We start from the raw sequence: 144,179 nt of genomic DNA, 5'->3' as shown, positions 1-144,179 counted from the left end.
TTCTGACTATTGGTTTAACCGTTTTTATTGTGCACCTATGCAGACATTGTTCGGGATGATGGCCATGCAGAAGCAGGTGGAGATGGGGAACGCCAGGGCCCGAAAGTATTCTGACAGCCTGGAGGTGGCTAATAAAGAAAACGACCTCCTTGCCATGAAGAATACCGAGGTGCTGGTTCGGCTTGACAAAGCCGAGCAAGAGAGAGATGTCCTGAAGAAGGAGAATGATTCCCTTCAGGATGAGAAGGACGCCCTCCAGCTTGAGAAGAGCGTCTGGCAGACTGAGCGGGAATCAATTAGAGAAGAGAAGGTAGAACTCCAGCGCCTTCTAGCTGATGAACAGTCTGCTCGGATGGCTTTTGAAAAAAGAGCTCTGGACGAGCGTACCGCTCTGATCGACGCGATCAGCAGAGTGGGTGGTGGGATGCTGGCCCTTCACGCTCGGTTCTCCAGAGTCGGTGCTCTTCGGTATGCTCAAGGATTCCGGGAAGGTTTCGCCGACCGGGTTCCGGATGAGGGACAGACCAGCTCCACTCCGGATGAGGTAGACAAGGATCTGGGGATCGAACCTCTGGGGGTCTATGTCGACCCAGAACCCACCGAAGCGGAACATATATTTGATGAGTGCCAGGACATCGCATCCTCAAGGATCATCACAGCTCCTCCTACCGCTCTGCCACTGACCGCTCCCTAATCGTCAACCGTGGCTCCTTCTATAGCCACTGCTGACGCTGAACCCCAGCCGAACGATTCAGTCATTCACCTGGATTCCCCACCTCATGAAGGTGAGGCGGCTGATGGGGCCGAGGAGGCGAGTCGGCAAGACCAGGATGCTGTTGGTACTGAGGCGTCTAGCTAGGGCTCCTTCGAATTCTTCTAGTTCATATCTTCTTGTAATGATGGACATCTCTCTTTTGTAAACTCAATGTTCAATATTAATGAAATGACCGAACTCTTTTTCCCTATGTGTTGTGCTCTATTCAACTTATCTTCAGTACATACATATCTTTTTTCTCTTTTTCTTTTTATATTAGCTCCGCCGTGTGTTGTTTACGGCAAGTGCCTGGCGCTCGGCTAGAATGCCAGTTGCCACTTGGCTTTAAATTTTTAGCAAGTGTTTGGCGTTCGGCTTATAGTGCCAGCTGCCACTTATCTTGCTTAAGTGCCTGGCGCTCGGCTAGAATGCCACTTGCCACTTGGCTTTAAATTTTTAGCAAGTGTCTGGCGTTCGGCTTATAGTGCCAGCTGCCACTTATCTTGCTTAAGTGCCTGGCGCTCGGCTAGAATGCCACTTGCCACTTGGCTTTAAATTTTTAGCAAGTGTCTGGCGTTCGGCTTATAGTGCCAGCTGCCACTTATCTTGCTTAAGTGCCTGGCGCTCGGCTAGAATGTCACTTGCCACTTGGCTTTAAATTTTTAGCAAGTGTCTGGCGTTCGGCTTATAGTGCCAGCTGCCACTTATCTTGCTTAAGTGCCTGGCGCTCGGCTAGAATGCCACTTGCCACTTGGCTTTAAATTTTTAGCAAGTGTCTGGCGTTCGGCTTATAGTGCCAGCTGCCACTTATCTTGCTTAAGTGCCTGGCGCTCGGCTAGAATGCCACTTGCCACTTGGCTTTAAGTTTTTATAGTAGACCGTTGGAAAAGAAAATTCTTTTTTTGTAAATTCCAGTAACTTGCTCATTCATACGTATTTGATTGACAACAAATAACATCCAATTAAAGCCAGAACTTAGCTTCTATTGGTAGTACCTCTTCAGAGACGTGGCGTTCTAGGGCTTGCTGACCAACCTTCCCGCCATGGTTTCCAACGTATATGCCCCTTTGCTAATGACTTCTGCAATTCTGTATGGGCCTTCCCAGGGTGGCATCATTTTTTTGACCATCCCCACCTTTCTTTTCAGAACCAGATCGCCCGGGGCAAAATCCCTGTGTTTTACTCTCTTGTTGTGACTATTCGCCAGCACTTGCTGATACGATGCTAGCCTTATAGCCGCTGCGTCCCTCCTTTCGTCTATCATGTCGAGGTTCAATCTTAACATCTTGTCGTTCTGATCTCGACTCCATGCTAAGCTTCTGATAGTGGGGACTAAATGCTCAACCGGTATAACTGCTTCGGTACCATACGCCATTGCGAACGAGCTCTCCCCAGTCGGCCGCCTTGGGGTGGTTCTGTAAGCCCATAGAACGTTCGGGAGTTCATCCAACCACTTCCCCTTATGATCTTCCAGCTTCTTCTTAATGCAGGCGAAAATGGTTCTGTTTGTGATTTCTGCTTGTCCGTTAGCCTGAGGATGACTTACTGCAGCCAACTTCTGGTTGATTCCATACTCCTCCAGCAGCTTTCTTACTTGCCTGCTGTCGAGGTTTGTGCCATTGTCCATGACTATTGTTCTGGGAACACCGAAGCGGCAGATAATGTTGTTCCAGATAAATCGTCTCACCTGAGTCTGAGTCACGCTAGGATACGGTTCTGCCTCCACCCATTTAGTGAAATAATCCGTGGCCAGTAACACATACTTGTTCTGAGCTCTTGCAGTTGGCAGAGGACCGACCACATCCATCCCCCATTGCGCGAAAGGCCACGGCGAGGCCATTACGTGCAATTCCTCAGGTGGTTGGTGGATCATTGGTCCATATCGTTGGCACTTATCGCACCTTCGAGAGAACTCCTCCGCATCTCTTGACATGTTTGGCCAGAAATACCCTTGTGTCATTGCTTTATGCGCTAACGATCTTCCCCCAGAATGATTGCCACACACACCCTCATGAATAGCTCGCAATACCTGCTGCGACTCCGCGGGGGTGACACATTTCAAGTACGGGCCAGAATAGGACCTTCTGTACAGCTGGTTCCGCACGATGGCGTACTTGGCAGCATTCTTTTTGAGTTTCCTAGCTTCATCCCTTTGCATAGGCAAAACGCCATCTCGAATATAGGTAATGATTGGGTCAATCCAACTCGGTTCATACGGTATGACGTAGACTTGCCAAGGGTCCGAGTCCATCGGTTCTTCGAAAATGGATGGCTGGGTCACTATTCCTACTGGAATCACCCTCGCCAATGTTTCTCCGCAACTCGAAGCACTGCATGCTAAACGGTCTGCATCTGCATTCTGTTCCCTCGGCAACTGTATGAATTCAATCTTTGCAAAGTCCTTGGCTCTACGCAGAACGGCAGAACGATATGCCCCCATCATGTCATCCTTGGTTGCGTACTCACCATTTACCTGCCGAACAATCAGCTGCGAGTCACTATACACTGCCAAACTTTTGATCTGTAGCTCTCTGGCCAACTTTAATCCATTTAGCAACGCCTCGTATTCCGCTTCATTATTGGTGGCTTGGAACTCAAGTCTGAGTGCTTGGCTCAAGGAAGTACCCTCTGGGGTTTGCAGTTTGATCCCAATCCCAGCCCCCATCTAGTTAGAGGAGCCATCCACAAAAAGTTTCCAAGAGCCGTTTCTAAGGTCCTCTTCCGTATCTTCGGCATCACATTCTAGTAGGAAATCGGCCACCGCTTGCCCTTTAACAGCTGTTCTCGGCTCGTACGTTATGTCAAATGAACTCAACTCTATGGCCCACTTGGTCATTCTGCCCGAGAGCTCTGGCTTGTGCATGAGCGTTCTGATTGGGAAAGTTGTTAGAAAAGCTATGGGGTGGAATTCGAAATAATGCCTCAACTTTCTTTTTGCATTTACAAGTGCAAGTACCACCCGTTCGGCCTTTGAGTATCTTTTTTCTGCCTCCATCAGTGTTTTGCTTACATAAAATACCGGGTATTGCACCCCTTCCTTGCAACGAATCAGAACGGCACTCGTCGCGACACCAGATACTCCAAGATATAGAAATAACTTTTCTTCCGGTTCTGGGGCTGACAGGACTGGTGGGTTCTGCATATATTGCTTCAAATGAGTCAATGCCTGTCGTTGCTCATCCCCCCAGACCTGCCTTCCATGGCTCCGAATCGTATCAAAGAATGGTTTGCAGTGGTCTGACAATTTTGAAATAAATCGACTTAATGCAGCTATTCGTCCTGTTAGGGCTTGCACCTCTCTGATCGTCTTTGGCTCGGCATTCTTAATCACAGCCTCTGCTTGAGCGGGGCTAACTTCGATGCCCCTGCGGTTGACCACGTGTCCCAGAAACTGCCCGGAACTCACACCGAACGAGCACTTGGTCGGATTGAGCCTCATCCCATATCGCTTTAGTACATCAAATACCTCTTGCAGATGCTTCAGATGATCATCCTTTTTCCTACTCTTTACCACCATATCATCAATATAGGCTTCGACAGTCTTACCCATTTGATTTTTAAAAACTTTGCTAACAAGTCGTTGATAAGTTGCTCCCGCATTCTTTAGTCCAAAAGGCATAACTTTGTAGCAGTATGTTCCTCGCTCGGTGACAAAAGAAGTTTTTTCTTCATCTGCGGGGTCCATAGGAATCTGATTATAACCTGAATATGCGTCCAGAAAGGTTAAACGCTCAGACCCAGTGGTGGCATCCACCATTTGATCAATCTTAGGCAACGGGAAGCTGTCCTTCGGACAGGCTTTGTTCAAATTGGTGAAATCAATGCATACTTGCCATTTCCCATTTTTCTTCTGCACCACAACGACGTTGGACAACCACTCAGGGTAGTGCACCTCTCTGATAAATCCCGCATCAAGCAGCCTATCGACTTCTTCCGCTATGATCTGATTACGTTCTGGAGCAAATCTTCGCTGCTTCTGTTTCACTGGTTTGAAATTAGGATTGACATTCAGGGAATGACAGGATACGGAAGGACTAATTCCAGGCATGTCTAGGTGACTCCATGCAAATACGTCGACATTGTGGGACAAGAAATCCACTAGCTCTTGCTGCTCTTCTCTGGTCAGTCTTATACCTACTCTGGTAGTTCGTTCTGGCCTGGACTGATCGATCTGCACATCCAGAAGGGGCTCCTCAGTCAAGTCGGCTGACTCCTCCACCCTATTCTGCTCGAGTGGAGGTTCCTGTAATTGCTATCTGGGGCTTGTCGACCGGACGGGCGCCTTTCCTTTCCCAGCATGCTTTAGTGTGACGGAATAACACTCTTTGGCTGCGACCTGATCCCCCCGAATGTCTATTACTTTATCTCCATCGGGCCCGAGGCACCTCATGACCTGATGCAGAGTTGAGGGTACACCTCGGACTCTGTGAATCCACCCTCTTCCCATCAGGAGATTATACGAGGGGTGAATTTCCACAACCACAAAAGTTTCCATAAGAGCTCGTTCTGCAGCTTGAACTTCTACTTCCACCATCCCGACGGGTTCCACCCTCTTCCCATCGAACCCTAATAAGGGATTTCCGGTGGGCTTGAGCCTCTCTGGTTTAATGTCGAGCCTGTCAAATGTGTCCCTCGGCATAACATTCGCACTGCTCCCAGGATCGATCAGAACTCTGCGCACCAAGCAATCTGCCACTGTCAAACTGACTACCAACGGGTCGTCATGAGGCAGTTGAACACGCTGCAGGTCTGTCCAGTCGAACTTTATCTGCATTGACGGGCTCTGCTGGTGTAGAGTGGTCACATTGCCGACCCTTTTCTTCATCTGCGCCTGCCGCAGGCGCACCCGTAGCAGCTCATCCGACTCTTCACTAGGCTCGGGTCGACCATGGATAGCATTGATTATACGAACTGGCTGCGAATTGTGGGAGCTTTGTTTATGACTCCTTTTTATTTGTTCCACTGGTCGATTCTGCTCCATCGCCGAGCCTTGAACATAACTCGCAAACTCCCCTCTAGCTATCAACATCTCCACTTGCCTCCTCAGGTTCCTGCATTCGTTAGTTTGATGTCCGAAATCAGAATGAAAAGCACAATGTTTAGTTTGATCCCTCTGTTCGAGAGGTTGTCTAATTGGCAGTGGTGGATAAAACTTGTCTTTGTTCTCCTGATACAGCCTCGCCAGAGTGACCTTCAGCGGAGTAATCAACTCTTCCTCCCTGGACCTTTTTTCGGCCTTCCAGGTGGTCTGACGCTGCGGCTGAGCCTGCTTCTGCCTGATCTTTGCCTTGGACTTTTCCTCGGTTGACACAAGCGACGTTGTCCGAGCATTAGCTGCCTCCTCTTCTTCTAGGCGCACAAAGCCATCGGCTCTCTCATTGAGTTCATCCATGGTAGCCGGCGTGTTCACTACCAGACTGGTGTGAAAGGGAGTTCCGCGTGTCATGGCTAACTTGAAGGCTTGAACTGCCGTAGAAGGGTGGCATTCGATCACCATACTCTTAGTGAGATTAAACCTGGTAAGAAAGGCCTGGAGACGTTCATCCTTGTGCTGCCGCATCGTGAATAGGCTCGAGATGTCCTTCGGCGGGCGTTTGTTCCCATAGTACTAGCTTATGAACCGATCGCACAGGTCTCTGAAACTGCCAATGGAGCTCCTAGGCAAGTTTTTGAACCAGCTGAGCGCCGGTCCGGCCAGGCTTGTAGGGAAACATTTGCACATTAAAGAGTCGTTTTCCGTATTCAGGGCCATTTTCAACTGGATATGATACACATGATCGATCGGGTCGGTCGTTCCGTCAAACAGAATAAAGACTGGCATAGCAAACTTCCTCGGATGCGGCGCATTCAAGATCTCGTCGGTGAATGGTGAATCCACCGTCCGAGCTGCGGATCGGAGAGCTTCATTCTCTCTCTGGAGTCCAGCGGTAGCTCTGTGAGTTACGGTTCTGCCCTCCGAACCGTGATGAGTGACAGTAACCATGGAGGGCCGGTAAGACGGATCGAACGACCGTTCCTCCATGAACTCTCTTTGCCAAGGCGACGCTACTCGACGGCGATCAACCTCCATCACTTCCTCTCGGTCAAACCTTTCCCGCTGCGGATCAACGTGAGTCGATCCTTCGTGATCTTCAACTCGACGAACATTTGGCGGCAAATTGTCCATCATCCTTTCATCACGGTGGTGAGCTGACTGATTGTTCTCGTCCTGATCGCCTTGATGCGCGATATTAGATGGAACACCTCCTTCTCCGACCGGAAGTGGATGCGAAACCGCAGGTATTTGCCGATGCTGCAGTCCAGCTTTCAATTCCGCATTTTCTTTTCTGAGGGCTTCAATCAAGTTCATCAACTCTTCAAGCTTTGTTTGCTGGACAGCCTCCATCGGATTGGAGCTTTCACCTATCATTATTCCCGAACGGAGTAAAGGCATTAATCTCAAGTTCGCGAGTAGATCTGAGCGTCGTGAGTAGGAATTTTTAGATCTGGCTTCTAATTCTCCGAATTATGCTCACTGTTTACGAGATCTGAATTGTCTGAACTCTAAATCCGTCAGATCCTGCCACAATCGAACAACTCGTGGTTGCGTAGATCTGAAGTCACTCCTGCCAAAGCTTCAAGAATTGTAATTCCTCCAGAGTAGGTCACAATCGCTCAGATCTGGATTCAAATCCCCAAGATCGAGTCTCGATCAACCGAATTGGTTTGAATCCATTCGATACTCCTCATTGATCAACCAAACTTTCATGCGATTTCCCACAGACGGCGCCAATTGAAGATGCAAGAAACTCCTACTATTCTTTCTCTCTCTAGAATTCTTACACCTCAACCCGAAAAGATCCCTCTCCTCTTCATTCCAACTCCTATATATAGATATTTACAAGATATTTACTGATTGCTGGATCTGGGCCTATTCCTCTGTAAGCCCTGGTCACCCTTGATGGGCTTACTCCCGTTCGGCCCATATGGCAGTGTCTTTCTATGGGCTAACCCAGCTGTTCGGACTGAATGTTGTGTTTTGCGAGTCGGACCTGGCCCATGTCATCCGGGGCCTCCTCAACTAAGAATATTTGTTGTTGTATACTCTCCACTCACTACTCATGTCAGAAATACAGAGACGGATCTTCCATTTAAAACTTCAACTAATAAGTTCCAAAATGCCATTCTATTTTCGATCTCTTTCCTCATTTTTTTTGGCAACCAAACAGAGGTTAGAAATTTATTTAAAACATTTGTTACCTTCCATGGATGCTCTGGATATGAATATGTAATGGAGCCGATCAGGTAGGGATCCCTTGACGGTGGTGATGTGGATGATGTCCTCCAACGACCGAATGCCAAAAAAAATTTCTCTCTTATTATTATTTTGAAGAGGAGGAAGATGATCTAATTAGATTTTGAATTTTAGTCAATAAGGAGTAAGAAAAAAAAAAAAAAAAATTATATATATGGTATATTGTATAGCGTATAAAGAATATTTATTTATAGCATTTATTATACTTATAGTAAACAAAGCATAGCTATACTTATATGAAGTCGTTATTTATTTAATTATTTTCTGAATTCACCATGTTTTGAACGAATATTTATACCAATCCATTTCTCATCAATTTCTTGGTATGGAAAAAGAAAAAAAAAAAAAAAAAGTGATGTGGTTCTTATTCACATTCCATGTAATAGTTTGCTTCCGGCTGATTATGGCAGTTTCGCTTTGTAAATTTTCCTGTGTTTGCCAGAAAAAAACCAAAAAAAAAAAAAACCAAATTTTTTTTTTTTTAATTTAAAAAATGACATAACAGGAAAAATAGAACTTTTGAATAGTCACGCCTCAACAGAGTAATTTTGGAAAGTCCTTTTGTTTTACTTAGATTTCATATATATATGTAAAAAAACACTGCCTCGGCAACAAATATACATTATACTCGAGTACTCAAAACATATTTCATGTTGTCGTTATACTTTTTGTAATTATATTTTACTCCTATATAGACAACAGATCTGTGTGCGCGCGCGTGGTGTGTTGGTTCTCAATTCTTATCAGTCTTCGAAATTGAAGCTCTCCAGAGCCCTTCCATAAATTCCTTCAGAAATCAGAAGCAAAAAGCCCTAATCTTGCGTGTCGCTGCTAATGTCTTCATCAAACGCCGAAGATTCCGAGTCGCTAATCCAACCAAACGAATCACAACCTCCTCCTGCTGCTGCAAATGGTGCAGATCAAGCACCACACGAATCTAAAGACAACGGAATTCAATCAAATCATGACGTAGTCGACACAACCGATGCAGATTCCAAGCTCAACCAACGAAAATTAGACGACAACGAATCGATCCAATCGCAAAAAGTTACTACTACTACTGATCCCAAGCCTGATGACCAATCCAATGACGCCGCCGCGGTTGAACAAGAACCAGAAGAAGCTAAGCAGCAGGCCGACCTCCGGAAAGACGACGGAGGGAGCCGAACCTTCACCATGAGAGAATTGTTGAATGAATTGAAGAATGGAGAAGGGAACGGGAATGGGAATGAAGATTCCGAATCCGAAAGACGCGAAGCCAGCTCTCCCTACAGCTACAGGTTAGTGTTCGTATTCATTTCGATTCGTATTCAATTTGATTCCATTCCATTGAGTCTACAAGATGATAACTTTCCTTTTTCTGTGTTTCATAATGGAATGGAATGGACTGCAGTTACTTGTGAAATCGAATATAGGCTAAAAATTGAGTGCTTACTCTGTCTTGAAGTTGATCTTTGAGAATTTGGTGAAATTGTTTGCTTAAATTTAGCAATTAATTAATATATATATATATATATATATATATATATATATATATATATATATATTCCATATTTGAGACTAAGAAGGCATTCTCAAATTGAATTGTGTTTCGACTTTTAAAGAAATATTCGAAGATTTACTACCGGGCACCTAAAGGATGAAAATAGAATTCGGTATGGGTTAATTGCATTGTTGTTGTCATTATCAACAAAAATAAGAAAAAATATTTTTAATGTGTTTATTGTATATATATGTACCATTACTTTCCTTGCTCTTTGTTTTATTTTTTCAATTTGAATCAAAACATTTCTTACTGGTGTGCTCATCTGGCATTGATTTTTTATTTCATAAGAAAAATAACGTTGCTTGGGATAATGAGAAGAGACCGTATCCAGTATATGGTGTTCTTGAGGGAGTTGTAGTATGGATTTGTTGAACAATGTTTATTCATTGGCCGTGGGTGAGGATTCGTGACAAGATACATGTCATGCTAAAAGGCCCCAAGGTGGGTGCTTTAGATCATAGATGGAGGAAGAGGAGGAAAGGGGTGAGAGAGAAAGGAGAAAGTGAGCATCCTGAGCCCTTCAAGTGGACTTTTGTTGAGATAGGGGATGACCCCCTTGTATTGTGAATGAAAAAAGTACTTGTGATTAAAATCAAACATGTGAGGTTTATACACATGTCAAAGACAACCAATGAGATAGGATCTTGTGTGCAATATATTGTCACTTTTAGAGAGGAACACATCCCTCATTGCCCCTCCCTAGTATATAGATACTTACTAGCTGAACATAAGATTGAGCAAAACAAGCGGACATGCTCGACTCTAATACGTGTGTTTTGGCTTTGATTATATTGAAGAGGTCACTGCAGTGTTAGTCCTTGAAGACCCCAGGTAAGATTTTAAACCGTACTACAGTAAGCAATTGTCTAAGCGGTCACGTATGACATAGTGTGGAGCCTTATACGTACATTGTGTTATAAGGCTTTGTAGCATAATGGAATAATGAATTTCTAAATCTATTGAATCTGATTTCATGATATACTAGTCCTTCCTAGTGGAATAAAGGAAGAAAGTAGTTGACGGGGACATCTTCACTTTATTTTCCTCTAAATCCTGTTTTGATATAAAAGATGGTTTGCTCAAAACAATTTAACACAAGAATATTGTAAACAGAAGCATTGATTTCATTGTGCAAGGAGAAGTTTCTTGCTTCTTTATTTAAAAATTTATTATTTTGTGACACATCTTATGATAATTTATTGGTGCTTATCTATATATATCCATTTTATTGACAAATTAAATATTTTACATATGGTGTTTGTCTGTTTGCCCTGCTTGAAGTAGAACTTACAGAATTATTGTTCCTATTTCTATATGTACTTCTCCTTACACAATACATATCCATTTCATGCATTTGAATGCAGTCAAGAAACTGCACAACAGCAAATAGACCAGAACAATGCTGCCATGGACTTGATCAACAGTGTCACAGGTGCTGATGAGGAGGGTCGGTCTCGCCAACGGATTCTTACGTTTGCTGCCAGGAGGTAGTCATCATTTCTTGTAATTCTGACTTATTAATTAGCAGCTTGGCTGGCATTGCTTGTAATTTTTTCTTTTCAAGATTTTGTAACCAAATGCGACCTGCCTGCATGCAAAATGTTATGCGACAATTTATTGCATGCTTCGACTATATATATGACACTTGAAATTCGCTTGATAAGCAAGCTTATTGAGGTTTCTTTATTGTAATGAGTTATTTGTTTATTTATTTTTTAATATTTATTTTTTTGAGTTTTTCTACTACCCATCCTATGGAATAATATGGTTGTTCAATGGCTCTAAATTTTAAACTAGCTAAAAATAGTCAACCTACTATTATTGCGTGTGGTTATTTTATTTACTTTTTTCCTTTCGAAAGTCTCTTTCTGTTTCACAGTTGAGCTTTCCTCCCCCAAGCACAATCTCACACCTATTCCAACTGTTTTTTTCTATGTGAATCCTGTTTTTTGAAGTCTCACCTTATTCATTTGTAATGTTTTAGATATTTCCCAAGACACTTATCACTCTCCTTGGTAACTATAACAAGATGGCCGTGGAAGGGAAAGCCCATTGCCCAAAAATCTTATTGGAAAATTGATATGTCATTGGAACTGTTATGTTGATGTTTTAGGCTGCATATTTCTTGAACACCTTTTGATGTTATTATTAGCTGCATATTTCCGTGAACACCTGTTGCTGTTACTGTTCAGGTATGCAAGTGCTATAGAGAGAAATCCAGAAGATTATGATGCACTTTACAATTGGGCACTGGTTCTTCAGGTCTGACTTTGTGCTTTTGAGTATTGTCTCACGACCATTTGCAGTATTTTTGTAGAGTTTGGATGTTTACTTTTTCGGTTTTTTTAATCAGAGAAAAATGTGTTTTTGTTGAAGATGAGAATTATTCACATGACATGAATTAATATTTTCCATATGAAAGTTTACATAATTCATGTGATTTAAATTTAATGGTATTATAAGTATTATCATTCTAAAATTTAAATTAATTACTTTATTTGTCATGTTTACTAAAATATTATAATTATCTTTATAAAAAACAATTAGTAACTGTAATTTTAAGTGTATCGTACCAATTCCATAGAGCAGCAAAGTGGAATTACGCTGTCTATATGATCCAACTTCTGTGTGCAGGAAAGTGCAGATAATGTTAATCCGGATTCTGGTTCAGCTTCTAAAGATGCTTTGCTTGAAGAGGCATGCAAAAAGTACGATGAGGCCACCCGTCTTTGCCCCACACTTCATGATGTATGTTCAGATGCATTATTTGGATAATCACATCGAATATTGATGAATCTAAAGTAACTTGTACAACGTGCAAGATCAAAATCTACCTGGCAGAAGGCCACTGGTTTTTCAGTTTGGACTGCAGTTAATTTCTTGCTGGTGCATACGTAGATTTAAGATAGAATGTGCTCCTGCAAATTAGTTTATTTATTGTTCCAAAACTTGGATCCACCTCATACTACATATCCATAATTTGTTGTCATTAAATCCCAGGCTTATTATAATTGGGCTATAGCAATATCTGATCGGGCAAAAATGCGTGGTCGGACAAAAGAGGCAGAAGAACTTTGGAAGCAGGTTTGACCATTTGATTCCATTATTATTCTCATAGTTCATGCTTTTATGGTTATATTTACAAACATCATCAGTATGATATTTTGCTCAATAACTTCTCTGTTTTCTCCGAACATTGTTATATGTAATGTTCTAGAGGTGGGGTTTGGTCCTTCAAAATCTGAAAGGAGAGTATGGTTTACCAGGGAGCAAAGTGAAAATTTCATGTAAATGTTAAATATGCTAAGACACTTGGAAAATTGAAAGAGAAACTTAAAAAAGGAAATTGGGACTGTCACATTGGTTGTACTTACATATATTGATTTAGCAACTTGATAGTTGAGATGCAATGTGTTAATTTCTGAAAGTCATATGCTTGTTATGTATGAATCTTTGGACAAGATTCTGATTCTTAGTTGTTTATTAATGTCTCTGTTATTCTGGGAGCCCCTTAAAAATGTATTACTATTTTTCTTGTTTGACTATTAAACCAATAATTTGATATATTCACCAGCATATGTATTTGATAAATGTACATTTCCATCAAGTATAACACATTTAACCTTGATTTGCAACTATTACTGGAAAGCATAATATATGAACGAGCCCAACTGGAAGTTATATATTAACTTTTACTTTACCATAGTTTCAATGCAAAATACTCTTGGGATCTTGCTTGTGGCTTTTATTGCCTGAAATTTTCATAATGATGGCTATTTGTCTCCTGCTCTCAAGTTAAGCTATTATGTGCTGCTAAACTCATCAAAACCTTCTCCAAATTACCCGAGGTCGGCTACATGAATCCGATTTTTTTCATTCTGCCCTATCCAAGGCCATAGCCTCAGTAAAAACAACATTTAGTATTTGGAATAGGGAAACCTGGTGGTTATGAAATGATCTATTGCTTCATAATCGTGAGTAATTGCTATGAAGTTCACCATTTAGGCTACCTTTATGATGTCAAAAAGAGTTAATCACACGTGATACAATATTAGCTTCTTCTTATGCTGTCTTGTCTACCATGCCTGTTAATCTCTTTGAATTAGAAGTTACCAGATACTCTTATCTATTTTTTTGGGAAAAAATATCGAAACACTGAAAATGTTTCTTATTCTTTTCAATGTGCAGGCAACTAGAAATTATGAAAAAGCTGTCCAACTCAATTGGAACAGTCCTCAGGTAAAATCTTTAAGAAACTGTTGAGTTAGTCTCAAAATTACCTTCTAAGTCTGAACCCTAATATCTTACTCATTGCATTACCCTTCGTTTATTCTATATTTTCTTCTTACTTGATATCTATGATCATGTACTCTCATATGAATTGCTGGAGAAGTTGCAAACATGTTTGTGTTTTTATTTTCTGGTAGTAACTTCACAATAAATTATTCCAGGCACTCAACAACTGGGGACTTGCTCTGCAGGTACTTTTAGCTAAACAAACCTTGCCAACAAAACTAACTCCTTTAATCATTCAGTACTTATATTTTTAGAGTGTTTGTGGAGCTTTTTGTTTCATTGTTCTTGTAATATTTTGGTAGAATATTTGGATGTTTCATTGGATTTATGTTATAAATGTGCATTCCAGGAACTCAGTGCAATTGTTCCTGCACGAGAAAAGCAAACAATTGTGAAAACTGCAATTAGTAAGGTACAAAGTTATATGGAGGCATGAGGGTGCTTGGATAATGTACATCAATGAATTGCGGAGTTACCTTGTATTCATTCTATGAGCAAGTTCTATGTTCTTTGCATCTGATACCTTGTGTTATAATGCAGTTCCGTGCAGCAATAGAGTTGCAATTCGACTTCCATAGGGCAATTTACAACCTTGGCACTGTTCTGGTTAGTTTGGCATCCTATCATATCTTTCCATTTTTTTTTTTTTCTCTTTTTCCTTTTTAAAAAAGAAAAAGGTAAGAACACGCACACCCGACACACTCACAAATCCACTATTGCCCCTATGGGAGACTTGAACCCTCAACCTCCCATGTGGGAGGAGGAGGAAATACCACTAGTTTAGAGCCTTGGTGGCGTGTCCTTTCTTTTTCCAGGAGCATGATGTTATGTTTTCAATGACATTATTTTGGGATATTGACTTCATTGCAAAATGAGAGATACAGCTTGGTTCTTTCTTATTATCCTATGTTTGTAGTATTCATTAGCCGAGGACACAACGAGAATTGGGGGATCAAGCAATGCGAAAGAAGTTACCCCTAGTGAGTTGTACAGCCAATCTGCAATCTACATTGCTGCTGCTCATGCACTGAAACCGACTTACTCCGTAAGTACCTCATGTTGTTCTTCCTATTCAATTCCTTTAGGCTTTGTTGGTTCTCAGGAACAATAAAGGAAATAAGAAGGAAATGGAATGACAAGGAAAGGAAAATCAGATGAAGGAATTCATCTACGCGTAACATGTTGACTCACTTTCCTCTCAAGTTTTCTCATGTTTCCTCACTGATCTATGTGGAAAATAGGGTTTCTTTGAAGTCATTAAAATTCTCTTCTCCAGCTGGCCCTTTCATTTTTCTTTTTGTTCAGGATTCTAATGCAACCAAACAAGGAACAATGAAATACCCTATAATTTCTTTTTGCTGTCCATCCTGTTTTCCAAGTTTCAAACAGAACACTAAAACTTAATTTTGGTACTAGATTAGATTCGTTGATTTAGATCATATGCTAGATTTTTAAAAATTGGTTTTCCTTCGCAATTTGCCAGTACTATTTTAAAATTGGTTTTACTTTTTCCACATCCGTTGTACAATGATGTGAAAGAGGTAAAAAGAGAATGAGGAAAAGCAGCCGCTTTCTAGCTGTTTAACTTTCCATACACTTATATGAAGTAATTGTGGTTTCAGAAGGAGCTGTTTTAGTACTTTTTGTCTTTAATTTAGTTACTTAATAACATAGAATTCATTTTCCTACGCCTTCTGAGCTGTAAAGTTCGTTTCTTTTTTCATGTGATATTTGTTATTTACAGGTTTATGGTAGTGCCTTGAAGCTTGTGCGCTCCATGGTCAGTACCTCTCTCTCTCTCTCTCTCTCTCTCTCTCTGTATTTAAAAAAAAAAATCTTTCAAGCCCATTCATAAACCATCTACTTCCTTTGTACCTTTGTCATTTAATTAGATGATTTTCTTATCAAAAGAGAAAGTAAAAGGTGTAGTTACCTGAACCTTGCCCCTCAACTGCTAAATCTTGTTTGTGCATCTTATTCCACTAGCTATTGCACTTCAATCACTTGTTGCATCAAAGCATTCCTAGTCAATCATTAGCTCACCTTGGTGGGACCAATGTCAATACATTTCAACTGGTTGAAATATTTCATACCTTATATATGATTTTCCTTCTATTTCTTTCTTTTATTTTATTTGCTAAATATCAGTTCACAGTTATACGCGAAGCTCACCTAATGAAATTTAAAGAACTTATATGGTCTGCAAGTGTGTAGTTTAATTTGTCCAGATGCAGTCATTGTTTTTCCAAATTGTAGTTCTAACAGGGCTTATTTGATGACAGTTGCCTTTACCTTATCTAAAAGTTGGCTATCTGATGGCACCCCCTGCGGGGAATTTAGTTTCACCTCATAGTGATTGGAAACGTACACAGTTTATTTTGAATCACGAAGGGCTTCAACAGGTAGTTCATGTCTTCAATCGTGAATAATAAAATGTGACACATGTATGGGTTTGCTTCTGTTGTGTGCTTTCATGCTTAAAAAGGTGGATTCCTTTTTTTTTTAAAAAATAATTTAATGTTATTTGAGCTTTCGAATCATTTTCTCACAAGTCCTCTAGGATTGACCTGAGTACCATCAGAAATTGTTAATACATCTTCATTGTTTTGGTTGCATATTTCTTGATAAAAATGAACATGTTCAAGTTTTAGTTTTGCTGACAGTTGATTCTATGGAGGCTGTATGATATAGAAGAAGGGTTCTTAAGACGTCTTTCTCATGTGTGATGATTGGCCTGTTTGGAAATGGTTATATTCTTTTTCCTGCTATATGGTTTTCATGACCATGACACCAGTGATGATTCCATTAGACATGTCATGCTCAATCATTAAAATAACACTGATGCTGATATACTAAGAAGCACGGACACGGATACGGGACACGGATATGACACGACACGGACACGGCGACACGGCAAATCCAAAAAAATTAGGACACGGACACGGCGAATAGTATATATATATATATCAGCATTAATAATTTTTTTAAAAAAACACTGATATGTTTAGGTTGGAATATATAATATATATCACTGATATGTTAGTATATATATATATCAGCATCTTTAGGACACGGACACAGCGAATTGTGACATCTTTAGGTTAGTATATATATATATCAGCATCTTTAGGGTAGTACAAAACAAAAAATAGAACATATCAGCATTAAAAAATTTAAAAAAAAAAAAAAATTTAACATATCAGCATTAAAAATTTAAAAAAAAAAAAAAAAAAATTCCAGAAAAGTGTGTCCGAGCTGTCTGAGCCGTGTCCGAAAATAAAAAAAAATAAAAAAATTCCAGACACGTTTTTTGGCGTGTTCGACACGTGTCGGGGCATGTCCGACGCGTGTTCGTGTCCGACACGTGTCGGACACGGATTCTTCGCCCATTTTGGAGTGTCCGTGCTTCCTAGCTGATATATAACCAACCAGTATTTTGGAAATTTTTATGGGATATTGCAAGATACTCAGGCCATCACCAGTGTTCAAAATCATATGAGAGAGAGAGAGAGAGCAACCATTTCTTGTATTTCAACACACTAAACCTAATAAGCCTTTGTAGGCTTATATAAAGAGAACAAGTATTACTTAATAACACAGGGGCCCTATCAACTATATATAATTACAGAATGACCCAACACATGTATATATATATATAACATTCTAACACTCCCCCTCAAGCTGGAGAATATATATCAAATAATCCCAGCTTGGAACAGATAGTTTTAACCGGTTATGACCCAATGCTTTGGTAAACATATCAGCTAATTGATCTTCAGACTTCACGAATGGAGTAGAGATGCTCCCACATAATATTTTTTCCCGAATGAAGTGACAATCAACTTCAATATGTTTGGTCCTCTCATGAAACACAGGATTTGATGCAATGTGAACTGTTGCTTGATTATCACAGAACAATGGAGTAGGAGCTTCAACTGTCAACCCAAGTTCTTTTAGAAAATTTTGTAGCCATGTCAACTCACTAGTGGTATGGGCCATTGCCCTATACTCAGCTTCAGCACTAGATCGAGCTACCACCGTTTGCTTTTTACTTCGCCATGTAACAAGATTTCCTCCTACAAATGTGCAGTAGCCTGTAGTAGATCTCCTATCTGAAGGAGAACCAGCACAGTCAGCATCTGTAAAACCTTTTACTCTGAGATGATCATTTGATTTATATAGTAACCCAAACACTGGAGCTTGCTTGAGATATCGGATAATCCGAAGAACAGCAATCCAATGTGGCATTCTAGGGACTCCCATAAACTGACTTACAACACTAACTGCATATGAAATATCACGTCGAATGACAGTGAGATAAATTAATTTCCCAATAAGGCGACGAAATCTGCCCGGGTCATTAAATAAATCACCCTCATCAGACACAAGTTTTGTATTTGAATCCATAGGAGCATCAACCGGACGACCACCCAACGTACCTGTTTCTTCTAATAAGTCCAACACATATTTTCGTTAGGATAAACTTATACCCTTCTTGGATCTAGCAACTTCAATACCCAAGAAATACCTAAGTTTACCCCAGTCTTTAGTGTGGAATCGATATTGTAGAAACAATTTCAACTTAGCAGTGCCTTCAGAATCATCACATGTGATCACAATATCATCTGCATACACCACAAGAAATATGAAGCCAGCCTTAGTGCACTGGTGAAACACCGAATGGTCGGTTTGACATCTGTTAAGACCAAATTTTAATGCCACCGCAAAGAATTTTTCAAACCAAGCCCGTGGAGATTGTTTCAATCCATACAGGGCCTTTTTAAGGCGACAAACAGTGTGAAGATACTCCCCCTAAGCAACAAACCCAGGTGGTTGCTCCATATAAACCTCTTCTGCTAAGTCACCATGCAAAAAAGCATTTTTAACGTCTAACTGAAGCAGAGGCCAATTTCTATTAGCAGCAAGAGAAATCAAAATACGAATAGAAGAAATCTTAGCAACGGGGGCAAACATCTCATCATAGTCAATACCATAAGTCTGGGTATAACCTTTGGCAACAAGACGTGTTTTTAAACGCTCAACGGACCCATCTGGAAGATACTTCACAGTATATACCTAGCGACAACCAACAGGTTTGGCACCTGGAGGTAATGGAACAAGATTCCATGTGCCATTCTTATGCAAAGCATCAATTTCATCTTGCATGGCTTTCCTCTAGCCCGAATCAGACAAAGCATCCTGCACAGTCTTAGGAACAAATGTAGTAGACAACTGAGAGGAAAAACATGAGAATGATGGCGATAAGGAATTATAAGAGACATATTGAGCAATACGATGATTAGTGACACACGAATGAGTAGCTTTATGAAGTGCAATAGGCAAGGAATCTGTTGGATCCAAAGACTCTGAAGACGATGGAGGAGGCACGACAGCAGATGGCTTTGGTCTTCGAGTGTACACCCATAACGGGGCGGGCAAAGGAACCAGAGATCTAGGTTGAAGAGAAGGTGAGGGAAGAGGAACTGCAGAAAGAGGTGACTCAAGAGTGATATCAAGAAGTGAATCAGTGTCTGAAAAATATGGGATGGACTCACAAAAGGTTACATTCGCGCTAATAAAGTACCATTGAGAAACAGGACTATAGCAGCGATAACCTTTGTGAGAACGAGAGTAGCCAAGAAATACACACTTTGTGGCACGTGGGTCTAGTTTATCAAAACCAGGGCCAAGATTGTGGACATAACATACACATCCAAAAACTCTAGGAGTAAGAGAAAACAAGAGAGAATCAAGAAATAAAATAGAATGTGGAGATTTGCCATCTAATACAGATGACGGCATACGGTTAATAAGATGACGGGCAGTAAGAACCGCATCACCCCAAAACCGTTTAGGCATACACATATGAAACAAAAGAGCACGAGTTACTTCTAAGAGATGTCGATTCTTATGTTTTGCAACTCCATTTTGTTGAGGAGTATAAACACATGAATTTTGATGAATAATTTCTTTATCACTAAGACATGTATCAAAGGGAGTTGAAGAATATTCTTTAGCATTATCAGAACGTAGAATGCGAATTGGACATCCAAACTGAGTTTTGATGTCTTTTCGAAATTTTTGAAAAATTAAAAATAACTCTGAACGATCTTTCATTAGAAACAACCAAGTCAGGTGAGAATAATCATCCACAAATGTCACAAAATAATGAAATTTATTTATTGAAGAATGCTTTATTGGACTCCATACATCTGAATGAACCAAATGAAAGGGACTAGAGACACGATTATTAACCCTAGACTTGAAAGACACGCGATGGTGCTTACTAAGTTGACAAACTTCACATGACAAGAATTTTAAATGACTAAGACTAGGAATTTGACGCTGCAAAACTTGAAGTGACGGGTGACCAAGACGACAGTGCCACTGGAATGGAGACAGAGAAGACTGAAGAGCCACAGGATAAGGTTCCAAATCAAAATAATATAAGCCACCAGCTTCATGCCCCGTACCAATCTTCTTCTTCGTCTTGAGATCCTGAAACACACAAGAAGTAGGATAAAATGTAACAAAGCACTGGAGAGATTTAGTAAGCTTACTGATAGACATTAAATTAAAAGGAAACTGAGGAACATGTAAAACAGACGAGAGAGACAGGGAATCACTAAGTTGAGCTATCCCCAAACCTGAAACCTCAGTGGATGAACCATTAGCAAGAGTAACACTTTAAGAAAGAGGTACAGAATTAAAATCAGATAGAAGAGAAGAACATCTAGTCATATGATCAGATGCTCCAGTGTTTATGATCCAAGGACTACGAGTGGAAGACAATAGGCACGTGTGTGCAGTACCTGACTGGGCAAAGGTAGCCGTGGAAGATGAATTAGATGCTTGCTTATAAGACAAAAACTGAGTATACTCATCCCGTGGAACAGGGACTGTGTCTGATTCAGCTATGTTGTGAGATCCAGAAGCAACATCATTTGGAGAGGAGGAAACTTGATTTACATAACTAGATGGTTTGCCATGAAGGTCCCAACAAAAGTTCACAGTATAATTAGAAAGACCACAATGAGTACATTTTCTTGATTCCCTGCCACGGCCACGTCCTCCCCGTGAATCACGACCACCACGTGTGGAGCGTCCCCCACGACTTCCATGATAAGCATTATGTTCATCCTTTGAAACTACCAATGTTAAACGCTCACCACTCTGTCCAATATTCAAATTGGAGGTGTCACTTGCAAGTGTAGCATGCTGAAGTCGAGAAAACACCTCAGCAAGAGATGGAAGTGTGGGACTGCCCATAATCTGTGCACGAAAAGACTCGTATGCTGATGACAAACCAGTAAGAAAACGGACAACATTAAAGTCCTCACGCTGTTGTTGCATACTTCGAACATCAGCAGTAATGGGCTAATACATATTCAGCTCCTCACAGACTCCCATAACTTTGGAATAATTCTCTTCTTTACTGTGATTACCTTGTTCAAGATTGAAGTACTGCTCACAAAGCTCATAAACTCGAGTGATATTATCCCAGAATACAATTGCTGCAATCTGTCCCATATCTCCTTGGCAGTATCCAAATAAAGTAAAGTTGAACTGATTTGGGGTTCAATACTGTTTATCATCACAGAGATGATCTGAGCATCTTCCTTTTCCCATGCAGCAAAAGAAGCATCAGTTTCCTTGAGTTTATCTTTAGTCAGATGAGTACCAAGACCTCTGCCTTTGAGAAAAATTGCAACAGATTTAGCCCACAGTATGTAATTCTTCCCATTGAGTTTAACTGAAGTCATGGGAGAATGGAGACTGGACGTGGGAGAAAGCAAATCAGAATTGAACGCCAAGTTGAATTCAGCAAAACAGAGAAGAAAAAAAAAAAAATTGTAGAATTTGTATTCTGGACGAACCTGTCGAACGGGCCGGATCTAGGCAAACAGGCCAGATTTGGTCAAACGGGCCGGATCTGGTCAAACGGTCCGGATCTGGTCAAATGAGGAACTGCCAGCAGAGACCACCAACACCACAATCGCGATGCCGATCTTATACAAGAACAACCCAATTACAGACTCTCACACCCATGATCGTGTTGCTCTGATACCATGTTCAAAATCATATGAGAGAGAGAGAGCAACCATTTCTTGTATTTCAACACACTAAACCTAATAAGCCTATGTAGGCTTATATAAAGAGAACAAGTATCACTTAATAACACGAGGGCCCTATCAACTCTATATAATTACATAATGACCCAACACGTGTGTGTGTGTGTATATATAAAACATTCTAACAACCAGTAAACAAGGGCCATAGTGAACCTCATTTTTTTTTTGATAATTAAGTTTTCGTTAAAGGCGCTCAAGAGGGGAGCACTCCTGAAGAATACACAAAACGCAATGAACCTCAAAATTAACCAAATAATATATCACATAGCATCTTTTATTGTTCATCATGTTTTGATATTGATATTGATATTTCTTTTTATCTCCCATCAAAGTCGGGCTATACCTCTGCCTAGGAACTTGTTATAAGTTTATTTTCCCACTGGAATTGAAAAATCTCTGAAGCAATTTATTTTCTGTATGTTCAGTTTTTGCAAAAAAAACTATCATTGTCTTCCCAAAGAAATTAATGTTATTTATGAAGCAATAGATTGTGACTGAATTCAACTTTACTTGCAGCTTAATAACGTTGAGCAAAGACAGATGTCAAGAAGCCTTTCTGCCAAATCAGGAGATACAATGAATATAAATGGATTGGCTATTAGAGTAGATGTTCCAGATATTGTCTCTATATCAGCATGTGCTGATCTGACTTTACCACCTGGTGCAGGCCTCTGCATTGATACAATTCATGGGCCAGTTTTCTTAGTAAGTATCCTTCGCTTCTCCGTTCTAATTTTTCCCAACTCCACCAAATATTGCATTATATCCCATGTTCATAGTGTCATTACTTAGCCATGTGAAGAGAATGCATCATCTACATTCTTGAGTATGTGTAGTACTGCTTTGAAACCTGAGCGGGAAAATGAACAAACAGGTCAATCAATATTGCAAACTTTAATCTCCATCACTTTTTGAAATAAGTCAATACCTTTTTTTTTCTTCGTATTTTTATGTTATAGCCCTCTCTTCCAATCGCAGTCACCAGTGCTTATGACTAGAACTGGGGGTTAGTTTGTTTCTAGTAAACCTTCTCGGCTATGATGTCGGTATGATTCGTCTGCAACCCAATTTTCCGTCTTAGCTTTGGTCAACCACTTTTTAAGGAATTGAAGTCTGCTGGCACGTTCTTTTTGTTTACTGCTGTAGATTCAAATGAAAGTTTAATTTGAAAATCTGTTGGCTAAAATTCTGCCCCTAGAATTTTAACTTTGAGACACCGGACCTATTAGTAACCCCTTAAGGATCTTTGTGTACCGAGCTTTGACCTGAAACCAGAAAAAAATTAAAAATATTTCTCTGTTTTTTACTTAGTTTAAAATGATTTTGCTATTTAATTTTGGGTAAAGTGCAGAAAACACCCCTAGAGTATACTCCGCATACCCTATTTTAAAAAGTGTGCTATTAACCCCCTTATTCTTTTAAAATTGAGCGGAAACACCCCTCAAATTACTTTTTGCAGAAAGAAGATGTAAAGTAATGTTGTAATACCCGTTTTGCCCTTTTACTCTTCCGAAAATGCCCAATGGGGTGTGTATGCTAATAAGGGCAAAGTGTAGAAAACACCTCTATAGTATGCTTACAGTGCGTATCACACCCCACGTGCGAAAAACACCCCTAAACCATAACATTTGTGCTAATAGGTCCTACTTACACATTTAAGTCTTAAGATAGAGTTGGACTAAATGCCCTTGACACATTTTATAAAATTTATATAAAAAAAAAAAATAGCATTTTGTGAAATGACTAAAAAGGGTACCACCGCCACTATTTCTCCAAAACCCAGTTCCTTCTCCGACGAGCCCCACTGACAATCTATCCAATAAACTCTTCCAATTCTTCCTCAAAGACTTTGCCTCCGAATGTGTTTTCCCAAATTCTCTTACCGCATATTGGGTTTGGATTTTCCGGCATGTTACTCGGATTTTTTCGAATCCATCTTTCTCAAGCTTCGAACAGAAGCTTCCATTGTTTCCAATGAAGCTCCAAGTAGCGAAACCCAGTTCACCCCGGCGAGTTCCCTCCAAAACTTCTTGTTGAAGCTTTAGTTCACCGTCGGGTAGAAGCTTGGCGAACTAAGGTGTGGTTGCCGGAACTGAAACTGTGTACTTCACTGGAGCTTGTGGGTCTAGTAGCTTGTAGTCTGGACGATAGTCTGAACAGAGGGAAACTCGTCGGAGCTGAGAGACGTTGGTGTCACGGGACCTGAAGTACACCAGTGTAGAGCTTCACCGGACCTGACTAGAATGCTTTTGATTCAGTCGCTGTTACCGTTGTGGTTCATGCAAATACTCCCTCCGTCCCAAAATAAGTGTCACGATTTCCTTTTTTATCTGCCCCCCAAAATAATAGTCCACTTTCTTTTTTCAAACAATATATTTCACATTTTTCCATATATGTCCTTTGAGTTTAAAATTTCAAACTTCAATATTCAAAACTTAAAAGGGCAAGTTAGTAATTTTTCAGGCAGGCAATGTATGTCTCACATGTTCCCTTAAAAAATTACTACTGCCCATAAGTGACATTTAAATTGGGACGAAGAGAGTGAAAACTTGGAGCTTTCGGATTCGATTGCCTTCGCCGTGGGTCATCGTTGCTCGTAGTGTTGTCGGACAGAACTAGAGCATGCCAAACTTGAATGGTAGCTTGCAACTCGCTGTTTGGTCACTTGTTGCAGCTGGGTTTGACGTAGATGGATGAAGTGGAAAGCTCGCCGGAGTGGTTTGTCGCCGGAGAAGAACATGCAGGTGTTGGTATTCTATGGTTTGGTTGGTCTCTAGTCTCGCTTGAGTTGTGGCACGCCGGAGTGAGTGAAGCTCACTGTTGTTCGCACCTTGCTTCTAGGTTGGTTGGTACACGCCGAAAATGGGTCGCCTAATGGCTTGCTGGAGCAGACCAAGTTTACTCCGGCGTTGAGAGACCCAATTTCGTGAAGCTTCCCGCTCATGCTTGTCGACGAGCCCACTTCGAAGCTCAGTTCCAGTTCACACCAGCGAGCCCACGTTTGAAACTCTTTTCTAGTTCACACTGACAAGCTTCAAGGCACCTTGTCCCACTTCGGTGAACCCAACTGTCTGGCGAACTTCAAAGCATGCAGGTCGTGGTACTGCATAGACCTCTGCAACTTGGGTTCGCCGGACTTGAGTATGATATGGAGCACAAGTGTAGCTCGGGCTTTGCCGAAATGGGTCGGGAAAGCTTGGAGCTTGCTGGAGTTGCTGGAGCAACTTCGCCATGTCAGGTTTGATAAATGCATGGTTTGGTTTGGGCATTTTCAGAAGAGTAAAAGGGCAAAATGAGAATTACAGCATTACTTTTAAGTTAAATTTCTGCAAAAAGTATTTTGAGGGGTCTTTTCGCATAATGTTAATACATTAAGGGGGTTTTAAACACATTTTTTAAAATAATGGGGCAAAGTGCTACGCAGAGTAAACATTAGTGGTGTTTTCTGCACTTATCCCATGCTAATAATCTCATAGTAGAGGGGTGTTATGTGCACATTAACTATATTAAACCCACTTTTAAGGATCTCTCTATAGATTACCCCTTACAGTGTATTATCTTTCTTTGAGTTGACTGTTTTATGTTTTCTAGTACTTTAGTGCCACTCATAAATGGGAAAGTTCTAATATATGTATTTTTTTTACTCGTCAAATGGAGAAAAAAAATATCTCAAAAAAATAAATTTATATTTGTTCTCACATATGTCAGATTAATGAACAATATATCATATGGAATGAATACCTGAGTTCTTTTTATAATTATAAAAAGGAAAAAATTATTCCCAATTAAAATTTAATATGGTTAACAATTTATTTATTTTTCTTAGTTGGTCACCCGTATATGCCGCCGCTGAGTCACTGGCCCGTTGGTAATATAGTTATCATTTTTCATTAAATATATAATTAAAAAAATAAAATTAAAGATACAAATTTATACTTTAAGGGTGTTTTGTGATAAGCACTGTGAACATATTATAGGGGTGTTTTCTGCACTTTACTCTTTAATTTTTGGGTAAACTGCATTGATACGACTGAGGTTTACCATGATTACACATGTAGGCTATGTTTGCAAAAATCTACACCGACCCTTTCAAAGTTGTCATAATGGCCATTAAATTTTAGTGTAAAGTGTCGTTATTGCCTTTCATTTACAAAAGTTTTTCATTGAAAAAATATCTGAATTTGAAATGACCATATCACCCCATATTAATAACCCTAAGAAAAGATATGCATTTAATTTCCATTTTTATTTCTCACCTCTCTCTGTTTATATAATTATAGTTAAAAAAAGGAATTGCAAACATAGCAAGCACAAGTATATTAACTCTGCTATATTTATTTCATTGGTAGTTTATCTCAGCATTTGCCTGATGAATATGTAGGCAAATCTTACTTTCTAATTTTGTTGTTTAATGTTTTTCAATGAATTAGGACAAGTATATTAATTTTTTTGTTTAAGGAGAAGAAAGGACGTTCTGTTTTTTCTTTATCAAAACATTAGGAAAACTAGGACTAACCTTTTGATACCTCAGGTAGCTGATTCATGGGAATCCTTGGATGGATGGCTTGATGCAATCCGTTTGGTCTACACAATCTTTGCACGAGGTAAAAGCGATGTTCTAGCGGGCATAATAACGGGATAATTTTTCACATATATTATTGCACCAGCAACGGCAAATTTTGTGTGTGGATGAGTTGTGTTATAGATATTGAGATTGTTTGTTTAAATAAGGCTCGTGTATATTATTTAATCTTTGTGATATCACCAGGTTTAGTGCTTCTTTCCTCTAGGTTTTAATTGCTCAACTTTTTAAAAATTTCTTTATGTATTTTTACTTGTATTGCTTGCACGGATGAGCTCGAACACCTTATCGATAGAATTCTTGAAATTATTATTATTATTTTTGTTGAAATATATGTAGGTTGATGAATCCTTTACTTCATCTGTGTACTTCGTTTTGATTTTAATATGGAAACATGAAAGATGATGAATTGTCAAGTGTAAACTATTCTTTGTGCAATTTTCACTGATCTTCTACTATTTTTTTGCCAACCATTACTTCCTAAAAAATTGAATCAAAGCTTCATGGATGTGTATGGAAGCAACCAAACATGCCCTTATTGTACTTATAATGTGTTGTACTGTATATTGTTTGGAGCATCTAAAGTTACATTGGCCCAGCATTAATAGAATTATTACATGAAGCTCTTGTTTGGTGAAATGGTATGACTACTATGACCACTGCTAGTAACAGAGAAGCATAGGGTTAATGCATTTGATTTCTTTTCAATAAGCAAGGGATGCTGTTGTGGAATTGAAATTTCAGATAAGAAAAATATATATATTTTTTAAATGGAATATACTGAAATAGCCGCTGCTTGTTAGTGTGCAAAGAGTAAAGGTTAATGCTTATTATTATTATATATTTAATATATAATATATTCTTCATGGATTGGGTCAGATCAAATTTAGGAGACTAATTCGATCTTTATGAATTCCTAATTTATGAATCCATCGAACCAAGAGACTAAAAACTTGATCTGATCTGAATGCATCAAATTGGATCGAATCGAATTTACAGATCAAATGAACACTTCTGACCTAAGTACATCAAGGCAAAATCTAAGTGACACATGAACACTTCTGAATGCAAATAATAGAATCCTAACTTAGCAGGCTGTTTGGCATGGTTTGGTAGGAAATGGAAGACTGTTTGGCTTGGTTTGGTAGGAAATGGAAAGGCTGTTTGTCTCTTGAAAGTTGAAACTCTGATGAACTGTCAACCCTTATGTTGGCATTATCATTACCTCCCAGAGTTCTCAGATGGCATTTAACTGCAGTGTTTAGGATTTGATTACAGAAATAAATCTTTCCAAATAAAATGATGGATAAACTAAGACATTAATGGTATTGGAATCCCACCTTGACTGACTAATAAGATGCACACTTTGAAGAAAAAGGATTTCATTTTATTCATGCATAATGCATTTTAGATTCAACAATCCACATCTACAACAAATGACCACTGCAACAAAACCTTCCATTCTCCTCTATTCTGGACAAAAACTATGCACAGGTTCAAGTGGAACATTCATGTTGAAATTCGCCAACTCAAAGACATTGTTGTAACTAGAAATTCTCGCACTTGTCTTCTTCAAGAAAATTACTTTCATTGGGCGCAATCAAACCATATTCCAAATACAGAGGAAAACGACCAAGAAGTTCGTTCTTGGACCCCATGAAACAATCAGGCTGGGCAAAGGTGTTCCTAACCGGTAGATGACTGCCAGTGTCCGGCTTTCTTTACTCTTCTTTGCTTAATCTTAACCTTCACATTAACATCATTATCAATGATGGACTGAAGTACAATCTGAAGCTTCCCCTCCAATTTCTCCCCTTTCCTTGGCGTATAGACTACATTATGGATATCATCAGCCAAGGCTCTTTGAGCTAGAACTTCTCCAACGGCAACACAAGCAGCTGCATTCTTAGTTGAGCCCAGATCAAATTTCATGTCCTTTGAAATGGAATGTGCCACAGCAACGACCTTGCTAGTTGCCCGGTGAATAATGCAGGCACGTACAGATCCTTTAGATATGTAAATGTCCAAGCAAAATGGTTCGTGGTAAGGGGCTGTGAGCTGATTGAAACTGGGAGTCCTTACTTTCTTTCCAATACAAGAATTTTCTATTTCACAAAGCGGAGAATTAAGATTTACGTTCTTAACGAGCTTTGACAGCCTTTCACCCGCAGAGTCCAAGTTCTGACACAGGTTATCCTTCTTTCTGCTTGAATTCCGCTCATCTTTCTTCTTTGAAGATTCTTCAACTTTGGAGGCCAACTTACGACTTGCGTTCACCTTTTTGTTTTCTGTCTGATCATCCCTCCTACTCTTTGAAGATTTTCTGCGATGGAAGTCATAATTGTATTCCTCGAATTCTTTGGAATCCCTGTCCAACTTATAAAAGAGATTTCCACGAATTCTCATATCCTCAATCTCATCAAAATCCGGGTCATCATTATTCCGAGGTGCATGATCAACCACTTCATCTGCTTCCTTAAACAAAACCTTTGCTTTTGTTGCCCGGTCAGTTTCTCGCCACACCTCGGCTAAACAAGAAGAAATTCGCCACGTCTCAGTATCAACAAGCTCAATATTGCAACCCTCCTCCGTATTAGGTCCACCGTGCAAAAACAATGGCGAAAGCCGAATTTTGTCATCATAGTCAGCAGAAGTAGTGCCCTTCTGATTAACCAATGAAGACTGAGTTGCTTCCTTGTCCTTGTCAAGAACCGAAAAGGCCCTCGAAGAAAAACTTTCTAACCTTGAAAGAACACGAGGGCTCACCAGCGATGTGAGCGTAGTGCCTCTTCTTAAAAACATTGACGTAGGGTCCTGTGCTGTGGTAGAGACAGGTGATCAAAAGTGGAATCAGAAACAACTATCAGAGTTAAAATGATCTGCACTGGATTGGGTTAGAATTAAACTGGCTATGGTGTGCTTGACAATGTTCGATGGATCATAGTATCAAACAGTTGGTATGCAAGAATTATTTATGCCTACTAGTTTATCTTCAACATATAAAAAATGACAAGTTAACATAAAAACAAAGGATGATTCAGAAAAACAAGCATAGAAGAGTGACTGATCATCTATTCTATCCATATCTTTGCAACAATTTAATTCAAATATTCAATTTCTTTTCTTACCATCATTTTCTTATAACTGAACAGTTTATCATTTTCATCCAAGTTAAATTCTAAAGATATATGTCTATATATAGAGGGAGAGGAGGATGAGGAGGAGGGTAAATGGGGAAAAACTCACCGGAAAGTGGGAACGGTCGATAGTCGTCGACTGCCGGTAGTTAAACCATGATTTCGGCGAGGCGTTGTCGAACGAGACAGAGAAGCGTGAAGGCCTGAGCTTAGACTGAGGGTCAGATTGTTGTAAGCATGCCTGCTTAGTACAAAATGGAATTTTTTTTTGTTTTTTTAAGTAAATTATATGGACATCTAAAGTAACACAATTTAGTGGTGTCAAGCTGAAAGCAAATCTTTCTATAATAGGTGAAATAAAAAATTTCAATTCATGACTTCAATTTATGTTATGAATCTCATTTAAGGTGAAATAAAAAATTTCAATTCATGACTTCAATTTATGAATCTCATTTATTGAATTTATGACAACCACATGCACATTTATTATTGTTAGAAATAACTAAGGGCCTGTTTGGTTGAATTTTTTTTTGTAATTTTAAAATGGACTTCTAAGTCTAAGAAAGTTCTTTGTCAATAATAAAGAATATTTGATAAATATGCTTAGTAATGAATATAAAATGTTAGAAATGAAAAGAATACTGAATACACCTACATTGTATAAAAATAAAAATAAACATATCATTACCACATTATTCATTTTTTTTTTTCTTATTTAAAGTCTAGAAATATTAGATAAGTGTACATTGTATAGATACATATATATTTGCAAACAAAATATATAGATACTATTAATTTTACTTTTATTAATTAATATATTTATTATTTTATAATTTTTTAGAGGAATCATTTCATATATGAAAAATAAAATATCTCTTTTTAAGGATTTAGAATAGATATATAAAATTTCAGGTCCCATTTCTTTGAAAATAAAAATTATGATATAACTGTTGTATTTTAATTCATATTAATAATATATATCTTTTAATATAAAAGAAATAAGGTTACTTACAGTTCAATGCATTTTTTATTTTATACACATAACATCAGACAAGTGTACAGGCGTTCCCAATCTTACCAAAGTTTAGATTTTATTGCTTTGTGTGACTTAGTGGACTTCTGCTATGATTTGTCATAATTATAGAGACATTTTGTATGATTTTTGAAAGAGTTAAATGCTCTAACACTCTCTCAAGTTTGCCTTTATTGCTGGCAGATTGTACTAGTGAAAAAAAAAAAAAAAAAAAAAAAAAAAAAACACTCCCTCAGGTTTGATTAACTTTGCCCCATCAACCCTTTCGTTAATTCACCGTTAAAAAAGTCAAAAGTCAACTAATTTAAAAAATATAATACCAAAACTATCCATGACCAGTGAAGATGGGATGTATGAGGTTATAAATGAGTTTGAGACCAACTAGACCATAAATGACGTGGACCTGTCTTTTTTAGTTTCATTCTCCATTAAGTTGGATGTTTAATTGAGACATGTATTAAATATATTGTGAAATTATATTAACAATTATTAAATGTTTAATTGAGGCATATGATTGGGAAAGCTAATCATATGCTTCATGCTAACTAATGTTTTAGTGTTTCTAATCAATTCAATTCATAGACAAGGTGAAGGCAAAAGAAAAATAGAATAAATAAATAGAGAAAAAATGTGACATCATCTTACGAACATTATATAAAATATATGAAGTAATTATTGATTTATATTGTTGGCTTAATTAGCTAAATTGTATATCATGATTCAAAATCAATTTCATAATAATTTCATTGGATTGATTTAAAAATGAACAATACTTAGATTCTTACTAGTGAATATCAACACCATACTTGATGTGAACCAATAATAAATAGGCATGTCGTCTTTAATTATCATATTTAATATGGTGGTAGATACCCAATTACCAAATCAAAGATTGATTACCATCTATTTTTTGGTAATCAAAATAAAATGTGTTAATTTATTATTGGTCCACATCAACGATCAATATGGTGTAGATTATCACTATTGAAGACATAAGTATTGTTCTTTAAATAAATCTATATATATATATATATATATATATATATATATAATATTAATCAATTTCATAATAATTTCATTGGAATAATTTAAAGAAGAAATTATGAACGAAATCAAATTGTGAACACTAGATATTATTTTTTAGATTTTTTGTGAAATGCCCATGGATGTATTCCAGATTCTTACACATATAGTAGATGCACTTCTTTAATACATGACTTATGACTAAATTAAAATGATATATCTAAGTTAATTTAGGTTGATATTTCTGTCCAAATTAAAATTACTTAAATTTGGGAAGGGTAGTTTTGGTATTATATTTTTTTAATTAGTTGACTTATTACTTTTCTAACTATCAAGTATCAACTAGTGGAAGGGGGTAAGGCAATGTTTACCAAACTTGAGGGGAGGTTTAGGCCTTTTTATTTTTTTTATTATTAGTTTAATATATGAGTAATAAAGGCAAACTTGAGGAGGTGTAGAGTATTTAACTCTTTTTGAAATTACACATACCTTCCTTAATAATAAAACACCTCCCTTTTTAATAGTAAACACGAGTAAATGACAATTTTGCTAATTTTATAAAACTTGTAAAGGTTAAAAAGGTAAATTTAAGTGTTTTTGTTAACTTTATTTAATTTGAAGAGTGGCATTATTAAAAAAATGGTTCAGGTTTAGGGGTGGGCATTTGATCGGTCAATTTGTGAGTCCGGTTTGATCTAATGTCAGATCAGATTGTTAGGCTTGTGGACCCGTGGGGGATTCAATAATATAAGATTCGTAACGGATCGGATTGGATTACGAATTAGGTTGTTAAAAATCCAATTTGATCCGTAATTTAATTTGTAATATATATATTTTAAGAATGTTTTAGTTAATGGTCTTTTAAATTAAAATAATGATAATTTAATGGTCTCTAAGAATAAATTAGTTAATAATAATTTAAATATCTTAATTAATGTTGATAAATTGAAATTTTGTCAATTGAGTTGGGGTTAAAAAATAATAATATTGAGCTATTTGGAAAAATTCCAATCTATGAATTCGATTGGTTAATTTCATAGATCGATGACGAATTTAGATTTTTCAATCTATTAGGACCGGATCAAATTAGGATTAATGCCTAATCCAATCCGATTTGTGGCCATTCTTGTTCAGGTAATATGTGTTTATAATAAACCCAAACTTCAAGCATTGTCACCATACAGAATAAAATAAAAGGTTAGTTATAGAAAATTTTGTTTTTAAAAGTAATTCCTCTGTTCCAATAAATGTCCTTTTTTGAGAATATAATTTTTTAAAAGAATGTTTTTTAATTATATTTGTGGTGAATGAATTAACAATTTTATTCTTAATGGTCCACAGTGATATGTTGGTTTAATTTTTATAAGTTTAATATAAGAATGTTAAATTAGTAATATTAGAAAATTTAAACGAGACACTTAATTTTTTATTTTTTATTTTTGGACGGGGAGAGTATCATCTGCAATTGTAATAAAAAGTGGTAAGAAGGAGTGGTGATTCATCCTGGAGAAAGATATTTAAAGCTTCAATTCTCTATTTTCTTCTTCTCATATAAGAACGATCTGCCGAGTCTCTGATCACCACCGAATCTTTGATATTTGTCCAATCGGATCCGAAAATGAACGATTCAGATGTCACCAAGCAGATCCAGCAGATGGTGAGATTCATCCGCCAGGAAGCGGAAGAGAAGTCCAACGAGATCTCTGTTTCGGCCGAAGAAGTAAGCCAATTCTCACTTCAACTCCAAATTATATGCAAATCTTGTTTCATTACATACACATGTATATTATATGTATATCACAGATATGAAGATAGAGTGATCCGTATAGATGTAGATATATACAGGACATAAGTTACTATTTCAACTCCAAATTATATGCAAATCTGGTTCCATTATATAGATATATACATGATGTGTGAATCAATGATATATAAATAGACAGATACTTGTAGTTGTAGTGTAGATAAATACAGGAATTCATTCCTACTGGAACTCCAAAATTACATATGTATCTTGTGTGAGTCAAAGATGTGTAGATAGACAGATACGTATAGGTGTAGATATATATAAAAAAGGTGTACCCAGGACACGAGGCTCCCCCCATTGCGGGGTCTGAGAGAGGCTCAGATTTAAGCAGTCTTACCACCGAATGCAGAGAGGCTGTTTCCTTGTTTTGAACCAGTGACCTCCTCACAATGGAAAAGGTTGAGCTAAGGCTAGGTGTAGATATATAGGTGACATAATTCCTACTCGAACTCCAAATTCTGTGCAAATCTGGTTCCTTTATATACTTTTTATGCATATATATATATATGTTATGTGATTGATGTATGGATAGACGTGTATAGGAGTAGAATATATATGGACGTGCTGGAACTCCAAATTATTTGCAAATCTCGTATATACATATTATATTTTGTGTGGTAGATTTATAGAAGCTGCATATAGGTGTAGATATATAGAGGAGTTATATGCATTTGTCATGTTTATTGCAGGAATTTAACATTGAGAAGTTACAATTGGTTGAAGCTGAGAGAAAGAAGATTAGACAAGAATACGAGCGTAAAGAGAAGCAAGTTGAAGTTCGAAAGAAAATGTAATGTGCTGAGCTGTTTTCTTTATACGTACATATATATGCATCAAAACACATGTTATATATTTCTACAATTGTCAACCTTTCTAGTTGGAATAGGCTGAAGTCAGGTGATATAACCTGGTTTTTATTGATTTCCTGGTTGGACTGAACTGATTGTGGAGTATGTTATTTAATGGCTCAGTTTTTATACTTTTATGCAAAGACAACAATGTCTCATAATGTTGAATAGTGTCAGCTAGATCTAGATTGCTCTTTGGTTTCATTACTTCCTTTAGTTTGTGTTCCATGTGACGGCCCGTTAGTAAAAAAAGTTAGCAAGTTTCATAACAACCGAATTGCATCATTAATAATTTTTAAAATTTATATAGAATGCTATCTTTTATTTTGGGTTGGGAGGGGATAGATGGAGATTCAATATCTTTACTTAGTTTTTCCCCTTGAGACAATTGTTTGATTGGCTCACCCCACCCCGATCACATGAATGGATAATATTCACAATTAAAATTTCGTAAACTATTTGTTGTTTTTCGAGGGTGTTTTGAATTGCTGTATGTGGGTTTCAGATTATTGTGTTGTCCAATATGGATTCAATTCAAAGTGGATCAGGAAGCCTTACATCAGAAAAAGAAGAAACTAGACCAAAATGAGGCAGATATGTTGACAAAATTTGATTTCAATTACAGACTATTAACAAAGCACCAAAAAAGAAAGGGAAAAAAATACAAAAGAAAAAAGAGGAGGGAGAGCTTATCTCGATGGGCCTAACTTTGGAATACATTAAGGGTCATGAATAGAATACCAATCATTATTGCGTACTTGTTGATCAATATTTGGAACACATGGCTTGTCCATTTTGTTTAAGTTGGTAACTCTTTTTTACCAATGTTTCTTATTGCATATCATTTTGTTGTTTAAGCCTTTCAGGTAACTTCTTCCGGCATTTGACCCGATCTAAATTAGTTTGTGAGGTTGCTAATCATTTTAACTTTTAACTGAGGCTCTCCCAGTAATAAGAATGTTGTCACTTTGTTGTTATATCAAATTAACATCCCTTGTATAATGTTTTGATTCCTTCTGTTATTGTATTCTACCTTCTGTTAAATGTCTTCTTTTGGTCTAATACTCTAATTTGAATGGTAAACATTTTCTTATTTTCATCATCATCATCATCATCATCATCATCATCTTAGGAATCTTCTAGGAAACATTGACTTTGAAACTTTTAAAGCAAGACCTTTGAATCTAGGAGGCTTGTGGATTTCTTTATTTTGAAGTGGGAGAAATCAAGTAAATGGGTTTAGGTGACAATGTTAGTATGTCACTATGTCACAATAAGTTATATTATCATAGGTAATTCATATGGGTAAAAGATAAAGTTTTATGGCGAGCACTTCTTATCATTGTTGTCGTCATTATCCATATACATAATTAAATTTGGTTACTATATACACTAACACTTTATATTGATTTATCACAGCGAGTACTCTATGCAGCTCAATTCTTCTCGAATCAAAGTTCTTCAAGCTCAGGATGACTTGGTTAGTTACATGAAAGAGGCTGCTTCAAAGGAACTTCTGCATGTGAGCCATGATCACCATGTGTATAAAAGGCTTTTGAAAGATCTTGTTGTTCAGGTCAGTAGAAACTTATTTAATTAGGCTTTTGAAAGATCTTGTTGTTCAGGTCAGTAGGAACTTATTTAATTTTGATAATTCCTTTTTTGTATACTTTTATTTTATTTTATTTTTGTTGGTGGAGAACATATTTAAAAAACATGATTACCTTGTTACAAAATTGAAGAAATGATGTAGTCAGTTTCAAATTGATACTGTTATGGAATGTGTGGATTTGGTTTATGGTTTTCCCAGTTTATGAATCTAGATATGGCTCTCCAAAATTCTTGTGAAAAGGTTTCACACTTCACTATGGTTGTAAAAATTTAGATCCTTCCTCTCACCTAAATTTTGGGAAAAGAGAGAAGAGGAATATGAGAGGGTTGAAGAAGCATCAGAAACTACTATAATTTTAAGCATCATCAGAAAGGGGAAAATGCAATGCGGGTAATTTATTAAGTTCTTGAAGTTTTTACTCATGAATACACGAAGTCATGTATCAGCATCAGTCTTGAAGATGAATTTTTGCTTGAAAAGCGAAATGGATTTATGCTACTTTCGTGGGATTTTAGAACCCACGTTTTAAAGCTTATGTTTTATTAGCATGCTTTATGGATAGAAATTATTTTTCATAATTTGGTCATTTAGCTGGTGCTGCAAGGTTTCCCTTATGTATTGCAGAGTTTGCTTAGACTAAAAGAGCCAGCTGTCTTATTGCGTTGTCGGAAAGATGACCTATATTTGGTTGAGTCAGTTTTGGACTCAGCAAAGGAGGAATATGCAGAAAAAGCAAATGTTCATCAACCTGAGATTATAATTGACAACATCTACCTTCCGCCTGCTCCTTCCCATCATCATGCCCATGGTCCCTTCTGGTAATATTTTTATTCAGTTATAAATCAATGCTTAAAAAAATTGACTACAATCATTCACCATTGTTTATATTATGTGCTGCAGTTGACTGGCTGCAGCTAGTCAAATTTCACGTGCTGATGTGCCATCTGGATTTTAGCTTTCCTAATATCCAATCTGTTATTGAATATTAACGAAAAAAGAAATGTTTATTGTAAGAATGATAATCGAAAAACCCTCCAATAATACTCTTTTGGTTTTTCAGCTCTGGAGGTGTAGTGTTGGCTTCTCGAGATGGGAAAATTGTGTGTGAGAACACACTTGATGCAAGATTGGATGTTGTGTTCCGTAAAAAACTTCCACAGGTATTTCTTATTCATGTTCTAGCTTGTCCTACTTTTCTCATTAGTTGTTTTTATGTGGCCATTAATATCTTCGTGTGCATTTTTTCCCCCTGTAATAGGTGGGTTAGCATCAGGCCAACTATAAAATTTTGTAAAAATATTTATTATGGTTAATATCCTTTAGGCTTTTGTCACTTTTACTGTGCATCCTCGAGTGTTAAGCTTTTTGTGAATTTTTTACTTTCAAATCTTAAATAATTATAATTTTTTTCAATCTACCTTCTGGCAGTGCCACCCCCCACTTTGTCCACTTTGTGTTAGGGATTGCAATGGGGTGGGTATATCAAGGGTTTGCCTAAACCTGTCCCGGCCCCATCTGACTATTGACAAATCCATCCCCGCCCCATACCCAGGACAGGTTGAATTCTCACGGTCCATACCCGCCCCGTTGGGAAATGCTTGTACCCATGCCTGCCCCGTTAAATGAGAATTTCAAGAATTCATCAGAAAATGACAGTTAACTGAGAATCTCTTCTATAAATATACATACAGTTCTGCATAATGGAGTAACAAAGGCAAATGAAGAGAGGCATCATTTAGAAAGGGAATAGGTGTCTTTCTGAGAAATGTGTACTATTTGGTTTATTATTTGAATTTTGTTTTAAGGGTGTAAGAAAATTACTATTAATAACTTCATACACCACCTTGAAGTGTTAAAGCAAAAGTTGATGTTCATATATACTGGTAGAAAACCTTAATAGAAGGCATTGGATCTCCTCAACTAATTCTGATTTCCAATACTTGTACTTCTCTATTGATTCTAGGCTCCCAAATCACAATTAATATATCAACAGCCTAATCTAGCATTCAAACGTTCAAAGCTATGACCAATTCCACCCACTCCCATGATTTGGGCTATCTTTCTCTTGTCCCTGACACACATAGAAAGCAACGAAAGAGGAATGTTTGTGTGGGCCTCATGATGAGGAAAGTTCAGTTTTCATTTGGAATTGGAATAGCCAACACTGCACATGTTCCCCATCAAGGATTCTAGAAACACAGGTCCAATTCACTCCTAGGGAGAATTGGAACTTGTTGAGTTTAGGGAGAAATTTTAAATCCTTAGAGGAACTTGTTGATTTTTTGGACTACTTGAGGGTCTAAAGGCCCTTTTTGGCCTCGTGTAGCTTTTGAAGGACACATTCCCCTTTTGAACGCTTTTTATACAATATTTATTTATTAAAAAAAAAAAAAATTCACTCCTATATATGTACTTGAAAACAAATATAGTTGAAAACCCTAAAATGGCAGGAAAAAAAAAAGAAAAAAGAATATATAGAAAAATCAAGTTGAATCACTTAATAAGAGTGCACAGAATAAAGAGATGAAGGGTGAGGGTGCGATAGAGATGAATCGACGATCTCTGCCTGACCGCGTCAATCTCTGCTGCTCTGTCTGACTGCCTGAGTGGTGACTGCGTCAATCACTGGTGAAGGCTTGGAACGTTTGGTCTTTTTGGTGACTGGTGAGGGTTTGGTCTTTTGTGAGATGCGCCGACCTGTGTGAGTCTGTGTTTTGTTGTGAACTTGTGGATGTGGTGAGGCACTGAGGTTAGGGTTATAAGTTATAACACATATATATATTTTAATTATTATTTTTATTTTTTAAAAAAGTATATAAGGTGGGGAGGGGCAAATTTTTACCAGACCCTGTCCCCGCCCAGTAACCCACGATGGGTTTCAATATTGTACCCATACCCGCCCCTACAGTATATAAATGGTTCCCATGTGAATGAAAAACAGAGAGATGTTGAGAGATATATTTTCAAACAACTATAATAATTGATAGGGAAAGAGAGAAAAAGGGGCGACCACAAAAAGAAACAAAAAGTAAAAGACATGTTTAAAAAATTGTGCCAAAAACTGATAATAGAGACATAGATGTAATCTATGAAACTCTCTATCTGTGGACAATATAAGAGCATCTGGGGTGCAAGAAGAAGTAGACAATATGAGAGTCAAGTAGAGATGGAGGCAACCGGTTTGGGTGGGAAGTAGAGTGACAATATTAGAGCATCCGGGGTGCGAGAAGTAGACAATATGAGAGTAAGTAGAGAAGGAGACAACCGGTGTGGGTGGGGAGTAGAGTGACAATATAAGAGCATCCGAGGTGCAAGAAGAAGTAGACAATATGAGAGTCAAGTAGAGAAGGAGGCAACCGGTGTGGATGGGGAGTTGAGTGCCAATTACATTGTCCACAAATAGAGAGTCCCATAGATTATATCTCTGTCTCTATTGCCGTTTTTGGCACAATTTTTTAAACATGTTGTTGGGATTTGTGTCTCAAATTCCTTCAAAATTATGTTTATATTTTAGAGTTGTATTCTGTTTGATAATTTCTTGTTTGGCAAGTCTTAACTCTAAGAAATTATAATCATAGTCTAACAAGGAATTGGGTTTGGAACTCTATAAATAGATACGTAGGCTTTGGGTTGAGACTTATGAGATTGAGAGAGATGTAGTCTCATAAGAGAGTTGATGGGTAGAGGTAGTATATGGGTTGGTTGAGTAGGAAAAACACCGGTAAAACTGGTAGCGAGGAAATAGGCTCGTGAAGTGGTGGTGTTGGTACTCTATTGTTGTAATATCTTGACGAATCATAGTGGAATCTCTTCTCATCCATGGACGTAGGCCGATTTTTGGCTAAACCATGTATATCTTGTGTTTGTGTGTGATTATTTTGTTACCTATCATTGGATCTTTATGTTTCACGTGCTTTCTCTGCCCAACAAATTGGTATCAGAGATAAAGGTGAAGGAGATCCATAAAACACAAGAAGTCTCAACATGTGCTACAACAGGCTTTAATTGTAGGTGGAGTCAATCGGTTTGGTTACATGGCATGGAGTTCGAGTAGTCAAGGTGGAGCCTTGGAGTCAAACACGTATAACGTGGAAAATCGGAGTTTTGCAGGAGTATCGTCAAGATTGAAGCTGCAAAAGAAGTGTCATGATCAATGCCATGGGAAATGATGATTGGCCGGATGAAATTTGAGCCAAGGTGGAGATTGTTGGGATTTGTGTTTCAAATTCCTACTCTAATTATGTTTCAATTTTAGAGTTGTATTCTGTTTGGTAATTTCTTGTTTGGCAAGTCATAACTCTAAGAAATTGTAATCCTTGTCTAATAAGGAATTGGGTTTGGAACTCTATAAATAGATATATAGGCTTTGGGTTTAGACTTATGAAATTGAGAGAGATGTAGTCTCATGAGGGAGTTGATTGGTAGAGGTAGTATATAGGTTGGTTGAGTAGGAAAAACACCGGTAACTCTAGTAGCGAGGAAATAGGCTCGTGGAGTGGTGGTGTTGGTACTCTATTGTTGTAATATCTCTACGAATCATAGTGAAATCTCTTCTCATCCATAGACGTAGGCTGGTTTTGGCTGAATCATATATATCTTGTGTTTGCGTGTGATTGCTTTGTTAACTTTCATTGGATGTTTATTTATTCGCGCGCTTCTGCTGTCTCAACACGTCTTTTACTTTTTGTTTCTTTTTGTGGTTCCCCCTTTTTGTCCCTTTCCCTCATCAATTATTATAGCTGTTTGCAAATATATCTCTCAACAACTTTTTGTTTTTCATTCAACAACTCTTATTTTCATTCACAACGGCTTTATTTATTTATTTATTTATTTATTTTTTTAAATCTTTATAAATACTACTTCAACTCTTCCAACAATTATCTCTCTCAATGTTCTTTTAGTTTTTATCACTCAATTGTCATCTTTCAACACTCCATGGATCTTCCACCTCCATTTTACTGACTCCTCTCGACCACATTTAATATATTTTCTCTTACAAGGTTTGAAAGAATGCCCACACCCTATCAGGTGATAACAACCTCCTCACAGTGTTCATCCATTTTCAATGGATTTCAAAAACATCTTCCCATTTGAATCTGTCTAATTGAATGGAGAAATAAACTCGGAGACTGGTATATATCGTGATGATGAAGCCATTCTTTTTTGTGTATAATAAAGACAGAAGTCTTAAAGAAGAGAAAATGGACTTGAGAATGCAAAGAAATGGACTTGAGGATTGAAAGAAGATAGAATGAGTAGTTTATATAGAAATTGAAATATAGCTGTTGGAAAAAGATAAAAAAAAAAAAAAACAATTGAAAAAAATTTAAACAAATTTTCTTTTCATTTTGTAATTAAATAATAATAAATTAGTTAACGAGATAGTGGGTTGAAACATAATGGATAAAAAAAGGTAGATAGACTTGGCTATCTACTTTTAAAAAAGTGGATAGATAATATGTTTTATGCAATACCGGATGCTCTTACACCCTTTTTTTTTTTTTTTTTTTAATTCTATATGGATCATTGCCATTCTGTACTGACATCCTGTTATAGGCCATTAATATGAACAAAACTTAACATCAAGCTTGAGCCAAAGATGTAATATGTAACTGAATTAATTTCTTCCACGGGTTCTCTCTGCATCATGCTTCCATAAGGAAACATGTCAGTATCCTTGAATGATGACTATGCACGGCTTTCTAGATGCCCAATGGGAATATTAGTGGAGCATCCCCTCTATCCCAGTTGTCAATCTGACAAAAAAAGACCGAAAGATTTTGGTGCTTCCCTTTTATAGGTGTTTTTCTTGTTCTGTTTGGCCTTGAACTGTCTAACTTTAGTGGACCAAAAAATGACATAAAAATGGTAAAAGATAACAAGATGCTTGAAACTCCCACCACAACCTGGTTTATTCATAATCTTACCATATCTGTAGAACTAGTTACTTCAATTTTATTTTATTTTCCGAAAACCCAAATAGATTATATTTAACTTTAGAAACTCGAAAGTTCAACAATGTGTGTATTTTCTGTACCTAGTAGTAATTTATCATCATGAAACCATTCCTAGCCCACAATGAAAAATGAGAGAGCGCGAGAGAGCTTATGTTATATTGTCTATAATTTTATATAGTTGTTGGGATTTGTGTTTCAAATGCCTACTCTAATTATGTTTCAATTTTAGAGTTGTATTCTGTTTGGTAATTTCTTGTTTGGCAAGTCATAACTCTAAGAAATTGTAATCCTTGTCTAATAAGGAATTGGGTTTGGAACTTTATAAATAGATACATAGGCTTTGGGTTTAGACTTATGAGATTGAGAGAGATGTAGTCTCATGAGGGAGTTGATTGGTAGAGGTAGTATATAGGTTGGTTGAGTAGGAAAAATACCGGTAACTCTAGTAGCGAGGAAATAGGCTCGTGGAGTGGTGGTTTTGGTACTCTATTGTTGTAATATCTCTACGAATCATAGTGAAATCTCTTGTCATCCATAGACGTAGGTTGGTTTTGGCTGAATCATATATATCTTGTGTTTGCGTGTGATTGCTTTGTTAACTTTCATTGGATGTTTATTTATTCGCGCGCTTCTGCTGTCTCAACACGTCTTTTACTTTTTGTTTCTTTTTGTGGTTCCCCCTTTTTGTCCCTTTCCCTCATCAATTATTATAGCTGTTTGCAAATATATCTCTCAACAACTCTTTGTTTTTCATTCAACAACTCTTATTTTCATTCACAACGGCTTTATTTATTTATTTATTTTTTATTTTTTTAAATCTTTATAAATACTTCTTCAACTCTTCCAACAATTCTCATCTTCAACAATTATCTCTCTCAATGTTTCTTTTAGTTTTTATCACTCAATTGTCATCTTTCAACACTCCATGGATCTTCCACCTCCATTTTACTGGCTCCTCTCGACCACATTTAATATATTTTCTCTTACAAGGTTTGAAAGAATGCCCACACCCTATCAGGTGATAACAACCTCCTCACAGTGTTCATCCATTTTCAATGGATTTCAATAACATCTTCCCATTTGAATCTGTCTAATTGAATGGAGAAATAAACTCGGAGACTGGAATATATCGTGATGATGAAGCCATTCTTTTTTGTGTATAATAAAGACAGAAGTCTTAAAGAAGAGAAAATGGACTTGAGAATGCAAAGAAATGGACTTGAGGATTGAAAGAAGATAGAATGAGTAGTTTATATAGAAATTGAAATATAGCTGTTGGAAAAAGATAAAAAAAAAAAAACAATTGAAAAAAATTTAAACAAATTTTCTTTTCATTTTGTAATTAAATAATAATAAATTAGTTAACGAGATAGTGGGTTGAAACATAATGGATAAAAAAAGGTAGATAGCCAAGTCGGCACACTTTAATATAAAGTGTGCCGACTTGGCTATCTACTTTTAAAAAAGTGGATAGATAATATGTTTTATGCATACCGGATGCTCTTACACCCTTTTTTTTTTTTAATTCTATATGGATCATTGCCATTCTGAACTGACATCCTGTTATAGGCCATTAATATGAACAAAACTTAACATCAAGCTTGAGCCAAAGATGTAATATGTAACTGAATTAATTTCTTCCACGGGTTCTCTCTGCATCATGCTTCCATAAGGAAACATGTCAGTATCCTTGAATGATGACTATGCACGGCTTTCTAGATGCCCAATGGGAATATTAGTGGAGCATCCCCTCTATCCCAGTTGTCAATCTGACAAAAAAAGACCGAAAGATTTTGGTGCTTCCCTTTTATAGGTGTTTTTCTTGTTCTGTTTGGCCCCGAACTGTCAACTTTAGTGGACCAAAAAATGACATAAAAATGGTAAAAGATAACAAGATGCTTGAAGCTCCCACCACAACCTGGTTTATTCATAATCTTACCATATCTGTAGAACTAGTTACTTCAATTTTATTTTATTTTCCGAAAACCCAAATAGATTATATTTAACTTTAGAAACTCGAAAGTTCAACAATGTGTGTATTTTCTGTACCTAGTAGTAATTTATCATCATGAAACCATTCCTAGCCCACAATGAAAAATGAGAGAGCGCGAGAGAGCTTATGTTATATTGTCTATAATTTTATATAGTTGTGTGTACCTTAACCATGATTATATGTAACAGCTTTAGGTTGCTATGCATTTGTGTAAAATGAATGACCATGCTTCAACCACATCTATGTATGTTTTTTGTTGTTGCAGATCCGCAAGCAGCTCTTTGATCAAGTTGCTGCATGATGGGCCGGAGAATTTTGTGTTCATCACATATTAGAAAATTGGTCGACCGTTGCTGAAACCGGTGTCTATTTGTTTGTTCGTGTATCTTCTATTTTATTCTCTGATTCCTTTTTTACCTGCATTTGTATTGGTGAGGCTGCTCATTGCTTTGTTTTTCACTTGGCAATGCATTCTTATTTAATTAATATTTATTTATTTAAGATTCCGGCTTAATCTGATTTACGCACCAAATAAATGTATGTTCATAGGATTAAGGCTTTGTTGATAAGAATCCGAGTTTATGGTGTTTGAACTAACAGAAAGATGATGCTTTGTAATTGTTGTTTTTAGCAATCGGATAAATGTTTAAATAATATTTTTGAATTAAAATTTCATTTTTTTAATGCACAAGTCTCAACAAATATTTGCCATTTTATTATTTGCGAGATGATAGTGATACTTGGGCTGGACTCTCAAAAGTGAATTGTTGTGTTTCTACTTGTAGGCGGACCCAGGCCTAAAACACCATTCGTATAGTTGTGAAACGAAAATTTTAACACAACCCTACCATAATAATAATATCTTTTGAGATTATTTTGTGTGTTTTAATTAGGGTAAATTGCACTTATTTTTCCTCTAGTTAGAGTTTATCACACTCACATACCATGTGTTTTGAATAATTATTGTTACCTCCTCCTAGTTATATGTATGTAACAAATCGATTTCAGTTGTAAGTTACGTTGATAATGTTGAATGTATGTAACAAATCGATTTCAGTTGTAAGTTACGTTGATAATGTTGATGTGACAAGTTTTTTTTAGCTTTTGCCAATGCTTGTGCAAAAAGACAATTATTCCCTTAACTAAAGAAAATTAGATTGGTAGAAATGTCGTGAGTTGGGGATATAATTGTATTTTTGGACAAGCAGTGGACTAGTCTTGGTAAGTATAATTTACCCTTTTAATTAATACGGAGTATTTGATTGCAATTTGCGAGGAAAAAAGAAAACACTCTTTAGAATTTTGGATCAAGAGTACCTGGCGCCAGTTTGGGCTGGGCTATATGACCAGCCCATTGCAAGCTTGTTATAGTTTAACTTCTCAGCACGAATATTACAAGTTATTACATAGTACCGAGCCAAACTAATGGACTCGTAAGTAATGGTCTCAGAAACGTGTAACCTTTATGCAGTGTTTTTTTCTGTGATTGGCCGGATCTGGGACTATCTAATTTTTTTTTCAGTAGAGTTGTATGGTAAGAATGAAGATGGAATTGAAGAGTAAATGTTAATTGTGTTAGGCACTTAGGCATACCATGGTGCGTCAATCAACATGAATTGGTCCGTCCACTTATAAAAAATTGCTGAGTTAATAAATAAATTGCAAACTGAAGTTGATTAGATTTCTATTATATATTTTATTATTTATTAGAAAAGGATATTGTTAGAAACTAGTTGGGTAATAATAAATTGATGGTGGAATTTTTAATGGCAACCCTTTTATGAATAAAAACAAAAGAACAAAATTTAAACAATTTATTCAACATCGAGTATCTAAACATATCAATCAAGCACATTTGTGGGATTTGGGAACAATTCATCCAATTTTTAAATTCAGGATTCGAATTTAACATGGAAAGGAGAAGAGAAAAGCAGAGAATAAGAAGCTAAAAAAAAAAAAAAAAAAAAAAAACTTTGGGTGATGATTGAACTACTTTCTGAATCAAAGTACAAGTTTGTCACATTTAACATTCTTAATTGTTGCTAAATGAGGTTGTGGATATGGTGAGCTTTTCATGCTAAACTTAACTTTATATGATGGATACTTTCATATATTTTATAACTATTATTATAATTATTGATGCTTAAACAGTGCAAAGTTACATGATGTCTCTCACAATAAAGAGAATACCAACTGTGATTAATTATAATGTATTTAAAATTTGAAAATCCTTTTGTTTTATTATTTGAGAGGCCGACACAAGGAATTTAACCATGCATGATATTAATTATGATTTTGAAGCTGGACCAATGGGTTGTAAACCCGATTGTCTAATATATTTTTTTTCAAAGGAAGATGGGAGGGGTTTGAACTCGCGAGTAATGCATGTATATAAGCAGTAGAGATGGTAATAGGGCGATTTGGGGTGGAATTCTCATTCCCCATCTCCGTTTAATATTTTTTACCCCCACAACCGTCTCAAAATTTGTCAAGTTTTTCAAAGGCTAGCAGTCGTCATCCCTATCCCCATTTACATAATTGATTTTTCAGAACCCTTCCAACGGGGTGGGGCCCCGCAAAGGTGGAGAATTTTGCTATCTTTACTCGCGACTCTCGTTTTTTTCACAAGACTTTAGACATGAAACGAAATAAGAGTTAGGGTTTCCTTGTTTGTGTGTGTGTCTATATATATATACTTAACATATTTTAATAATATATAAAGGTAATTTAATAACTTTATAGTATATTCAGGGTGGGGCGGGACAATCCTTCCCAGAACAGTCCCAAAACACTCTGGCTTTTTCAAAGCAACACTCATCACGTTCCCATTTACATATCGTTTTCCCAAAACAGCCCCCAAACAAGACGAGATAAGGCAGTGCTCCGTCGGAGTAGGAATTTTTGCCATCCCTAATTAGCAAAAAAAAATTTATTTTTTGAAAGGTATCCCTAATAAGGGCTTATCAAACCAAAAAGAATACAGCTTCAACTGAAAATTACGTAAAATTAATGGCCATGATAAAAGCTTTAGAGTGTAAAACAAAAAAAAAAAAAAACACATTTTGGAAGAGCTTTATGAGCCATAGAATCAAATCAGTAATCCTCTCATTTGTGAGTGAATTTACAAATAGACTCAAAGTGATCATATTGGATGAGGGGTCCCAAATCCAGTAACTAATTTTTTTCTTTTCTTTTCTTTCTTTTCTTTGGAACCAACGATCAGGTAACCAATGTTCACTTTACTGTAAACTTGGTGTTCGAGACTATAAATATTAAAATCATATCCATTTTAATAACTTAAACGTTTAAAGTGAATGGTAGGTAATATATGGTATGAGAGTCCTAAATGAATTAGCTTATTTGAAAAAGGCCTACTCGTTGTTTGAAAATTCTATCTCATATCTATATTACATGATAATTTTATTTTATTTTATTTATTTATTTTTTAAATTACTTTGACGAAAATAGTTTTTTTTTTCTTTTTTTTTTTTTAATTTTAAAATAATTATTTTATTTATTTATTTTGCCTTCTCTGTTGATATTAGTCTTACAATATCTATATCTATTAAAATTAAAATAATATTAATGCTTTTAAAGCATATATATCCTTATGAGTAATGATAGACAATGCGAAAACTCTCCAAATTTGACTTAGCTAGGCCATGTCAAAGTTAAAAAATAAAAAGTCATCTCTTATATGGTATAATTGAAAGGGAAAAAAAGAAAAGAAAAGAAAAATTTGGTACTTCCTTTTTCCCCTAATAAACTGGAAATTAAAAACTCTCCAAATAAGCTAAAATGATTTAATATATTCAAACTGTATAGTTATATGAATTTTTATCTTGTCAATTTAGAAATATGGAATATAGGAACAACTATTTTCAGTTTGTGATTATTTTCTTTTACTTTCAAACGATATAGTTCTATAAATTTTTACTTTATGAATTTAGAAATATGGAATACGGGAAATATGGTTCTTGTTTTTTTAACTCTCCCTTAGCCTAACCAAGTCAAATTCAAGGAATTCTTAAGTTTTCTCTTTTCCATTGCCTATCATTACTCATGTTATATATATTTAGGAAAATGGTAAAAATGATTAAGTTATTATGCTAAAATTTCTTAATCATTGATAAATCGATCAATATTTTAGTAAACAATTCGGTTTAATCTCAATGGAGTAGTTGAAATCAAAATCGAAGTTTAAACTAACCATTCACTATTTTTGAAATCAAAATCGTATCGAATAATAGCTAAACCAAGCCGAACCGTACAGTCTTCCGACTGTTATTTATGTGCACCTCTAACTTTTGAAAAGAGGTCGTGAGAATAAAGAAATGATGATGATCAAAGAAGATGAATGTGATTAAAATATGCAAGATATATAACATCGAGAAAGAGGGAGGAATAAATGGACGGAGGTGAGGAGAGAGAAGGAAGGAAAGAAAAGAAAAGTGTTGATTGGACAAATGGGGACATGAAATGAAATGAAATGGGTAATGAGAATGGTGATTGTACCCAATTCACATGGTAGACCCTTTTGGGTTGACAAGACAGTGATTCCAGGAGTGACTGAGAATATGATGTGATATTCCCCCACGATCCACATATTATTTTCTCATTGCCATCATGAAACCTATTGGCTCCTTTTCTGGTTCCTCCACCCCCTACTGTCTGATATCTCTCTGCTCTCTTTCTCTCTCTCTCTCTCTCACACACACACACACAGCAACTATGCTAGTTTAATTAATTTGGACAAATTACACAAAGGTCCCTCAAATTTTCAACTTGTACATGTAGATAGAAAATGGCCGCAATATAACAGAGAAATCCAAGTTAACTTTTTGTGGTTAGTGGATTAATATGAATTTACATTTTTATCCTTAGAGTTAAACTATTTGTTTAATGAAATTTTTTTTAAAAAATTGTGTATTATTAAAGTTACGGTTTTGCCCTTAAGACTCCATCACAGCCGACACAAACGAAATTGCAAAAACCACAAAACTATCTGGCAACAAAACCAATCACAGACCCAAATCCAACCACATAGCCACAAATCATTCCGACCTCATCACAGCCGAAATCTTCCACGGTTGAGCCCATCAAGCCGAGCTTGCCGCCATCATCCTCGAGCTCACAGCCGAAGCCGCAACCAGCCCATCGCCGTCACAACTAGCCAATATCCACCTCGGGTTGCACAAGTTGTTGTCACCAATGCCAGATCATTCCCCTTCTCTTCAGAATGATGATGAATGACAGTAACCAGTGGTTCCAAGGAGCTAGTGAATAAGATCGATAAAAATCGTGACCCAGAAATATCGTAGATGCTCGCTGCCGACAACGCACCACTCGGACGAATTCGAAGCTTAGAGGGCATGGTCCAACTCCTTGCTCAGGCCATCACCGGCGACGATTGTATCACCGCCAAGAACTCCTTACTGAACAGCTCAAACACATCCTCCGCCTCCTGCGGCAGTGGCGCCACTATCATCTCTGCTGTTCTTGAACAGAGATCGTCATCACGATATTAAGTCCATACTCTGATTCTACAGTATCACCGGATCTATTTAGATAAGGCTCGATTCACTTACAGGTCGGTATGTGAGATGTCGAACATAAAACCGGTTGGATCGATTCGATTACATCCAACCCAGATGGATTACCCAGTCTAAGATACAAACCTAAAACCGAAATGGGAGAATCTGCACTCATCGATGAGCACTTCCCACTTGAGGTTGGAGTTCCAGTAGTTCAATTTGACCTTGTCGATTCAACCCGAGAGGAAGGGGGTGATGGTGTTTCATTGGTTACCAAACTAGGCGATGGTCTCCATTAAAATTGGGTTTGGAAAGAATTTTTGTGATTAATTTGGGGAAGGTTAGTTGCTGCTTTGGGTAGGTTAATATGAAAAATAAAGGGGGAGATTGAGGTGAGGCACTGATTGAATAAGCAGCGAATTGTACCGGAACATGGATGATTTTCCGGCAACTTGGCTCGGCGTCATCCCAACTTCTTCGTCTCCTTGGTGTTTGCACCATAAAATTAAATATTTATTCGGCCACATGACACAAGTCGATTGGAGAGTAAGTTGCTGATCCAATTAATTAGAGTGAATTGATTGGTGGATGATTTCTTATAATGGGCTGCAATAATAAAGGATTATTTTACAGTTAGTGCAAATACTTAAGACTCTTATTCAAATTGGAGTCTAAAGTAAAAAATTGTCTGATTTAAAGCTATGTCGGTTTTTATTCCAAAAACACTTTTATTTGGATAAGCTTAAGACAAAAGATAAAAGTGGTTGCATTTAGATAAGCTTAAGACAAAGGAAGTTGTTAATTCAAATACAATATTTGAATTTGAAAAGAAAACTGACGGCTAAAAATAACTGCTACTACAAGGTTTCTCTATAAATAGAGACAGGAGGAGTCTGCACAAAGGTCCCCGACCAACACAACGCATTTTCTTACAATGTAGTATTTTCTTTATCGATGTTTTTCATTCTCTGCAATTTCATACAGTTCTTTAATTGTATTTTACTTCTGTTCATAGGAGTAGCCTCTAGTGTTAGAATTCCACTTCTTGTACTCTGTATAAGAATTTTACTTATGAAATAAAAGTCGACGCTTGGCATTAGTTCCTTCTACTTTTATTTTCTAAGTTTCTTAGAATAGATGCATGCTGGTGTAATTTGTTTTACTCCCTTCATCCATTCTATATATAGTGCTGAAAGTCCTCTTTATTGAGGCGTTGAATTAAAGAACCTGAAGGAAGGGGTCATTCTTGCCTTCCAATAGTCGTCTGATTCACTAAGGGCCGATTTCATATTCGGTCAGCACCAAGGATAGTTTGGCTATCCAATCCCTTGGGTCGAAAGACTCTGGCACGCCCCTAAAAAAAAGAGCCAAACACTTGGAAACACATAATTGGATTGATGTGTTTAGAGAGAGAAAAGAGGAGTGATGGGGAAGCGATGGGGGTGTCCCTATGGGCAAAAATGAAACTTCCCAATGCACAATATCTTTTATTTTTTTCATTAAAAATAAATACTTTAATTTTAAGGTCAGAAGTGTAAATTTATATTTATTTTTTGTAGTCAAATGGTCAATATGGACCTATCTGTAATATTGCTATAATTTCTATCTACATGCACAGTATAGAAACCTCATGGGTTGTTTGTGTAATTTGTCTAATTAATTTTGTTCACATTATAGTTAATTATATAGGAGAAGTATTTTTGATTTTTTTTTTTAAAAACTTCATGTCCCAAAATAAGTGTTCAATTTTGAGAATATAAAAAGTCTACTTGGTTTGTAACAATGGAAACAATTTTCTGTTCTCAAAAAATTGAAAATAAAAAATTATACAGAAAAATTTTTGCTTGATTCAGTTTTCTGAAAGCAGTTTTTTGAAAACTCAGATATAAAAATGTATGGGCTTGTTTGGTTTGTAACTATGGAAATAGTTTTCTATTATGAAAAAACTGAAAACATAAATTGTACAAAAAATTCTGATTGGTTTAGTTTTCTGAAAATTCAGTTAAAAAAAATGCCTATTTTTCAGAGAACAGTCTTTTATAATTCTCTTAAAACTGTTCTCTATTTTCTAAATTTCTGAGAACTATTTTCAGAGTTACAAATCAAGTATGCCCTATGTTTTCATATAACTATAAAAGATTGTTCTCTGAGAACATTTTTCTGTTTTCTGAGTTCTTAAGAACTGTTTTCAGAGTTACAAACTAAACAGACCCTAACTTTTTAAAAGAATGATTTTTATTGTATTAGTAGTGAATGAATTACCAAATTTATCCCTAATGGGTCCACAGTGATGTGATAGTTTACTTTTTATAGGTTCAATGCAAGAAGGTTAAAATTGATGGGTAGTGTGGAGCCTAATAAATACTGTATACTAAGACCCAACTCCGCAGATCTAACTTTTAGAGGGTATTTTGGTAATTTTTGCACTTTTTATGTTGCCCTAGTGCGAGGGAATATATTCGTTCTGAACTCTTTCTATCCGTTGTTGTTTTGATCATTATAGTGAAATCCCTATAACCATTGGACGTAACCCTGAATTTTGGCTGAATCAAGTAAAATCTGTGTGTTCTTATTATGTGTGTGTTTGATATCTTTCTTGTACTTTCTGTTTAATTTTGCAACAACTGATAATATTACAAAAAAAAATTAGTACATTGACTTTTCAAAAGAGAATTATTTTGGGACGGATAAAAATGAAAATGTAGACACTTATTTTGGGACGAATGGAGTAATAAGAAAGAAAGTTGTGTTAATTGAGGAATTCAATTCCTTCAATCACAACAAAAACATATAAGCATCACATTAATCACACAGTCACCCCCAAATATCTTACAAGGTTCACCCCTAATCTTTTCCTAATCTTTTGAACTACGCCCACGGAGAGAACTTTTACTATTATGAATAAGGAAGAGAATATACAAGCATAGATGCCCAATCCTACTCATCATCTTTTGAGACTACATCTCTACATAGGAATATTTACATATACTCTCTCATCTCCTTACAACACTAATCATTTCAACCCATGCTTCTTCGCTTTACCTTCTCCACTCAATTCCACCTCTATTTATAGAGTTTTCAAATCAATTTTTTTTGTTGGATATGGATAACAATTTTTTGGTGGTCACTACTTGATTTATAGTCAAATTATTTAATTATAAAAAAATAACTTACCCTACAAGATTGGAAACAAATCTTAAGCCTAGGAAACAAAATCTCACACTATTTATTTCCAACAAGTCATCACGCGTCAATCGACCACTTCGATCCATAGCTTTACACAGTTCTTAGAATTAATGGGATGTCCTTTTGATCTTGCTTCAATCCACAACTTTACATAGCTTCTGGGACTGATGCGTTTATCGATATCATTTCGATCCTTTTTTAATCTTGATCATAATCAAAACTTGTGATTCAGACTCCACAACCTCAACAGTTCGAAATTAAAAAAAAAAAAAAAATTCTCAACAGTCTTTAAGAATTTGAGACAACCAAACCAGTTGAATAAACTTACAAACATAAATTGAGAGGGTGTGTATTTCCTTTACCAGAATGGCACAACTAGGAAATATTGGTCCAGCCCCAAAGTCGAATTAACCACATGGTATGATATTGTTCACTTTGGGCTTGAGCCTGCACGGTTTTGCTTTTAGGTTTTACCCCCAAAAGGCCTTATACCAATTGAAAATAACACCACCACATATAAGCACTTCACCTTTTCCTTACCCAGGCAATGTGGGATTATGCACCAGTAACTCGCCCAGTGTGGTAGCATGCCAGTGTCTCGCACCTACACACAAGGTCGCCACAATTACCCCCCTTTTGGGCCCAACGTCCTTGTTGGCCACCCTTCTGACTGGGTCAGGCTCTGATACATCTGTAACGACTCACTCCACTACATGGTATGATATTGTCCACTTTTGAGTCTGAGTCCGCACGGTTTTGCTCTTGAGTTTTACTCCCAAAAGGCTTCATACCAATTGGAGATAACACCACCACATCTAAACACTTCACCTTTCCCTTATCTAGGCGATGTGGGATTGTGCACTCGTAACTCGCCTAGTGTGGTAGCCTTCCAGTGCCTCGCACCCGCTAACAAGGTCGCCATAGTATTGTGGCGACCGTGTGAGCGGGTGTGTGTGAGAATGTGCAGGTGGCACCAATAGATTACCACACTGGGTGAGCTACATGTGCACAATCTCACATCGTTTGAGTGTAGATAGGGCAAGTGTTATATGTAAATTCAACACCCTTCTATGACACATGACACAATGTGTTTTAAAGTCGTGCTGGCCGTGAACTTATTAGAGCTCCGAAGTTAAGCGTGCTTAACCTGGAGTAATACCAGGATTAGTGACCCCTCGGAAGTTTCTGATCTAAAAGAGTTAAAAGCGAACAATATTGTATCTGACTAGGGTGAGGGTTGTTATAATACAAATCTAAAGGGTTGAAATCTAGAGGCAACCTATCCATGCTTAATTTGAGTTCCAGTGGACTAAAAAGAACAGTAATAAAAAAATGTATGTTGTTATATTAATGGATGGAGCCACATGTAATTACATAATACATACTTATACAGTGTCCTTATTGTGAAACCACCTCTTAAACAATATTGGTAGTGTATCCCTCCTATTTGGAGGGGTTTTATGCACCAAACAACAACTTAGTTTTGGTGCACAGACAGGAAGCTCAATGAAAATTTCATGCTGGAGCTCTATGCAACTCGCTCTGATTCTGTGTTTATGTACTTAGAACGATGTAGTTTTGGTGCACTGTATCCCTCCAAACAGGAGGAATATTTCTAGTCCCTTGGACTATTGAATTAAAAGTTTGTGTCACTCCAAATAGGAGGACCGTACTATCTGCATGGTTTCATAATAAAAATTTTCATATATTTTCTTGATTGACAATTCATTGGGCTACGTAATCTTAGAGCTTCAGAATCTTGTAACTTGTAACGCGTGTTGTAAGAGATTTTGAACACATTAAATATAGTTTCAGTACATTACTTCAAGGTAGAAGTAATAATTTACCCAAAAACAAGAAGTAGAAGTAATATGTTGAAACACTGATTTAGTTGTGTTGAAACATCACCACTGTTTCTCAAAAAAGAAGTAGAAGTAATATGTTGAAACACTGATTTAGTTGTGTTGAAACATCACCACTGTTTCTCATTACTTCTCAAACTCAAAGCAATTAATAAGGTTGAAACTAGAAATAATAGTGTTTAAATTAAATTTTAACACAATTAAATCATGTTTCAACACATTACTTCTACCTTGAAGTAATGTGTTGAAAATCTCTCCAGTACAGTACAACACTAACCGCTACGTGATGATTTCAACTCGAGTCTAGATAGGCACAAGTATGATATAGAGGAACATGATTTCGATTTGAGTTTGTACAAGATTATCAGCTTTGCAATTTTAGTTCTGTGTCATCCAGTGTGTTTAAATAGACAACTCAACAACTTTAAATTAATTAATATAACATGTTTAAAATGATAATACAACACTGCCTAAAAGTGTTTAATTCTTAATTTAGTAGTATTACAGCATTGGAACACACATATATATAATATGTTATATAATGCATTTTTGATGTAAATATGTTTGTTTGTTTTTTTTTTTTTTTTTTTTGAAAATTTAAGCAAATTGTATATATGTATACAGATTTAAATATATGTTGTGAGTATTACATCTTTGATGTAGCGTGTTGTATTGTGACGTTGTGTGCACACGATGACAATGGAAGGGACGAGGGACATGAGTGGATTATGAGTTCGTGATATACATAGGGTATATTTATATTTTATAGTATGTTTGGTTGGAGGGAAGAATTAAGGAGGAATGGATGAGGGGGGATAGAAGAATCTTTTCGTGCATGTTTGTTTAATTGGGGGGAAGGGCTCTCCATTCAATCAAACAAAAAGTGAGAGAAATACGAATTTTTTTCTTTTTTTCTTTTTTTTTTTTTTTTTTTTTTTTTTTTTTTTTTTTTTTTAAGAATATCTCATTCATCCCCTCCCTTCCTCCAGCAAGATGAAGCATTAATACTAGTGAACACTAATTGCTTACTGTAATTCAATTACATAATTGCATGTTCTCAATCTAAGCAATGAATCAATACTAGTTGGTTAAATAAAACATGTACACATGGAGTAGAATAATATAATAATATTCTCAAAAGCTACTAAAATTTGTGAAACTAGGGTTAAGCCTTATCCAAATTTGTCTTACTCATCCTAAATGGAAACCCTAGAAAGATAAATAATGGGTTTTTTCCATCCGAATCTCTAGGGTTTCCGTAGCATCTTTACAAAAGTTTCAAAAATCAGCATTTTCACAGATAGGTATATCCACTGTATGTCTCTGCAGGAAAAAAAGAAGGTAATTTGATTATTAGGAGTGTTTGATACTATTGTGGCTTAAAGTGCTTGCTTTTGTCATTATTAATCAAATTAGCAAAGATCTATGTGTTAATCCAATCTAAATTATGCAAGTGGTTGAGTTCCAGTATAGTACATATATACTATCATCATCTATTACTATAAGTTATATTCTGTTTTAAATTTAATATATATATAAAAGTTGATCATTTGAGCATATTCGAAATAATGGGCTTTCAAAATGCAACAAGCTAGATTGAAAGTGTGCGCGATGCATATGAATAACTCCCATTTATTTTGTTCTTACAACATATTTTAACCACAAAATTGTCTAATCACTGGCTCTCTCATGGCTATATAAAGCCCATATTGTTCTCCCATTACACATCCCATGAGCTTCTTGAGTTTAGTGAAAGTTGAAACTTGAGTCTTCAACTCCTCATTATTCTCTTCGGTCTCTCTCTCTCTCACACACACAACACAGCTTCTAGGGTTGTTGGTATCTTACATTTGAGAGTGGTGTTCTCATGATCATGCCAAGATATCTGTGGGGTTTGATTTTCTTTAGGGTTTAATTACAAGTGACATGCATTCACTTTCTTTTCTTTTTTTCCATATGGAAGTTGCAAATATAGATCTGTTTACACATACAGATTTTCTATTTTAGTGTTTGTGTTCAATGATCGTTGATTAGCGTGCAGTATTTGAGAGAGCTCTCTTTAGTCCACTCTGGGTAGCACTAAGATTTAATTAGCTGCCGACTCATTCATCCAAATACTGAGAAGGCATAGGATATTTACTCAGTAAATGAGTGAATGATGCGGGAGACAAATTGAATCTTAAGCTTCCTGTACTTGGACTGAAGGGAGCTCCCTAGATCTGTTATCTCATCCAAAGCTATTTAAAAAAAAGAGTGTGGGAAGAAGATTTCAAGTGTTAAATTTTTTTGTCACCAATTAATCTTTTATATTTTCTACATCTTTTTTCATTCATGACGCGTGTGTGATGCAGATGAGTCTCTCTCCCAAGATTGTCTGTTCTGATGAAGATTGTTCTTGTGTGATTATTTTGGTCAGTTGGAGGTTGGAAAACTTATCAGCTCTCTCTCTCTCTTCAAACACACACATATTGACATATGAAACCAACAAAGTAGACATTTATATGCAAAGTAACTTATGTTTTTCATTGATCTTTAGCCTCTCTTTCTAATGTTTGTTTGACAAATTTCTGCTACAAGGCTTTCAACTGGCTAGGGTTAGTTTTGCTGCTTAAAAGCTGTGATCCCTCCCTCTCTCTCTCACGCACATCAAACCAACGAAGTAAGCGTTTATATGCGAAGTAATTTTAGTTTTGCATTGATCTTTAGCCTCTCTATTTCTCATGTTTGTTTGATAATTTCTACTTCAACTGTCTAGGGTTAGGTTTGCTACTCAAAAGCTGTGATGTTTCACATGTGAAGTGGCCGGGATTCTTGATTAAGGTTTTTCAGCACTACTACTAATTATTAATCTTGTTTAACAGTACTCTAAGCTTATTATAACCTTTTTTTTACTGTTTGAGCAGCTGAATTCAACTTGGAAAGAGTACTGATCGATTTTTCTTGTTAATGCTGATTTGAATTGGAAGGCTACATAACTCACTCTTGCCCAGTTGCTGTAACAAGTTCCAAGACATATATATATATCAGAAGGTGCAATTTACGAAATATCCTCATATGAGAGTCCTAATACAAGACAGTTCAGGGAAAATGTCCAAGAAATCTTTCACACTTTTTTTGTTTTTTGTTTTTTGTTTTTTTTGTTTTTTTTCTGATCTACAAATCTGTGGATTGGGTTTCTGACCTTCCCATGAATATATCTGTAACCTCATTAATTAATTTGCTTCATTTTGTTGTTTCATTTATACGAATGACCAAGGTCATGTTTTTAATTTGCGCCTTTGTTTGGTCTTTGGATGGTGTAAGGAAACAATATATATTTTATAGATTATGAATCTGTGAGTTGGAGGCAAAACATAGAGTTCACCTTGCATGATGCCTTATAGTTTGGATAATGTCTCTCTTTCTATGTGTGTTTGGGGATTATTGTTTTTATGCTTCTTGGTTATGGTAGTAGCTGTGCTTTTCTGTCCAGAAAGGCCTTTGCCCTAAGATTAATTAGTCTCTCTCTCTCTCTCAATTTTCTTGACCGACAGAGGTTTTTGTTCACTATGCATGGTGACTTCTTTGAGCCTCACAAACTGACTGTCCTTCTCCAAACAAATCTTTTCATAACATCTTTTTTTCATTTACCAAAAATGTTGGTATAAGGACTCTTTGGAGTGTTCAACCCCCGTGGGAATAAAATAAATATAGTGTCTGTGTTTGCTTTATAATTAAAAATAAATAAAAATAAAAAATAAAAAATTTGGACAATGTAATATATACAAAATTTCTTATTCTATAAATACATATCTTACAATATGAACTCAGAAGATAATACTAACAACAATACAATACTTGACTTCCTCATCTTATAAAATAGAAGGTCAAAGTGGAAGTGTCAGTGTGGTTTTGTCAAATAATAATAATAATAATAATAATACCACAGAAAACTTTACAATATGAATATATATATATATATATATATATATATATTATAATAATGAATGAAAGAAATATAATGAATACTATATACTCAAATTCAAAACATAAAATGGATAATAATTAGGGTGTTCACGTATCATAATTGTATCGTGTCGACCTATGAGTATTATATATGCTAAATAGGTACATTCGAACACGATTCATTTAATAATCATATCAGGAAATCTTGACACGAGCATAACTCATTAAACGGGTTATATGAGTAACCTGTTTAATTAACCTGTTTAATTTAAATGAATCATGTTATCGTGTATTAATTTAAGTATAAAAAATAAAATAACGTTAAAATGTTAAGAAAGATAAGAGAAAACAAAATTCATGAAAATGAGAATAATTTGGACAATACAATTACAAAAAAGCCCAAATACAATAGTCATATTGAATTTATATTAAAATAATATAAATATCCATAGTAACTGAGTTAAAACGGGTTAATCAAGTCGACCTGACATGATTAATTGAACAGTTCTAATCGAATTAAATAAGTTGAGTTTCAAAACACAAACACGATACAATTAATTAAACAGGTTAACACGAATTATGACATGAACACGATGAAGGTCAACCCATACCTGCTAACTTCAAGTTGTGTTGAATTTTGTCACCCCTAATAATACATGTGAACTAAAGTTGAACAAAATAAACAATATGATTTGTCACCCCAATAATATAATAATTAGTTGCATGTTGCCACGAAAAAAAAAAAAAAAAAAAAAAAACTATATGAGTTGCCATATGCAAAATTAATGTGAGAGTTTAATTTAAAAATAATCTAAAGGGGTACTAAATATATAGGCCATTTAACTTGCTCTTTTTTGTGAGATGTTATTTTGTAATTGGCAATTATTGGAAACAAAACAAGTCCTTATCGAGTTGTAATTTGAAGTTACTATTGGGATCGACAGCGACTGCAGAATGGAAAGGTTGTTCAAAGTTACTGTAATCGAGATCATTCGAAAAAGGTAAGAACAACATATAGGAAGTATTTTAAAATGGTTAGAACACATTCTACACCTGGTATACCATTCAAACTTACCAAATACAGTGTTTCAGGCATAAGTGAACCAAAATTCAAGTTCTAGCCAACTTGAACCGGTTTAGCATCATTGAACCGGTTCAAGTCCTCAAGATTGGATTCGAAAACCAATATGCCAAGCTTGAACTGGTTCAGCCCCTCTGAACCGGTTCAAGATGTCCTGACAGCAATCCAACTTCTAGTTTCATTTTCCTAATTTGTTTCCAAGTTAGTTTAGAATTGTTTCAAATCCTATGCACAAATTTTCTCATACTTTCAGAAGGATTAAGTCATTCTATAATCTATATAAACCTTATTATATATTCACCTCGGTTTATGTGTAGCTTTAGAGAATTATTTCATATATCATAAAAAGCCTTAGGAAGACTATTGTTTCATAAAATCTTAGAGATTTTTCTGTTAGTCTTTTTAGAACACACACATATTCACATAGTGATTTTAGAGTTGTGTTGTTCCAATCCTGATCGTGATCATACAGTTGCATCTACATCAATCAGAATAAAGCAGATCTACTTCTACATCGAATTCAGATATTGAAGAACAGAAATAAAAGCGATCACACTTTGAAAGGGTTGGAGCATTCGAGGAGTGTTGTCTGATCTACCTGTTACTCTTCTACAAAGATCAAGCATATGCCCGAGGTCAAGTTACCGTTGGACGGGGAGTCGCAATGCCAGAGGATTGTCAGCAATTGGTGTTTAATAGAACGATAGGGTGTGAGCCAGAGTCAAAATTTAGTATACTTTGTTTCAAATATAGTGGATAGGTTTACTTTGGACTGTACAATCCACGAGATTTTTCCCGCACAAACAGTTGACGTATTTTATCAACTGTGATTTCCTCTCTAAAAATCCTAGTGTCATCTCTAACTTTTACTTTACTTTATTTTATATTGCATGATATTAATTTATTAATTGCTAAAATAAAGAAAGTTAGAAAAACACAAGATCTGTTTTTAAAACTATAAAACTTTTTAAATTTTTCGCTGTGTACAACTCACACTTTTGTCCAAGTTTTGCTTATTTAAATTTTATTGAAATAAAACTAACAACAACCGACAAAACAAAAATCAAGTGCAAGTAAGGTAAAGAGAGATAAAGATTGACACTGAGATTTTTGGCATGGAAACCTTATTGGAAGAAAACCAACAATCTCAGGAAAAAACGACAAAGACTTTTGCAGTCTTGATCGAAACGATTTACTATCTCAAAACAAAGTACAATAGACTTTTTTTCAGTCTCACACTCATTCCGTTTTTCCAAGAACTAATTGATGCTTCTGACTTTGTGACTTTCTTATCCAAATGCCTCACGACTTTAGGCTTATTCCTCAATCCTTGTAAAAGGGTAGCTGGAAGAACATAAACATGCACTCCGTGAATGCTTTGTGCTTTTCGTAGCACGATCGAATCATCTTTCCTTCAAATCCGAATTTGTGAATATAAAACAAATTCCTGCTTCTCTAAATGGAATCAATTAAATCTTCAATATATCTCAACTCTGATCAAATAGAGAACACCATCCTAAATTACTCGTGTGTGTGCTCTCAAAAATAAACTCAAAAAAATCATTTTGATTTTCTAAAGAAAAATAACTCTAAAAAGCTCTCTAAATTGTATGATTTTTTTTTTTCTCGAAAGTTTTAAAAATTTATGAGTAAAAGAGAAATTATATAGATGTTAGATAGACATAAATATATTTGGAAAACAAGTTTAATTCATGCAAGAACGTCTCCCTAAAATCTGATAAAAATGGAATCCAAATTAGACTAAAACAACAACATTTATTTTGGTTCCATCTAGTTGGAGCGGTCCAGGAAATTTCGACTGATTCATTTTTGGCAGAAGCAAAATCCATGAATGCAAACCAACTTGGACCAGTACATGAAAATTGGACCGGTCCATTTTTGGCAGACTAGAAAAATTTTAAATGAACGTACTTAAATTTCCCAAGTCATAAAACCAAAAATGAACTACAAAGAGTCCTTACCACATGCATACCATAACTAATATGATACTCTCTTCAAACCAAAGTATGTTCGCACTTTGTCCAACCTTGTTATTTCGCTTCCAACATTGAGACTTGAACACAAAGCATAAAATTACAACTCGATTGGACTAATTTTGACATCAAAATTTGCCAGTTATAAATTTATATCTGATAGTCACCACCATTGATATTGTAATATATTCATGTAGCGTTGACTGTAATATGTCAATTAATCAATGAACTTAGAAACATGGAAGCTTTAAAAATGTCATGTTTCTATTCTCCATTTGCCATATAACACATAACCAAACCAGTCTCAACAGTTCCTAAAAAATGGGATTTGGAATTGGAATCGTTGGACTTTGGAAATTAATAAACTAAACCGAATCGTAAAAGATTGATCCAATTCCTAAAATTAATGTAATAAAATATTACTGTATTAAAGGTGTCCTAAAGCCATTGGTACGTAGTGTTAGAAATAAAGGAATGAAAAAATATTATATTATATTGATGTTAATAATATGAGAATACATAGAGGTTTATATAGGAGATGACATGTGTGGAGAGCAAGAAAACCAAAACCCTATATGGTAAACCTAATCCTTATATGGTAAAATAACAATATATTCTACAATATATGTTAACCATACATGGTAACAATATATTCTAACAGCCCCTCAAAGTCAAGGAGGGTTATATGAAGCCATCTTGAGTTTGAAGACAATCCATTCACCCTGATGTAGCTGACGAGGCACGATTTTATAACGTGGTTGATGGCATGTCAACTGAAGTGGCAGGTGACTTGGCACCTTTGCTGCGTGGCAATTGATGTGGTAGGTGACGTGGAACAATAACTGGCACCGTTGCATAATGTGTCTAACGTTACACAAATGTTGACATGTCAAGTGACGTGGGGTGGATCTGTGAAGATCTTGGAGGTAGGTGCGGAGCGTGAATAGGTTGACGTTGCCATCCCCGGTGGTAACTACTATAAACTGATAGGTGATGAATTTGTGAAGATTTACCACGCTGAAGGTGCATGTGAGCGCATGTTGACCACTGATGGTGCGGTGACGGAGCTAATCCGACACGTTGAGGTGCGGAATTACTGCTGGTGTGCGTGAAACGCATGGAAGAATGGGATTACCACTTGAGGCGCATGGTGGCGCGGTGACAGAGCTGATCCGACACGTAAAGACTTATACAATGAGGCTTTCCTGGACGGGGCATATGAAGATCTTGGAGTGCGGAAGCGTGAGTTTGCTGGTTGACCGCCGTCGAGGATAGGACTGGTAATGTCATCCCCGACGGTGGCTTTAATTCCATGTTAGAAATAAATGAATGAAAAATTATGATATTTATTGTATTAATGTTAATGATATGATAATACATAGGGGTTTATATAAGAGATGACACGTGTGGAGAGTAAGTAAACCTAAACCCTATATGATAAAGTACCAATATATTATATAATATATGTTAAACATACATGGTAACAATATATTCTATAATATATTCTAACACATAGTACCTTCCTGCTATATATTATAATATAAAATTGAATGCTAAAAATGAGAGTAGAAATATATAGATTGTATAACATTAAATGAAAGTTATTGGGTTGTACCTTATTGATAAGCACGGCTAATATTAGAATATAACATTGAATGCATACAATTTTTCATAATGAGATTATAAGAAAGGTCTCCCCGAGCACAAAAACATGTAGACAGTCTAATCTTATCTTATGTTTTATATTATTAATATTATAATATACTACCTCCGTCCCCGAAAAAAATTGTCATTTTTGAAGAACCGTGACAGTTCAATTTGTGAGAGTCACGGTTCTCCAAAAGTGACACTTTTTATGAGACGGAAGGAGTATATTTTTAGGTTTACGATTCCTTAATTATGGTTCAGTTCGTGAACCATAAACTAATGGTTCCTTATTTTTGAAATTGGAATCGGAACCAAACCTAGAAGAACCGAACCAAACCGGTTTGGTTTGGTTCGTACCAGTTTAACAATTACAACGGTTTATTTTTCGCAGCTGCTAAGAGATATAATTTGGTGGGCCTTACAAAGAAAAACATTCCTTTAAACATTGTAAAATATACAAGATATGTGTATCTAGATACCGGAACTAGAATTGACACTACATGCAGTGAGACTAGAGACTTTCCTATAAATTTGTGTTGCACAAGGGTCTACATTAAAAATATGTTCACTGTAATTTTAGATGAGATCACACAAGATTTACAAGAAAACATTCCTTGGTGCATGTTGCCGATGACCTAGTACTGTTTGACACTTCTAATAAAACTTTGCAATTAAATTAGAAAGGTGCATAAACACATTAGAATAAAAAGTGTTAAGGTTTGTACAACTAAAACTAAATATATGGAATGCAAATTTAGTAAAGAGTCAGATATTAATGAGGTAATGGTGCAAAGTGTTGGGAATTTTTTATATATAAAAGCTGTTAGGCCAACTATTTTATATTGTGTAAAGTGTTGGGCTTTAAAAAAAAAAAAAAAAAGGCTAAAACAATTATTTCATGAAATAGAAATGAGGATGTTAAGATAGATGATATGAGTGATCTCAAGAGATAGGGTTACAAACCATAGAGCAAGAGAAAATAAGGAAAGGAAGAGGAAGGAGGAAAAATAATTATAAAACATTTTGATAATATATAAATACTATATATTATAGCATTAGATAATATGTGTGTTTAAAATACTATATTGACCCTAAGGGTAAAATCAGTAATCATAACTCAATTTCTTTTCCTCCATTCTTCTACTTAAAATTTTAAAACAATCTCCTTTACCTCTCTATCACAAAGTGACTACGATTATTCCTTTACATATAAATTTTTTGGGTGAGTTAGGGTAATTTCGATCAACTCAAAACTAAAGTACATGCCTATAAGGAATTATTCCATCTCTTCATTTATTCTTTATCTTACCTCCTTTGTAGGTACAATTTGGCAGCATAAGGAAAGAAAAGAAAGGAAAACTCAAAATGTGATGCATTTGGATTCTTCTTTATAGAGAGGTACACAGCAACAAAGGGTAGCTAGCAAAGTTCCTATGTCCTGATCATGACAAGTGCCACTCTCTCTCTTAGTTCTTCCCATCCAAAAACTTAATCACTGAAATAAATAATAATAATAAAACAATTCCCGCCAAACTTATGTTTTGTTCCTTTTAGGTACTCTCACTTGCTCTTCACTTATTCCTACTTGTCTATATTAGCTTGCACTATACCATATATGGATACAAGCTTTAAGAGTCCCTTTTCTCAAAATCCAAAAGCTCACTAGCACTATGCTCCGTCTTTAGCAAACACAAGTGACATTAGCTTTTTGTCATTACTGATTCATAAAGATTTTGTTTTCTTTATTCCCTGGGACCAATATATATGTTTTACCATCTGGGCTAACTGTGTATTAAAGTTGTGAATCTGATTGTATTTTTTTAGAACACGTTTGATCGAGAGAAAAATATCTGATGGAAAGAGAATAATCTTAGAATTAATAATCTAATTTCTAAAGCTTTAAAAAATCTTAGAATAATCTAATTTCTAAAGCATTCTTAGTTATTATATATACAGTAATTATGCAACTCAATTTAGTATTAACAAGTTATTACTGTCAATTTTAGAAAACAAAAAGTAGATGGAATGTGTGAGTGTATGTGAAGTGACTACTTCAAAGATCTATATTAGTCCTTTTCAACTTCTCTCAAGAGGTTATGCTATTGCTTAAGAATGAGCCAATGGTGTTAAGTGTTTCCCTAGCAAATTGGACTATTAGAGGTACCATGCATGATCTTGAATTGATTTTCACAAAAATATTTCGGTGTATATGACAAATTAAGTGGGACCACAGCTTTTTGGATTTTGAAAATACCTTAATTATTAGCGATCTAGCTGGCTTGTTGTCCTACAAAGTATCTTTGAATTTTCCGAATAGAAGGACTAGAAGCTATATGGTTACGGATAATACTCATCTACTCATCGATGAGTAGTAGGTCATTTTTATTGTGATCCAATCACAAACACATACATAGTCTATAATTCCAAAATCAAAAAGTGATGAATAAAGAAATCAGAGAGGATAGCTTCTTGTCATGCAAAGTATCTATCAATTTTCCGAATAGTTAGGACTTGAAGCTATATGGTTCTTGGCCAAGTGACACAGAGGGTGTAGATGCAGGAGTCGGAGCAATTACGAGAGCGAAAGTATAAAAGTGACAAAGTCTAAATCACACAGAGGGGATTATGAGTAAAAGCGCATGGAGCGTGAGAAAGCAATAAGTTACCGAGCCATCTTGTTGGGAATAACAAGAGCATCTCTGAATACTCAAAGTTTCATATCTGATGCGAGTTTTCAAGCAAGTACTCAAGTTTTAGCAAAAGCAGCTCAACGGAGGTCGTATCGATTGGTTGAAAGGCCTGAAAGAGAATGTTGTTCTGGGGAGGATACCCGCTATTGCTGGACTCAAAGGATTAGTCCACCCTTCAAGACGCGCTCTTTTAGAAAAATTATGTGACTTAGGTTAGTAACGCTTAACTTTTCTTTTTTGATCATTTGTAACTTTTCTTTTTTGATCATTTGTGTGATCCATATAAAAATAAATAAATAAATAAGAAGAAGAAGAAGAGAGTAGTAAAGTGCAAAAAAACCCTTGTTATTTAAAAAGTGTAGATAAGTGTTTTTTTTTTTTTTTTTTAAGGGCATTTTAGGCTTTTCAATTCTTAAATTGAGAAAATGCCCTTATTTGCTCAATTTGAAAAATATAAGGGCTTTTTTTTTTTTTTTTAACATGGAAGGTTTTTGGACATTACATACATGACTTTACCAAAAAAAAATATTGATAACTTCCCATATGTTCCCAAAATTGAGATTGAAAATGGCCAGAATTTGCATGCTTTCCATTTACAGAAGTGTTTGGAAATCAATAAAAATAGCTATTACAATAGCAAGAAGACATTGAACGAGGGAGGCATACCAAGTCATTGATAAGTCCATGTAATAAAAATGCATCATATAATAAAATTGGTTTCACTTACTTATAAAAACTGATAACCAAGTCATTGATAAGTCCATCTAATAAAAATAGTATCATATAATAAAATTGGTCTCACTTACTTTTAAAAACTAATGGTGGGATATCACTATTGAATTAAGAGTCATTGGTTGATTTAGAACATTCATTTGGTATAATCTAAAGGTCAAGATACTTTGTAGGACAACAAGCCAGCTAGATCGCTAATAATTAAAGTATTTACCAAATCCAAAAAGCTATGGTCCCACTTAATTTGTCGCCAAAATATTTTTGTACCAACAAGCCAATGGCCTGACAGTACCAGGCTACTGCTTTCTAAAAAAAGGTCAGGGGTTCGAGCCTCCGTGGACGCATATGTGTGTGAGTACCAATTAAGAAAGAAAAAAAAAAAAACCAATAACAACCAAATTCCTAAAGGGCAGTGCTATTGGCTTTCCGTTGGAAGTTGCATGCATTGAGAAATGGAGCATGAATGGCTTAAGAGTGGAAGGCTAATTGGGTTGGGCAACCTAGCAAAAATACTAATATTGGTGGCCCAAATCTGTATATAAGCTGAATTATGGGCTTTAAGCCCAACTAAAAAGAATGGGCTATACTTGAAAAAGTCCAAATAAGTTGTCACATGTCAATGCCACTTCATGATATCACACCATCAGTTTAGGCTCATTCATGTGAGCAAAAATACAAGATAAGGTACTCCTAAATAAATTCATCCACACATAAGTACACACACAGGCTGGTATGGAGAACTCGAATATGGAGGGAGGAAAGTTAGAATTGTTTGAAGTTGGGCCTTATGAAGATGCCTACCATATGGGTTTTTTGATAGGACAGAGGTTCTCCAAGCAGATAAAGAGTAGGTTGGCCACAGACCAAATTCTTCAACAGCAACTTCTCCCTTTTGCCCAAACCCCAAAATCGAAGCCACTCATTGAAGCTCTGTCCACCGCGAACCGGAACAAGTTTCCGAGGTATTGGGATGAACTCTTGGGGACTGCATATGGAAGCAATGTGCCCATTCTTGATGTAATGATTTTGAAGTACTATTGAGCTACCAAAAAGCAATTCAATTTTTTAGTGTTAGTTGTTAATGCTGTTATTTTGTCAATGTAATAGTGACATTCTACTTGTTCATGTTTCAGTTAATATTACTCAACTTCAGGAAGGAGATACTGCCATTTATTCCCAAGAAAACCATAAATTCAAGTGGTGTTGCTTCAGATGACTGTTCTGATGTTCTTGTTGTTAGCGATTCGATGGCCATTGCAGCTCATAATGAGGATGCTAATGTTGCTCTAGTCGGTCACACGTAAGCTCTAACTTAATCTATTCTTTCCAAGTACAAAAATATTGTGACCTGGAGGTCACAAGTTCGAAATCGGAGATAGTCTCTCCACGCGGAGGTAAGACTATGTACATCTGACCCTCCCAGACCCTACAATGCCGAGAGCCTAGCGCACTGGGCTAGCCCTTTTTTATGGTTCTTTCAACCATAAATGTATCAAGACTCATACCACATGAAAGACTTACTAACAACGAAAGGTAACATATTTATGTGACATTGCAGCTATCTGATCAGGGCAACTCTGTGGAATGGACTATCTTTCACTGCTTACACATATGCAGGAGAGCTCCCCAGCTGTGCATTTGGTTTTAACAACCATGGACTGGTAAATTCTCTTATCTTCTTACCATTAATGGTAACTTTTGTTCCATGATTCACTACTTGTTAGGCCTGACCTCTTAGATTAAACCCAAATGATGATCAACTATTGGAATATTTTAACCAATAAATTCAATTCATGGAACAACCCTACACACAAAAAAATCTATCTTGTCTTGAATAAAATCTAACTCATTTTATAAAACTCACACGATTGAGTTCCAAGTAACAAGAAAGTTCGAATTTTTTTAGGCATTTACATTGAATTCAGTACCTCCATCTGAGGAAGAGATTGTGGCTGGTGCCATTGGGCGGAATTTCGTTTCCAGAGACTTGCTTGAAGCAACAAGCATTGATGATGCATTAACGGTATGCTGTCTTTGTTCTTCATTCAGGCCTTTGAAACTTGTTCGATTGTGGAGGTGTTGATGTATGGCTTGTGTTTCAGAGAATTCGTTCATCAGAGGCTTCTATTGGACACAGTTATAATCTGATTGACATTAGTACTCGTAGGATTGTGAACGTTGAAACTGCATCAAAAGGCCGAGTTTCTGTTCGTGAGGTTGGGGCAACACCATTCTTCCATGCCAACATGTATCTTCATCTTCAAGTTCATCAGGTAAGTTAATACAGCAGTAGAGTGCATTGATATATATATAGAAGGCTCATTCAAGGAAATGGTAACCATGTTTCCACATTTGGTGAGCCATGTTCCACAGATTCAAAAATTGGACAAGAGAAAATTACATGCCATTAATTCATATGAACAATCACATGGAAAATAAAGGGCGTGCTTGGTTTGTTAACTCAGAAAACAATTATCAAGAATTCAGAAAACAAAAAAAAAGTTTTCAAATAACTATAAAAGCCAGTCCTCTGAAAAACAGGCCTTGAGTTTTTAGACTACTGAACCAAGAAGTTTTTGTACAGCCTTCTGATTCTCAATTCTCTAAAAATATAAAACTGTTTTACGAGCGACAAACCAAACATGCCCATACTCGATAAAATATAAAATCATGGATTTTCTTTAATCAAGGCACACGACGAGAACTCAATAAGCAGGCAAAAAAGAGCAGCTTTGCTACCAAAAAACTCCAGAAATGATTTCCTCTCAGTTCTTGGAGACATAGATGATGCAAAATACCCCATCTACATGACAGGTACATTCGGAAATCATTTGAAGCTGTTTAAACTCTTTGATACTCTTTTAGTTATGATTCTTGCTTGATTTCCAGGTCCAGTACTATACACCTTATGTACAGCAGTGATTGATTTGGATGAACAAACATTGTCAATTATCGAAGGAAACCCCAAAGGAGGAGGAGAAGTCTCTCATGTCTTCTCAATGCTTTCAGAAGAGTTCAAGATGCCACAATAAAATAGCATTCAATAGCCTTCTGGTTGTTGTTAAAGAAGATTGAAGGGTTCATCTGACCCTTCTCAAGCTCTAGTGCACGATGATTTCGTCATTAGTAGTTTGAGAATGGTAAGATGTATACATCCTCACCTCTGAATGGAGAGATTGTTTCCGATTTCAAATTCGTGACAGTAAGTCACAATAGGGCAACCTTGGAAACATTTGTCATTTAAACTCGTAAAATAAGGCATTTTTTTTCTTTAGAAGGAGACTGAATTCATGAGAATATAGTGTACCAATACATTGCATAACCACTTCCATATCAAGTTGCATAAAGAAATGAAGTGAATGACATACTAAAGTGAATATCAGAAAGATAAAGAACTCATAACTATACTATAAGGAAGAATGATGAAGTAGAAGCTAAATTGAGAATTATATTAAAGCATTTGACAATCACAAGTTGTAGAGAGAACTGGAATATTATTATTTGTGTAAATCTGCTCCTCCAGTACATCTTATACTAGTAAAAAATTTGAAAAACAATCCAATTTGGTACTATCTCTAAAAAAAACAGAAGGAAAAAAAAAAAAAACAAAGAATAAAATCTGAATCACTGAAATAAAATAACTACAAAAAATCAGCTAAATCCGAGTCTGATTAGACCTCCAACTAAAGAATTCGACGGTCTACCTTCAGCCCTGAAAAAAAAGAAGCAAAAAGGGACCCTTAACGATGGAATTTAACCGAAAAACTGCATGTATTACAAGTAGCCATAAGCTAATTGGTGAGATTTGATCATTGAGTAAAATAAGTAGCCATAGGCTAATTGGTGAAATTTGATCATTGAGCCATTTTCGATTGAGAATGAGTCTCTGGAAGTCAAAACCGATTCATCGAAATTGCACCGAAAAACGTCAGTCTCTCTCTCTATATGGCTTTTCAGTAGTCCAAACAGTTGCATAGGCATCAACAAGGTTCTCTTACTCCCATATGATCTTTTAGCAATTATATTGAGTACAGATTTCCACTCCAAAATTACAATAAAAGGAAGACAGTTATATTTTAATACAACTACTTTAAATTCAAAATGTACATTGGCCAATATTCACAAAACACAAATTCTCAAAGGAGATGATTTATACAACTATAGTTACATTACAATAAGGATAAAGTATAGTCACATTACAATAAGAAAAAAAAATATATTTATATCCTGAATAGTAAGGCTGACTTTTGTTTATGCTGGAGACCTCAATGGTTGTTCTCCTCTGTCACAAGCAAGCACACGCATGCAAGCGTGCGCGTGCACAGAGACAGAGAGAGAATTTTCAGATGGAATAAAGATGGAACCTAATCAAGTCCAAGCTTTACATTCAATAAATAGAAACCATTACAGGCTCTGCCTCCGAGTCCTCTGAAACTGGGCTACAGGACTATTTGCATCACAACAATTTTATACATGTAAGATGAACTATAACCAGCTAGCCTCTCACCCAGTCTGAAAGACCATTCAAATATTTAAGAAGTATTCAAAAGATCTTACTTGGATGCAAAAATGGCTTCTAAATCTTTGTCCAAGGCTCTTGGTTTCGACTTGAAATCTGCTGATGAAGTTTGAGATGAGCTCCCACTTCTCTTGCCACTCCAGAATGAGCTCCATGGGCGACTAGTCGAAGGATCAGTTGCAACTCCACTTCCTTCTCTACTAAAGCTTGCCTTTGCCAGTTCTCTTAGCTGTTTTAGCCATGGTTTATCAGTGGTACCCGAGCTCCTACTCCCAGGGCTCCTGTGCCTGTCATCAGAACAAGTGATCTCCGTTTCGTGATCCCCACGTTGCTTCTGTGGAAACATGCTGTCCAGGTTTTTTATCAACTTCTGTGGAATGAAAAATAGGAGAAATCCAATCGAAGCCGTTTTCAAACCAAACAAGAAAGAGTTCTCAGCCGGGTCCAGCTGCTTTATCTGTCTATACAATGCAAACCATTCATTGATCATTTGAGCTAAAAATGCGACAATGAACAGTGCAATCATGCAGATACCAATTTTTGTTTCGTCCCCTGATGAAAATTCTTTCTTTAAGAGAACCAAACAAGTAGCAAATATACCCACCTCACTAGAAACTGAGATGATCTCAACCAACTGAACCTTTTTCTTAATAAAAGGCTTCTTAAGAACTAGGAAGAACAGCTGAAATGAGGTTATGCATAGTAAGGTAATCGTCGGGGCTTTAGAAGACCAGGTCTCTGAATAGGCACCGGCCATAATTCCAAGACAAACCCGTTTCACAGATTCAAGCAGTGTGTAATATATCCTAAGAATTCCAAACAATTTTTGAATAAAAGGTGCTTCTGCATCTTCAGTTTCATCATCAGAGGCGATTATAGTATCACCATGCTTCCGGGAATTCCCACCAACAATCTGAGAGAGCATGTATTTAGGGGGACCCCTTAGATCTTCAAATAGAGGGCCTAGCATGGTTAGACAAACAGAATGGGGTGGATTCTTCCACGTCCACTGGCCTCTTTTACCAGGACCTAGAGTTATCCGAACAATATCTTGATACCAGTGAAATTTCTGGCCCTCTTGATGTACTTCCTTGTATTGCAGCAGCTTTCCAAATGTAATTCCAATGGAGAGGAACAAAAATAAGGCTAGCAGCACGACAGATGCAACACATAATAGCAGAATGCCAACTATAATCCCTGAGGATGCTCCTCCTTGAATCATAAAAGTAGTTGAAAAATAAAGTCAGCCAACTTTTTGACTCAAAGGCCAAGTTGGCCAAAAAATATGAAATGAGGACAGATTTTGTTTTGTGGCAAATATTAAAATGAAAATAAAAATAAAACTCCTCATCCGCAGACACATACCTTGTTATAATGGATCAAGGTAGGTTTGAAAAAGATTGATGTGTCTGGCACACTATACTAGTTTCTGACTAGATGTTGTCGTTGTCATCATTGCCTTTATTTCGTATGAATGGGATTGGCCAAATGAATTCATTTTTCCATCTTTTTTTAGCATAAGCCATTTCTCCCATTAGATTTAAATTTTTAAGATAATTTCTTATGACTTCATCCCATGTTGATTTTGGTCGACCTCTTTGTCCTTTACCTTCTATGGAATCCAATCTTCCTTTTCTCACCACAACATTTTCAGGTTTGCATTTAATACATCGATACCACCTAAGTCTACTTTCTCCTAATACGCGTCACTCCGAATTTATCTCTCACATATTGATTAGCAACCTTCTCTTTTAGTTACTCCCAGCATCCACCTCCTTATACACTTTTCTACTACATAAATTCGTGTTATTGCTTCATTTTTAAGACCCACCACTCAGCTCCTTATAAAATAAGTGGTCTAATGACTGTCCTACGTACTTTCACTTTTAACTTATTTGGTGTATTTTAATCACATAAAATACTACTAAATTACTTGTATTGAATGGTAATTGTTATACTATCATTTTCTACAGCATTACTAAATTTACATTCCTCATATTCTGTTTTGGTTTGACTAATTTTTAAGCCTTTTAACTTTAATTTAGACTATCTTGCTTATTTAAATAGTTGGACTAAGGCAATTGAAATAAATAAAATTATCCTAAGGGTTGTAGCCTAGTGGTACTTCCTCACCTTCGAAAGTAAAAGGTCGAAGGTTCAATCCCCACAGGGACAAAATGGGCGTGTGAGTTTCAAATAGTTTAAAATATATAATAATAATAATAATAATAATATTTCTTTCTTATCAAATTCAGGAAAAATTCTTTCTCATCAAGAGCACTTCACAACAGGATTTTGTAGAAAGAATATCCAGCCCGAAAAAGTCAACGATAGAGATTTTGTATCTGACTCCATTAATTATGATTTTGCGGCAAAATCATGTTCATGAATAAGGAAAAAAGTATCACATTTTATTATAGTTTGGAAATGACTGGTAATCAACCACAATAATTAAAATCACCGTACTTACACTCCACAGCATGTCTCGGAATCAGTCATAGAATATAATAGCAATTAGATAAAATGCAGAAAAATGGCCAGATAGGCCAACTAAGATATTGCAAATTACGCAAATCAATGATGATCATATCTGTTAGAAATAAAGAGAATAATATTATATTGATGTATGAGATATGTAATACAAGAGTACATGGGGGTTTATATAGGAGAGGTCATGTGGGGAGAACAAGTCATTACCATATAAGGTAATGCTATATATGGTAATGAGAGCAGGTTAAGATAGCTACCATATAAGGTAATGCTATATATGGTAATGATATATTATAGAATATATTCTAACAGCCCCCTCAAAGTCAAGGTAGGTTATATGAAGCCATCTTAAGTTTGAAGACAATCCTTTCACCCTGATGCAGCTAATGTGGCACCGACGCTAACGTGGTTGATGACATAACAACTGAAGTGGCAACTGACTTGGCACCTCTATTGCGTGGCAACTGACTTGGCACCTTTGCTGTGTGGCAACTGACGTGGTAGGTGATGTGGCACAACTACTGGCACCGTTGCGGAATGTGTCTCACGTTGCACCAATGCTCACATGTCAGGTGACGTAGGGTGGATCTGTGAAGATTTTGGAGGTAGGTGTGGAGCGTGAATAGGTTGATGTTGCCATCTCGGTGGTAACTACTATAAACTGATGGGTGATGAATTTGTGAAGATTCACCACGTTGAAGGCGCGTGTGAGCACATGATGACCACTGATGGCGCGTGGTGATGGAGCTGATCTGACACGTTGAGGTGCGGGATTACTGCTGGCGCACGTGAAAGCGTATGGAATAGTGGGATTACCACTTAAGGCGCATGGTGGTGCAGTGACAGAGCTGATCCGACACATTGAGCATCTCTGAACGAGGCATCTCGTTAAACAACGAGGCTTCCCTATACAGGGTATCTCTAGGCAGGGCTTCTCTAAACGAGGCATCTCGTTGGTTTCCCGAAGGAAGACTTAGACAACGAGGCTTCCTTGAACGGGGCATATGAAGATCTTGGAGTGCGGAAGCGTGAATTTGTTGGTTGATCGCCGCCGCCGAGGATGAGGCTAATGGTGCCATCCCCGGTGGTGACTACGATAAACTGGTAGATTGTTTACCAGAGATCGAAAAGCTCTGATACCATGTTAGAAATAAAGAGAATAGTATTATATTGATGTATGAGATATGTAATACAAGAGTACATGGGGTTTATATAGGAGAGGTCATGTGTGGAGAGCAAGTCATTATCATATAAGGTAATGCTATATATGGTAATGAGGGTAGGTTAAGATAGCTACCATATAAGGTAATGCTATATATGGTAATGATATATTATAGAATATATTCTAACAATACATGGTAACAATATATGTTATTATAGAATATATTCTAACAATATCAAATCATGATATTTCCACATTCAGAGTCAAAATTAGTGAGTTTTGGTAGATTGCACTGGTTTAGAGTCCAAAGTTGCGTATAAACTAATATGAAGTGATAAGTATGTTCAGACACCACCCATACCCAAAGTTTAAGCTTATGAAAAATAAACCTAACAATGTATGTAGAACTTTTAAGCTCAACAATGTATATAAAAATTACACTGGCTCCATATCGCGTGTAAAGAGGTAGACAAATAGGACTAAGTGCAAACTAGCATAGCAGGGAACAAAAGCAAATGGAGGGACTTCTATTAAGACCTCCTAGAACCATATTTTTTATATCATGTTAGAACACCAATTACTGCAAAAGCTTAAACTTTCAAGGAATATGTCCAACAATGTAGCTCAAGCTTACAATGAACACTCTAGTAGATGAGCTTGTGAAGTGCATCTATAATATTGAGGCAGTAGAGCTTGAAATTTCCGTTTGGGGGGCTGAACCAATACTACGTAATTAAAATGTTTAAAATCAATTGTAATATATTTTGCTTTATAGTATTAGTCTTAGTATGTATATTGAGGAAAATACGACTCAAAGAATGAGAAAATACAATCTAAGTAGAAAATGATGAATAAATTGATATGAAAAAGAAAAATTATAGAGAAGAGAAAATGATAAGATACTGGTAAGTAAAGAAGTGGTAAATTTAAAACATTATTAAAGAATCAAATTTTTGTCAAATGGTTTTGATTTTTTCTAAATTCAATTTCTGAAAACATTTTTGAGTACTTTAATTCCACATATCGGAAAGATATATTATTACTGCGACGGAAAATCAAGAAAAAATGTATTTTAACTTTATTAAATCTCGTTTAACAAAAACAATTATCAAGAAGAAAATAGAGAATTTTTAGTAACTTGTGCAAGGAGTAACATTGAATCTATCATTTGACAAGTGACAACTATAAATATTAGCACATATGATATCATTATTGTTGTTGAAATTAATGTCTTTTTGGTCCTGCAATACTTTAGTTTTTCCTCCTTCCCTTTCCTCACAAGTCTCTCCAATTAAGCATTAGCATATCTATAATTTTGATTTTTTATATACATTATTTATGTATTTTTTTAATCGATAACATTTAATACCGGTATTCCCACTAAGATAACTCTTGGACATCTAGTAACTCACTACGTAAATGCATTAGTTACCCATGTGAACCTTTCAACTTTCTTATGTGATGTACTTGAACAGGCTAGAGATTTCAACAACTACAATCAAGTTTTATTTTGAAACATTTTTGAATTTTGGTTACTTATGCTTTATGTGAAGTTTACGGATCAATTGCCTATACGTTCTCATGCATTCCTATTGACAAAATTAGCTTGTTATACTCATTACTTGTTCAACTAGGTTATTCTTTTTTTTTTTTAATTTTTTTCCCTAGCTGTCAACAAGGTTATTCTATGTTATCCAAAATTCTTAAATGTATAATAAATCTACTAATTTTCTAAAACAATGATGCTTTTCTTCAATTGAAATTATTCAAAATCATTGTGTTAAATATTTCTATATAATTGTGGAGTAAAATCCTCCACCAATCATGGTGATCTGGTCAATTTCCTTTCAATTATAAATATTTCTATATAACGGTGGAGCAAAATCCTCCACCAATCATGGTGCTTCCTTTGACTCACCTTCCATATATTCTTATCTTTACCATGCCTATATATAGGCTCCTAGTACTCAAGCAATATACAGATCTTAATAATAAGTCCATGGATGTAGGCCTTAGTGCCAAATCATGTATATGCCTGTGTTTTCTCTCTTCCCTTTTCCTATTTGCATTTCTTATTTCCGCATCCAATTTTAACACATTGAAAGGTAAGATAAGGAGTAATTTTAGTTTCATTTCATCAATCATCAAGTTATATATAATTCATACATTGACTTCTTCTTCCTTTTCTTTTATTTTTATTTTTTAATCTTTTTCCTCTCAAAATAGATATATCTTTGTGAAATTTAAATAGATAATAGACACCATGATACTTTTCATCATGCGCATTGTCTGTGCTTCTAATATTTCTAAAATTTTTTCTTGTAAACGCAATCTAACAAAACTGTGTGATAAGAAAAGTTCTTGTATTTTTTTTATCAAACATAGGGAACATTAGTGTAATTTGCTTCTCTCTTGAATTCATATAATGGGTATTATATATGCGTACTCAAGATTCAGACTTTCAAAAGTAAGGAAGTAAGAATTTTCTGAGTTTTGAGGGGACACAACTTATGTTTATTTCCAACTCTTTATTTTTGGGGGCCAATAAATAAGTTTATGGAAAATTTGGGGGAGCCAATTGAAGATGTTTATGAGTTTCAAGGACCACAAGTAAGGTTTATTTACAAAATCACTATTTTCAGGGGCCATAAATAAGATTTTTGAAAATTTTTAGGGGACCATGATATAGTGTAGTTCCGCCCCTACTAATATTGGTAAACTGAAGATTTTTATAATAAATTATTAATTTTGAACTCACAGTTACAAATTTCATGATACTAACACATTGCTAGATATTGTCACCCGATACTATTGACATGACTAACAATATATTGTCTCAAAAGAAAAGCTTCAACTTGAACCTCGATGTGTAAAATAAGGAGTTGAAGAAATTAATAATATGAGATACCTCTAACTAGAGATGCCGAAGCTTCACAAATGCAAGGCAGTGCAAGAATCACAAGAAATATCTCAAATCGTGGCAATATGAGTGCTCCACAACTACTCTGTTTTTCTGGGTTTTTCTTCCTGAATTTGAAAGTGCAAAGGATTGAAGCATGCAACAGTATCAAGCAGCCACCAATAACAGCTAACCAAAACATGCTTCTATCGAAGTCCTTCCACCTAAAAATAAAAAATAGAAATAGTTGAAACAAGAAAACAAATAAGAGAATTTTCTCACCAACCAAGAAAAGGAAAAGGAAAGAAAGAATCTTTCTTAGCACCTGAATGGAGGAAAGACTAAATATAGTCATCAAATTATTTTTCTCTACAGCCGAAGGACACGAGATTAACATTTCAGATGGTTGGTGCACTGACTTTGAATTTCCCAATTTATCTTATAGTTTATTTTGATTATTTCTACTTTTTGACTTCTTCCAGTCATTATGCATATTTGGAATCCGTCCAATTTTCAAGAAAACATACAACAGATGAGAAAGTGTTCACAGTGAAATAGAGAAAGGATGACAGATCCTGCCAACTTACCCATTTAAATTTCGTGGATCCAAAATATACTCAGCTTCCGGTTTGATATTTTGGTTCTGCTAGCAAAGGTTCCTTCTATCAGGGAAGAAAGAAAAACACTACTAGAAACTTTAAAAAAAAAAATAGATTTCAGGAAAAATAACGGACAATGACCTCAAAAAATGATCTGTATTCCGTTGGAGTAAGCGGCAATCCATAGACCGGAGTTGCCATATCCAAATTCTTTACTTCTGGTTGGACGCTCTTAATAGTTCCTGAATCATAAACTTTGGAACCGTATGAATGTGAATTGGACGGGGAACTTGAGCCGACCATGACTGACTGAATGTGCTCTGTTTCCCATGGGAGACTGAAGTAGGGTATACTCCATTGTAAACCTCTCACGAATTCAAAATACTCAACTGGCAATGTAATTGGCAACCATCTTGACAGTGCAAAAACCTGAATGTGGCATGCAATTCTCTGTATCAAAGCAAAGTAGAAAAATGCATAATTAGTAATATAACAATTACTTTTAATTACTTATCATATCAGACCAATTAAATTAATGGAGGAGTGGAGGACAAATTTCAGTTAGGAAAAATAAATATATATATATATATATATAGATATATACAAGTCTTTCACTTATTAAGGAGTCCGAACACAAACCACATTCTACAGCTGGGATTTATATCTGTTTCAGAAAAGTTTATTAACAGAAATCCTCAATATGTGCAAAATTTCTCTGCTGTCTCAATCTCTTATCTCTGTCTCTCTCTCCTTTCATATTTACTGTCCACACACAATTTTAGCATCCATCTTTTACATTTTTAGTTTGAAAAAGAGCTCATTTATTGAGAGATGGTTGGAATCATCTCTTACAAAACACAAGCAAGGGGGTGGAAAAGACTTCAGGGGTGGTTATCTAGAGTGGAAGAAATTTTTTAGAAGTAAATCCAAATTCCAAAGTGGGACCATGATTATTTTTTGAAGTAGCAGTTTTTTTTTTAGTAAGTATTTTTGAGGTATAGATATCTATTCGAACTCTTTATTGTAATCAGTTTTATTGCTAAAAATATAGAGGAAACAATTTCCAAATTTTATTTTCTATTCCTCTTCATTATTGGCAACCAAAATGAGTATTAATATATAGCAAATACAAGTTTTATTTATGAATCACTTTAACCAGCTTGCAGTGGATCATAATTTATCAAAGTAAACCAGTAATCTTTTGAATGTTGAAAGAGATAGGTATATTACAAATAGATTCCTTGCAGGATCGGATGTTAAAATAGGTCTAGAAAATGCCCCCACGGACTGAAGGCTTGCAGTTGAAACAGTGAGCAGCCCTGCAGCTAAAGATGACACTACAAAAGCAGCAGTTGCGAAGGTGGAAAGCACGAAAGATATTACGGGCACGGAATCTGTAAATTGTTTGCTGATCAGATCAGGGCATCAGTAAACAACTAAAGAGAGATATTGTTCCTAAAAGATTTAGACATCCTACAATCAACCAGAATTTGATAAGCAGAAAACATAAAATACTTACAGTGCCTCACTTGTAGAACATCAGACGCTAGATTTCTGTTTCCAGCAACATCTCGAGTGATATTTTCAGGAACGCTGATAGATATTATATGGTTGTGTACTTGTGTCTCTAAAGCATATATGTTCCGACTCACTTCATGAAAGCTGGACAAGTGCAGAGAAAAGAAAATAAAACTTTTAGCAACATAAGACATGCTAATTCTAGTGCCTTTTCCCTTAACCAAAATTAAACAGGCCCAATAGTGTACATAATTTAATGATACCTAGTATGTGTGTATATGTGCAAGACATTATTTATACAAATAGGGGTTATCGCTTGGTGCAATGGTTAAAACTCGGGCCGACAAAATATGAGTAATAAAGTTCGAGTACCAAAGCAACCACTGTGCAAAATAATGATAAAGAGGAGGTCAATCTCCAATCTTCCCCTCCCAGCACTCCATGTGGCTAGGACATTCATTGGATTATGATTAGGCATTTGTTTTTTTTATTATTTATACTGATGATATACAAAAAAATGTGCATACTTTTTATTCATATGTATTAATGTAAGCTTATTTATATGCTGAAGGCTTGTATAGAGACAGAATTACCTCCGCAAGTGTCCTCCAGTGACAAATATGTGAGAAGAATTGAAGCCAAATACAGGCTTGGTGAACTTGATCAATACTGGGACAGTGTTTTCTCTTGTTCTCATGTTAGATGTTGTACTTAACCTCACAGTAGGCCTCTGTGAATCTGAAGGTCAAACCCTTTTCCAGTTAGAAGAACATTCCAAATCTCAAATATGCAAAATCTCATTTACAAAGCTAAGTCAATTTGCAAGGAACATATGAACTTCTCGTCCATTATTTAAATGTAAAAAAGAGAGGAAAAAAAAAATCCCGTTCTATTCCCTTCAAAATATTATGATAGGTTCTTTCTTCCAGATGAAATATGTACCATAAAGGAAAGTAACTGGCACAACGGGAGAAACTGAAGTTCCTTGTCTGCTTATTATCAAGTTCGAATCAAGGCTGACTGTAAGTATGGCCATGCTTGATGTGTTTTCAATCTGGAAGGAGAGAATGAAAACAAATGACCATGCAAAAATTCAATGAAAAATGGGTTCTCAACAGATAAATAAACCTCAGGAAAAAAAAAAATTCCAATTCACTTAATGTACATTTCAACTGACCAGAAAGCCAAATCTGCGATTTCTAAGGCTATTTCCACTAATAGGAAGAAGAAAGCCTTGACTTGAGTGGAGAGCATTTAAAATTTCAGAAGATGAGTTGCGAACAGGTTCCGAAAAGTACAAATACACCTGTAGATTTTTGTAATTATTGGTTGCTTGCACAGTTCTAGTTTCACTGTTAAGCTGAAGCAGCCTTTGAGGAACATGAGTCCTCATTTTGACAAGCACACTTCTTCTATCTGCAGAATCCAACCACCAAAAATCAGATTAAGTTGACTATCAAGCTAGTTATGTCTTTAAGAAGAAATGTGTGAAATTCTTTTTCTTCTGGAAAAATGACTCCTCCGAACAAACTCATATCGAAATCTACATCCAACATCTTTCATAAAGTTGAAAATCTAGAGACATTCAACAATAGTTCATGATGAAGTACCCATGTGCTAACTTGGTAATATTGACAATCAGTAGGCAGGTAATTTTTGGGGGCATACATTAGATACAAGAACTATTATGTTTTCAGGAGAACAGAGAAAAGATAGATAAAAGAAACAGTCACCAAAATGTATGTAGAAACTTGAATTTTCTGTTCTTGTAAATCTGTTTCCAGCTTTGTCTGTACAGAAATCTTTATCCATCACCAAAATCGCTCGTCCATATTGATCGTTTGAAGATAGGCTCACTACAAGAGAAAATTTGAGGTATGGCTGAAGAATGTTGAGTGTAGTTGGTAGAACTTGGCCAGCACCATAGACAAGAAGCTGTTAAGAAGTGAACAATTACCATTAGATCTCATTACATTTTTCAGTCAGGCGCTAAGCAAAGAACCTATACATAGTTGACTTACTTTCATATGCCTAATTTGCTGATGAACTAGTAATCATAAAGAAGAATAGAAGATTACAAGAAATGTTGGCGAAAAAAAAAAAATAAAAAAAAAAATAATAATAAAACAATAACAAGAATAACAAGAGTGTATAACATATTTTAAACAAAGAAATTGATGAAATGTGATTTTATTCTTCTTTTCAAGCATTTTAAAAAGTTTGACTGTAACTCTGTGGCCAGGGAGATGTTTCAACACTTCTCATTAATAGGAGTTCATCACACTGATGTGAACTTTAACTAGTCTTTTTTTATCAACTTAACGAATTAATGAGGGGAGAAAACTGTACAAGAAGCCACCCTATCATAAAACCAGAGTTTATGAACAAAATTAAAGTTACTATACACATGCACAGAACAGAGAATGCAAAAAATTATAGATATGTTTATTTAGTTTCTGTTGTGACCTACTCACGTTGCACGCATTTATGGACGAACATCTAAAACCACCTCCACCGGTACAGGGTTCACTGAAAGAAATATTAACAGAAACATTTGGAGCATTTGTAAAAGATGTTGCAGCTGTAACATATGCTGTTGGGAGAACCGTGTCTGCAAAGTTTAAGGTACAACTGAAATTAGAAAGAATAACAAACAGAAGACAAAGCCATAAAAAACTGACTGCCTATATGAATATGATTCATGAATTTGAAATCGATATGCACACTTGCCCCAAAAGGCATGGAGAAGAAGCTAGAGTCTGTTCCTCTTCAAGGGAATTAAAAATGAAAATAAAAATAATTGCCAATATGATTGCCTTCCACGTCTTCAACCAAACTTTTCTCATGGAGAAAATATTTTCATGTTGAGGCATTTTTTAAAATACTTTTATGAGTAATTTAAAGTAGTGAAAACTTTTTAAAATCGAAAGAAACATTGATGGAAAAACATATATTGTCAATAGAAATAACAAGAACTGATAAAAAATAAAGGATTGTTTCTTTACCAACAGTCCAGTTAAAGGTAGAGCAGCCAACTCCTCGAGAACCATTGGTGCACACCTCAAATGTATGATTTCCATCCTGCAATCCCGTATAAGACACTTCTCCAGCTTCACAATCTGAAGGTATGTGATCATCCAGCTGCGTGCATGATATAGAGAGAGAGAGAGAAAGAGGGGGGTCAACAAAATTGAAATTAAGAGACCTCTTGAAAATCAACAGAAAAATTCAATACATTGAAACTTGAAATCTTTTCAAGTCGCGCAACTTGACATTAGCATGGATAATCTTGACAATTTTGTAAGGACATGGACTATATGCCATTCTAGCTTCTCGGCAGATGAACATTAATTATTATCTCTAACAGGAAAATTTCAAACAAATGGGAATCAAAGAAACTGAATTTGTCAAAATTTTGTCAGGTGATTCATAATAAATTCTCAAACCCAATTACATCTGAATTTAAAAAACGGATATGCTGGTTAATTAAAACTTGTCAAGAACATTACGAACCATCTCTCTCAAAGTAGATTTATAGCATCAATTATGACTAAACAAGGCCAACTGCCCACTTTTAACATAGTAATCTACCAACCAAAAGAAAATAAAATAAAAATCATATAATTTATTAACACAAACACAAGAAAGATCCACAAGCAAAATCTAAAGAGGGCTAGCTCACTGCACAACTTTCCGGCCTGCCATAGCAGGGTTTGGAGAGAGTCAGGTGTACGTAACCTTACCTCCGCATAGAGAGGGTCATTTGAAAACCGTGGCCTACATGTCACAATGGCGCAACCTTATTGTTGCGCCGAGACCCACCTCATCCACAAGCTAAAACAATATTATCAAAAAACACACACAAGAACCAACCTTGCAATTGGTGTTACAATCTGTGCAAGTTTCCCCATTAGCAGCCACCAAAACTTGAAAAGCAAATGTAGCTGCATTTGAGCTTGAGAATGCAGGAGGGTTGTCCAAGAACTTAACAGAGACCTCTGAATTAGCACAGTGAACTCTCAGACACAAAACCACAAACACCCAACAGTGCAGAATCAACAACCATGAAGATTGGTTCAAACCCATCTCAGCAAAACCAGGTCTGAACCACAAATTACATTTCGTACATGTATTGATGTATATTACGAGTGTTGGCTTTGTTTGGATGGGTCACGAGCTGAAAAGCCATAAGCAAAAGAGATAATTTTTGTGGGCTTTATGTGTAGAGTACAGAGCAGAACCGTTTGCTGGAACTAGTGAACAATGTGGTAGAGAGAGAAGAAATAATTGAAGAAAAAGAGTTGTTTAGAGTAGAGTAATGGGTTAGTGGTTTTATTTTATTTTTTTTTATTTTTTTATTTTTTTCACAATGGGTTAGTGGTTGATGAAGGTTCCGTTGAGGATATTGCACATGAGACTGACATTGGAACACAGTGTAGTGTAGATAAGTGAGAGAGACAGAGAGATTCCACGAGAAATTAAAGACACAGAAACATCAGTTATAATACGCCTATAAATGAGTCGATTGACAGGGCCTTTGAAAATATATACGCACTACATACATATATATATATAGATATATTACTAATATATACAATATGAATTTGAGTAGGGCTGTAGAGGAGACTAGGAACTCTCACCTTCGAAGCTTATGTTGCCATTTTACGAATATATATACACGCACACGCTCACTCGCACCTGCACACACGCAGCATTATGTGTAGGCTAAGACGTTATATTTGACAGCACTAAATTTGTGTTTTAAAATTAAAATTGAAAAAATAATTAATTTGTTTTTAACTAAATTTTTTTTAATCTCAATTTTAGAATATCAATTTGATCCTTATGCTATTTGAAATTTACTTTGAAAGGAATTCATACATAAATTGTTCACCTGAATTATTGAAGTTGAGAACCTTATTACTACTACATTATAATTTTTAGAAATAAAATTATTCTCGTTATCGACCTAAATAAAGTTTGATTTGAAAAATTATTCTTAGCTATGCATGTGGATTTCTATTAATTGGTACTCAACCTAATGAAATTTTTTTATTTAGTCTAAGACTAAGATTAATGTGCCAACGTTGTAACCCCTTAATTCTAAGATAGCAGACAAAGGACTAGACAATTTTTTTACTATAAGTAACAAAATATTTTCACTATTCATGTACTTTTATTTAATTTTTTTTTTCTTTCTTTCTCTGTTAGTCATGCTATATTTTATTTACATATAGGTTCCATTTGGATCAAAAGATTTGAAATGAATAGATTTATATTAAATCTCTTGTATAAATTTTGAACAAGTACATGTATAGGTTTAATAAGATGAATGAGAACTTTATATGTGTGGATTTCAAAAAACAAAATGGAATGAGTTATTTGGAATCTAATGAAGTGCAAAATAATTACAATAAAATATATTTTTCCCCCAAAATAAATATTCATTTTTTTTTATTTTTTATTAAGTTGTCCCAAAATATTTCTTCTACTTAAAAAATTAAAACAAAATAATTTACATCTTTTCATGAATATCTTGAAGTTTTAAAAAATGTTAAACTTGAAAAAGTTAAGGACAATTTATTAATTGTGTGTCCTTTTAAAAATTTATACTCCTTAAAATAGACACTTATTTTAAAATAGATGGAGTATTTCCTTGAGTTTCAACATCCAACTTAAAAAACACGATATTCTAGTAAAAAATCCAAGGGTTGGCTTTATTGGTAAGTCACTTGGGTCACGTCTGTGATTAAAGTCTGGATTTTATCTGACTTGTGTGGAGAGAGCGCTTTCACACAATATCCTGAAAATATGAGAATTAGTCGAGGCAAAACCCTAGATATTCTAATACTGAAAAATCATACACTGTCTTGATTAAACTTAAATTCCTTCATTTTAAATTTATTAATATTTGCGTTTGGAGTACGAAATCCATGTTTTGAATTTAAAATTTGAGTAATTTCAATTTTCACTCCCAACATCACAATCGAGACACACAGAGTAATGCACCAAGCAATGAACTTGCAAGGACCTACTACACATGTTCAGTCGCAATTACAAATGATATAGTCCAACACATGTTTATTTTTGTGCATTTTCTTTAACTTTCTTCTGAATCCCTGTGAAAATGCTTTTAGTAGTATTGTCAATTGGGAACTACAGGTGAGCTCTGGACATATTTTGAGGTTCATTGTCTTAGCATGAAACACCAAGTAGGCAAGCTCATGAAAATCACAAAAACAGAGTGTGGATAGCACATGAAGAAAGATCATTGAAACTATATAATAGTATAAAATACTAACTACTGCAATTTCTTCTTCAAATGACAGAACTGATGCCATGTGTTTCCTTTCTGGCCTGTTGCCTTCCATTATATCCACTATTTCTAATGTGTGATCTACAATGTGAGCTGATCCTGACCCAATGGCCCCACTCATCCAGTTAATTTGCTTCTGTATCACCCACATATAATACAGATGTATTTCTCTTGGTCTATTGACCACCAAGACCTGTAGCTGGCATGGCAGGAGAAAGAATTGGGTGCTTCGCTTCCCACGTGTACTGAGCTCATTTGAAGCGTACGTATTGCACATGCGATAGCATGTACGGTTCAAAATTAAATAAAAAATACAAGAAAAAGATCAACCATTCACAACAAGACACAAATTTTACGTGGTTCCTTCAAAATTTAAACCTACATCCAAGGGGCTGTAGGGATTTCATTACAGATACAGAGAGTTCAGAATGAATATATATCATTGTACTAGGGTAACATGACAAGTGCGAAAATTATCAAAAAATCCTCCAAAAAATTCGAGAATTGGATCGAATATCTATTTCCTCATGAGACGCTGCACTGATTGGGCCTTGGTATACAATATCTATCAGGCTCCACACTACCCTCAACGAAAAGCTCCCTCCCATTTCTCATTGAAGATTAGTTTTAATATCACAGGTCACAACTCATTTTGTGTATTGTGGAATTTTTTTTTGCAACGATAAAATAAAAAGTATACTCTTTTTAGCATTCTCTCCATCCCTAAATAGTTAAGTACGTTAAGAATTATGGCCCATAACTCTAAGTCACAATTTCCAAAATACTCAACTATTATAGAAAAGAGGGAGTATTATTATTTTTTTTATCAACTTTTCTTGCTTTTAAGGCTTGAATACAATGAACTGCATATTCAAAAATTCAAAGCACTGCGATCCGATTTAGATTATTTCTTATCCAAGAAAATATAAGTTTGTTGAGATACATAATTTTGAATTTTGATACAAAATTCACCTCTGCTGCAGTGATGGCAACTACTTTTCTCTCTTTTTCTTGTGGGGCTAACAATAGTGATAAACCTTAACTGAGCCTGACATGAGACAGAGAGAGGGACCATTAGCTGTTTTCTAATAGTGTAGGGCCTGGCGACAAGAAAGGGCAAAAGAACAAAAGTCTATGAAGATCTCTAACACACAGGTAGTTATGTAAGTGGTAGCTTGGCCTCAAATACGTTATCCGTTAACCCAATCAGTGTACCCTCTCTCTCTCTCTCTCTCTCTCACGCGCGCGCGCGCGCACACACAAGTATTTTGTAATACCCAAGCAATAATGGTTAAACCTAATTGGCTTGGTAATTGTTTGCCAGAAACTGAAATTGTAATTAACAGACCAGCTCAACCTCGTTGGCAATACAATGTGACTGTTGTACAGCCAGAACCCAGTCGTTTTGGCATAAAACAAGAACAATGTATCACAAGCTCATACAAATTTAAAGGCACATATAGGGGCAAGATGAAAACATATCACTACTCTCATTTTATGGCGGTGGAAATATATTTTTTTCTTTTAATTTTAACAAAACAAGATAGAGAGAGAGGAAAAAAATTATTACTATTGTCATTAATTATATTGTGGATAACCCAGGTTTAAACTTTATTAAAAACATTTTTAAAGAAATAGTCATAATAAGTTGTACGGGCATATGCTTAAAACCTAGTGCATTTGCTAATGGTACTAGGAATGTTCCTGTTTCTGCTCCTGTGACATATAAGAAGGAAGAATGGAAGCTTTACATATTCAGCGTCTCATTATTGGACACAAAGTGACTTCTCTCAAATTCGAATTTGCACCTCAAACTTGTCACTTCGAACTTTCCCCATTATTATGATAACTCGACTTAAGTCGACTCAACAAAACATTTTTCCAACTATTTGAGGTTTTTTTTTTTATTTTAATTGAGGAAGGAAAAGAAAAAAAAAATGAACGAAAAGGTAACCCCTTCATTATTTGCAAATCTAACGCATGAACCAAATTTTGAATCAACACAGGCCTGTATTAAATCCCCTACTGCTCTATTATTTGACTTCAAGTACTGCTATGCATAAAACAGATTCCAAAATTAGAGCAGGCTCTCTATAATGAGGTCCTTATGGTTTGTAACGATGCATGAAATTGTTAATCGACGAGACCATATATACCAAAGTATTGCAACCAAATAAAATAGCCACCTATAACTTTATAGCGGTATTGGAAGATTCATTTTGTTTCCCTAATTTCTCAAAGCAACACAGGTTCACCAGTGTAACACCACTACAAAGGCCTTACCACACTTGGTTATTGCAATATGAGCATCACAAGCAAAGTGTTCATGAATTTGAAATCAATGCTATATCATTCGATATGTCTTGCTTTCCAGAAATGTTCTTGTAATGTTTCAACATGAAAAGACATATCTCAAGATTAAAAAAAAAAAAGAGTTACTGGACAAGTAAAATAGCTCGCAAAATCACCATACCTGATTTGGTACGTGTTTAACAAGGCTCACGAAATTCACAGCTAATAAATATCCAATCAAGTATGCTATATAGGCCCCCAAACGCATTACTGTTGAACCCATCTGAACTCAGCCTATGAAATGTGTTACCAAGTCACGTTGCTATTTCGCTTTCTGGCATCCATACTCGAAGAAGACGGTCATAAAACGAGCAAGTAGCTATTGCAGTATTCATCTTTTTTCCTTCCGGGAACAATTCACCTCTCTGCCAATCTGCTCCATATGCAAGTGACCCATGCTTACTGTAAGTTTCAATCACTTCGGGTTTATCCCCATTAATCTTGAGCACTGCAAACCCATTGTGCATACATGCAGCCAAGACTAGGCCTGGTACAAAGGGATGATGCTTAATTCTCCAAACTCCTCCACCTAAACAGATAGATGTTTCATTTATGGGCTTTGAAATTGATCTCACATCCCATACCCTTAGGTACTCATCATAGCTACCAGTAAGTAAGGAATGGGGGTCACTAGGGCTTTTTGCAATGCAACAAATGCCCATCTTATGGATCTTGGCATTCTGGAATGCCAACTTTGACGGACCATCCCGCAAATCCCAACAACTGAATTTGCAGTCATCTGAACCAGTGTATACCAGTTGTGGATGGTGGATATCAAAGGAAGTCGCCCACAACTCAAATTCATGTCCTTTCCATTCTTGTTGTATATTTAGTTGGGATTCCAGAAAAGATATTATTGATACTGAACCATCCGAAAGCCCCACTGAGATGGACGTTGCTGAGGGATTCCAGTCCAAGCACAGGCACATGGAGGAACTAACTCGTGCATCACTAAGCTCTTTCAGGAAAATCCCTGCATCAAGAAAAAATGTAATATTGCCAATCAGATCATTGCTAAGATAGACAAGATGTTGAAAACATTCATATGGGGAAGTAAAGAAAATGCCAAAAAAATCATCTTATGAAATGAAGTCAAGTGACTATACCCAAATCAGAAGGAGGGTTTGGTCCCAGGAAAGGAGATTGATAGAGCTGCTAACGATGTTTTGTTTTGGGACTTTCTACAGGGTAAAGATAGAGTGTGGATAGCTTGGTTTCAAGCTTTGAGGGCTAATATCCAATCAATATGGAGTTGTGTATATAGGAACAGATTTTCTCATTTTTGGAAGAATTTGTTGGAAGTTAGGGATGAATTCATTCCAAGTACCAATATTGCGAATGGTCGAAAATAAAAATGTTTTTGGACCATTGGCGGAAGGGTCAGACCTTGACTAAAGCTTTTGGCCACAGGATTGAGGCAATTTGATCAAGCTAAAGATGCAAATTTAATTGAAGTAATCAAGACAGTAGATGGAGGAAGCCTAGGTTCCTGACAACTAAAGCTGACGACGTATGGAATCAAATTGAAACTCGTAAGCTCTATCAGGATCTGACAGAATTCTCTGGAAACAGGATGCACTATCATTTAAAGAAGTTTGGAAGAAATTGATCACTAATCACAGTCAAAGAGAATGTCATAAACTTTGCTGGAATCAAGGGAGGCCTGCAGCTTGTATGACTGCCTGTGTAATTCTTCAGAACAAAATTCCATCTTTGACACATATGCAGTTGTGATGTATTTGTTTAACTCCAATTTGTCATAATTGTTTCAAGGCTGTGGATTCTGTGGAACACCTATTCTTTGGCTGCTCTTATGCTGCTATGACATGGGAATGGTTATTGGACACCTTCCAACAGAACTGGATCAATCTCAATAAATTCCTGGAATTAGCTGATCTACTGGTTTCAGTCCAAATTTAATCAAGACTCAAAGAGGAATAAAATTTGCAGAATGATTTTTACATCTACTGTATGGGGCATATGGAGAAGTAGAAATCTGAACTTGCACCAAGGTGAAGCCCCATCTGCTGTTCAGGTGGCCAGAATGGTTGTTTGGGAAGTTTTTGAATAAGGGGTGTGCATCACATTGAATTACAGAAGTAGGTTCAATGATTAAGTGGATTTTTTTTTCCTCTTATTGTGGCCTTGGTTTATTCATGATTTGTTACAGGATAGAGGTTTCCTTCTAATTTGGGGAAGTAATGAAGTTTTTGCTGGGTGGGGGTGGTATATTGTGATTAGTTTAGATGGCCTTGTTAAGTTCATTATCATCTTAATTTTCATTCTTTCTCGGTTTTGGAAATGGGCTTACTCAAGGGAGGTTGTAATGGGAGGGTATGCACTCTTTCTTGTTTTGTATGGTTCTTTTCGTTTAATTCAATCACGTTTAGGGAAAAAAAAATGTAATATTTCTTCATATTGTAGAGAAGTGAACTCCAAACCACAGGACACATGTGCCGGGGTAGCAAGGAACAAAAAAGAAAAGAAATTGAAAACATATATATACACATTCTCAGAAATCTCATAGTTCAAGTTTGTACTACTTATTGCTCCACAAAACTATTAGTTTAGTTTGCCTTAATGTAGAAGCTGAAGTTTTTCCTTCAGCCTTCCTTGATGTCCACAAGGATGAAGTACATGGGAAACAACTAGGAGGAAACAAAAAATCAATTAACAGATAATGTTTCGCAATCTATTTTATAGTTAATATCACCTTGAGAACTTGCTTCTATGCCACTTAAATTTTTTAAGGTTAAATAATGAGAGCTTCATTTAGTTTATTCCGAGTAGCTTTCATCCTCCCGAAACGAAACCCAATTTTTTGCTGAACCTCCGAAATTTTTCATCTCAACAAGAACTCATACAATATATGAAGAATTAAGATCAATCATTCCATACGTGTTTGTTAGAAGTGTTTTGTTCTCATCAAGAATGAACAAAAAAGAAAGTGATTGCTTGATAAAGTTTAAGAAATAAGTCATTTTCAGGATTTTCTTTTAGCTTTGTCACACACTCCAAGAAGCAGATAAAACCAAATCAGCCTGATTAGATGGGTTTTGAGTTTTAACTATAGGTGATGCATTTTCCTAGTTTCCTTCTTTTCTGTCACCTTTTTCCAGTAAGTCAAAAATTAATAGTTCAATGGAAAATTTTGTTTGAAACCAAATGCCTGAATAATCAAAATGCATCCCATCATCCAATCAAATTATATTCCACTTAATCCATCTTTCATCATCACATATCTTTCTAGCTAAAAAATGAGAAATCTTTCTCCTGTTACATGAAGCCAATTTCCATTTCATCTGGAAAAAATCATCTTTTTTCCCAGCAATGGCTTTGTCATGTGATCCAATAGCGTTCCATTTGATATGAACAGATTTGATAAATACTGATAAACTCTCGGTCAGAGTATTAAATAACGAACTATTGGTCCTATTATTTTTTCACAATGGCATTGAAGTTTAAAGTCTATAATGTATAGGATTAAAGCTAATATCCCAAATATCACATTTTCTCATACCTGTAGAGTTTGATCCATCTGAAGAGCATTCTAGACTATGAACCCTCAAGTAACCATCGGCATCTGCTTGAGCAAGCAGTGTACCTATATTATTAGCTCCAACTGGGCTCCATTTAATATCAAAGATGCCGGCTGTGTCCACACGATGAAACAAATCAAGGGAGCCCACGTCAGCATTGAAATCGAAGAGCGATATACTACCAGATCGACTGGGTTGATCACCCTCTTGCAGTGTGTACGTCGAAGCTGCAAGAACATGGTGAAAAGGGTCATGTGGGCAGAACTCCACGGCATCGGCGTTGCCATCTAGATAGCAATGTGCCACATCCATACCTAAATCATTACCAAACAAATACAACACAAAATTATCAATACTGTAAACAAGTATGGGCATTCAAGCACAGTTGGGCATTTCGTCAAACAGCTTGTGAACGCAAATTGAAGTTCTACTCGTTTTTAGAATCTCATTGAGAAAGACAGATTGAACAAGATACATGAAATACACATATACAAGTAATAAGCTTCCGCCCATTGAGAATTGAAGAACAGAAAACAAAAAAAAATTACCGTTAAGTTTGGTGGGACTAAGGCACTTACTTGTAAGGACGTCTACGACAACGAACTATGACAGCCGATGTTTATTGTACATGTAAATCTCCCCAAAGTGCAGCACGTGTGGTTTGTGTTATATTAGTTTTGGTGGAAGACGGGCCTAGATCTGGCCCACTGATGAGCCAATCTCTGGCCTGCTACTAACACCGGGCCCAAAAGGCTAGTAAGGTTCAAATGACTTTTTTTTATTTATTTATTAACAAACATGCCAAGCGGAGTAGAGTTTAGAGCTGTTTGGGCTCTGTTCACTATTGTGAGGGAAGTGCTCGAGCTCGGCTCGTTTTCAAGCAAAACTAAATTCGAGCTTGACATGATCAAGTTTGAGTTTAGCTTAATAATTAGTGATCTTGTTGTGAAGATTCGTAACCTCGCTCAGAGTATGAGAAAACGTAATTTATATGCATATTATCACGAGATTTTTAGTCACAATCGTTACAGTCACCATTGTGATTGGTTATAATTTTTATTTTTTAGCTATCACGTGTTGTTTGAAAATTGCAAGTTTTTAAAGAATTTGTAAGCAACAACGATCCAGAGATTCAGTAATAAGCACAACATTATAATTTTGTTGTTGATAAAACTAAAATTAAATACTGAAAATTTTAAGAATTGAATTTGAAATGTTAAAGTTTTTAAGTGGTAATTTTTTAAAAAATATTTTTATTATTTAAAAAAAAAAAAAAATTTCAGCATTTAGTATTAAGTGATATTCTTATATATTTTAAATAGTGCTTATCATTTTTAATGATATTCATTTTGCTTTATCAAATGTACTTAATTGAATAAGCACCTCATTTAATGATTATTTATAATTAAAATTGTAAATAAGATGACTCTGTGAGTTTATATTCATATACTACATTTAAAATGACACTAATTCTAAAATATTGAAACACTGATATATTTAAATTCAATGCTATGTAACCAAATATTGACTTTTTTTTTCTTTAATTATTGACATGTATAAGGGAAATTCACTTTTATTTATTTATTTTTAGTTAAATCAAAATCACTCATTCCCCACTCAACCGGTCAACCCTGACTCAAGGTGGTAATTTCTTTTTTTGTTACATGTGAAATTTGTCCCGCGTCGAATTTGGATGGGGTTGAAGTGTGTATAAATGGGTGAGTATGCAGCATTACCCAATAGTTCGAGCTTTTGGGTAAATAGACAAGCGCCTACCCGTTACAGTTGGTATCAGAGCCAGACCCAATCCTTAATCTGGTGTCACGCCAAGCACTCGGCCCCGACGTCCGGGTCTGCCTCCGGGTAGATAGGATGGTCTGACCGCAACGAGGGCGTTGCGTGGGTGAGTTCGGATGGGGGAGAATGTTACAAGTGAAACTTGTCCCACATTAGATTTGGATGGGAATTGAAGTGTGTATAAATGGGTGAATATGCAGCACTATCCAATAATTCGAGCTTTTGGGTAAATAAGCAAACACCACTTGTTACACTTTTGCACTTTCATTTTATTTATTTAGTACATTTCTTGGTAGTACAAAATCGAGAAACATTTTCCCGGGAAAAATTGAGTGGATAATTGGAAAAGAAAAGCACAGAGAATCAGAATCTGAATCTCTCAAAAAGAAAAACTACTACTGCTATTCAGTTATTTGCTTGCTTTGCGTTCCCAAATTCCGAGTACATGCTGATGGCGATCTTGTGACCTCGAATTAAACGTCGTCGTTGTAGTCTCAGCCATGACTTTCAGCACAGAGTCCTCTCCTCCTACAAGAGACTGGAAATTTTCTCAGGTTTTCGGCGAACAAAGTCCCGGAGAGGAAGTTCAAGACAGTAATTCACATCTCTCTCTCTCCCTCTCTCTCTCTCTATATATATGAGCACACACACACACATAGATGCATCTGTGCGTTGTGTATCTGATTTTGAAGCTAGAGTATCTTTACACTCACTACTAGGGTTTCTTGAATAATCCATTTACTCTTTCACGGTTGATTCTTAGTTGTTTAGATTTCCTTGCTTAACACTATTGTGTTACATTATTATATTTCTTATAAATCTCATAACCTATGTTTATTGAATTGTGGATTTTTTAATTTTTTTAATTGTCATTTCACTCAAAGCCTGTATTGGTATGTTTGTTTGAATTGCACGTATTAAGACCCCTTTTTCCCTTTCTGATTATAGTTCCTATTGTCTATGTAAGCTGTTAGTGTGAAGCTTTTATTGAGGCTTACACAGACTGCTAGCTCGATCATACTCCCTTTTCTGCCTTAAGATCATCACTACAATGTCACTGCAGATTCCGAATTAACGTAGGAAATAGTAAGAAAGAATTCTTAATATTATTGGATAATTTTTTTTAGGAAGGTAAAATTATTGGATAATTAATGAATTATATTATGCAACTGGATGGTATAACAATATACTAATTAACAGTTTCATATTTTTTGTTGTAGATTTGTTTGACATTATCTCGGTCAGTTTTTGATATCATAAATTTTGGTTTTTCTTATAGTTGACGTCATATCTGCAATTGACTTCGAGAAGAGCGGTGATTATCTTGCTGTTGGCGATAGAGGTGGCCGTGTTGTAATTTTTGAAAGCAAGGCTGGTAAAAATGTGAGATTTGATTTTTCCTTGTTTAACACACACAACCATTTCGTTTTTATGGGGGCTTGAACCCTCATTCTTCTACTTGGAAAGGTGAAGGAGTAATAATAGGTTAGGGCCCTTGTTAGTTATGTAGACAAATATGTGTTTGCTTCTATAAATGCTTACAACCTAGCAAGATTTTCTAGATTCATTTTGGTTTATCTCATTTTTAAAAGGTTGGCAAATCCATTGATTTTATTCGATGTTGGATAAATCAGATTTTTGACTTATTATATTTTTAAAATTTTGTTCTCTTAGGTTTCTGGTAAGGACTACTCTCGAAGTGAATTGGAGCAATTGGATTTTATGGCTATGCAGCATCCTAAATTTCAATACAAGACTGAATTTCAGAGTCATGAGCCTGAGGTGTGCTTTATATATTACTCGATGACATCTAATATGCAGTTTCTTTTTGGGGGGTATATAGCCATTATATTGCTGGTCCCACTTACAGGGGTGATGGGAGGGAGAGAGTGGTGATGCACATAACTTTTGGCATTATTTTGCCCCAAAGTCGTCCTCACTTTTGTTAGTCCGACCTTTGCCACCAAGAAATGAGCCTTGTACAATTTTCTGTTGTTTCTGTTAAAATGGTTCATGTATTTGGGGTTGCAGATCCTGATGGTATTACCTTTTCTATAGTTTGATTATCTGAAGAGTTTGGAAATTGAAGAGAAGATCAATAAACTGAGATGGCGCGACACACCCAATGGATCAGTTTTTATCCTTTCAACAAATAATAAGACGATAAAACTATGGAAGGTATGGATTTTGTAGAGCAATTAGATCTTATTTTAAGGCTCTCTATTGCTTTCTTTATGGTAAAAATATCCGGAAATTGCTACTTATCAAAAAATATGTATATATATCCGGAAATTGTTTAAATGATAACTTGCGTTTTTTATATTTTTTATTCTGTTTTCAAGTTGTTTGATTGTGATCTCAAAAGATTTTGAAATAACAGAATTTACATTCCATTTTCCGTGGTATGTGAAACCAAGCTTGGAGTAACAAAATTTTCTTTAAATAATTTTAGACATATGTAAAAATAAATTGAAAATGTGTATATCATGATACTCAATGTCCACTTAAAAATATATTTAACTGTAGGGCAGTATTTTTTACTACATATGTTTTTACATAAATGACTGGTTGCATTGAGTTTTCTCTATAAGGCTGATATCATGCTTCAAAGTGATGGGAAATTAAATTAAATTCTAATGTTGATATGGTTGTTATGGACATAAGTCAGCCACTGTAACGTGATCAAATCTTGATGCATATATTTGTGTGAATCTAATCATATGAAAGAAGCAAACAAGGGATCATAACCTTTTGCGTATGCACCTGAAATGGAAGCAGAGGTATCCTCATCTATAGAGAATGGGAAAGAACTGTAAATGCAGTCGAGGATTACAAGGAATAATTTGCCTAAGGGGCCCAGCTTTCTGTCTGTAGCTTAACTGAATAGCTGAATTGGAGCATAGGATCTGTTTATGATCCTTGGTCTATTTTCTTCTTTAATTGTTTCACATTCACACCAAAAGGAATGAAAAAAGAATGCAAAGTAATTACTAATGATTGTGGAGAACCATTTTATTGACTATCACCAGAGGTTATACATTGGAAGCTGGTCTGCAAGTTATCTTCCTTCCGTTCTAGCTTTATCTGGTACATAAGTTATAAATTGGACCTGGGACCCTATTCGACTGCTCTTTTACCATAGCTGTGCTAACTTAATTCATTTTGTGGTTTTCAAAGCCAGATCAAGGAACACAAAGTGAAGAAAGTCAAAGAAATGGACCTTAACCCATTTGTGTGTTCAGAGAATACACTTTTGGCTGAAGGGAGTTTTGTTAGTGGGCAGCATAAGCCATCTCTTACCAATGGTTACTGTTTGGAATGGACAGAGAAAATGGACAACAGAATATCGCCATCACATGAAGACCTTACCAAAGTAGGTATTTGGGAGCACTTGTAAGATTTTGTTAGCATTCTTTCTCAGCTGTAGGTTTCACTAGGAGTAGTATTCAAAATAATAATACCATCTTGTTGTGTAACTAGATACCAAATACTGGAGATGCTGCTCGTGCAAGATGTCGAAAGGTGTACGCTCATGCTCATGATTTTAATATTAACTCTATCTCAAATAATAGGTAAAGTTTGTAATCAATATCTTTATGCTATATATATATATATATATATATATATTTCCTTGCTTTAAACTTAATTTCTTATCAGTTGCCATACAAAAAAAGGATTCAAATGGAAGCCTTCATACTTCTCACCCCTTTTCCTTCCCTTCAAATCTTGATTAAATAAACCGATCTCTCTATGCAAAATTCAAGTGCTTACCTTAAAATATATTTTAAGTTGCAGAGGCACAAAGAATCTTGCGAAGTATAAGTAATTAGCGAGGGATAAATTGATGGATGATGATTTGATGTAATCTCCGCAAGGATCTTGTAAAGTAAAAGTAATTAATAAGGATAAATTTTCTGCAGCCTCTAAGCTGATGACTTGGTGTTGTAAACCTTGTGCAGTGACGGCGAAACATTTGTTTCTGCTGATGACCTAAGGATAAACTTGTGGAACCTTGAGGTCAGTGATCAGTGTTTCAATATCATCGACATGAAGCCATTGAACATGGATGATCTTACAGGTAATTTTGATAATCTTCTATTCATCATAATAGCGATACATATTGCATAGGACCTTTTTTAAGTTTATTCATTTTTCACATATTCTATTGTTTTATCATTTTTTATTTTGCATCTTTGATGAATACTGAAATAATAATAAAAAAAGGGTGGACATAATCATAATGATGGAGCAAAAGAAGCTTCAAGACAGAATTATTTCTAGGTTATATATTTGGCAACCACTTTCCACCTGCGTATAAGGTTGATTTGAAACCCATAATCTTTGCAAAATTGATTTCTTTGACAAAATGAGTGTTTCCCTAGAAATGCTTTAGAATTGTATCTTGTAGGCATGAACTGATGTAGACTGGTATGGAATTGGTTTTTGATGTGATTTCAGTTGTTATATTTGGAATTCCACAAAGTTTGAATTCTGTTATTTGGATTGATCTATGGAATGCATTTGGAATTGATTTTACAACTCAATTCTGTTACTGAATGCGCTCAAAATTATTTGGATGTGATTAAGTTCAAAATATACATTTTCTGCAAGGTATTACACCTACCACCTCCACCTACAATCACTAGGTTGTTTATAGAATCACCATCTCAACTAAAACCATTAATTCAGGCATCATTTAGGAATTTCGACAATGTCCAAATGCTCTTTGACCAGGTCAAATTTTATGCTTGGGGTTGTGATATTAATTATGCTGGGCGCATCTCCCTTCTGGAAAAAGGGTTTTGATGAAATTTGTGTGTCCCTACTTAATGTAATCAACGTTTTCCTTTTTAACAAGTGGGTTCTTGTCTTTCTCCATGTCATTTCTTAGATCTTCATGTTCTAGAATAAACTTGGAAGAGCTTCACAATCTATTTATTGGACTCATTGTAAGGTTTATGCAGCGTTGGTCCCATTTTTGCAGGTTGCCAGAGATGTGGATTGGCTATAGACCTAATCTGAGGCATTATTTTACATATAGTGACTCTTAGACCAGAACCCATGTTTTCGTTATCTTAATTTTGTGATTCAAACAGCTAAGGATTCATAATTAAACGTGCTTGTCAGAATATTGTTGTTTCAGGATCAATTTTAAGTGTCTAGGTGATTTACATGCAACAGTGCCTTTATGATATCAGTCATCTGTCAAAGAAAAGAATAGATGACACATCTGAAGTACATCATGGTCATTTCTAAGACCTGATTTTTTTCTCAATCAGTATATTTTTATGGTTGATCTTTTTATTTTTGTTCAGAGGTGATAACATCAGCTGAATTTCATCCACTTCACTGCAATCTGCTCGCTTACAGCAGTTCAAGGGGTTTTATTCGGCTAGTAGACATGCGACAGTCAGCAGTATGTGATCACAGTGCAAGGATGTATGTTTTAGCTGATGTTTCTGTTTCCTTTCCAATGGCATCAATGTTATGACTTATGATGTCATTTTCAGCTTGTCACAAGTTTTCTAAATGTACCACAATGTATAACATGTTCTGATACTCGTCATTTAAATTTTGATTTTTACAGATTACAAGATGGGGAATGCCGTGGATCTAAATCATTTTTCACAGAAATCATTGCATCCATATCTGATATAAAGTTTGCAACTGATGGAAGGCACATCTTAAGCCGTGATTACATGAATCTGAAGGTCTTTTCTAACTACTAAGCATGAAATAGACAACTTAAATTTGCTGTATCCAAAATTTCTCCTCTCAAATAGTTTCTGTTCTCCAGAAATAAGAGAAATGATAAAATTATTTTCTTGTTTATAGTTGCATGTTATTACTCATGTTTTTGTTAGATTTCACAGTTAAACTATCGGAGATGCACTAAGCTTTTCATCTCATAAATATATTTTATTTTTATACTTCTTTTCTGAGTTTTGGTACTCCTATTTGGAAAAGAAAGGGAGCATCCTTGCACATCTGATTGATTGAATGATGTAGTAAGCACTTGGAAACTTAGAATAGTGCTTTCTATTATTGATTTTATGCTTGACATACACCTAAGAAAGCCTTCTAGGCTTTTAGTATGTGGAGAAAGTATGTGGTATTTAAGGATGAAAAATAGTTAGAATTGGCTTTGTTCAAAGTGATAGGTTGCAGAAAATCCATAAAAGAGTGGGCAAGGATAAGAACTATTGTTAGATTTTTTGGTTGTTAAATGACGGGCCAAAAGGTTAGAAAAAGTTGAGGTTGATTGATGGCTTGGTATGGTAGAGTCTTTTGGTGATAAAAATCATTAAATAGAGTTTGTTTGGGGCTGTGAATAGAAATTAAAGAGAAGAAAAAAAGAATCTAGCAATCTTCCCTATAATCCTTTAGGATTCATTTTTGCAAGGATGAAGCTACATCTCACAAATTCTCTTTGTTCTGTCAGTATTTGGTTTCCAAATCACATAGCTACTACTTTTCTACCTTGCATTGTGTTAATTTTTCTCCATTTTTTAGGATGCGAAGACACATAAAAGATCCATATTTGCTGGCGGTTTAATTTCACGAGTTTGTTCCCTTGTGAGGATTTACCAATTGACATGCTTGATACTAATTAAGATTAGGATCGTTGTTTAAGTATTTAGAGTAGTGAATAGATTTTGTTAAAATTTTAACTAACAATAATTGATTTTTAAATTCTAGCAATTATACTTCAAATGCAGTAATATCAATTATTTATATATAGAGAGCAAAAATCAAATATGAATAATACCCAAAAATTCCCTAGTTACCTCTTACCTAGATTACGCCAGACACTCTCCTCAAACTTTGCTATTGCACCCGCTCCTAACGCGATCCACTCTTCAATTTGCTCTGAGAACTCTATTACTAGTAACATCCGGTTATTGTTTGTTTGTGTGATTTGGTGTTGGGAGAAAATAGTGTAATGTGTTAGCATATTCTTTGAGCAAAAATTGTGTCGTGGTCTATATCTGGTGTCATTTCAGTGGACGGTTTGCATCAACATTGACGTTGTGATTGTAGATTTAAGATGGGGTTTGTTAACAACGATCTACTCTGAAAACTTAAGCTATTAGAGAGGTTGTAACTTTAATATTTAAATCCTCTAACATAATAAGGTAGACGTCACTATATGCGATTTCACCATGATAGGAGCGACTTGTCGGGCGATTTGAGTTTTGCTTGGTTGGGATGAAATCTTTTCTGGAAATTGCAAGATTACCAAGAATTTCGCTTGGTGGGGAAGTGAAGTCGGCAGTTCCTCATTGAGGACCGTCGTTGTATGTTGACGGGGAGTCCGTCGGAGGAGGGAAGTCAATCCTTTCCTCTTGTTTGGTCGGAAGATTTGATAAAGAAGTGAGAAGTTGTGATCGTGTGAAAGAATGGACAGCGCAGGCTTGGAATACGACTTGTGGAGTGGGGGTAACACCATTATCCTATTCACTGCTTCTTTTCCGGTTTCCGTCTCAGGCAGAGGCCGAACCCATGTTGAAAGAAGGGCGACGGCAGTGGGGTTCTGCAACTTTGAGGATCGACGTGTGGCTTTCCGTGTTGAGTGTTGTGGCGTTCTTAGTGACAAAGGTCTCAAGCAGATCAGGCTGTTTGGCCTTCCTTTGCATCTCTGGTGTCATGCTTTGTTCGTCGAAGTGGGAGAGATTTGTGGTGGATATGTGAGATTTGATGCGGATGAGACTAGGGATGCCGAAAGCGTTCGGATAACAGTGAGATCCGGTCGTGAATGTCCAAAGTTCGTGTTTATTAATGACGACACCTTCTGTTTCAAGGTTGCTATTTGGGAAGAAATCTCGCCGGAGCTTGTTCCTTCAACGGAGAGTCTTGAAGGTAATGACGGATCTCATCTCATGTTGGAAGAGAAATGGAATGAGACTCTTAGTAAAGGAAAAGAGAGGGTTCTTGAAATCCAGCATTGGCTTTAGGATCGCGAAATTCAGCAAGAAGTGAAGTACATAGGAGGTAGAAGACGAAGCGATCTTCACGCGCCGGCTAAACGCGTCGTTGATGAGCAGAGAAGGAGTACACGTGGAGATCGACGGGGTGCTCATCCAGATTTGGCCTTATCCTTAGATGATAGGGTAGGGGAGGATTCGTCTTTTTGGGCTGAGGATGGCGATGTGATGGGCCAGAAGATGTCTAGACAGGCCAGGATTGGGCCTAATCTTAATTTTGGGCTTATTCAGCCTAAACCCAATAGAGCGAGTTTTGGTTCTGGGCTTTTTTGACGGGTACAGAAAGGACTGCTTAAATTCGGGCCAAGTGGGCGGATTCAGGCTGGGCTAATTAGATCTGGGCCTAATAGAAGGGTGCGAAAAGGGCCAAACTCTGTATTTGTCTCTTTCGCAAACACCAAACCTGGCCCTAAGCCATTTAAAGAAGTACAAGCCCATGCTAAGTCTTCGACTCATTTGCTGAAGCCCGAGCGGAGGATAGTGGATGTGGGTCGCCATGGATCTCGGTGGACTCGGAATGAAAAACAAAAATGGGTTGCACGAGCTAACACTTCATTTTCAGGTTTGAGTTCTAATCATTCTCAAAATGCTCTCTCTACTTCTACTTCTTCTTCTTCGGGTGGAGAGGTGAATAATAGGGACGTTGTGGAAGATGTTTCGATTCAACAGAGGGGTATAATTGGGTCTTCAGGTTCATTGTGTGATGGGCCAGAGTTGGATGTCTCAAAAGCCACAACTGGGAGTGTGGGTTGTTTCAATGGAGTGACAGTTTGTGTTGGGAAAGATCTGCATTTCAAGTTGAATAATGACTCAGCTGTAGCTCTGCTTAAAGAGCTTCGGCTCTTTGTTGCGTTTGAAGGTTTGAACAGTCAATCATCTGCGAATGAGGTGATTTTGTTAACTGAACATGATGATTCGGTAACAGAGGGGAATATGCAGTTAGGAGTGGTTGATGTTCCTTCTCAGCAGCATTGTTCTAATGATTCTTTTTCCGGGACGGATTTTGATCAATCTGAAGTGGATTTAATGGAACCTCTGGCAGTTGTATGGCCGGATTGTTTGGAGACGAACACTGATCTGGGTATGGAATGGGTTATTGAGAATATTGGAGCAGTAAGTGAAGCTTTGGGTGTCTCTTCAGAAGGGTATGAGGAACAAACCTCGTCTATTCTACACTATATTGTTGCAGGAAATGGTAGCACTGAACCTAATCGTGGCACAAAAGAAATCAAAGTCAGAAATTCACATCGGAAAGGCGAATAGGAAGTGAAGAATTTGATTTCTTGTGTTAATTATGACGGGAAGAATGGGACGACCAAAGAAAGGGGAAGAACCAGAAGTGGTAAAAGGGTAGGAGGGGGAGAATTGATCGTTTTTGGTTCTACATGAAGCTATGACTTATAACATGGAATGTTCGGGGTCTAAATGATCCGAAAAGAAGAAAAGTTGTCAAGGTTGCTTTGAGGAAGTGGAGTGCCCATGTCGTTTGTTTATAGGAAACTAAAATGGCTGCTATCACTGTTGAGATTGTCAGGAGTCTTAGGGGAGATAGGTTTGTGGAATGGGAAGTGCTAAACGCAACAGGCACTTCAGGTGGTATTCTTCTTATGTGGGATCGTAGGTGGTTGTCAAGTTTGAATTGTTGGAAGGGTATTTTTTCTGTGTCTTGTTTGTTTCAGATGGAGGAAGACAATTTCAGATGGGTGTTTTCAGGTGTTTATGGGCCTGTTATTGATAGTGATAGACTAGTCCTGTGGGAAGAGCTTTGCTATGTTAAGGATTTATGGTCATTACCTTGGTGTTTAGGTGGGGATTTTAATTCTGTTCGGTCCCCATTTGAGAGATCCACAAGGGGCAGGTGGTCCTCAGAAATGACCATGTTTTTAGAATTCATTGATAGTAATTTTCTCATTGACCTACCATTGGAAGGAGCGGCCTTTACTTGGTCTAATGGTAGGGAACTAGCTACTTTTTCCCGGTTGGATAGATCTCTGATTTCTGGGGCGTGGGAAGAGCATTTCCCGGATGTCTCTCAGGCTGTTCTGATTAGAGTCACATCTGATCATGTGCCTTTAGTTCTTGATTGTGGTGGTTTGAGTTCTAGACGCACTCCTTTCTGCTTTGAAAACATGTGGCTTAGATCCGAGGACTTTCAAGGGAAGGTTCAGTCTTGGTGGGAGGAAGCGAATTTCACAGGCTCTGCTAGTTATGTGTTAGCTAGAAAGTTTCAGTTTCTTAAAACTGAGTTAAAGAGGTGGAATAAAGAAGAGTTTGGGAATCTTGAATGGAAGAAGAATAGAGTTCTTGCTGATATTGCTGAGCTCGATCGTCTTGATGAGGTAGGACAGGGTGGGGAATCATTACGCTCTAAAAGAGCCTCTAGCCAAGCGGTTTTTGCAGTTTTTGCTGAGATTGCTCTTATGGAGGAGATTTCATGGCGCCAGAAGTCTCGGGCTTTGTGGTTAAAAGATGGAGATCGTAATACAAAATTCTTTCATAGACTTGCTAACGCTCACAGAAGATGTAATCACATCGGGCGTATCCGGGTCAATGGTTCTGAGTTGTGGAGGGAGGACGAGGTGCGTGGGGGGATCGTTTCTTTTTATCAGCAACTTTACGCTGAGACTTTGGTTTGGAGACCTACTCTTGATGGTCTTCCTTTTAATTCTATTTCTATGTTGGATAGTGATAGGATTGATATTCCATTCACGGAGGAGGAAGTGCTTAAGGCACTTTCTAGTTGTAACGGGGACAAAGCTCCAGGGCCAGATGGGTTTACTATGCGGTTTCTTAAGGAGAGTTGGGAGGTGGTGCGAGCTGAGGTGATGGGCACCTTTCAGGATTTTTATTCTCATGACACATTTGAGAAATCACTGAACGCCTCTTTCATTGCTCTCATTCCCAAGAAGGGCGGTGCCTCTGATATTAAGGACTTTCGGCCAATTAGCTTAATTGGATGTTTATATAAGCTTATTGCCAAGGTTCTTGTCTCCAAGATGAGTAATGTTTTGGATGGTCTCATTTTAGAATCACATAATGCTATTGTTGGTGGGAGACAGATTTTGGATTCTGTTCTTATCGCAAGGGAATGTGTTGACTCTAGAATAAAAAGTGGGGTTCCTGGCGTTCTGTGTAAGCTTGATATCGAGAAAGCTTATGATAATGTTAATTGGAAATTTGTTCTGTATTTGCTTAGGAGGATGGGGCTTGGTGACAGGTGGATAAAAAAAAAACCTGCGGGTTTTTTTGCTAGCTCGCGTGGTCTGCGACAAGGAGATCCATTATTGTCTTTTCTTTTCCTTATTATCATGGAAGGTTTGAGCAGATTAATGAGAAAATCGGAAGATTTGGGTTGCATCAGGGGGTTCAGTGTTGGCAGAGATGTTGAACATCAGATGCAGATCTCCCATTTGTTGTTCGCGGATGATACTTTGGTTTTTTGTGATGCTGAAGTTTCTCAACTCAGATATCTGAGGTGCATTCTTGCTTGCTTCCAAGCGGTTTCTGGGTTAAAGTTTAATGTTGGAAAGAGTGTGCTTGTCCCAGTGGGGGATGTTCCAGATATTTCCTCCTTAGCTGCTGTACTAGGGTGTGGAGTTGGTGCTTTTCCTCTTACTTACTTAGGATTACCTTTGGGAGTCTCTTCTACACAAGTTGGGAATTGGGATCCAGTGATTAGTAGATATGAGAAAAGATTAGCAGGATGGAAAAAGCAATATTTATCTAAGGGAGGGGGGGGGGGGGGGGGGGGAAGTCACACTTATTAAGAGCACTCTCTCATCCCTTCCTACCTACTTTTTATCTTTGTTTCAAATTCCATGTTCTGTGGCTGAAAGGATAGAAAAAATTCAGCGGGATTTTCTGTGGGGTGAAAGGGGAGAGGAATTTAAGTATCATCTTGTTAATTGGGATCATGTCTGCCAACTGTTGAGGTTAGGCGGGCTAGGCATTCGAAAAATCGTTCCTTTTAATCGTGCTCTCTTGGGAAAATGGTTATGGAGATTCGGAAAGGAAAGTCATCGTCAATGGAGAAGAGTTGTCTCGTGTCGTTTTGGTGAGGGGAGTGGGGGCTGGCCATCTCTTCCAGTCACTATTACGGGAGGCGTTGGTGTGTGGAAATTCATTCGGAAGGGTTGGGATGTTTTCTCCACACACATTAGATTCAAAGTTTGTGATGGCAGACATGTCCGTTTTTGGGAGGACTTTTGGTGCCGAGATCAGTTGCTGTCTCACTCCTTTCTTAGACTTTACAGTATTGCAGCCAATAAGCATGTCTACGTGATTGATTGTTATCAACTTGATAACAATGGAATTACGTGGGATGTGCGGTTTAGGCGCCCCTTTCAGGATTGGGAAATGGAGGAAGCTTGTGTTTTTTTGGATACGTTGTATAGAAGGATATTGGCAGAGGGTGTGATGATATTTTGTGGGTTCCTTTAGCTCATGGTAGGTATGGTGTCCAATCCATGTTCTTGTGTTTGTCCAATTTCGTCGGTCACGAGTTTCTTTGGAATTCTGTTTAGCGTTCTAAAGCTCCTCTTCGAATCGCATTCTTCGTTTGGACTGCCACATTGGGAAAGATTTTGACATTGGACAATTTGAGAAAGAGAGGCAACATCATTGTTAATTGGTGTTGTTTATGTAAAGCTGATAGTGAATCCGTGGATCATATTCTTTTGCATTGTCCTGTGGTGTATGATTGTTGGAGCTTTATTTTTTGCATGTTTGGCGTTTTTTGGGTAATGCCTAAGCACTCCTCACAGTTGATTAACGCTTGGAGAAGGTGCCCTGTTAAAGAACAAGCTCATGATTATTGGAGGATTGTTCCACATTGTGTCTGGTGGTGTTTGTGGCGTGAGAGAAATAACAGATCCTTTGAAGGAAAATAATCGTCTTTAGCTAATTTAAAAATTCATATTCTTCATTCTTTGTTCTGTTATGTAAGAAGAAATGCATGCTCCTCGATTGATGATTTCTTTGTTCTTTTGGATTCTATTGGTCCTTAGATCTTTTTTCTTCTTGTATTAGGGACGCGTTCCCCTTTTGAACGCTTTTCTAATATATTTTTACTTATAAAAAAAAAAAATTTAAATCCTCTAACACGCCCCCTCACCTGTGGCCTTCTTTTGGTCCAACACGTGTTTTTCAATTTTTAATTATTAGGGTGACAGTGATGTTTGAATTTGAGACATTTGGCTCTGATACCATGTTAACAACCATCTACTCTCTCTAAAAGCTTAAGATATTAGAAAGGGTGTAACTTTAATATTTAAATCCTGTAACAGGGTGAAAGATCGCATTTGCATCTTTCTTCATGTTTCCTCAATCACACAATATATAGAAGGTGAGTAACCTAAGAGGCCATATGATTCAGAGTGTTTAATTAATAATTAAAATGACTTAGAAAATTTTTGGATTTATTTTAAAACTAATTATTAATTAGTTTAAATATATCTATAAAGTTTATAATTGAATATTATTTGGAATAAATTTGGAAAATTTAGTGTATGTCTAATTTGAAAACCAATTTAAAAATTGATTTTGATAAGGATCTCAAGTTGTGAAAACTGACCTTGATGTCTTCAAAAAAATCATTAAAAATAAAATACTTGGAATTTCTTGACGAACTATATATGATAAAACTAGAATCTATAGGCTTTCTAATGTTATATTATATGTCTAATTTCAAGTCCATTTGTCCCCCCCATCGAAGTGTCCTGAATAACTTGGTTGATTGAAGCATACCTTGAATGTGTAGTTTGATAGATCAATGCACAAAGTCGGTAAAATACGTGTTTCCAAGTCCGAAAAGGTTTCTAAACTTTGGAAAACTCATCTGAAACACCCTAATCAGTCCAACACTAACAAAAAGGTGTCTTTTAACCATAAAATAAAAACACAAGAAACACAATTACACAATTTTGAAAGAGATTGAGAGTTTTATTTTTCAATTGCAAGTGAGGTTACCCTATTATATTTTGTCATTGAGTTCTGAGACAAGGAGCTTCATTGAATTGGTTGAAGATTGATCAAACATTACATTCACACCTCAAAAAAAGGATTGACCTACAAGCCATGGAGACCAATGTGCTTGCAGAGAAGTAAATAGCATGAGGAGCAGATTTGTTGACGGAACGCACGATGTGGAGACTTGAGTGGAGAGTTTGGCATCAGTCTGAGTTAGGAGGTAACTAGGGCTTTTTAGGATTTGGGAAAATTGTCAACTTAGTTGTAATATGTCTTTCTCATAGTGGAGTTGATCTTCCTAGTCCAGTTTAGACATAAAATCAAAACCAATCTGATCCCAACAGTTTCATGAAAATCAAAACCAAACTAAACTGATGAGAACTTGTAAAACCGATTCAATCCGTAAAACACCGGATTGGATTATATTGGTTCTACGGATTGGGCTTCTCTAAGCAACTCAATATGGATTTGGCTTCTCTAAACAACCCATACTTAATTAATTCCCTAACCACAGCCCAATACGGATTGGAATCTAGATTAAGTTACTTCCTGTTAAGATCACCAAAATAAAGAAAAGAACGCTTTCACTTGTTAGACTGCAGATTTATGGGGCTGTAAAGAACAGAGGTTTTTTGGAGCGGTTTTAAAGATTTGCTTGAATGATGTCAATAGATGACTATGATGATTGATGGATTGCTATTATAGTTGGTAAGGTTGCTAAGAAAATTAAATTCTAGAGTTAGTAGACATGAAAGGAATTCTCTGTCACACTATATATTGGTATATGGGTACACATTTGAACTAAACACTGGTATTGTAAGTAAACATAGTAAACCAATCATATGAAGACTAGTACATATTTATATGCATGGCGGGATCAGTTCGGATTAAACTTTTTTACTCCTAATCCGTAACTGTACCAATTGGACCAGTTTTACTAAAAATTAATCTCTAACTGAACCGATATTCCTTCAAAACCAAACAAAGCCACACGGATTAGATTGGTTCGGATCGGATTATGGTTTGAAACCAAAGCCATGTGCACCCCTAATTGTTAGTTAAAATTGAAAAAGTTCTATTCCCCCCTTCTAGATCTACATTAGGCATAGCATAATCTGACATATTAGAGTTTTTAGGTAATGGTCTGATCTCTGAACTTTGGATTACGATTTAGGCACCACAAGATGATGATCAACACTCCGAATAAAAACTTATCATTTACCATAGGATGATAGATGATGAAAAAAGAATATGCTCTCTTTGGAAAAAAATGAATTTACGACTGGTCTCTGTATGCTCTCTCAACAATGTGTAAAGGGTTACCCTAGACCACCTATAACCTTATATGCCAATAACAGTCCTATATGAAATAGGAAAATAATTTTTTTTGCGATTCTAATGCAAGTTTCCAAAACTTATACACCCCATTTAATCAATCAAGACTCAATTTTGATGGATCAAACCAGTCGTACAATTGATCCATCGATCAATACAACTCCTGTACTATATAAACATAGGTTTTTTAATTTAAAAGCACTTTTATGCATTTGAAACATGTATACAATGAGCCCTAATATGATTAATGATCTGAATCATAAAATAAAAATCCTAATTGGTGAATTAGTTATTTAAGAGGTAAGTTTACCTTTTTACTTTTTGATCTTGAAATACTTTGTCTTCAAGGTCCATGGATTTGAGATAAATTCTAACTAAATAGGACCGACTTCTGAAAATAAAATAAAAATGACAGAATCTGGTTTTTGTTACGAAATTTGCCAACACTAACTTCCGATATCCTCACACCTTGTTTAATAATACATGTTTTGTTAGTGCTCATCTCATAATACCATTGAAGAATTGATAAGTATGCTAATAGATGCTCTTTTTGCCTTTTTTAGTTGTGGGACACGCGTATGGAAACTTCTCCAGTTGCAACATATAAGATTCATGAGCACCTCCGCCCTAAGGTAAGCAACACATTTTTATGGAAAATAGCTGTAGAAGATACCTAATTGTAACAATAGGCGATTTCAAGATTGAAAAGAATCTGTATATTGCCGTACTAAGAATGGTTTACAATGCTTTAGTTAAATAGGAAATACTAGGAGCTAAAAAAGGGAAACTACAGGTTGTAGCAGGAAACTATAGGTTGTGACTACAGGCTGTAACTACAGGCTGTACACTAACATAATTTCCTAATCTTAGTCATTGACTATCTATATTTACACTCCTATCATATCCCATAAAATCTGGTGTTATTAAAACCGAATATCTCTTTTTCAACACTCCCCCTCAAGCTGGCTTGTAGATGTCTTCCATAGCTAGCTTGCTTCTTAAAACTTCAAACTGTCTCTTGTGTAGTCCTTTGGTAAGGATGTCTGCAGCTTGTTTAGTAGTAGAGGCATAAGGAATGCAAATCATACCACAGTCAAGCTTTTCCTTGATAAAGTGTTTGTCAACTTCCACATGTTTGGTTCTGTCGTGGAGGACTAGATTATGAGCAATTGAAATGGCAGCCTTGTTGTCACAGTAGACTCTCATTGGAGGAGAAACAGTAACCTTCAAATCTTCAAGGAGTCTTTTTAACCACATAGCTTAGCAAATCCCATGGGCGAGTGCTCTGAACTCGGCTTCTGCACTACTCCTCGCTACTACATTTTGTTTCTTGCTTCGTCACGTGACTAAGTTTCCTCCAACGAAGGTGCAATATCCTGAGGTAGATCGTCTATCAACTATACTGCCTGCCCAATCAGCATCTGTGTACACCTCTACTTGCAAATGACCTTGTTTCTTGAACATAAGTCCTTTACCTGGTGAGCCCTTTAAGTACCTCAGAATCCTGTACACTGCTTCAAAGTGTTCCTGTCCAGGAGAGTGCATGAATTGACTCACCATACTGACTGCAAATGCTATATCTGGGCGTGTGTGAGATAAGTAAATTAGTCTTCCCACCAATCTCTGATATCTTTCACGATTAACCATATTCTCGGGTTCGGCAGCTTCTAACTTCAGGTTGACTTCAATTGGAGTGTTAGCAGCTTTACACCCGAGTAGTCCTGTCTTATTAAGCAAATCAAGTACATATTTTCGTTGATTCGCGAAAATTCCTTCTCTTGACCTGGCAAATTCCATTCCCAAGAAGTATTTTAATGCTCCCAGATCTTTGACTTCAAAATCTTTAGCAAGTTTCTTCTTCAGTCTGGTCAACTCTTCAAAGTCATTACCTGTCAAAATTATATCATCCACATACACAATTAAAACGGCAATTTTCCCTTCCTCACTGTGTTTGTAGAACATGGTATGGTCTGCCTGACTCTGATGATACCCATGACTCGTCACAGCCTTTCCAAAGCGTTCAAACCACGCTCTTGGAGACTGTTTCAAACCGTACATGGATTTTTTGAGTTTATAGACTTTGCTTTGACCGTGTTTTCCTTCAAACCCAGGTGGCAAGCTCATAAACACTTCTTCTTCCAAGTCTCCATTTAAAAAGGCATTTTTTATGTCCAACTGATGTAATGGCCAGTTAGAATTGACTGCCAACAACAATAAGACTCGAATAGAATTTATTTTTGCTACAGGAGCAAACGTCTCTCGGTAATCAATGCCGTACGTTTGCATAAAACCTTTCGCCACAAGTCTTGCCTTGTACCTTTCCACACTACCATCAGCTTTACACTTAATAGTGAAAACCCATTTACACCCAACAGTTTTCTTTCCTTTGGGCAAGTCAACTATCTCCCACATTCCACTCCTTTTAAGAGCATTCATCTCCTCTAACACTGCTGATTTCCAATTCGGATCATCTAGTGCTTCCTGAATGTTTCTTGGAACAAACAAGTGAGAAATATTTGAAGTAAAGGCCCTATGTTTATGGGAAAGTTTATCACAAGACAAGTATTTGGCAATGGGATGCTGGGTACAGGTTCGGATTCCTTTTCTAACAGCTATAGGGATATCAAGGTCTACAGGAACTTGGCTAGGTGACTCTGTACTATCAGAAATAGTAGGGACAACTGCAGACAAGTTAGGATTTAGAGTGCCTTGAGTTTTCAGGGAGTCATTGCTCGGGACCTTTGATTGGCCTTGCTCAGGTACAATAGTAGGCTCTCTACTCTTTTGATGAGTCTTTTTCCTATTATAAACCAGAAGCTAAGGATTCAGTTTTTTTGGAAACGTTGGTAAGATTTCTCCCCCTGTTGGAGATACAGTAAGGCTCGGCAGATTAGGACTAGGAGGCCCCGGGTTTCCTGATTCTAGAACATCATTTCCCTGTTTAAAAAGATCAGTGTTCGGAGTAATAGAGTGTGAGACAATAGTTTTAGGTAAGGGGATATTAATAGAAATCTCCCAAAAAAATTTCTTCACTCTCTTTCTCCCCATGAAGAAAAGTTTTCTGAAAATAAGGATGATTTTCTAGAAAAAAGACATCCATACTGATAAACATTTTTTTTGTTTTCGGATTGAAGCATTTGTACCCCTTTTTATTCGGGGCATACCCAACAAATACACATTTTTCAGCCCGAGGATCCAATTTAGACCGAAGTCTACTAGGTAAATGGACAAAGACAGTGCACCCAAATACTTTCAAAGGCAGGTTGGAATAAATCCGAGTTTCAGGAAAAGATTTTTTAAGGCTTTCAAGGGGTGTAAAATAGTTAAGAACACGAGTAGGCATCCTGTTAATCAAATATGTTGCTGTTAAAACGGCTTCACCCTACAAATACTTAGGAACATTTATTGAAAACATGATGGCACGAGAAACTTCAAGTAAATGCTTATTCTTTCTTTTAGCAATTCCGTTTTGTTGGGGCGTGTCAACACAAGTGGATTGGTGAAAAATTCATTTTTCTGTTAAAAAAATTCCTAAAACTTCATTAAAGTATTCGGTGCCGTTATCGGTATGAAGAATGCCAATTTTTGTTTGAAATTGATTTTCTATCATCATATAAAAATCCTTGAATAATTTTTCAACCTCAGATTTTTCATTCATTAAATACACCCAACATAAACGTGTATGATCATCAATAAAAGTCACAAACCATTTTTTTTCAGAAAGAGTTGTGATCCTAGAAGGGCCCCAAACATCACTATGGATTAAATAAAATGGTTTTGATGTTTGGTAAGGTTTGGGAGAATACGTAGTACGATGACTCTTTGATAAAAAACAATTCTCACAATAAAAAGATGAACAATCCAATCATTTAAACAAAGTAGGAAATAATTTTTTAAGATAAGGGAAACTAGGATGCCCTAGTCTAAAATGCCATAGCATTTTTTGTTCTCTAACAGGGATAGAACGAAAACTACTCAAACCTTGAGCCTTTTTATTACTTGAAATATCATCTTCAAAATAGTAGAGACCATCTGTCATCTTAGCACTGCCAATCGTCTTCCCCAAGCTTTGGTCTTGAAATTCACAATAGGATTCAAAAAAGATAACACGACAATTAGAGTCTTTGGACAATTTACTAACTGATAAACGGTTACAAGCAAGCTTAGGGACATGAAGGACAGACTTAAGATCAATAATTTTTGAAAGTTTTACCAAACCTTTGCCTGCAATAGGAGAATAAGAACCATCGGCTATTCTGATTTTTTCAAAGCTAGAACAGGGTGAATAAGTTTGAAATAAATGAGAAAAACTTGTCATATGGTCAGAAGCCCCTGAATCAATGATCCATGGGGTAACACTGGAATTTGAACGACAAGATAAGGCCTTCGGGTTGTTACCAGTTTGAGCAAGAGAAGCATTAGGAGTACCAGATGAGGAATTGAATTTCAGCAATTTTAGAAAATGATCCATCTGTTCTTTGCTGAAGGGAAGTGCCTCGGCTTCATGAGCTAATGGGGCTCGGTTGAATCTGCCTTCCTGCTTACTCTTCTAATTCGCTGGTTTACCATGAATTTTCTAGTAGGTTTCACGGGTATGATGAGCCTTGTTGCAGTGGTCACGCCAAAGACGGGGCTTTTCATTATGTTTCCTACCAATATTCACTTCAGATGCGACCAGGGCAGAGGTCTCAATAGCACCATTTGATAACTTTTTTCCAAGCATGACCAGCCTGCGACTTTCCTCTCTTCGAACCTCGGAGAAGACTTCACCGATTAAAGGCAGGGGCTATCGTCCAATTATTTTGCCTCTCACTTCATCAAACTCGACATCGAGTCCAATGAGAAACTTGAAGATGCGGTTGTCTTCCACCTTCTTTTGTAATGGTTGCAATCTTCAGGCGATTTCCACTCATAATCGCTGAACAAATCAAGGTGCAAACGTTTTAGAGAGTTGAAATATTTTGTAACACTGTTATCTCCTTGACGGATCTCTCCGAGTTTCAGCGTTAGTTCATAGACTTGAGACTGATTTCCCAGGTCTGAATACATTTGGTTGACATTGTCCCAGAGTTCTTTTGCTGTGTGGTAACACATATAATTAGAACTGATGTCCTCCTCCAGAGAATTCACCAACCAGGTCATCACCATCGAATTCTCTGCATCCCAAGTTGAGTAGGATGGATCTTCAGGTTTCGGTTCCTTCTTTTCTCCTGTCAAGTAGCCGATTTTGCCTCTGCCTCGGATGTACATCCGCACAGACTGGGACCAGCGAAGGAAGTTTTCACCGTTTAGCCGAATTTTGGTAATTTGGACCGAGTGTGTCTGAGAGTTTTGGACTTGGGACTCAAAGGTCTTGGTCTTGGACTCAGGGTCGTCATCAGACATGGTGATTAGGTTGTTTGGAGAAGAGAAAAAAAAAAGAAGAGACGACTAGGGGTTTTTTTTTTTCCAGAAGAATCGGTAAGTTGCTTTGATACCAAATAGGCGATTTCAAGATTGAAAAGAATTTGTATATTGCCGTACTAAGAATGGTTTACAATGCTTTTGTTAAATAGGAAATACAAGGAGCTAAAAAAAGGAAACTACAGGTTGTAACAGGAAACTACAGGCTGTGATTACAGGCTGTAACTACAGGCTGTACACTAACATAATTTCCTAATCTTAGTCATTGTCTATCTATATTTACACTCCTATCATATCCCCTAAAATCTGGTCTTGTTAAAACCGAATATCTCTAATTCAACAGTAACCATTGGTGGTTCTGTTTGATGGTTGAGATGGTTAATATTGGAGTTTATATTATTTTTTGGCCGCGGGGTATGCATTCATAATTTAGGTCAATCTTAAGTTTCTTAGGGTAACCGTAATAGAAACAAGTGAAAGCCTAGAGAACTTGTGCAAGCTTTTCTTTGGGTAACATCAATTGTGTGCTTCATTTTTTCGCTACAAAAGGCATTTTATATTTTTTTTTTGTGATATTTATTGGGTGTTTGAATAGTAGAGCTACTTCTTGTCATTGAGGTAGGAGTCTTATCCAAAAGTCGACCTTAGCTCAGTGGAAAGAGCAGAGGACTAATCCTCTAGGTCACTGGTTCAATTCTGGCAGGTCGAGTGATTTGTTTCTAGATAAAAACTTTAGCCTTTGTACCATGAGTCAAAAAATGATGAACAGATCCATAGCTTTCTCTACAGAAATGCGTAGTTTTTATTTTTTATTTTAGCTGTGAACATCTTTGATTTTGCTTAATTAATGTATACTATAAGAAACTCTAAGCACAGGATTACTCATTACCGTATTCAGACAAATGCTTTCCTTGAATTTTATATATCAGATTGCCAATTTATAAAGTATTTACCCAAAAAGCAAAATTGATTCTGTTTAAAATAGTTTTAGTTCTTTCTTTACTTAAAAAGAAGCATGAGAAGCAATTTGTTTTCAAGTTGGGGACATTCTGAACAGTTGGTTAATATTACTATGGTTCATGAGATTTCAAAGATAGCATTCTCGATTATGTATTTACGTTAACCTGAATTTTAAGGTATTGGGTTTAACGCTCTAGGACAAACATTGAAGATTCATGGGAGCTTCCAAACCTCCAAACTTTATGACAACTGAATGCCAAAGTTGAACCAAGATTTAGTTGGGGAAAAAGAAAGTTGAACTAAGATTTCTCAATGTACAAGCAACTGCCCTTCTACTTCTTTTGAGATTGACATCAGAAGCATAAGTTACATTATCTTGATTGTATTGCCCACTATAAAATCTGCTGAAGGTTGTAAGACAGTTGGGTTCAAAGCTCCACCTGAATCGAATACCTTAACCTGATGCTCATAGACCAAGGGAAGGAAAAGTAAGAGAGAGAAGGGGGGGGGGGGGGGGGGGGGGGGGGGGGGGGGGTTGTGGTGGTGTGGGAGTTTGTGGCTTGAAGTTATGAAAAAGGATCCTGGGTAAATGGAGGAGCACTTCTTTGATCCTAATTCCAAAATCCACTTGCATTCCCTGATACCCATGTAACAAATAGCATTAAGAAGGTGAGTACTACAGAATCATTCAAATTTCTTCTAATTTAGGATACTTATTTGGATTCACTTGAGAAGTTTAGCTCCCAAGATATTCTGAGTCATCCATTTCATCAGGTGTTGGAAATGGTGGCAAAGTGAAAAACACTTGAGAGTCCCTAGAAAGAGAAAACTACTAGAGAACAATTAGTAATATGGCCCAAATTCAACTTAGGGCTTCTAAGGAGTTCATAATATATTAGTTGGATGACATTACTGTAATTTGTTTAGTTCTGAGGGCATTGTCCAAGTACTACAGCACTTGAAAGTTTTGTCAGATCAATTATTGCAACATCAATGCCAACCCTGTTTGTATGGGATAAAGGCAAGGATGATGAATTACTGCAACATCGACAATTTTCTATTGATTTAATATTCTCCAATTTCTTGATGTGGACCCATAAAATTTTGAATTTTAAAAAATTAATATTTTCTGGTTCTTAAATTTTTTGAAGTTCTATATCAATTAAAATCTCCTTTCTTATACATTTCTTTTTTATTCTAGAGTTCCTAAAACTTATTATTACCTGTTCTTCTGAACTTTTTCATACTATTTGTGTCATTATTGTCAAAAACCTAATATTTCATTCCTCAAATCATACGTTTTGTGAAGGTTTGCATTTGAAAATTTCTCAAAATAATCGAAGGCAAAGCCCCAAAAAATCTGACTAATAATGAAAAATAATGGGCCAAATGTAATGCTACATAACTCAAGAATTTTCGTTGGAATTTTATTGGAACCCTATAAATTTTGCCTTGGGCCTCGAATTGTATTGAGCCGGCTGGCCCCAAGTATGAAGCTAGTGGGTGGACAGTGATCAGTGGAAGTGAGGGAAGCATGTATGGAGCAAAAGAGGAAGGCAATCGTTGAATAAGGAGTAGGGCAAAAAGCTGCTTTACTCAACAAAGCCTTGTCCGTAGTTTTTAAGGTTTGCAACATAAATCATGTTTTGCCATTCTGCTATATCTAAGACAATAATTTCAGTTAACCACACACAATCATATCTTTCTTTACTATTTTAATCCACGTTTATAATAGATCTTATTCCTCCCTTAGCATACCGTCAATGTGAGCAACATTACCAGGGAACTTGGAGCTTTTGTACCATCAGGAGGTCGTTGGCAGTGTCTTGACTCTAGGGTGTGGGTTCCATCTTCTCAGGGTTGATTTGATGTCCGGTCTCTTTATAGATGCGTTGTTCGAGGGGATCCTTTCTTGTGGAAAGCGGTTTGGCGTTCGAAGGCCCCTCTCAAGGTGGCATTTTTTGTGTCAACAGCTGTGTTAGGGTGCATTCCGACTTTGGATAACCTGAGGAGGAGGAGGCAGGTTGTCAATTGGTGCTGCATGTGTAAGAGAGATGAGGAGACGGTCGATCATCTTCTTTTGCTTTGCCCTGTGGCTTGGGACAGCTGGCGATTATTATTACTTTGTTTGGGGTTCATTGGGTTATGCCCAAGTCCCTAAGACCTTTGGTGGAGACTTGGAGAGGGTGTATAGCGGGTGCTCAAGCCCGAGATTATTGGAGGATTGTGCCCTTATGCGTTTGGTGATGCTTAGAAATAGATCTTTCAAAGGAAAGGAAACTCCTATTGGGGCGCTGAAGTTCTCTATTATTAGCACCCTTTTTGTTGGGTTCTAGGGAAAATTGTAAATCCATGGAGGAGATTGTTGATATTTTCAGCTCTTTGAGTGTTTAGAGGCCCTATTTGGCCTTGTGTAGTTTTTGTGGGATGTGTTCCCCTTTTGAATTGCTCTTTAACACATTTTACTTATCAAAAAAAAAAAAGAAAAAAGAAAAATGTTTTGGCTCACTAGTTGCCAAAAGAAGGCCATTAGCCAGTGTTTGCCTTGGGTATGCAATGTACTAGGAGTGCGGTTTGATACAGATCTAATCTTTGACATTTTCTTCCGGAATTGATTGCTCTCAAGTCTCAAATTCAAATCCCCATCCTTATGCTTGGCAAGTCAATTATTCTGTCCAATAAACAACCTTCTTCTTTTTTTTATTTTTTTTCAAATTATGAGTTGAGGAAGCGAAAGTGAGTTCTAAAAGGGTGACTGAGCTGAGTGGGTAGAATATTTATTAGCAGAGGCAAAGGAGCAACAACAAGAAAAGTTGGGCTATAAATGATGTGGCAAGAGGAGGACCATAATTAATTTTGATCTTCAAAGAAGTTCAATTATACAAAGAAACACAACGGTTCAGATTGCAGAACACTTCAAAAAGTCAATACTGTATAAAAATCACTTAATGGGCAAGTCAAGGTTTGAAAGTTGTGTAGTTTGTGTAGTTTGTGCAGAGGCAGAAATGTATTGGGGTTTATGGGTGAAATGGGGTTTGAATTAGCCAGGATTCGGAGCTAATGAGTTGTTGGGTATCCAGAAAATATGTTGCTGAAGTTTTTCTAGACTTTTCACGATCAAAAGGTTTTGTATATCAGGGAAACGGCCTAAAGATACAAAGAGTTAAATAAGAAGGGTTATGAGGTTTAAAAGATATGGAAGACAAGGGTTAGTTATGGTTAGAATAATTAAAATGGAAGTGCAAAGGCTGCCGGTTCACTCTTTTTATAACTAGATTAGGGTTCCAAAGTTAATAACGTTAACTTCTCAAACTCTATAACTAACAAAGGCCACACGTATAAGATCATGAACACAACTAAGAATTTGTGGTAAGATATTCATGTGTTATGCATATAGGGTGCAAGTGCATGTTTAAGCCACTATTCATCTTACTTAAATTTGAGAATGCATATAGGGTGTAAATGCAAATTTTTTTGTGTTAGATTCTTTTGATTTTGGAAAATTAGGATACAAAGACACTAATATGGTGTCCTTGCTTCTTTTGAGAACCATGGCTTGTTGAGGAGTCCTTTCATTTGACTCGTGGATTGTTTGGGATATCAATCGACTCTTCTTTCTCCAAATTAGAAATCCACTTACCTTTCGATTCATTGATTTACCATTTTCTAAAATTTAGGCTAAGCTTAGCATTAGTAAAAGCATTGAAATAAGCAATTGATAAAAGCCTTTCTTGATGAGATTTTGGGAAATCAGTGTGGGTTTTCTGTAACGTCCCACTCCACCACATGCTATGATATTATCCGCTTTGAGCCCGAGAATATATGGTTTTGTTCTGTCATGCAGATTACCAATCCTACATACCATTTGGAGATTACCAATCTATTGCCTTTGGGCCCGAGAATATATGCTATCAAAGGCAAAGCCCCAAAGACCTCATACCATTTGGAGATTACCAATCCTACATATATAGCACTTGCCCTTTCCACACGCAAGCGATGTGGGATCGTGCAGCCGTAGCCTGCTAACATGTTACTCGCACCCGCCCACAAGGTCGCCGCAATCCACCCCCCTAAGAGGCCCGATGTTCTTGTCGGCACACTTACGGCCCGGTCAGATACCATTTGTAACGACCCACTTCACCACGTGGTATGATATTGTCCGCTTTATGCCCGAGTCAGCACGGTTTTGTTCTTGGGTTTCACCCCAAAAAGTCTCATACCATTTGAAGATTACCAATTCTATAAGTAGTTAGCCAAAAATGACCATCTTATAGAATTTTCCTTTTTACTTATTCCAATAATATTTTCAATTTCTTAAAGGATTCTAAACTTTTGTGGGATAGGAGCGGAAAGGATGCAGTTGTCAGTTGTGCATATTGTCAATAGCATGGGTGGAGGTGATTTCATTGCGCGGTTCGTGATAGGGAGTTTTAGGCCTTGATAGAGCTTTAGGTGAAAAAAAGAGGTGAGTTCAAGAGCTCCAAAGAGTGGGAGGTTTCTAAGCAAGTCATATACAAGGTCTTATGTGGACGTATGAGGTCCTTTTTCCTTAAAAAGTATTAAGGGTGTAAGGTACCTTCTAGGTGGGATTTTTTGTGTGGTCGCCTGCTCATATTGGTGGATCATCTTCTAATTCATTGTAGAGCAACTCAAGAAGTTTGGATCTTATTGTCGGTCTTGTTTGGGATGACATGGTTGTTCCCTATATCAATGGTGGGTTTACTTCGTAGTGGGAGAGGTGGTAAAGTTGGGCACATAAAAAAAGAAGGCACATGATGCTGCTATCGTTTGTTTGATGTGGTGTATGGGGGGAAAGGAATAGGCTATCACTTCAAGGGGAGAAGGAGCTGTTTTATATGGGACTTCTTTTGGATTACATTGAATATTTGATTCTTTTGCTTATACTTTTGGGTATATAGGTTCTATACATACATCATGTGTATATATAGGCTGTTATTATTTATGTCGAAAAGTTCCACATCATAGTGCTGAATATTGAAATGTGTGACCATGCTTATGTTTGTATCAGAAAAAAAAAAATGATTTTACAATATAGTTCTTAGTTTTTATTTATTTATTTATTTTTATTTTTATCAAATTTTATCCTACTCTTCTATATTATTGTAATTCCTTTGGGTGCATTTTGTAAGAATGATATTAGATAATGCTTCATGTGTTGTTAGTCCACCCAATCAAACTCAAGACAAAAATACAAAGCATACAATCAGCCATAGAAAGTAAGGCCAAGCTCAATAGAATGCAAAGTCAGGATTGGCATTTGGTGTAATGGTGTCCAAAGCAGCAAAGTAGAGAGGCAAAAGTAGAAGCACCTTTGTTCTGCAACTTCCTACTAAAAGTGCACCAAGTCAATGTCAAGTTGCCTCTTGACCTGTTTCCATGAAGTCAATATTCTCAGTTGTTCTACTATTAGATAAATCATTGCCTCTTGAAGAGAATTGGTACTGTTGAAATCCAAAACTACCAAACTGAAAGCATCCTATCTTAAGTAGAGCTTCAAAAGGGTCATTGTTGAGACGAACAACTCAAAATACTCTATTTTAGCAGTCCTTGTGGAATGCATAGAATGCTTGGATGCATACTGCATGTAAATTACATCGGTGCAACTATACATCATTGTGTTGAGCTTCACCTGTTGATGATAGCCCCTGAACATAATTCCTTAAAGATTGGTTAATGGGTTCATATCGGATTAAGGATTCCCTAATCCAAGACAAAGATGTATCCTCCAAACAAGCAATGTACTGTGATGTTCTTAATTTGTAAATTTCTTTCCTTGTATTTTACTAGAAAGCCATTTGCATTCTCATGTCTTCCTATAGCTGACAACTTACCTTGTATTGCACAGTTTTCTGATTTGTATAATACCGATGCCATATTTGATAAATTTGACTGCTGCGTCAGTGGAGATGGACTTGATTTTGCAACTGGTTCTTATAGGTTTGTCCTTCCTACTGAAACTAGAGGTGCATGTCAACACATGGGAACCTTGTCATCTAGCAGCTTTTTCTTGAATCTTACATGTCAAGTCATGCAGATCTATTGACTCTTGATCTTCTCTTAATATTTTAGCAATCTTTTGCATATTTTTTCATATGGAGTCGGAGGTGAAGAAGCGATCACTGTAGAGGCAAGCAGAAGTCCTAACAGGTAGTCTTTCCTTTTCATTTTCTCAATTCACTGACCAATAAAACATAAATTACCTTATTAAACCTTTTTTATTGAATAGTAATTGTTCTAGTTGATGTTTGTGAAGACTTCTAGGTTTTTTTTCTTTTTCTTTTTAATTTTGTTTCTTTTTCCCTTAGGAATTAGTGTAGCTTTTGTAGTATCATCTTCAGGCCATATGGGTAGGCTGTCCTGTCCTGAAGTCCGTGTGCTCATTCTGGCCCAGCCTGAAAGCAACTAAAAGTGTTTTCCTTATTCAGAAAATAAATAAATAATCAGTGTTAAGTAATATATATAATTAACAAGTGTGCAAATGGTTAGGATTATGTTATTGGATTGATTTTGTTACAAGATGGTCTTCTTAGAGATGATTGGATACATAAGTGGATTGATTATGTAATGTTATAATTTCTCACAAACTTATTAAAAAAAGGAAAAAATGGATAAGTCACATGATCAAGAAAATTTGCTGAAACCAGTAAAACCTTTTCATCTAAGTTCATTGATATCTTCTTTTTACAGAGCAAACTGACTTCGATTCCTGAATGATCCACATCACTTCTACTTCTAATATAACAAAAATTCCTTATTGTGTGGTAAAAGGTGAGTCATTTTGTACTTATCAAAAAAAAAAAAAAAGGTGAGTCATTTTGAAGTTAAAAAAAAAAAAAGGAAAATCAGATTATGGTCTTCTATCATAGATTGGCCCCAGATACATGGTCCAAGTATTATTCTTTTCTGTTTATTTTTATTTTTTCCACTATTACTGAATCAAATGATCATACTAATACAGATCATCATGGTTAAAGAATGAATCCGGAGTGGATCCCATGTTGCTTTAATGTTGGTTTCAAACTAGAGAAGTAAATTTATAAAAGTGGACTTTAGTGATTAGAGCTAGAGTCATGCACCTGTCTTAAAATTTATAAGAGGCTGACTTTACTGATGAATGTGAAAGTCATGCGCATTATCATTTTTGGTTCTGAACTTGTAAGAATCTTTAAATCAGAACTCAGCTAGTGCTTTAAGCAGGACTTTTTGTTGTAAGGCTATTGAATCAGAGAATCCCCTCTTTCGGTTTTGCTTGCGAATCTACTAGCTCTAGTTGCAAGTCTGTTACTGGAGATTTAGTGACGGAGAGGAGAGAAAGACCAGAATATAAAAATGAATCTCAAAAAGGTCTGTTCCCACACTCAGGCTTGTGACTTTTTAGGTTTCAAGTAAAAGGTATATATCTATACATCAAAGTTTGATCTTCTTTATCCGGGCCATAACTTTATGTATTCTACTCCCTTGGAAGTAGTTGCAGATCTGTCTTAAATCCTCAGCTAATGATTCTTCAATCTCAATTTTTTTAGAGGGAATATAGTGACATTGGTTTTGTTAAGGGTTTTAGAGTGGGTAGAGATTTAGACCATCAGATGGAGATTTCCCATTTACTCTTTGCAGATGACACCCTGGTTTTCTGTTATGCTGATGTGTCTCAACTTCGACACTTGAGGTGTGTTCTGACTTGTTTTCAGGCAGTTTCCGGGCTAAAGGTCAATGTGACAAAGAGTGTGCTTGTCCCAGTAGGGAATGTTCCGGATATTTCCTCTTTAGCTGCAGTCCTTGGATGCAGAGTGAGCTAATTCCCTATTTCTTATTTGGGTTTGCCCCTAGGGGTCTCTTCTAGTTTAGTGGGGAGTTGGGATTCTGTGATTGACAGGTACGCGAAGAGATTAGCAGGTTGGAAGAAGCAATACTTGTCAAAAGGGGGTAAAGTTACTCTTATAAAGAGCACCTTGTCGAGCCTTCCCACTTATTTTCTCTCTATGTTCCAAATCCCTTGTTCCATTGCAGACAGAATTGAAAAAATTCAAAGGGATTTCCTTTGGGGTGGTAAGGGCGATGAGTTCTAGTACCACCTTATCAAATGGGAGGATGTTTGTAAGCCTGTGAAATTGGGTGGACTTGGTATAAGACGTTTAGTTCCTTTCAATCAAGCTCTCTTGGGTAAGTGGTTATGGAGATTTGGGAGGGAAAGACATCGACCATGGCGCAGGCTAGTCTCTTGTCGGTTTGGCGAAGAGGCTGGTGGTTGGTCTACGCGTCCGGTTACCCTAGCGGGAGGAGTAGGGATGTGGAAGGCTATTCGGAAAGGATGGGATGTTTTTTCGGCTCATATCAGATTCAAACTCCATGACGGATGTTGCATTTGGTTTTGGGAAGATCTCTGGTGTGGGGATCAGTCACTTTCTCGTACTTTTCCAAGATTATATAGTATTGCCATTAATAAACACGCCTACATAGTCGATTGCTATAGGCTTGATAGCAGCGGGATTATATGGGATGTGCATTTTCGGCGCTCTTTTCAGGATTGGGAGATGGACGAGGTATGTGTTTTTTTGGATCTTCTGTATCGACAGGAGGGCGTTGGCAGAGGTAATGATGTTTTAAGTTGGGTTCCCTCTTCTCATGGTCGTTTCGAAGTTAGATCTTTGTTCTTATGTTTGTCAAATTTTGTTAATCGAGACTTCCCGTGGAAAACTATTTGGCGGTCTATGGCTCCAACTAGGGTGGCTTTCTTTGTTTGGACTGCTTTCAATCAAGCTCTCTTGGGTAAGTGGTTATGGAGATTTGGGAGGGAAAGACATCGACCATGGCGCAGGCTAGTCTCTTGTCGGTTTGGCGAAGAGGCTGGTGGTTGGTCTACGCGTCCGGTTACCCTAGCGGGAGGAGTAGGGATGTGGAAGGCTATTCGGAAAGGATGGGATGTTTTTTCGGCTCATATCAGATTCAAACTTCATGACGGATGTTGCATTCGGTTTTGGGAAGATCTCTGGTGTGGGGATCAGTCACTTTCTCGTACTTTTCCAAGATTATATAGTATTGCCATTAATAAACACGCCTACATAGTCGATTGCTATAGGCTTGATAGCAGCGGGATTATATGGGATGTGCATTTTCGGCGCTCTTTTCAGGATTGGGAGATGGACGAGGTATGTGTTTTTTTGGATCTTCTGTATCGACAGGAGGGCGTTGGCAGAGGTAATGATGTTTTAAGTTGGGTTCCCTCTTCTCATGGTCGTTTCGAAGTTAGATCTTTGTTCTTATGTTTGTCAAATTTTGTTAATCGAGACTTCCCGTGGAAAACTATTTGGCGGTCTATGGCTCCAACTAGGGTGGCTTTCTTTGTTTGGACTGCTTTCAATCAAGCTCTCTTGGGTAAGTGGTTATGGAGATTTGGGAGGGAAAGACATCGACCATGGCGCAGGCTAGTCTCTTGTCGGTTTGGCGAAGAGGCTGGTGGTTGGTCTACGCGTCCGGTTACCCTAGCGGGAGGAGTAGGGATGTGGAAGGCTATTCGGAAAGGATGGGATGTTTTTTCGGCTCATATCAGATTCAAACTTCATGACGGATGTTGCATTCGGTTTTGGGAAGATCTCTGGTGTGGGGATCAGTCACTTTCTCGTACTTTTCCAAGATTATATAGTATTGCCATTAATAAACACGCCTACATAGTCGATTGCTATAGGCTTGATAGCAGCGGGATTATATGGGATGTGCATTTTCGGCGCTCTTTTCAGGATTGGGAGATGGACGAGGTATGTGTTTTTTTGGATCTTCTGTATCGACAGGAGGGCGTTGGCAGAGGTAATGATGTTTTAAGTTGGGTTCCCTCTTCTCATGGTCGTTTCGAAGTTAGATCTTTGTTCTTATGTTTGTCAAATTTTGTTAATCGAGACTTCCCGTGGAAAACTATTTGGCGGTCTATGGCTCCAACTAGGGTGGCTTTCTTTGTTTGGACTGCCATGTGGGGAAAGATTCTGACAATTGATAATTTGAGAAAAAGGGGCAATTGTATAGTTAATCGCTGTTGTCTATGCAAGGTTGGCGAGGAGTCCGTTAACCACCTCTTTTTGCATTGTCCTGTGGCGACTGACTGTTGGAATCTTATTGTTAGGTTGTTTGGCATGTGTTGGGTTATGCCACGATCTACTAAGGAATTGATTCATATTTGGAGAGGTTGTCGAGTGAGAAGAAACGTTCGCGAGTTCTGGAGAATTGTTCCACATTGCGTATGGTGGTGCATTTGGAAGGAGAGAAACAGCAGAATGTTTGAAGGAAAAGAGTCGCCTACGGAAACGATCAAACTTTACATTCTTCGTTCTCTCTTCAATTATGTGAAGATGAGCTTTTGTTCTTCTTCATATGATTTAATTACTTTTCTGGATTCTTTGGGGCCTTAGCTCCGGTTCCACTTTTGTAATTGGGACGCGTTCTCCTTTTGAACGCCTTTTTTAATATTATTTTTACTTATCAAAAAAAAAAAAAATATAGTGACATTAAAATAATTGGGTGGTTATGAAGGACACGTAGAAATCTAACGGGATGTCTATTCCATTCCTTTTTTTGTTTTGTCAGAATATATATATATATATATATATATATATATATGCATCTATAAATGTATTTGTTGGAGGAGCAGAAGCACACAAATACATAAATCCAATGAAAGCCAACAAAGCAATCACATACAAACACAAAAGATACATGGTTCAGCCAAAACCAGCCTACATCCATGGATGAAAAGAGATTCCATTATGATTCGTAGAGATATTACAACAAGAGAGTAACAATAGAGTATCAACACCACGCACATATCTTTTCACCATGTACCACTCCACGAGTCGCTACTAATGTCACTGGTGTTTTTCCTACTCTACCAACCTGCATACTACCTCTGCCCATCAACTCCCGCGTGATACTACATATCTCTCCATCTCATAAGTCTCAACTCACAACATATGTGCCTATTTATAGAGTTACAAACACAATTCCTTGTTGGACAAGGATTACAATTCCTTGTTGGACAAGGATTACAATTCCTTATAGGCCAAGACTTGCCAAACAAGAAATTACCTAATAGAATGCAACTCTAAAATAGAATTCTAATTAGAATAGGAATTTGAGACACAATTTCCAACAATCTCCACCTTGGCTCAAATTCTATCCAGCCAATCATCGCTTCCACGACATTGACCATGACAATTCTTTTCCACCTTCGGTCTTGACGATACTCTTGCAAAACTCTGAATTGTCCACATTATACATTGATCGACTAGTCAAACCTCTAAGGCCCACCTTGACTACTCGAGCTTCATGCCATGTAACCAAGCCAATTGACTCCACCTACAATTGAAGCCCGTTGCAGCACATGTTGAGACTTCTTGTGTTTTCTAGATTTCCTTCACCTTTGGCTCTGATACCAATTTGTTGGAGCAGCGGAAGTGCACAGATACATAAATCCAATGAAAGCTAACAAAGCAATCACATACAAACACAAAAGTTACATGGTTCATCCAAAACCGACCTACGTCCATAGATGAGAAGAGATTACACTATGATTCGTGGAGATATTACAACAATAGAATACCAGCACCACATACATGTCATTTCACCATGTATCACTCCACGAGTCTATTTCCTCGCTACCAGTGTCACCGATGTTTTTCCTACTCTACCAACCCACATACTACCTCTACCCATCAACTCTCTCATGAGACAACATATGTACCTATTTATAGAGTTACAAACACAATTTCTTGTTGGACAAGGATTACAATTCCTTAAAAGGCCAAGACTTGCCAAACAAGAAATTACCTAACATAATACAACTCTAAAATAGAATTCTAATTAGAATAGGAATTTGAGACACAATTTCCAACAGTATCATTTGTCTATCTCTTGAGCACATTTAAAGGGTACATGTATGGAATGACTCTTCTTAAGTTTTCAGTAACCCTATCTTTAGCAAGGAGCCTTTTTCATAAGGCTTGTGCAGCTGTGCTAGGCGCTCACATTTTTTGGCTTCCCTAAAATCTAGAACTTGTAAGTTGGTTAGCACATGCTCGCAATGAGTCTCAAGGACATTGGCTTCCACCAACAGTGAACTATAAAAGATCACATCCTATGCATATTCAACACTGTATCATGCAATTGATCCAGCTTCCCATTCTGGGAGATCCACTGGAGCTGGATTAATAACTGTAAAATGAAAAATTAAAAACCATAAACAATAAAGTGAACAAGTGAATAGCAAACTATAAGTGCTTTTGGGCTATGACATACTCACTTGACTTACAGGAACCTGGCTTGGCCTCCTTAGAGAGATTCTGTAGACTTGGCTGTCTATAGGGCTATGATTAGGCACGCATAGCTTTGTGGTTAGAGATTGAGTTGATGCGTAGGAGCACATATATCCTTGGGAGAGAATGTTCCCAATACACTTTGTTCTGGATGCTCTTGGGCCAATATACTACATGCTAATAATGGTCATTTTGATGTCGTCTACCAGAATTGCTAGTGGTGGCCAACGGCCATTCGATCAAGTCCATCCCTTGAAGTTGTACATGCCCAGTAGGAGTAAGTCTTCCAGCTATTTACAGAATTGACAGGGGAGTTCGTGAATGATCTATCTCAATCATAATGGACCTCTCCCAACTACTGATAGCAAAGCCACCAAGGAGCGCATGCGAGGATTGGTAGGATGCTGTAGCTTTTAGAGGGAGTTTTTGATCCTCGTGGAGGCATTTGAAAAGGCTTTCTAAGGTGCTTCCCTCCCTTCAATGTTGTGAAATAGAAGTTACAGTCTTTTTGAAACAATCTTCAAACCTGATCCTGCCTTCAAATCAACAATAACCGGCCAAATTATCCTCCTATGATAAAAGGATATAGAAGCAGATTTAGCAGTAGGAGCAAGTTGAACCGAATTATCACTTATCCCATTTAGGATGAGATCCAGCATCAAGTGTAGGAACTGCAGTTGCATCCCTTTGAAATAAAGATAGTTATGGTATAGCTAAAAAAAAAGGATAGTTATGGTATTGCCTTCTCATGTTATCAATCATTATACAAACTTGTTTCATATGCTGGGGAGATCTATAATTTGGGCCTTCCAATTAGTAAAAATCAGTATATGTTTCATTTGGTCGCTGTCTCTCTGGTGAGTGATCGTCATACCTCTCCTATTTCTTCAATGCGAGCATTAAGATTGTATTGTTTCAGAAAAAGCATTGGCAATGTCGGTTCATGATTTGTGGTACATTTCTCAATCTGTGTAGACCATCGCCCGGCAGCCCCACTAGGAGTTCTTTGAAAGATTTGTCTGCTTTTTAGTTAGTGTTAACATCATAGATTAAGACTAGTAAATTATCAATATGGTTCTAGCCCGATCCTTTCTAAGTTGTGATCAGTAACTACTAACTAGTTAGTGGATGTCATTACCAATGTGTGTGCGCGTGTCTGTGTCTATATAGCTTCCTCTTTGCACAAAAAGCACATTTTCAAGTTGGCCTGTGATATAATAATATAATTCTATTTTATTGTTTATACTTGAGGGGTCATTTCTTTATGCAATGGTTAAATTTTGGTCACTTGCCAAAAAATGGGCAAACACTTGGTCTGGAAAGCATGAGAATGCAGGTTTGAGTCTGAAGCAGCCACTTTGTGCACTAGTCAGTCCACCCGTCCAAGTACCTCATGAAGACGAGACCAACACTGTATATGGTTTTTCTTCACTTCTTAGCAGTAGCATATTGTATACAAGGGTTGTTTGGGCACTCATGGACAACCCATCTTAACTGGAGTAAAATTCTTCACCCTGCATGCTGAAAGCTGAATCTATTTGCAAAGACATTATATTTGTTGGGATCCGTTTTTAGAAAAAGGCTCCCTTAGGGAGGAAGTTGATCATCAAATCAACAATGGATCATAAAGTGGCCCTATACTGAAAAACTTAAAGGACGCTACTGGTAGAAATTGTGGCAAGCTGAGGTTCTTCTATTATTGGGATCAAAATGAATCAATTTCTGCAAAATGAGCTTTCAAGTATTCATCAGATACCATAAGCCAGTAGAGACCCATACTTACTTTTACAGTAGGATATCCATACTCATCTTGCTTCAATCACATTCAATCGTGTTTTTTGTTCTTTTTGCTCCTTAAAATGCAGGAAGCCACATCTCCAAGCTGCTCCAAGAGCTAGAAGGTCATCACTAAGCAGCTTGTCACGTGCATTTTCCCGGGAAGGTTGCAGTTCCAAAATTTAAAAAATTTCCTCAGCTTCAGCATTTTTGCGATTTTAATACATTTTTAATTGTTTTGATCGTGGATATATTTTCAATTTAATCTCAGCTAAATATCGCACCTTTCTTTTTTCAGGGTATGAAAATGCTAGTTCGGGAAATAATGAATTTTCTTGCAACTTAAATTCTAAGCTACTGCATCTCGCTTGGCATCCAAGAACCAACTTGATTGCTTGTTCTGCGGGGAATAGCTTGTTCATGTATTATGCATAGTTAGTACCTTGTACCTAGATTCTAAGCGGCTGCATCTGTTAATTTTGATTGTTCTTCTGGTTTTTCAGATCTTACTTTGGGTATGCACAGTCTCTCCATCTATATACATGTACATATATAACTGTATAAGAGGTAGAATATCAACAAAATTTGTATGCATGAATTTGTCATTGTACAGCTGTGGTAGTGTTGTCCAAGTGGGAAAAGGGTCAGGCCTAAAGTGCCTTCCACCCTATTGATCCTAGTTGGATTCCCCCTCCCCCGAATAAGTACTAACCATTGTCGAGCTAAAAAAAAAAAAAATGTGATTGTACTTACCATTACCAAGAAATTATGAAAAGTATAACTCAATTTGTTCTAAACCATTCATGTGCACAGTGCATCTGGATGTCCCACATAATTTGGGGGATAGGATTTAGGGAAGAGGTTATTGGCACTTCTATGTGTAGATACTTTCTAACAATCTAGACACGCTTTGAAAATTGTGAGTATAGAGAGTACGCAAAGTGAATAATATTTACACAGTGAGCGAGTTGAGTGACAGATGGTATCATAGCGAATAGCGAATCTCCACGGGGAGCATAAACAAAGATGGTCCTTTTCATGTTATTATTAATCACCTTCATCTAATTTCTAAGAAATTCAAACGAGTCAGGCGGGTGCCCATTTTGAGGTACACACCCATTTAGTAGCATATGCGAACTTGCCAAAGTGTCATTCAGAATGGCTACCTGACGGTTGGTATGCTAACCTTCGAGGCACAATAATCAAAATAGTTTATAATTTTTAGAATACTTAAAAAATATATATAAAGAGTTCAATAAGAGCTGTTGTCAATTTTTAATAAAAATATTTTTTATATTTATATTTTTATTATTAATTGTCATATCAAGTCGATTGTAATGTAAAGTAAAAATTGTTAAGTACTTCCTTTGTTTCAAAATAGTTGGGTATCTTATATAAGTGTGACTCATAGTTTCAAAGTACCTAACTATTTTAGAACGGAGTGTATATTATTTTACTAATTTTTATTATCTAAACATAACGGCAAGGGACCTTCTAACCAATTACGTATTTTTGTAGGGACCCGGGACTCTTTTTCAACACACTGTAATAATTTTTTAATACATTAAATCCGATTAAAATAAGTAAATATAAATATAATGATGATTTTTAATACATTAAATTTGACTAAAGTAAATAAATATAAATATATTAAAAATAGATATAATGATATTAAAAAAAAAAAAAAAAAAAAAACCTACAGCACCAAGATTTAGAATACCCTCCATAGGATGCTTTCAAAGTTCAAACGAGACTGCATACTTCTGCAGGCTTTAAATCCAAAAGAAGCACTAGTTTTGTCTAAAGTAAATTTCAGAGATTCGTCTGGATTCTTCTAAAAGCGAAAAAGTACATAAAGACCTTTTTACAATGGCACAGATACTTTAAAAGAAGTTCATTAATTCCTTACTCTTTACAATCTCTTGATCAGAATAGCCATTCACAATTAGACATTGTTTGCATTCTTATTAGTGATATCAAATTAACCCATCCTCCGCTAAGATCATCAAAGTTCGGAATCCGTTATGATTAATAATTAATATATAAATAAAATTTTGTATTAATTAAAATTTGTAAATTTTTTATTTTATTTTTTATGATAATTATAAATTTTAACAACATTTTTGTTATTATCACTGTTAAATATTTGACTATAATTTTTCTTTTTCCTCACAAAATTTGTCTTAAATTTGTTCAACTTCGAATTATTTTTATTAAAAAATATGCATAGCGAGGGTGTCCCGAACCTGCCTTCTCGACGAATTCTGGCATGCCCAGTGAATTATTCTTACATTGAATTATTTAGTTAGTAATATGGGTTAAGGTTCACTTAAATGTAAAAATGGATAAAATCTAATGAGATTGTTATCTTTGCAAATTTTATTAATATTATTGTTTATTGTGAATTTTAAGATAAATCATTTTTAGTGAGGCTGAATAAGAAGGTTGGACTTGTGGTTTTGGTACAACCCAAACACGGATTTAAATTTTATTATAAAGCTATTAGGTTTGTAAAGTAAAAATTTAAGTGACTGAAAATATAATAGAAAGGAATGAAATTGATGAGTGGCGATAGAAGCTATTAATTTAGATAGTAAAAGGGTCCAAGAAAACGAAAACAAAAACAAAAACAAATATTTAGTTGTGAGGGAAAATTTGAGAAGAAAAAGGGGTTAAAAGAAAATTAATGGTAACTTGTGTGCAAAATATTAGTGAAAATTTTACAGAATTTCCAATTATAATACATATGTTTAGGGATGGAAATGGTGGCAATTATGGGCGGGTGTACCCTCTCCCGCCCCTACAACCATTTAGAAACCCCTCACCCCATTCCCATCCCCACCCAAAACCGCCTAAACGGGGTTGGGGTTTATGTATATATATCATCTAGTATTAGTAATATGAAATACTTACATATTACTAAAAAAATATATATTTTTTGTATTTTTTTCCTTCCATCTCTCTATTTTGTTTATCTTTATTATTATTTTTCTTTAATTAATCACTAAAGAGAAGGAAAGCTTGAAGAATCTAAAAATGGTGCCAGCAAAGTTAGAGAGAGAGAGAGAGAGTGAGGAGGGGTGGGTGAGAGTAATTAATGAGGGCAATTATGTCTTTTTAAATTGTTAATATTTTGAAATACAATATATTAAAAAGTTAGGGGTATATTTGTTTTTTCGCACGTTTGTAACGATGTCACTGACGGAAAAGTAAAATTAGACTTAAGTAATAGTTATTTCTAAAAAATATTTCAATGTGATCTTTGGCCAAACTTGAGGGGATGTTAGTGAAATTAACCCTTAAATTTATAAATTATCACATAATGTCCTTCCAAAATTTTGTAAAATATTATATAATGTCCATTGAAATTATTATTATTTTATAAATTTATCTAATTTTTTCTTTCTTTTCCTTCTTACTCTTCTTCTTTCTCTTCATTTTTTATACCATGCCTTTAATAATAAAATCCTGGCTCCGCCCCTAGGGTGAGGGTTGGCACGGCCACGGCCAATGGATATATACTCTTTTATGTATGTGTATATGTGTCTATTATTTCTTTATTTCTTCTCTTTTACTCTTCAAATTCTTTTGATTTTTTTTTTCTCTCTCTCTCTCTCTCTCTCTCTCTCTCTCTATATATATATATATATATATATATAACTCCCTTCTTCAATAAAACTCTCCTTTTTTTTTTTTTTTTTTTTTTTTTTTTTTTTAAGTTCTCTCATGTTTCTTCCCCCAACACACAGACACACACTTACTTCTTTAAATTCTTATTTTTTCACTTATATATGATGCATGTGTTGTAACATTTTTTTCTTTTATTATTATTTTTCTCCCTTCTTCTTATTTAAATTTATTACTATAATATTATAAACACAATATGTATATTTTATATTTCTAAATTTTTCTTTACTATATATATATTGTTCGCGCGTTTTTGGGCTCATACAGCCGATGAAGTTTACGAGCGTGCCAGAGTTTGTAAATACTTATTGAACACTAAACTATGTCTTTTGGTGGCTGACTTCAGGCAGTTGTGCAAAAGAGAGAATAAGAAGAACCATCGGCTAGATTCATTTTCTGCCTTAGATGCAAGGACTTTTTATATAGTGTTTAAAAGAAGGAATCGGATTTCGCGAGTCCGGTGCTAATTTGACCTAAAGGGAGCACGTGCCGGTTTTGGATGTGAAGAAGTTGATATTAGGTCCCAAATGGTTGTCGGATTTGGAACCAGGGACAGTTATCAATCTCGCCTCAGTAAAGTTGGTTAGCGGTTTTCAAATGTGAGTTTGAGGTCGGTAGAGACCAAGTCTAGGGTCGGTGTAGGCCAATTTGGGGTCGGTTGAGACCAAGGTTGGGAGAATGTGGAGCATTGCATTACATTTTATGCATATTTGTATTGACATGCCAAAATTCTATTATGGTTATTGATTTGTGGATTAAATGCTATAAAAAAAACCCCAAGTATAATCCCGGTTGCCTATTTATCCCGTATGTGTGATGTGTGGCTCAAGGGAGTACAAAGTTGGTGCCTTAGGTATCTCATGCTTAGCCTCCATGCTCACCCCTTCCTTTATTATTTTTCAGGTCACGGCAAGGAGGTACTCGACAATGTTCCTCCACATGTGTAGTCGGTGTTGAAGAATCCATTATTTTTGTATCATTAGTAATCCATGTACTATTTGTAAGAAATGGAGCAAAAATGTATTATTTTGTAATTGTCACCATGACAATGAGTGGCTATTCCTTTGGACACATTTTGACCAAGTTTAGGATGTAATTAAATTCAATCTTATTAAATCCTCACATATGGATGTAGTTGTGTATTTCATAACACATGGGTGTGGATAGGCCTAAAATTATATTAATGTAGTTTTGTTTGAATATGTATGAATTAAATCATTATTGGGAATATATATATATATATATATATATATATATATATATATATATAATGGTGTTATATTATTATTTTAGTGTTATTTAGTGGTTGTATTGTGGGATAGTTGTGCACAAAAATTGGTTGAGCAAATTACGGATCAAAAAAGAAAAAGAAAATCAAAACCTGGGAAGTTTCGGTCGACGTGTAAGTGTCTACACGTCGATCGGTAACTCTATATTTTGGACATTAGGTTTTTCTACTGTACAAGACACAACCGATCGGCGTGAAAAGGTTCAAGTTTACCGAATCACTCAAATTGGTCGACGTGAAAAAGGTTTACGTCGACCGATTCACTCAAACTAGTCGACGTGTATGTGTTAGGCATCGACCGGTTCCTGTTATTTTACCCTTGTAATTTATTTTCCACTTTTGCCCTCTTCCATTCACTTAAGGATATTGTTACACACCATGTGATCTAATAAAATACAATAACTCACTAAGACCAACTCTTATCCCTTTTGATTTGCATCTTGAATCCGTAGTTAGAAATCCTAGGGGAAGAGAAAGTTCTAGTTCTACCCAATCTTTTACATCAATGGAAGGCCATAATGAAGAGCATGTAGAGGACCTTGGTCACATAGACCAACAAGGTATCCTCCATCCAAATGTGCATCATGAGAACATTCAAGTACCATTAGACACGCCTAGGCCATTCATTCACCAACCACAACAACAACAAGGCCAAGTTCCATTTGTTAGCCATGGGGATGGCCATATTACCCCCCAGATATAATCATAATCATTGGACGACCTTATTAAAAGACCGTTTTACCCATTTTTTTGGGTTTTAAAACCATTATATGTGTGTGTGTGTGTGTGTGTGTTAAATGACTATTTTGCCCTTGTTGGGCCTTAAAGTATTAATTTAACGCGAAATAAGCGTGTTACCATTGGATGACTTCGGGTCGGGTTAAGACCCGGTTAGCGATCCAGACCCTCGGGTTTGGGTTGTTACAGGTTTGGTATCATAGCTTTAGGTTAGAATACCTTTCGAACAACGGGTGGTGGCTTATCTAGACGGGGTGAGAGGTTGACTTATATTGACTATGTGCTATGTACTACGTGCTTATGTGTTTACGGTTTTAAAAGGGTATGCTTACTTTCTAAGTGTTCACATGCTTACGTGTTTAATTGCTAAAATGTATGTTACATGGCCATATCAATGAAATGTGTAAATGATTGAAAGCATGTTGATTGCAATGAGATGACAAGTGTAAGGTGCATGGTATAATGGCAAGTAATAGGCACGGTTTGTGTAATCATGCGTTAAATAGTAAAGTTAATGGTAATTGTGCATAGTAATGTGACGGATAGTCGAGCACGGTTAAACAATCGTGTGTTTTATGAAAGGATGATGATGAACGGGACGTTTAATTTTACATAATGAATTAGTAGGCATTTATTTTAGTTGATGTGATAGGACACGATTGTGTTAAGGTGTAGGTCCCGCTTATTATATATATATATATATATATATATATATATATATATATATATATATATATATGCATATATAAGAGTATGCGGATGGGCATATGAAGGTTATTGGTATGGTACGATATTTGTTGCGACATAGATGATTGTGTGGGTTGTGACCTGAGTAAATGAGGAGCTCGGTCGCTCCAGTGTCGTTTGGGTGCCAGTTCTTATCGAATGAGGAGTGTGAATTTTTAGCTCGTGGATTGAGCTATTCGGTGCATGGTTATTCCAATTTTCTCATTGTTTTTATAGTGTGGTACTTGAGGCACGACCTTAGAATGATCGCCTATTGCATGGTGCGATGTCCAGGCTGAGGTATATGAGTTTCATGTGTTAGCGCATGGGTACTTGTGACCGTGGAGGTTAAGCGTACGATGAGAAGTTTTTGTGAGATATGTATGACCTTAAGAGGCTAGTGTTTGTGACTTAGGTCACCGTTTGGTACGGCGGTTCTCTTCGAACCGGTTTATGGAAGGTATGATGAGACTAGTGGATTTACGAGTATGTTTAGGGATTATGAAGGTATGTTACGAGTACTTTAGTAAGGTATGATGAGACGTGTTGATCATGGTTGTTAAGGGAACTTGTTTGATCTAGAAACTATAGGTTGACGTAGGTATTGGATAGAGTCATGCCAGTGACGGATGACTCATTAGTAGATGTGATCCTCGGCGGTCTTGTAAGAGTTGCTCTAGAGAATGATTGGTTGAGGGGTGATTCCCATTTCCGAAAGCTACAGTAGTGTGTTGTGGGTAATTAACTCTCAGTGAGTTAATTGCATAGCTCGGTTGATGAGCGGGGCCATAGGTTGGCACGGTTGTCGAGAGAGTTTTGAGGTGGGGTATAATGGTCAGTTTTAGCTGCGTAGTGCACGATTGCACGATAAGGTCGATAGTATATGGTCATTGAAGCATTCAGTTATTTGAGGAAGAGGTGATAGATGGTAGGTGTTGTGTTACCACGTGGAGTATGTTGTAGAGTTTGAAAGCTAAGGACTGGAGTTGTATTTTGTTTATGTCTGGATTACCAGGAGATAGTACTTATTATTTGAGGACCTAAAGAGATGGACTGTTGATTAGAACGATTGGAATGAGGGTGATTTCGTAGGTTTAGCTGGTAGTCCCATTTGACTTTTGCCAGGGCCAAGGGTGTTCTAGTTAATGATATTGAAGCTAGAGCGTGAACTTTCCTTGACTAGGTGTGTAGATTGTCTTAGGAAGATTGGTTCAAGTAACTGGTTAAGTATTAGCGACTGATGGTGCTGTAGTTGGTTTAAAGGAGACAGTTGGGCATGGAGCACTATGGTTTTGGTGTTCATCTTTCCTTTTGGGGTTTGTCGGCATGGCATTGCCATATGAAGGTTCTTTTCTAGCAGCATGTAGTGGTTGCTGTAAGGAGTATCGAGAGTAACGCATACTCTCTTGTTGTGATGGTGTTATCCTAAGGATGTTTAAGAAAGAATCACTTGGTAGTAGCTTGATGGTCCGATGGGATGAAAGTTTCGAGTTGTTATTCGATGATGGTAGTAGAGGTGTTATGGCGTGATGTTTTAGTACCCAAGAGTAAGATAATTTAAGATGTGACCCGAACGAGTTGCTTATTGCATATTGTCAGTTAAGTGATGGGGTTATGCGCTGGTCGAGGCAGTTGTAGACTGTTTAGTCTTTTAGAGCTAGTGAGGGTGGTGTTACTATATAGGCACATTTTTCTTCTGACGAGTTAGTGGGTTGCTATAACTAAGGTCATGGGTCTTGTGTGCACGTTGTTTGAGGTAATGTTACCCAGAAAGGTAAAGATAGAATAGGTGTCGAGGTGTCATTTTATGGCATAGAGGTTATTATTTGAGAATGACGGTTCTAGATAGAACGAGACGCAGTGTCTAGCGTACAGTGATCATTCCTGGTATTATTATGCTATGAGTATTGATGCTCTTATATGATAGTCGTGTTGTGACTAGGTCCTAACACTAGATGAGTAAGTGGTACGTGTTAGGTTCTTTTGTTTAGCATGACGGTTAGGCATTTGGTTTACGAGGTTCTAGTGTCGGGTCCCCATAGGATTTCGATAGGCACTGGTGGTGCGAGATGGTTAGTTAGTGGCGAGGTTGCCTAGTATTGAGTCCGTAGCTTCATACGGGTATCTTGTTGGTTCATCTTGTGGAGGCCCGAATTTCAAAGAACCCGGTGCGTCAGTGAGTAACCCGAAAACTGACCCGATAACGAGTCCAAAACGCGAAAACAATGAAAAGAGAAGAGATCTCTAGAGATGGACACCACCTCTAAGACGACAAAGTGACCTTCTAAGAAGTCACGGAACTCATAAAGGAAACAAAAACGGAAGCTAAGGTTAAAACAGACCAAATATGGAACTAGGGGTAAAATGGTCATTATACCCTGAGAGAAGGAAATTTGATTCCCAACAAGTCAAAAGAGATAAAAATAACCCAATGATATCTATTGGTACTCATATGAAGTCCTAAGGTCATTGGAAGTGAAATCCCACGAAAACCCTATAACGATTCAAACAAAATCCCGACACTGTTCCACTAAAACAATCATATCTCTCAGTAGAAATTGAAACTAAAAATGGGATTGGTACAATTGGAAAGACAACGAAAAATCGATAAATTTAGGCTCAAGAATTACCTAATTTGGACTTAAAATGAGTAAGATATGCAAGTTTAATGTTTGGCTAAAAAATTGCCAGGAAAGCACCCTATGCCTAGGTGCGATCGTTCGTAAATGGGTTATGATCGATCCTAAATGACGAAAAATGGGCACAAAAAATGGTGCTCAGGTGCAATTGATTATAAATGGCTGGGCTACAAGCTGTGATTTTTCGAAAATGTTTGAATTTTAATGCAAAAATAGGACTTTTTGGAAAAAATTGGTGAAACAACTCCCTCCCCCCTAAAAATTGGTTCTAGGATCACCTATAGTCCAAACCAAGAATAAAAAGCAAAGTAAAATGACGAAAATGCCCCCGAGTGCATGGTATGTTAAAGAGATAAAAACATGATACTAAATGACATAATTCATAAACATTGAAGTGCTTGGCCCTTGGCCTCATTACATACATGATAAGTTGACATAAAAATAAAGTGTTAGGGTACATATTACACACATAAAAGGAAGCAAGGCATGCTTCTAGTTACATTACACATTGTTAACTTCAAAAGATAAGTAAATCATGCTAACACTTGCATGCTATAAATATATAAAAGATGACCAAATGAAACACAAGCCGAGCTATGGATGTTGTGCATCCAAGAAGAGTGTCTCCTTGCCTGAAAAACAATAGTCAACTAAGGTGAGTAATCAAATTACTCAGTAGGAGGATGCGTATGCCTATAACCTAAAGTTTTAATGGTTTTGCAAGTGTAATATAAATGAATACAGGTGGATCATGCCCCCTGACGTCTAAGTTTGAGGTGAAGCTAAGACATCATCCTAAAGCTACCTTTGAAACATTTTAAACACAATCCATAATAAGCAATACAATTAAACAATAGGAATATACTTGCAAAAAAAAACCACTACCACAAAGCTAGAAGGATAACAAAGTTTACACCACTCTAAGAACTATAACTCAACCTATACATAAACTCTGCTATGATGTAACTCACGCATGTAACTCTATGATGCAATATGATGTTATGCTGGATATCTTATATGATTAAACAATTGGTGCATTTTCGTACCCCATTGCCCAGTGTGAATAGGGAATTTCATCCCTTGGACTCGATATCCACTTCTTAAGTTCGGATAGCTTCTATCCTTCAATTATGTTATGCATGTCGTACATACACAACTTATAACCTCATGAACTTTATGAACAAAATGATGACCACCATGTTCCTAAGGCCAAAGTGGCATACACACACCATGATTCACTCATATGGACAATATATCAATAAGTTCACAATACTAAAACAATGTAGATTACTCAATAATCATTCAATTAAGTCCTTAATTTGTACATACTTAAACTAACATTATGTTATTCACATAAATGATTTAATCATGCTAATATTATAAGTCTTAAACATGTAACCACACAATTCATACTCTAAGTTTTCAAAACTACAATGGCCTTTGCAATGACAAGTTCACAATGTGAATGAAACTATGCTACTACACAATTGTCAACATAGGAAATCCATTCATGCTAATATATAGTGAGTTTCGATTCCTTAATCACACAACAACATAGTATCAATTTCATAACTCATTTATTGGCAAGAATCATGTAAAAAGTTTATAGTTACATTATAATAAATCACTAGATTCTAATTTTCCACCAAATGAAATAACATCCATACAAGAAGTAAATCACATACAAGCCTTGAACAATATGAAACCCTAGGTTAGTTATATACAAATTTCATCTATATGTAACCCTAGAATTAAAATAACATGTATACAATGTATATTAACCTCAAATAACACATTAAAACACTAAGGGTATAAATATAAAACACCCCTTACTTCACTAGAGAATTGTACCTCTAAGAAACCAAGGGAAAATGGAAGCAAAGTGGAAATCCAAGATAAGATGTGATAGAGGAAGGTGATGGGAAGCTTTTGTCTTCCAAGTGCAAGACCAAAAGCATGGTGGAAGAGGGTTAGAAACAAACTTTCAAGCCTAGGGTTTCAAGTCTCCAATGGTGGCTAGGTGAGAGCAAAATGGAAGACAACTAAAAATCTCTAACTTTTCCACTAACTCATTGTCTTGCAAAGCATAAAAATTATACTAACATTACCTGTCTCATGCACACACATCACACCCCTCCACTTGTCATGATCCAAGGCCTCCTCACAAGATTGAATCTCCACACTACATTTGTCACAATTATATACTACCAAGTGTCTCCAACCAAAAGTCAACAAATGATCCAAGGAAAAGGTGACACTTGTCACACTTTTTTAAACATGACAAAAAAGGTCCCTCTTCTAAATATCTCACAAAAATAATTGCAAAAAGGTCCCTAAACCAAAATATCTCAAAAAGTTAATTACACAAATAACCCCAAAAATTGAAAATATTTTTGAAGAAACTATGCATTCATACCCCTAAGAAATGAAATTAAACAAACATGTTTTTCTATATAATTAATTTAGGCATTAACAATAAATTAAAGTAAAGTGAATACATGAGATGTCGGAAAACATTTCTGAACACAAAACCCTAAGGCAACAAGAAAGGAAATTAATTAATAAAATAAAATAATAATAATAATAATAAATGAATGTTGTAAAAAAAAAATAAAAAAAAAGGACAAATATGACATGGTCATCACACATCTCTTTGTATGTAAGGAGTTCGGCTTCATCTTACATGAGATTAGATGTCCGCAGTTGGACGTTTGATGGTAATGTGTGACGGGGTGTTAGGTATGTCCGGATCCAGATTGATAGTCTCGTAGGAGAGCGGAGTTATTACCCTTTCTGTTTGCTGTAGTCCTGATGAGGACTTCGTTGGTTGCTAGTCTTGTTTCTCCGTTTAAGAGTTGTGTGTGCCTACGGATAGACAGGTCGAAGATTGTTTCCCTCTTGTTAGAGGTACCTGGTAAAGGTTAGTTTGGTTAGTCGATTCACTCCCCAAAATAAGTGAAGTTTGTGGCTTTGTGATGTTTGTTCCGTGGATAATAGTGATCGATAGAATGTCGGGTGTAAGTTATTGACCGAGGATGGTGTATTCCTAGTATCTAATACTAGTAGTGATAGTTACGGAATGTGTCATAAATCATAAGGGCGAGGATGAATAGGCGAGGTGATGTAAGTCATGTATTCGATTATTTTCATTGGTGTTTGATTTGAGCAGTGTCTTGAGGACAAGTGTTAGTGTTGTTTGAGTATCAGGCAGCTAGACAAATGAATATGGAATTCCATTGAGAAATAATAGAAATGATTGATTTTGATTTTGAGGTTACAGGCAAGGGATAGCCTTAATGAGGTAAGTGTTGGATCGAATGACAATATGGAGTCTATCTTTAATATGAGTTGTGTGATTAAGATGTATGACAGTGTAGTTATTGAGGTTACTTAGAACTACGAATAGATGATGAACGAGTTTTATGGTTGTCTTATGGACTGTGTGTGATACTAAGTTTAAGGTTTAGACCTGATAATGGGAGCGACATCAGTGTTGAGATCGAATTGATGACGAGAATGGCATGGCCAACCATTTCTCTTGAATCAGTCCCTCCTTAACACGACGTTGGGTCAAAGGTCAATGATTATTTTAACTTGTTAGTGACGGAGGTAGTATTGTGTTGTGTGTTGTGTCAATGTGATAGGGTGGATTTAGTTTGGAAAAGACCTTCGTTAGGATAATGGTGTTTTATGGATTTAAATGCTTTGTCTCGAGTAATGAGGTGTGGTAGGTAGGACCAAATGTCCGATAAAGGTTTATAGTTCAATCAATTAATTACTGAAGATCTTGGTTTGAGGATTTGTGTTTTGGGTACAGGATAGTGCGCTTTATGATTGAGTGACTCATATTAATGCAGTGTTGGGAGATCTAGTACTTAGCCATCTTGAGAGATGATAAGTATGATGATTACTAAGTTGTGCAACTGGTAACCGCTTGTACGGTCATGTGATGGTAGCTACTTATTAGGTAGCGAAAGCGTAGTCTAACAGGAAAATGTAGATTTGGATTTGGGATTAAGTATGTAATGATTGGAATTCTTCATCTCAAGTTTTGTGTATCATTCAAAGGATGAGTTTAGGTTAGACGTCGTTGTGTTCAGTGGTTTAGTGACAGTTTTCTTATGAACTTTGTAGCTCTGTGTAGATATGTATAGAATGTACCAGTGTCAGTTTTAAGCCAGGTATATAATCCACTGGTTAACGTGGTAGGACGTTGTGTGATGAGTACCCACATAGGGTGGTCAACATTGTGTAGTTGGTGGCGGTAGTGTATGATTACCTATTGACATCCGATGTCAAGAACAATAAGGTTGAAAGCTCATAGTCTTACGGGCCTTAAGTGGTGTTCTCTGGGAAGGGGAAATAGTTGTGGGCCTCCTTCTTAAGGAGGGTAGATTTCGAGGGTAAAATCTCTTTAAGGAGGGTAATTTGTAATGTCCCAGATTTTTTTTTGAATTTTTATTATATTTATTTTTCGTACCTCATTTTACATACCACATGGGCCTCGAGGGCCGTTTTGGAAATTTTTTGAGCCAAGGGTATTAGAAGTGTATCTTTAATCATTTTAAGTTAATTAGAAATGACAGTGTTATTTTTAGAATTTTTCAGAAATCGAAACAATTTTTGGGTTCAGGACCTTCCCCCGATTTTCTCATTTTAAGCGAGGGACATTGTAATCATTTTGCATGCATATACATATAGAGAAAGGGCAAGGGCATGATGGTAACTTGACCATAATTATTAATCCATAAAGTGTTGACAAGTGGCACCATTTAGACCACACTCCTAAAATGAACACCAAACCCTCCTCATTTCTTCTTCATTTCAAAAAGTTCTCTTTCTCCCTCTCTCTATATATCTATATGTGCATATATGTAACGACCCGAACCCAGGGGTCCGAATCGCTAACCGGGTCCTTACCCGAACCCGAGAACACCCAAGGGTAAAACGATCAACTAAGGTGTGGAAATAATATAACTCTAAATGAGTCTAAATAGGTCAACATAAGTCATAAGGGTCATTTGAACCCATGACGCAAGATCCTGGAGATAAGAATGAGGATTTCACACAATTGCCCCCTTTATTTTCAAAGAATTTTGGAGCAGTCCACACTAAAAAGGTCATAACTCTCTCTATGATTGGAATTTTTGAGTGAAGTTAATTTCATTAGAATTTTGACTCAAAATCCTTGAATTTAGACTCAAATTTGGCCTAATTTGAAGTTAAAATGAGTGAGATACGATCATTTGAAGTCAGGGATTCAAAGTTGTCACTGTTCCATTTCGGCAAATACCAAAAGCTATTCTGGTCGACCGAAGTAACCCATTAGTCGACCGAAATGACCCTACGGTCATCCGGTTGAGGCTCTGGAGGTTCCTAAGCTACTGGTTTTAATCCCAAATGATACCGATTGACCAAAATGGCTTACCAGTTGACCAAAATGGCCTAGAAATGCGAGTTTCTCACTGTTTAAGTGCCTAAG

At 36.4% G+C, this 144,179-nt stretch overlaps 7 protein-coding genes across 15 annotated transcripts; 4 read left to right on the top strand and 3 right to left on the bottom strand.

Annotated features, from left to right (window-relative positions):
* Positions 1–8,673: 8,673 nt before the first annotated feature.
* On the top strand, positions 8,674–26,964 carry LOC132280979 (protein HLB1). 2 transcript variants are annotated; one of them, XM_059782723.1, is made up of 14 exons: positions 8,676–9,328; positions 10,959–11,081; positions 11,787–11,856; positions 12,229–12,342; positions 12,595–12,678; positions 13,783–13,833; positions 14,046–14,075; positions 14,240–14,302; positions 14,431–14,496; positions 14,807–14,935; positions 15,635–15,670; positions 16,173–16,292; positions 22,539–22,727; positions 26,554–26,964. In XM_059782723.1, exons 1-14 carry the CDS (start codon positions 8,883–8,885, stop codon positions 26,662–26,664), a joined length of 1,632 nt encoding a protein of 543 aa, XP_059638706.1. In that variant the 5' UTR covers positions 8,676–8,882; the 3' UTR covers positions 26,665–26,964. The 2 variants fall into 2 exon arrangements, with proteins under 2 accessions (XP_059638707.1, XP_059638706.1); XM_059782724.1 differs by lacking the exon at positions 16,173–16,292 and having other exon boundaries at positions 8,674–9,328.
* Positions 26,965–27,950: 986 nt separating this feature from the next.
* LOC132285228 (uncharacterized) lies at positions 27,951–30,130 on the bottom strand. The gene is made up of 2 exons (XM_059787396.1): positions 29,851–30,130; positions 27,951–29,423 (listed from the first exon to the last, which is right to left on the bottom strand). The coding sequence occupies exon 2, from the start codon at positions 29,404–29,406 to the stop codon at positions 28,291–28,293; it is 1,116 nt and encodes a 371-aa protein (XP_059643379.1). The 5' UTR covers positions 29,407–29,423; positions 29,851–30,130; the 3' UTR covers positions 27,951–28,290.
* Positions 30,131–33,249: 3,119 nt separating this feature from the next.
* On the top strand, positions 33,250–44,515 carry LOC132282755 (V-type proton ATPase subunit E). Of its 2 annotated transcripts, none has more exons than XM_059784535.1 (6): positions 33,250–33,517; positions 34,294–34,394; positions 35,872–36,028; positions 36,689–36,882; positions 37,125–37,224; positions 40,006–42,980. In XM_059784535.1, the coding sequence occupies exons 1-6, from the start codon at positions 33,416–33,418 to the stop codon at positions 40,009–40,011; spliced, it is 660 nt and encodes a 219-aa protein (XP_059640518.1). In that variant the 5' UTR covers positions 33,250–33,415; the 3' UTR covers positions 40,012–42,980. The 2 variants fall into 2 exon arrangements, with proteins under 2 accessions (XP_059640518.1, XP_059640517.1); XM_059784534.1 differs by lacking the exon at positions 40,006–42,980 and adding an exon at positions 44,280–44,515 and having other exon boundaries at positions 33,253–33,517.
* Positions 44,516–67,351: 22,836 nt separating this feature from the next.
* Positions 67,352–70,303, top strand: LOC132285966 (uncharacterized). The gene is made up of 7 exons (XM_059788207.1): positions 67,352–67,702; positions 67,819–67,985; positions 68,244–68,346; positions 68,592–68,708; positions 68,788–68,958; positions 69,376–69,499; positions 69,575–70,303. Exons 1-7 carry the CDS (start codon positions 67,418–67,420, stop codon positions 69,715–69,717), a joined length of 1,110 nt encoding a protein of 369 aa, XP_059644190.1. The 5' UTR covers positions 67,352–67,417; the 3' UTR covers positions 69,718–70,303.
* On the bottom strand, positions 70,294–84,502 carry LOC132285964 (uncharacterized). 2 transcript variants are annotated; one of them, XM_059788205.1, is made up of 14 exons: positions 83,746–84,502; positions 82,878–83,013; positions 82,347–82,483; positions 81,606–81,807; positions 81,050–81,288; positions 80,815–80,926; positions 80,466–80,610; positions 79,874–80,016; positions 79,585–79,748; positions 78,496–78,804; positions 78,343–78,398; positions 77,765–77,979; positions 71,243–72,416; positions 70,294–70,397 (listed from the first exon to the last, which is right to left on the bottom strand). In XM_059788205.1, exons 1-14 carry the CDS (start codon positions 83,956–83,958, stop codon positions 70,337–70,339), a joined length of 3,306 nt encoding a protein of 1,101 aa, XP_059644188.1. In that variant the 5' UTR covers positions 83,959–84,502; the 3' UTR covers positions 70,294–70,336. The 2 variants fall into 2 exon arrangements, with proteins under 2 accessions (XP_059644188.1, XP_059644189.1); XM_059788206.1 differs by lacking the exon at positions 70,294–70,397 and having other exon boundaries at positions 70,810–72,416; positions 83,746–84,501.
* Positions 84,503–88,515: 4,013 nt separating this feature from the next.
* On the bottom strand, positions 88,516–92,740 carry LOC132285829 (uncharacterized). 2 transcript variants are annotated; one of them, XM_059788055.1, is made up of 3 exons: positions 92,658–92,740; positions 92,061–92,393; positions 88,516–89,513 (listed from the first exon to the last, which is right to left on the bottom strand). In XM_059788055.1, exons 2-3 carry the CDS (start codon positions 92,389–92,391, stop codon positions 88,795–88,797), a joined length of 1,050 nt encoding a protein of 349 aa, XP_059644038.1. In that variant the 5' UTR covers positions 92,392–92,393; positions 92,658–92,740; the 3' UTR covers positions 88,516–88,794. The 2 variants fall into 2 exon arrangements, with proteins under 2 accessions (XP_059644038.1, XP_059644039.1); XM_059788056.1 differs by having other exon boundaries at positions 92,628–92,707.
* A 1,444-nt stretch (positions 92,741–94,184) lies between these two features.
* On the top strand, positions 94,185–131,314 carry LOC132282553 (serine/threonine protein phosphatase 2A 55 kDa regulatory subunit B beta isoform-like). Of its 5 annotated transcripts, none has more exons than XR_009471797.1 (14): positions 94,185–94,470; positions 95,156–95,259; positions 95,551–95,658; positions 95,935–96,054; positions 97,058–97,249; positions 97,357–97,448; positions 97,836–97,954; positions 99,192–99,315; positions 99,464–99,587; positions 109,727–109,795; positions 121,393–121,510; positions 121,617–121,694; positions 129,709–129,785; positions 129,918–129,978. XR_009471797.1 is itself a non-coding variant. In XM_059784273.1 (14 exons), exons 1-14 carry the CDS (start codon positions 94,377–94,379, stop codon positions 130,052–130,054), a joined length of 1,530 nt encoding a protein of 509 aa, XP_059640256.1. In that variant the 5' UTR covers positions 94,186–94,376; the 3' UTR covers positions 130,055–131,314. The 5 variants fall into 5 exon arrangements, 4 of the variants coding, with proteins under 4 accessions (XP_059640257.1, XP_059640259.1, XP_059640256.1 ...); XM_059784273.1 differs by having other exon boundaries at positions 94,186–94,470; positions 121,393–121,484; positions 129,918–131,314; XM_059784274.1 differs by lacking the exon at positions 109,727–109,795 and having other exon boundaries at positions 121,393–121,484; positions 129,918–131,314.
* Positions 131,315–144,179: the final 12,865 nt, after the last annotated feature.

This window comes from Cornus florida, unplaced genomic scaffold, assembly GCF_030987335.1.
Source record: "Cornus florida cultivar Cherokee Brave unplaced genomic scaffold, ASM3098733v1 CherokeeBrave_3.0.0_Hap2_Chr11, whole genome shotgun sequence".
NCBI classification, from domain to species: domain Eukaryota; kingdom Viridiplantae; phylum Streptophyta; class Magnoliopsida; order Cornales; family Cornaceae; genus Cornus; species Cornus florida.
Note: the sequence above shows the minus strand (reverse complement) of the source record. Positions and strands in the feature narration are given on the sequence as shown.

Excerpts from the sequence above, each read along its gene's own strand:
- LOC132280979 (XM_059782723.1), top strand. The coding sequence starts at position 8,883 with ATGTCTTCATCAAACGCCGAAGATTCCGAGTCGCTAATCCAACCAAAC. Across the intron at positions 12,343-12,594 it reads TTTGCCCCACACTTCATGAT|GCTTATTATAATTGGGCTAT; the intron begins GTATGTTCAGAT and ends ATTAAATCCCAG. Across the intron at positions 12,679-13,782 it reads CAGAAGAACTTTGGAAGCAG|GCAACTAGAAATTATGAAAA; the intron begins GTTTGACCATTT and ends TTCAATGTGCAG.
- LOC132285829 (XM_059788055.1), bottom strand. The coding sequence starts at position 92,391 with ATGGATGTGGCACATTGCTATCTAGATGGCAACGCCGATGCCGTGGAG. Across the intron at positions 89,514-92,060 it reads AGATGGATCAAACTCTACAG|GGATTTTCCTGAAAGAGCTT; the intron begins GTATGAGAAAAT and ends TTCTTGATGCAG.
- LOC132282553 (XM_059784273.1), top strand. The coding sequence starts at position 94,377 with ATGACTTTCAGCACAGAGTCCTCTCCTCCTACAAGAGACTGGAAATTT. Across the intron at positions 95,659-95,934 it reads TTCAGAGTCATGAGCCTGAG|TTTGATTATCTGAAGAGTTT; the intron begins GTGTGCTTTATA and ends CCTTTTCTATAG. Across the intron at positions 109,796-121,392 it reads ATGAGCACCTCCGCCCTAAG|TTTTCTGATTTGTATAATAC; the intron begins GTAAGCAACACA and ends TGTATTGCACAG.
- LOC132285964 (XM_059788205.1), bottom strand. The coding sequence starts at position 83,958 with ATGGGTTTGAACCAATCTTCATGGTTGTTGATTCTGCACTGTTGGGTG. Across the intron at positions 81,289-81,605 it reads AAGTTTCTACATACATTTTG|ATAGAAGAAGTGTGCTTGTC; the intron begins GTGACTGTTTCT and ends TGGATTCTGCAG. Across the intron at positions 78,399-78,495 it reads AATACAGATCATTTTTTGAG|AACCAAAATATCAAACCGGA; the intron begins GTCATTGTCCGT and ends CTTTGCTAGCAG.
- LOC132285228 (XM_059787396.1), bottom strand. The coding sequence starts at position 29,406 with ATGTTTTTAAGAAGAGGCACTACGCTCACATCGCTGGTGAGCCCTCGT.
- LOC132282755 (XM_059784534.1), top strand. The coding sequence starts at position 33,416 with ATGAACGATTCAGATGTCACCAAGCAGATCCAGCAGATGGTGAGATTC. Across the intron at positions 34,395-35,871 it reads GTTGAAGTTCGAAAGAAAAT|CGAGTACTCTATGCAGCTCA; the intron begins GTAATGTGCTGA and ends GATTTATCACAG. Across the intron at positions 37,225-44,279 it reads TCCGTAAAAAACTTCCACAG|ATCCGCAAGCAGCTCTTTGA; the intron begins GTATTTCTTATT and ends TTGTTGTTGCAG.
- LOC132285966 (XM_059788207.1), top strand. The coding sequence starts at position 67,418 with ATGGAGAACTCGAATATGGAGGGAGGAAAGTTAGAATTGTTTGAAGTT. Across the intron at positions 68,347-68,591 it reads GTTTTAACAACCATGGACTG|GCATTTACATTGAATTCAGT; the intron begins GTAAATTCTCTT and ends GAATTTTTTTAG. Across the intron at positions 68,959-69,375 it reads TTCATCTTCAAGTTCATCAG|GCACACGACGAGAACTCAAT; the intron begins GTAAGTTAATAC and ends TCTTTAATCAAG.